Here is a 122,332-nt window from a genome sequence, read left to right as displayed (position 1 = left end):
TGTCACTCATGCTGAGAAATGCGTGTTTTAGTTGTGCTGAAGTCTTTGGCAGCAGCAACACATGGATGTCTTAAACCACAATTTGCTTGGTGTTTGTGATTAATGTCATGATAGAAAGCACGCTATCTGGCCATCTGTAGCATCGAGTCACAAAACTTGCAGTTCAGCTGCTGATAAAGTTTCTTCCCAACGCTGAGCAATGTACATCGGAGTTGTGCGGATGTTTTTAAGGCAACTGATGTGTGCATATACAAAGCCTGTCAGTTCTTAAATTGGCAGCAGGGAATATTGCAAAACGAAAGCACATGGGTATGCATATTTCCACAAAACTGCATGTAATCTTATTTTGAATAATCGTAGAAGATTGTATTAGCGTACGCCTAAATCTCCCTGAATCTGAATCCACATCACAGGCTGATTTGGCCAAGCTTAAAATCACCAAATGCGATTTTATTCTGAGATGTGCTGCTGAGTGACAAATATAGTAACAGGACAATCTTGCTCCGTAGAAGTGCTGCCAGAATCTGCACAACTACATTTCCCTCTTATCAACTACCAGGCCAATTAAGTGAAACTGGCTGGGGAGGTTACCTGCGTCAAGTTGCCGGACATAAGTCAAGCAGAAGTAGCAATAGAAGTTTTTCTTTCAAAATAAACCGAGAATTATGTGTTAGGGATCAACATGAAAGAAAATCTTTGGCTACAGAAACTCACTGGAACCAGACCATTAGTAAGATATCTCCTAATTTGATTAAATGATATATAATTGTGCTTACTAAATATGGGGAAAACAAAAAAGCGACTCAAAAGTGCATGCGGATAACTTTCATCTATTCTAATGTGGAGCTCATATCGGTGGCCCACATTCTCCCTCTGGACCCATCTCGTTGCTTGACGTCTTTGTTTTTTATTTTGAAAACTATAACCGGAAGTTCAGTGTTTACATGATGTCAGTGCAGTGAGGACCGCTGAGCGCCACAGCCAGCAGAGACGCACGCTGTTTTATTATCATGCCTCAGTTTAAATACTGGAGACGCGTGTCTTCTGTCATCTGAAACACAACCTGAGCTTTAAACTCTCTGCTTGTTAGTTTTGGGAATAAACGGCAGTCGCTGCCGCCAAACAGTTTGTCTACTGCCTGACATTTATTTCGGATTAAAATGGTCATCAAGGTTTACATCGCCTCTTCAACCGGCTCCGTCGCGGTGAGTGTTTGCAAATGTGTTTCCGAGCTTTGCCGATAGTTGCATGTAAGAAACGCAGTCATAGTACAAAGGCGTGAGGAAATATTGATGCTCGTAAATTCACCGAGTAGTGTTTATTGGCATTATGTAAGAGAACTGTGAGTGTGTCTGTTTGCGCTCGTCTATTGGTGACAAGCAGGGAAAGTAATGAGCGTCATTCAGACGGACAAGCGGCCACTCACTGACTGAGATGCACATTTTTAATTGGCAGCGTAGATTTTTTACGCGTTCATTCAGTCTGTTTATTTCATGGCATACCAGCTGACCTGCCTTCACTGTGTAGAAGCTTAATCAATAACAAATTCTCCTTCCTTTAGGTAGACTAAAGGGTGGACAAAATAACAGCAACACCTCACTGTAGCTATTAACTTAGCTAAAAAATTAACTAGAATCAGCGTCTTTCTGTTTTTACAGCAGATTTGTGGGGTATGGCTCTTGTCTCAAGCTTTCAGTTTTACTTTGAGGCCATCATCACGCTCCTGGCCCTTGTTTGGAAGGGCTCTTAGCTGTATTTGTGTTGGGAGATGTTCATTCTAGGGAGGGGTTCCTACCACTAAGCAGCTGCGTTATGCAGAAAGACTCCAAATACATAAGACAGATTTATGTCCGCATGCTTCATTAGAAGGCCGTTTACTGTGGGCCTTGTTTAGTGCTCAAATGATGAATTGACTAGTTGATGAACAGAAACTTTAATCTACATGTGAGGATTTTTTTTTATTTTATTTTATTTTTATTTTAACTGTGTGTTAAATTGGACTGTTTTCAGACAAGAAAAACAACATTTGCAAAATTGTTGCTGTTTTTTCTGAAATTCCGCAGGCTTCACAATTAAGGGATTCATCGAAAACATAACAGATTAACCCACAGTGGATTTAATGGTTAGTTTCAGCCCAGTCCTGTTGTACCTCTTGGGAAACAACAGGAGCATGTCATTGAGAAGGTCCAGCTGAAATTGAGTATGAGCAGAAAATCATCAAACAACACTCCTCCACGAATGCTTCAAGTCTTAGGTAATGGGACAAATGAGTAATATATTTATTTTATCATGCCCTGTCTGCAGAAGAGGGCAGTGCAATCTCTGAGCATTTACAAAGGAGTTATTTTTAATCCTATGACACATACATTCAAAACACACAGACTCTATCTCTCTCACACACATACACACACAAAGCACAGTCAAGCACGCTTGAATAGGTTCACCAATTCGGGTCAGTTGTGCGAGTGTGGAGCTCATGTGAATGTAATTCGCTCTGAATGCTTTTGAACTGAGATACAAGTGATTGAATAAAGAGGTAATGTGAGGCTGGAACCCCTCAGCTGGTTTAAAGTAAAATGGATGTGTTCAAGTCAGAGAAAAAGAGAGAGGCTACGAGTGTGAGGCAGAGATGGAGGAAAACAATCATACTCAGAAACATAGTGATGGTCAGGGGGGGAAATCTGGAAAGGAGTCAGGAATACTGTATGCGAGCAGTAAAGGACAGACAAGGGGAAAGTAATAACCAAAACCCTGCCATGCCCCTTAAAAATGAACAGTTCACAGCTTAACAACAGCAGCTTAGTGGGGCGGAAATCATCACCACATAATGAATGAAGTGCAAATTAGGTTATGTCCCACCCCTCAGAGGACATGTATCAGCCTCAGTCTCATCCGATTTTACATTTCCTGATTTCCAGAGTCCATGTAGTGATGTCCTTTCTGCAGTTATTTGTTCACAAAGTGGTGAACCTCGCTCCCTCCTCGCTTGTGAACAACTGAGCCTTTCTGGGATGCCCCTTTCATACCCAACCATGATACTATCACCTGTTACCAATGAACCTGTTTACCTGTGGAATGTTCCAAACAGGTGTTTTTGGAGCATTCCATAACTTTCCCAGTCTTTTGCTGCTCCTGTCCTAACTTGTTTGAATCGTGTTGCTGCCATCTTCCCCTTTGTCTCTCTCTGTCCTAAAGGATTAGTCTTAACCACCAGTTAATCCCTACATTTCAGAAAAAAATGCTCTCAACAATTCATGCATACTCATATACTGTAAGGACTGTTTGTATGTCTTTAATTCTACATGCACACACAAAATCTGAACTCACCCATCCCCTGACACACACTCGCACTCACCCTCACTGGGGGCACCTCTTTCATTATTTAGACTCATGCTGCCTGGCTCTCTGCTCAGAGGAAGGTCGTATCATTTATACTATGCTGGAGACCAGCAATGTGACATGTTGTATACACTCAGACCAGAAACTAACCGTGACCCTTCACGGAGTTTTAACCTTTGACCAGAGCAAACAGGCACATTACCGTTTTAAGGCTATCAGTATCCGTGCGGCTCATTTACTTTCTAGTGAGAGTTCAGATAAAGCTGATTTATGGTCACACACAGATAATGACTTTAAGAAAGACTCAACAGATTATTTGGCATCTTGTTTGGGTGTATGTCTACAGCAGACTGTCCAGAACAATCCCTTACTTGTGTTTAAGGTAAAACAATAGCTCCATTGTGGCCCTTAGCATCATTAATATAATGGACACACATGGCATGTTTACTCACACAAGCACACAGGGCAGATGCCGTTAAGTTTTCATCATTTAATTACATTTTTTTCTTTTTGTCTTCTCTATCAAAGGCAGAAAAATGTTTTCAGGGTACTGGATAATAAATGATAGTATTCATCGGCAAAATAAAAGCCTCTGTTTGTATCAGTTCACAGTCTCGCCCTCAACTTGTTTTGTATAATCAGCCCTTTTGTCATGTTAATGAATGCTTCGTACATACATAGATGTGAATGAAAAAGAAAATGAAAAATGGCACAAAACACAACAGAAATCTTCTTCTTTCATCCAAGATGATTGTCAAAATTAGATGAGATAGCTGCTTCTCTTCTTCTGTAGCTGTAGAACATCAGAAGGGAGTAGAGAAAGACGTTCAGCAGTTGCAGGTCAGAGACATGTGGACTGTGTCTAATGTGTGTTTATGACCTTCCCGTCCGTGGGAGTTTTCTGTCTTCTAAAATTATCCTTGAGGTTTTTTTTTCTCTCAGCATTCACGAACACTGTCACACAGTTTCACTCACACACAAAGCGTCCCGGAGCATACGGCACAATACCACAGGGAGCTGTCCATCCATCCCATAGACCACAGATGGGAAAGAAAACATGAAGCGTCCTAATTCCTTTCTTTGTGGAATGTAATAGTAACAATAGCAAATGATAAATTCATCAATAGATGATAATTGTTCATTATAATTCAGACTGTCCTGATCATGACCAGACATTGCATACTGTATAAAATAAATATGTCAGCTTTCCAAGTTCGAACATAAGCTCTTCCACTAATCAATAATCCTTCTTAATGGTCCCCATTACCAATAGAGCCATGATGCAGTGAACACATACAGTACACTGGACATGTGCATGTAAGTGAGAAAGAACCAGGGCTCTGGTTCGATGGGTGTCATCTTACTGTTTGTTATTAGAGGAGGAGTGTTGGGATACAGGGCAAATGTCATACATACAGCACAGTGTACGGCTGTACTTCACGTACACATTTTTTTCAACCTCTCCAGGTAAAGAAGCATCAGCAGGCAGTGGTGGGTTTCCTGGAGGCCAATCGAATCAGCTTCCAGGAAGTAGACATCACTATGTTGGAGGAGCAGAGGCTCTGGATGTACCGTAACATCCCCAGAGACAAGCAGCCGGAGAAAGGCAACCCGCTGCCTCCGCAGATCTTCAATGAGGATCGCTACTGTGGGGTAATGACGGATATTTGTTTATAATGTTTATACTGAACAACCATGCTTTAGGTAGCTCTGCAGGTAGCTTTCACTGATTGTCACTCAAATGCATTGCATGTCTTCTTATGGATGAACAGTATGTTGATGACATTTCCAATTTATCCAATTTATTTAGCATATAACAAGAGATAACTGAACAATTAACACAGGGACACATGGTCAGAATTTATTTTAAAGATGGAAACCGTGAGATTGAACATGGATGATTAATGCTCAAGATATTTATCCCAATAGTTCACGGCTATGCAAGGCTGTACAGGGTTCAGCTAACTATGCTGGAGGATGAGTTCGATCAGTCAGTGCTCGCCAGTTTACGTCCTCTGCTTTGCACGCTACTCTGTAATCCTGTCGTAATCCAGTGTCATGGACGGGGCAGATTATGTGCTCTGCCTGCCGTCACTCTCACTGGCCAAGGTAATCCAACATTACTCTGCCATGCCACGGTCATTGCATTATATTAAAAGCAGCAGTGGAAGGACTGTTTGGCAGGGATGTTTACAGCCATCTTTCAAATGTGCAGCGATTACGCAACACTCAACGTCCTTATTTTTTGCCCTTCCCCTCAGGACTATGAAGACTTCTTCCAGTCAAAGGAGAACAACACTGTGTTTGCATTCCTTGGGCTCAGCTCCCAACCCTCAGTGAAAGTAAGGGAAAGTGTGCAAAGACCTTTTCAAACACTTACTGATGCATGCACAGCTGAAGACACAGAAACAAACTGCTGTCTCTGTGGTATAAATCACACAGCCAATAAGGTTTGCTGTCGCTCCCAACTTCCTCAAACACTACACACTGCACCATCTCTCCACAGTGCTGGATCAGCACCGCTGGTTTCTGCAAGCTGCCTGTGAAATGTTGGATTTAGAACGTATTGGTACTTCATGCACATGAGCTTTTATTTTTGGGCAGAGAAAAAGAGAAATCAGTTTAAATCCCATACAGCTAGATTCTTGTCTCTTCTCCTCAATCTATTTTACAAATATCAACATTTACGTATATGATCGCAGAATGTGTATGATTGCATTCCTCGCATCAACCAATGTTAATCCTGATCAGGAAAACGAATACAATACCCAGTAGAGTATCTCTCATCGTCATATTGGATCTAGACTCTTGAAAGCATACATCAAGTACAGGGAACACCCAATGATCTAATTGTCGAATATCAAATGAGCTTATTTCCAATCATCTCTAAAGAGTATTTATTTAATATTCCTCCTGGTCACATTCTTTTTCTGTCTCTCCTCTAGACATTGATTGGATAACTAAGTTAAAAGTGATTTGATTACATGTAGACCAGCAGGATATTGCAGACGGGTTCAGTTTGAAAAAGATCATGTTTAACAGAGATGTCTGGCTATGTAGTCGCATACTGTCCAGTAAATCTTAATCTAACCCTAACCCTTTTCCCTGATCTCTAGGATTCTGAGTCGTAGCCTAGATCAGACTGCTGATACGTGACGTCCAGGGAACCTTAAAATATAAGGACAAAAACTGCATCACTTCCCGTGTTCCCTCTGCCACGATGCCAGTGCGTTGCCGAACATCATATCCCAGGGATCTCACCCTGAACGACCTCTCCTGACTGTAAAAACTCTTCAAACAACATTCCAACATCACGTCCAAGAGTCTCAAGAGGCCACAAAGAAGTAATCAGAGACCAAGGGGATTAGCTTTATGATGAGTTTCCTTTTTTATGTTAATACACTGTGAGAAACACTGTCCGTAGCATAAATTCGGTGCAAACTAGAAGACTATGTAGCAGCTTTTGCATCACTGGACCAGTCGCTTTAATCTACAATGCAGTGGATCAGGCACAAGTCACCTGAATACACACCCGTATTGTGTGTGTGCATGCCTTAGTAATTGTGTATCTGTCTCAATCAGCAGCTGTTAATGAAGGCTGCGTGAAGCGAGGGGACCTGAGAGGCAGCCTTCACTGCAACCTGAAACAACGCGAGGCCTAGCCATCACTTCTGACTGTGTGAGTGTGTGTGTTTTGTGTGAGAGAGAGGATTGGTGACACTGCAGTTTACCACAGTGCAGATGAAACCAAATGATAAGAATCCTGAAAATTATGAGGGATTAAAAGGACATATAATATCATTGCCAGCATTCATGTTAAGTTTGCTGTGCCTGCCAGCAAATAAAACAAACCTTGTTCTTGTATCTTTCCACTGCCAGACTAATTTGATTGGGGAACAAGGTTAGCTTTATTTGATATGTGTTATTACTGTCCACAAATCCAATAAAAAGACTCAAACTAACAATGTTTTAGTCTGTCTCTCAGTACGTTCTGACTTCCCTGCCCCGCCAATGGTGCTCAGCTCACCTGAGCCCATCCAATCCTACTGAACACTTAGAAAACAGGTTTTAAGCGTATCAGTAAATTAAAAAACCCCCACAACTTTAACCACTAATGAGTATTTACAGCAGCAGGACAGTGTGTATGTGACTGACCTCAAATAAACTACAGTGCCCAGATTCAGTATAATGAACGCATTGTCACGCACTGGGTGACAGTGTGGCTCGTTTGTGTTTTCTTTGGACCACAGTGGAGCTGTGGCACAGCAGAATAAGATACACATTCATTGTGGGTTTTGGTCTTTTCATGGGGCTTGTTGCCAACATGGAAAATATAGATCATCAGCAGCTGTATCCTTTAATCAAGGCCGCTGTAGACAAAGCATGGCTACAGCCAGGGTCACATGACTTAAGAGAGTGCACTTCAAAGATTATTTCTCCAAGTCTTATCTGGCAGATAAGGGGAGATAAGAATGATTGTTTATTGCTCAGAGATAATGGAGAGGCAAAGCTGTGCTGCTGTGCCTCCCCTTCTCTCTATATATTTCCACATGACCGAGTAAACAGATGCTGAAACGTGAGCAGACTGCCCTCTGTGTGTCGTACGTATTATGAAATGAACACAGATTGACACATCATGGCCAACTCTTGGTCCTTTCCTCCAATCTGTATTCTACGCTCTCCCTCCCAAACACCAACACTAAGCCTCCTTATTAAATTATCATGGGTGGGTGGTTGACTAACTCCTTTATGTTTACACATGAAGGACGCACACAAGCAGATCACCAGCGCCCTCGTTAGCCATCGCTCCCTAAACGAAGTGCCATCACAAGGAGGGACATGTCATTTTCACTTATTCCAAATCACGTGTGGGAACATCATCCTCAATGAATTTCTGCCACTGTCGACACTAACCACATTCCTCTTTTGCAGAATCATATCCTCATTTATTGTCGGTTCATGTGCTGACTTTGTTGTGAATGGATACTAACGAGCCTGTTTGGACCACAAACTGTCTAAATATACTTTCTGTTGCACCTCTCTGCGTGTGACTCTGTTGTGGTTCATTGTGGCGTTTTTTGTTTTTTGTTTTTTTTTTCCATTTGTAACAGGCTCATGAGAATTAGACACAATGACACTTAACTGTATTTGTATTTCACACAACGTCAATTACAGTGTTTGAAGTCATAATTTTGTTGTGTTTGTTGAACACAGTTTTATTGCAAATTTTTGCATTTTGTTTTTATTTGCATTTCAAAAACAGTGTTTTGGCTTTTTTGGGCATCTGGGTTCATTAACTTCAGAAAGCGTTGAAAGTGGTACACACTATTTTTTTTTTTCTTTGCATGTATTTGAAATCAGTCTAAGTAACAGTCTGAGATGTAAAAACTGACACCTTTATCTTGAGAAGATCAAGCTGAAGCTGTTTTGTAGCAGTGGTCTTTTTGTCTTTTGTGATGCGTCAAACCCAAGTTGCCAACTGAAAGCATGGTTTCATGTAGTCATGTCATACCTACAGAGTTAGAATAAACTCAGTGGATGAATGTCACCACCCCTCGGCCCCTCCTTTGCTCAATGGTTACAAATCAGGCATCATCAGGCTGGAAATGTAAGGTACAGCAAAGCCAGCCAGGCAGAGAAAAAGTATGAGGAGGTCTCTGCACACGCAGGGGCTCAGTGATGGTCAGCAGCTGATCAGCCAGAAGGTGGAGCTAGTTGGTGCTCAGGAGTGAGGAGATCTGCAGTGGCAGCTTGTGGACAGATGAGGAATGACAACTCTGGAAGGCGAGGGGATGTTAGAGATGTAAACAGGCTAAACATGGTAAGAAGGGACAGAAGAGGTGGAACAGCAGATGAATCTGATGCAGTGAGTCATCTGTTGAGGCTCTGAATTCAGTTATTTCATTTAATTTGATCAGTTGTGACACTCAAAGTGTATCCTAATACAGAATCTCGGAATGGTTTGAAGAGAAACAGCCTTACAGATGAATGGATGAATGTATTGGCCTAACAGTTTAACTGATTATTACAAACACTACATGCATGTACATGCATGTCTCTATCCTACAACGAGCAACAGTGTTAGTGCTTTTTTACCCACATCTACAGGATAAGATATTTTAAACATTAAGAGTTGCTAGATTGCTTTATTGTTTGTACAATTGTTTCAAAAATTTGCACACGCACACACACACACACACACACACACACACACACACACACACACACACACACACACACAGCTCCATGTTGAAGCTGTAGTGCTGTTTCCAGTGCAATCAAAAAGTAGATCCTCAGTGTAAAACACGAACAGGAAAAGTGCTTTCAAGGCCCTTGCCTGGATGAGTTGTAGTGTCACTTCCCATCAGAGAATGATTCATATCTTCGCGTCTGTAATGATTTACCCAGACATCAATATGTGCTTAACCTGCTGTCCAAACCTCAGTATCCTCAGTTCTGTCATTAGAGAATACTGACTGAGGTTGCTGGGTATATTACTCTTTTCACTACTTTTAGAGCCAATAGTTGTGCCTGTACTTATTGTCTGGAACACTGGGTCCTACAGTTTGTGGCTTGTGATCTTTTATAGTCAAAAAATGCCTCCTCACAACCCCGCAGTGCAGGCTGTGCTGGTAGCACTCCAGCCAAACACTGGCCAAAACTTCTAAGATTGTGTCATTTATTAGTTTTAGAGGCCTGAAGAGGGAAAACTTTTCAGAATTTAGGGTTGGTAGCGGCTCTGAATGTAGAGGCCTTATTCCTGTCATTGTCATGTCAATGAATTTTCAAGCACTGTCTTCTTCCAGCTAGTGGAAAATATGCAATAAAATGACAGCAAGAAGAATAATGAAGTCCCCGGTGCAGTGGGACCATGACTGTAACTTTGTTGTATAATAGTGACTACATGCTGTGCAGTACAAGCTACATAGCTACACGTTCACACTGGAGCACTGCGTCCTCAATGTTATGGATTTAGAGCAGATGTCCACGGTGGTGTATGTGATAATGCTGTCTTTTATTTCTGTAGAAAATACTTGCGCATAGATATTCATCAGTATATAAACAGGACAGAGCACAAAGTTCAGACTGGAATGAAAAATAATGTGGTGTATATAATAAAATGAATGATGCCTCCATTTAGCTGCTTCACTTTCAGGGTTGTTCATGCTGGCTCACTGGAATAACATCAGCGGCGCACTTGAATTGAACTGAACCTTTGTTAATGTCATTAGTAGAGCCTGAGCTGTTTCTGCTAGTACAAGTCAAAAAGGAATCATGAATGAATCCATGAGGAAAAATAATGATGAAATGATTTATGTGAGAATGTTCATGAAATACTTCACATAGCATAAAGGGGAAGTTTAAGGTGTGGTTTTGTTTGTGCAATGGTGAAACGTTCAACTGTAACCGGAGGCAGAAGAACAGATGGCTAAACCATGTAACTCAAAACGCTGAATGGACAAGTCAGTTAGGCAATGGCACGTCCAGCCTCTGTGTAATCCAACAGCATGTTTTATGAGCTAAAGGAGCAACATGTCAGGAAAAGTTAATGTGAAAATCACATTTCAGAAAACAAATGAGAAAAAGTGAATGCACAACATTGCAGAAGCAATGAACGAAAAGCATTTCAGAAATGCCACCCCCATAAAAAACTACATTCAACAGTGTAACACATGGTAATTAGCTAAAATCCTAACCAAACAAAACAAACAAAGAAACAAACAAACAAGAAAAAACAGGCAAACAATAGTTAATGGGTGTAATTATGGCAAATAATGGCAATAAATTCTATTAAAATATGAACGCGTTGCCAGACGTTGCTCATTTTGCATCCAGTTGGGGATCTGTTTATAGCATCAACTGTCGCTGCAAAGGTGCACTAGTGTTATTAACTATTTGTGGTTGCTCCTGTGACATTTAACAGGAAGGCACTGTGGAGGGGCAATGTTTGAGGTGCATAACAGGAACTGAATAAATGTGAAAATGACAGGCTCAGAGTTTCACAAGGGGAAGTGTTTGACATGTCCAGTCCTAATGAGTCATGTTAATAATAAGATGTGGGACAAGACCTGGATCCGGCAAGTCAAGGGTTTGTGAAAGAGCATAACTCAGTGGAGTGAGGTCTTCTGTTCCTAATTATTCTGTTATTTTGATGTACAAAAAATCCGCATCAACCCAGTCTTGAAGGTAAGAAATGTATTTGTAATGTATATTTTGGTGGTTTTAATCTAAAAAAAAAAAAAAAAAAAAAAAAATCCTGTTAAAGTTAAAGATTGGTGCATATAACAGAGGATGCGTCTTAACCATAATGGGCATGGATTACAAAACTGACAACAAAAGATTATTTTGCATGATAATTCAGGTCTTCTTAAGCCAAATGATCACACTGTGAGTAACACAGATGCTAAAATATTTACCTGGACTTAAAATTGAAATACATGATACACATCCACATTTAAATAAAACAAAATTGAAAGTACAAGTTCCTTTTCATGTTTGAAAACAGATTTTTGAAGATGCCACTGCCAAAGCAGAGACACAAACATGAAATTCTGCAAAGGTTCCTGCAACTGCATAAGACAATAATTTTGTTACTAGCTCAAACTAATTACAATACAGTGTCATTTTTATTTAGCCAATTTCATCAAGTGACATGCCAAGTCATATTCTCTGTGGGGGCTTTCTTATCATTTTTAAAATAAGATTTTACAGATCTTATCTTAAAAATGTGATACATAAACAGCACATTCACTTGGGCTTATGTAGGCTATAGTTCACTCGCTACCTCATTGAAATTAAAGAAAGGGAGAGGAGCGGCTTTGCTATGTACAAATTCAACATAAAAGGACTTCTGTGAATGATAGCCAAAGGTGGGAGGGGACAGGTTGGGTTATCATTGGGAGTCAGTTGTCACGTTCACCTCTTGACATTTCCTCGTAACGGCTCTCTTTTTGATCTCCATTGCCCTTCAAGTTTTCTGCAGATGATCATTTTTCGTGCCCCACATGTCGGTGTTGCTATCACATACAGCTGCTGCCCCGCATGATGTTACATGTGGGTGCCTTTCCTGTTGAATATAAGGTCCTTTTCAAATAGTAATGTAGATATTGTGCAAAACAAAATGAAATCTGCTCTCATCCTCAGCTTTTAATGATTGATCAAAATGTCAACATGCATCCAGGTTGCAGTCCAAGTTCAGGCAGTCCCTTTTATTTGTAGCAATTACTGGATCTGTACATAGGGCTTCTATCCACTGCATGTTTCAGATGGGATCAACTTTTTATTTTGAATTGTGAGGTCATTTTAATACCTGTTGGATTTAGAAGGTAAGAGGGCGACTGTTTGCAGGAATCGAATTTATCTAATTGCTCTGCTAACGGCAGGCACCGCCATGAAGACAGTACCAATGCTTCTTTTTACTCTACCTTGACAGCATTTGGCCCCCACTGAAGACACAATATGATCTTCATTTCAGCTGAAAAACAACAGTTTGTGTATTTGTCAATAGGTAAGTTTCTGTTTTTTGAATTTTTAAAAACTTTCTACATTTTAGATCAAAACACATGCGTACAAATAGTTCAAAATTATGAGAAATATACAGTAAACAGAAATGTTCAAAAATCTATGTCTTTATTATTGAAGGGGGTTTTTTTGGGGGGGGGGGGGGGCTTTATGGAAATTAAATTGTACATTTTAAGGTAGCAAATGACAGCACTGATTGCTACGTATGAATTTATTTGACAATATTGTTAAAACATTCAAGTCTGTCAGGCTTAATTAGGACAGTTTACCATATGTTTCTGTTATAGGTCTACTGAGTCTATCGCTGCTTACAGGTCAGTAAGTTCTATTTATGTTTTATGCCTGAAAACCCATGCAGATTATCTATTTAGATTTCTACACCCTGATCTAATGAAAAATAAATTTTTACTGTTCATGGTGACACAAACTGCAGCAATTGTGCTTTCATTTTCACATCTCCAGAATGTGACATAATTAGGGTGGTTGGGCCTTCGCGGTGCTCCGGTAGAGTGGAGCTCTACCACAGGGACAGCTGGGGAACGGTGTGTGATGATCATTGGAGCATTACCAACGCTGACGTGGTGTGTCGAGAGTTAAAGTGTGGGACAGTTCTCGAGGCCAAAAAAGGAGCATTTTTTGGAGAGGGAAAGGACGAGATCTGGTTGGATGATGTGCAGTGTACTGGTCATGAGTCATCCCTCCTCAAGTGTGCACACAGACCGCTTGGGGAAAATAACTGTGGCCACAGTGAAGATGCTGGCGTTATTTGTTCAGGTAAGACTGATTTCACTCGTCTCAGTGATGATTGCTTTACTTTCGAGGTGCTGGTAGACAGATCTTCGCTTCTTTCTGCAAAGGCATGCTTGTTGTTCCCTCCTGTCTCTATTCTTTCTGTTAAATGAAGGTAATTGGCTGCAGCCTTATGTTTATCTGATAATCGTATCGATCTCCTCATTTAATTTTTTACCAGTAAGCAAGTAAGCGTATTTCCCAATATGTCATGCTATTGCTTTAAATATTCATCATGGATTCACATGAAATCACAGAGTTAGCTCATTGAATCAAGCACCGCATTGCAAATACCTTCCTCAATTTATATCAAGACCAAAAATGTGGAACTGTCAAGAGAAATTGGGCAATACAGCCACAGACAAAAGCAGCTAACACAGCATTTATCTTAGCAACTGATCATGTTATTGCATCTTGTGTTCTAAAACCTCGAGATTGTCTTGTCAGTTCATATTTTGTTGTGTACAACAAAATGATTGCCACCTGTTGTGGCAATGCTGTTGCGGCAGAGGCACAACAGCGTGGTCAACACATGACCAGCTACTGCAAATGTCAAGTGCAAAGGGCAAATAAACAGTCCCCACCTGATCAAATTTTGATATATTTGGTAAAAAGCCGTCATGCATTGGACATGGACCTCATGTCACCTGCATCCTTCATCTTGGTTGAAAAAAAAGCAATATGACTGTGAATGCTTTGCTATGACAGAAGTGTTGAGTGTAGACTGGTATTTAAAAAATCTAAATTTAGATTTGCACTTCCACAAACACACAAACAAAATAAAACAGTGGTCAAAATCAAAGTAGCTGAGGTGAGGTGGTCCTGATGAAGCAGATGAAGAGAGAAGAGTTAAAACTGTTAGACTCTTAATAAATAAAACCTGTCAGTGTATTCTTCTTATCAATCATGAAGTCTGCTTGATAAACACGTACGCTCCATCAGTATACTATTAGCATATCTTAGCACTGTATTTAAGAATACATGCCATTGGACAGAGCTAAGCTAGTTGTTTCCAGTCTTAATGCTAAACTAAGCTAAATTATCTTACAGACTATCTATATTTTTGGTTGGGAACAGCAACCTGAAATTTCTGCTGGTTGCCTGGCAACTGCTCAAACCCAAGAAAGAGTACAGGTGATATGCCCCGTACAATGACAGGTTTTACAGATTTGGTGTGGCTTGATAATTTGGTGTCTCCGCTAGAATTTAAAATAAAGTTCTGTGAGTTTGAACAATTTTTGGCTATGCAGGTTTTCACCCCTTTTCACAGCATTACTCATCATGGACTTACAATTTACAAAAAGCTTGTAGACATTGATTATTTTTACTGTATGTTCTTACATAGAATCACTTATTGCATGTTTGTTGACTTTATTTGAATTTCTACCTCCATCGTTTGCAGAACATGTGAAGGTGGTCAACGGAAGCAATCGTTGTAATGGCAGAGTGGAAGTCTACCATGCAGGCCAGTGGAAACGAATATGCAGCAGCGACTGGGGCAAGGAAGAAGCAAATGTGGTGTGTCGAGAGATTAACTGTGGAACCCCTGTCACTCAGACCGAGGTGCTACATTTTGGAGAGGCGCATGACCTCACTGGAGTCAAAACCAACTGTTCTGGAAACGAGAGCTCCATCTCGCAGTGCATACTTCAAGATATCAAGGAAAGCTGTATTGATGCTACAATTGTGTGTTCAAGTAAGTCCTCCATGCCTTCAGAAAAATTACATCAGGATTTTGAGGTGAACTCTACATGGTTAGACTATCTGCTGTTTTTACGACTTCTGAATGAATGTGCCCTTTGCTTTTTTCATTTCCACCTGGCAGACACTAAACCAATTCGGCTGATGAATGGGACGAATCGGTGCTCCGGCCGAGTGGAAGTCTACCATGATGGACAGTGGGGGACAGTTTGTGATGACAGATGGGGCATGCAGGAAGCAGCCGTCGCATGCCGAGAGATGAACTGTGGGACTGCTCTTGCGGTCAGGTACAAGGCCTTCTTTGGTAGAGGTCGGGATCAGGTTTGGTTGGACGACATTGAGTGTACTGGTCATGAGAAATCCCTCGCTGACTGTCCGCACAGAGGTTTTGGAGAGCATGACTGTGACCACAATGAAGATGCCGGTCTTGTATGCTCAGGTAACACTTGTATAATGTGTTCTTCTGTGCAATATCACATATATAGAAGCAGTACAATTGTTCTGCTTTTCACAAACTTTATGGTCCTTAAAAGAATCGAAAAATACTGCATGCCATTGCTGAAGTAACATTTGACTCCCTTCTTTCCAGACTCAGTCAGATTGTACAACGGGACTGACCGCTGCTCTGGCAGAGTGGAGGTCTTCCACAGTGGCCAATGGGGGAAAGTTTGTACTAATCACTGGGACCATGCACAGGCCTCACTGGTGTGTAAGGAGCTTGGTTGTGGAGCTCCAAGAAAATCACAAGAAAGCTTCAATTTTGGTGACAGTAAACTGAAAGGATATATAAGTAGATGCTCTGGCAATGTGAGCTCCATCTCCCAGTGCACCCTTGAAGAAAGCATAGGGAGATGTGAAGGTGTTTCTCTTTCATGTGCAGGTAAGACACAAAAGGTGGGGATATACTGTTGCACCCCTCAGCTATATTAACAAAGGGCATGTGGTCATTAAAAATAAGACTGGCTTATGCCTTGCTTATTAAATCTTGTCATTATTATTTACTTGTGAACATTTGGGCCTGATGGTGGAATTAAGTTAAAGGTCAAAGGGTTATAAAAACCATGACCCCTCTGCGGGGTCACAAGTATGTCTTCCACCTGTACCTTGTTTATGGATTTCTACTGAAGACTAGGGAATATTTCTGGGTAAGCTATTTATAGCAGCAGGATAATGTAAGTGGGATCAACTCAAAATAAACAACAATTCAATTTGATTTCAGTTCAATTCAGTTTTATTTATATCACACAATTTATGCCGACTCTTAAATTTAGTCTTTGTGTCTGCCTCCTGGGTAAAGACTGGAAGATGGTTCCACGAGAGAGAGAGGAGCTTGATAGCTAAAAGCTCTGACTCCAGTCCTGCTTTTGGAGACTTTAGGAACCATAAGTAAACCTACATTTTGGGAATGCCGTGTTCTAGTGGGGTAATAGGGACTGACCATTTAGGGCTTTGGAAGTAAGGAGAAGGATTTGAGTGGTTAATATTGGAGAAATATGATCTCTTTTCCTTGTAATTGTCAGAACACATGCTGCAGTGTTCAGGAGAAACTGGAGAATATTTAGCAACCAATTCGGGCAGCCTGATAGTAAGGTATTGCATTAATCCAGCCTGGAAGCAACAAATGCATAGACTTGTTTTTCGGCATAGTTTTGAGACGGGAAGAAATATTTCTGAATTTCTTTATCCTGCTGCAAAGGTGTAATACCTGCAGCAAAGTAAAATTGAAAATATATAGCATTAGTTGCTAGATACTGCATGGTTTTATTTAAGCTGTCCAATTTTCAATTCAGCTGTACAGTTATGGCCAGAATATTTGTTTAAACGTTAAAAAATGAACTAATGATCTGAACAGAATGTGAAGCAGCAACAGCTCCGACCTTATGTCAAGGACGTCTATGTATTGTGTTGCAGAGATATCTACTGAAGTTAGCATGCTAACCAGTTAGCTGTGGCCTGTGTGGTCTCGTACAACCACTTTCTAACTCAAGTGGCGATAGTCCGAGAGTATTTTGCACTAGCAAATAGCACTAAAGAGGGCTTACTTTAAAGCATTGTTGACTTAAGACAAGTACACCATTAGCTAAAGATGGACCTTCAAGCGGGTAGCCCTGTTGTAATTTAGATGCAAATCCCTGCCACGTTGGGCCTGTGCGCCAAGTCAAACTGAGTGAAGCCAAGTCAACATGTGTATGGAAATGGGATTGTCAGTGGCAGGGGATGCTTCATGGCTAGCATATCTGCAAACACTTAAACTGGTGAGTACTTTTAACATGAGTGGACCTGTCCTCAGGTGTTCCACCACTAAGGCTCGTCAATGGCACTGACCGATGTTCTGGTAGAGTGGAGATCCTGCATGATGGCCAGTGGGGATCAGTGTGTGATGATGAGTGGGACATCAGAGATGCTCAGGTGGTGTGCAGAGCCATGGACTGTGGAACAGCTCAAGCCGCCAAATCTAGTGCCTTCTTTGGTCAAGGCCAAGGAGACATCTGGCTGGATGATGTCGGCTGTGTCGGTAATGAGACATCTCTTTTGCACTGCCAACATCCCAGCCTTGGAGAAAATAACTGTGGCCATGTCGAAGATGCTGGCGTGGTGTGTTCAGGTATCATCTCAGTTAGCACTCTGTTCTGCTGGCTCTTTGCATGCATGTTATTTACTCAACTTTACAAACCAGAGATCTTTCAAACGTGACCGAACACCAACTACTATTTACTGATTCTCTGCCCTTTGCTTTCCAGCTACCATTAGACTCATTAATGGGACTAACCAGTGCTCTGGCAGGGTAGAGTTCCACCATGATGACCACTGGGCAGCTGCATATAATGTTAACTGGGGAATGAATGAAGTTGCAGTGGTTTGCAGAGAGATGAACTGTGGAGATCCTGTCAAGTTTTCAGGATCATTTGGTCAAGGCGGAGACCTGAGAGGATATCAGATCAGTTGCAGAGGTACAGAGAGCTCTCTCAGCCAGTGCACACTGAGACAACATACCAGCCAAGAACGTATTGAAGAGGCAGCTGTGGAATGTTCAGGTAAGATAAGAAGATGGAAAGGAAAGTTGAATATCAGTTCTTTTACTTCAGCAAAGGATCTGAACACTACCTGCACTGTTAGTTGTCTCTTTTATGGGTCAAGATATGGTGATGATAGGACGAATCACCAAACTGTCAAAGTCAAAGCATTGAGTAGTCCAGTTCTATAATGACTCTGAACTTTACCTCAGTATTCAAATCATCACATAGAGTAATTAATGTAATCATGGAATAATGTGATGAATGCTCAAATCATAGATGTGACTAAAAATGTTGCTGCCCATGTTACATTTGGAATTGGAGCAATATTACAAACTATATTCTATACCTGCTCTTGCAGCAATCAAATTACAGCACACACATTCTGTACCAAAAACTCAAAATTTGGACTGCATGCACGAACATTCACAGAAGAACTTTCATTCCCAGGCAATGTGAAGTTGGCTGGTGGGCCCAATCGCTGTGTTGGAAGAGTGGAGTACTATGACAAAGGCCAGTGGAGGACTGTGTGTGGTGAAACCTGGGATGTGAATGATGCATCGGTGGTGTGTAGACAGCTGGACTGCGGAAGAGCTCATAAGATCACCAGCTTGTCTGAGTATGGCATGGGCATAGGACAGAACTGGATTGATCAAATTGAATGCCATGGAGGGGAGTCAACACTGGCTGAGTGCCCACAAAGACCATTTACTGACAAAACTTGCAATGTCACCTCAGTTGCTGGCGTGGTCTGCACAGGTAAGAAACGTACAAAAGACCAAGTCCACTTGCTTGACGTTTCTGAATCTTTCAACCATGTTTTCAGGTCATTCTCTGCAGATAGTTGCTTATCACATGACATAAGTTTGGAATTTCTGACGTGTTGTGTATGTTAGAGGGATGTAACCTGACCTCTCAAGCTCAACGCATATAGTTTTTGCATAAATTGATTATTAATTTAGCCATTTTATGATTAATTTCGGTATCCATCATATTAAAGACATGAAATAAGAATTAGATCATCTCACATGTTCTTATGTCCTCATTGTTAAAGGTGTTGTGTTCCAAATCTGAATTGTGTGTCGGGAACAGTTCCTCACCAGTCTTTTTCTGTCATTATTATTTATCTACCATATTTTTGACTACATTAAAATGAATTTGAAATATGTGATACCATATATTCATTTTAGTTCACTTGATTTCGCAGGAAGTTTGGAAGTCCGGTTGGCTAATAGTAAGGATGAGTGCTCTGGAAGAGTAGAGGTCCGTCATGGCGATATGTGGCAAACGGTGTGTGACACAGACTGGACCCTGAGTAAAGCTGAGGTGGTGTGTGAGCAGCTGGAATGCGGACATGCATTAAGTGCTCCTGGCGGTGCCCATTTCGGCCAAGGCAGTGGATCAGTAGTGGAGGCTAGTGATTCGTGCTTTGACAATGTGACTACTCTACAGCAATGCTCCCTCAAAGGTTTCCAGAGCTCGAGGTGTGGGCATGACCACGATGCTGGTGTCCTATGTGCAGGTAAAGCCTTTTACATTATGTGTTCAAAATTCTCACATACAGCTGGACAAATGTAATGATAGCATCAGCTTTTGTTTCACGGTTGTGAAGTGGAGTGGGAAATGGTTGTATTTACTCAATCTATCAAGTGCAAAATCATGCTTGAGGGAATTGTTCCACATTTTAGGAAACACGCTAATTTACTTTGCTGTCAAGAGTTACATGAGAAGGTTGATGCCACTCTCATTCATGCAAGGTAAATAAGTGGCTGGAGCCAGCAGCTGGTTTCTTAGCTTAGTATAAAGACTGGAATAATGGTGAAACAGCAACCATAACTGAATCACAGACAGAGCCAGGCTAGAGGCTTTCCATGCTAATTTAAGTTAACCAGCTGCTGGCCTACAGGCATACACAAAAGTATGCTAACTTCATTTCTGTCTTCACATGCAGCACAACTTCGGTTGGTCAGCAGCTCAGGTCAGTGCTCTGGAAGAGTGGAGCTCCTCTATAAAGGCCAGTGGGGAACCGTGTGTGATGATGAGTGGGAAATGCCCAATGCTGATGTGGTATGCAGACAGCTTGGCTGTGGACATGCAGTTTCTGCTCCTACAAGTGCCCACTTTGGTAGAGGCAGCGGTCCAATATGGCTGGATAATGTGGAGTGTACAGGCCAAGAAACTGCTCTCACACACTGTACACACCCTGGTTTTGGAGAAAATAACTGTGGGCACGGTGAAGATGCTGGTGTTATCTGTTTAGGTAAGAGGACTGGCTCATTTTGAATCTATGAATGAAGTCATTACCTCCCAGGGGGCATTAAGAAGAGCCTGCATTGGCTGCTGTGACAAAACAAACTTATTATCTTTTTCAGGTTCTCTCGAGAAGCCCCAACTCACTTTGAGTCCTGGTCCGGAGGTAAACTGGGGGGAAAAAGTCGAAATCACCTGCGCTGTAGCAACAGAACAGTTGGGCGGGACGTTTGTTCTGAGAAAGACCCAAGGATCATTTAAAATGGAAAGGTTCTCTGAAAATGATGCTGCCACCTTTACCTTCCCTGCAGTGGACTTCAGCCATAAGGGCTCATACTTCTGTGAATATCAAAAGAAATTGCCCGATCAAGTCATCTATTATCCTCAAGGAAACACTGCAGACCTTTCAGTCATAGGTCAGTACCTTTTTGCTGTGTTTGTCCACTTGAACACAGTTGTTGGAAATGTGACTATGCAAGATTGCAAACATTACTCTTATTACTTATTACTAAAGTCTTATCTTGATCTATATGAGTTTGTAAAAGTCTGTCTGTATTCTGCAGTGAAACTGGAGAAGCCCAGCATCTCCCTTTCATCGCCTTTTGCCATGGTGGTCTACAACCCAGACAAAATATCAGTCAACCAGGGCAGCACCTTCTCCGTCACTTGCTCTATTTATTCCAGATATCCTGGAGGTTTCTTCTACCTCGCAAAGTCAAACAAGACTGTCACTGAACCAAAGATGCCGTTTGCCCACGTTCCCTACTACACGGCAGTCTTTGAATTCCCTGCTATAGATTTTAAAAACCAAGGAGACTATACCTGTGTCTACGGCATTAACATCTCCTCTCTGTCCTTCTCGTCCGTTCCCTCCAGGTCACTCCAAGTCAATGTAGTCGGTGAGACCCAAAGCGCCCTTGACAGTTTGTCTTTCTGCTGTGATTATAGCTAATTGCTAACTCTACCACATGATCGTTTCATCCCTACAGCCGCCTCATCCTCTTCAACTGTCCCAGGAGTTCTGGGAGGGCTCGCCGTGTTGCTGCTCATACTGGTTATAGCATACTTTGTCTGGAGAAGGAGAGGCTGGGGTGCTGGTAAGTGACAGACATCCACACTTTTCGTATTACAAAATGACACTAATGCCCCTTTATTTTAATGCCATATAATGTGTCTAGGTTTAAAGCAGGACCAATTAAAGTGTAAAGTAAAAGGTGTAGCTTGTAGGGATACAAGCATTTTGCATCATTGAGTGCACTGTTTTTATTTTAAGGCCTGCTACTTTACTTTGATTCATTCATTGCTCTAATAGCATCATTTATGACTGTCTTCAGGGATAAAGGCACTGTACGCTACATGTCCAGCACCTACAGATTAAGCTGAATAGCTGGGGAACATAGTGGAGCACTTAGAAACAAAAGACAATGACTTCTCTGTGTTTTGTTTATGGCTCATTTATGCTGACTCCAAGTGGCCTAATGTGGCCTCAGGATCACTTTACTCAGTTACATAGAGCGAAATGTTACGGAAAAACAAAGGAGGAGCTCTGGTGGGATGTACCAATAATATGCTCCTTATCAAGGTTGTCACTAGGGTCACCAGAGGACAGGGCAGGGATGCCAAATTGTGGCCATATTGCATAACAAACACAGTCTCTCATGCAGCAGATCATTTCCTCTGGAGCCCTTCTTCTGAATATTTCCTCTGACTATCCATGTTGTTATCACATGACCATCAGGAACTACATGCTCTATCATTTTTTAAGTCTTCATCCTGCTGCATTTAACTGATCAGTACATACAAGCAGGTTTTTAAGCATAGTGGGAACTTGCAATTTCTCTCATTGTAACCTCAGGTTTAGAACACACAATGTGTTTAAATGACTTGCGCAAACGAAGTCTTATTTTCAGGGACACTACAATGCAAAAAAAAAAAAAAAAAGTATAATTATAACCCAACGCTGCAGTTCTCCTCAGCTCTACGGAGTGTTCTAGCATCTTTCAGCCCAGTGAACAGTACTTTCCTGCTGCTAATGGCAGATGGGCAAAGACATACTTACACATTTGCAGCATACCATGTCAGTGTTTTTTTTACAGCCTCTCATGCTGCCCCCTAGTGGCCAAAAATTACACACACCGAGTCACTCTGGATCTTGACCTCCTTTTGATTCAGCCAACGACCTTTTTTTTTTTTTTTCTTTTTTTTTTAAAGAATGATCGTTGTTTTCATGGTGATTTTATGCTCATTTTTCAGGTACCTTGGTTCAGTTTAACAACAGGTTTGGAGGAACAGTAACACCCGATACTGAAGACAGAAGCAATAGAACATTTGATGGAAGGTAGTAAAAGCGAGAGAACGACGCTGATGTTATTTGCCTAGATACACCCATTTTATATTAGATCAGATAACTTGAAAAACATCCCAGTGATTGCAGCTGTCACTCTCCTTATCCCCCTCAGAGACCACAATACCCAAAGCAATGAGCATGGGTACAGTCGCAGCCCAGAAAACAAGAAGGCTGATGGTGATTCTGACAGCACTGTTGAGAGGGTGCCTGAAGACCTGGCTGGGAGAGTGTGTTATGAGCTTGAACCACTTGTTTTGTCGTGAAATCAAAATGACTCAAGGAATAGCCATGCCATTTCACTGAAGTTACACAGTAACATAACACCGGGCTGTAGAACAGGCTTTTACTGCTGTCTCTGGATGAACGTTTGAAGTCTGTCACACCTGTAGCTGCACTCGACAGTGATGTTACAGTGTAACGCACCATGGAGAAAACACACTTTTCAGCTGGTGCTCAGTTGCTCTTTTAAGGTAGACCATAGGAACATTAGGGACCTTTTTAAGCGTGTTTTTACACCTCTTCGTAAGTCAACAGATTACTCAGAATTCTACTGATTTCGCATTTGCAAGTAGATGCCGTGTGATTTAGAAAATAAACTTTGCAGAAATTGAAAATGTGATTTTGAAAGACATACTGTGTAATGCCTGTGTAAACGGGCCAAATATTGCTTGGAACATTTATTTTCATACTTATACCTTTCATTTTCATGAGAGATTCTGCCAAAGTCCACTGACCTGTAGGAGGATACTCATTACATTGTCTTGTGTTGCTTGATAATTTGCCTTTTTTTTTTTTTTTGGTGTATGTGAGTCCTCATCAATAAAATTGTATTGCCAGATTTCTTTGTCCTCCTGATTGGGGAGCAAACATGCTTAAAGGGTCCACATCATGCTCATTTTCAGGCTCATACTTTTGCTGTGGTTGTCTACTAGTTTATATGCTTTAATGTTCTCATACTGTCTATGCTGCACCTGTATTCACCCTCTGTCTGAAACACTCTGTCTTAGTGCCCCACTCCTGACAAGCCCAGTCTGCTCTGATTGGTCAGCTCTCACAGGCCTGAGCAGGCGCTCTTGGTGTTTTAGTAGCCAGGGCCGGGCTGGGTGGGGGCGTGGCTGAGGGTGGTGACTGTATGCATTTCTCAGTCGACTGAGTGTTCTGATATCTTCACAGTATTTATATAACACCTTGACCAAAACATCAACTGAGATATGATATGCATCAAATAAAGCAATAAATTCTTAATTTGTGTGAATCTTTTAAGTAATGACCATGATAATGATTAATAGTAACCTCATCATAACCTACACACAGGTTAAGAGCTGGTTTTAAAGATGAGGACAGAATTAGGTTCAGGTTCAGGCTACACACTTCGTTTTGATGGATAAGGTCAGAGTAAGGGGCTTAAGAGTGCATTTTGTCAATGAGTGTCCTCACAAGAACAGAGGTACGAATGTGTGTGTATGCATGTGTGCGCATGCGTGTGTGTGTGTGTTTGTGTCTGTGCTTTCACAATTGATGCAGGCAAGCTACAACTGGAACTGCTGGCTGTAGACGTGGGTGTGCCCATGCAGGCAGGTAAGCCATGTCCAAACCTGCTCACCTTGTCTGCTGTTGCAGCAGCTCCACATACCTGCACTGAGGATACAGGATCATTCTCTTTCTGTCTACTTCTCTCTGCACCTCTCTCAGCCTGTCTCTGTGTGCAGGTGCGTCTAGAACAAGGTGTGAATTTTAAAATAGCAGATATGTCCGTCCAAGTCTTTTATACCAGCGTGAGCGGCTCCATCGAGGTACAGTATACAGTCTTACTTGCTTCATTCTTTTACCTGTATAGGCATATTGTTAGTACACTGACATCGTATACATGTCTGTATATACAGTATATACATTTCATTTCTGTACAAACGGTAGCTGTTCTTTGTAGACGGTGAATTTGAAGTTTGGTGTGAAATAGAACTTGGAATAATAATATCGGTCATAGAGCTACACATGAATTGTCCTGTCCTCTCCAGCTGAAGAAACACCAGCAAAAAATAATAGATATCCTGGAATCAAAGAAGATCCCCCACAAACTTGTGGATATTGCTCAGAATTCTGATGACAAGGACTTAATGAGGAAAATAGCAGGGAACCCGACTGCCCTGCCCCCTCAGATATGCAATGGGGACGTCTACTGTGGGGTAAGTCTCACACAACAATCTGCAGAAGTAAACATAAGACACAATGACGACGTAACACCTCAAAACTAATGGAGTTATGACTGAATGTTAATCATTTACGCACTTGCTGCATTTCTCCCAGGAAAAAAAACACACTTGGTTGTCAAGAGGCGTAGACGCAGGAATTAAATAAATATTTACAGTATGCTAAACCACACACAGGTTTGCGCGTACACACACACACACACACACACACACACACACACACACACACACACACACATACACAGACATCAGAAATGCATGCAGATGTGCACACAGTTTGACTCTTTTCACATGCACAGATATGTTGCACTCACACAGGTATGCACACACCCTAATCACTCCCCCAACACACACACCAGGTTGCTCCTGGAGGTATTGACAGTCATTTCAGTATTCATTCATTCATTCATTGCTCTGACAGAGATGTTGTTCTAGGTTTCAGCCTTACAGATTTCCTGTGAAGAGGTGCAAACAGAGTTACATTTTATGCCCTCAAACATTAGAATTTTTCGCAGCAAGGATGGCAATGATAGTCAGTTGGTCAATTTGTCCACCACATTGGCCCAGGCTGAAATATATCGACGACTATTCAATGGATTGACTTGATTTTCTCTTACCGTTCATGGTCCCCAGGGAATCCTGTGACCTTTAGTGCCAGCAGTTGGTTGACATTAATGACATTCATGTTTTCACACATGAGGAGTTGTAATGACTTTTCATTCAGCGCCATTATCAGGTCAAAACTGAAACTGAATACCATTTTATCACTAAATAAAATAGTATTGTAAAATACCTGCAGACCCAAAGACACCCCCATGAGATTCTGCTGTACTTTGTCATAATGAACATGTTAGCTACTGTGAGTATCAATGCCCAAGGCCCCTCTATGTCTAAACTCAGGGTTACACTCAACATGTCTCACCACATCTGAAGGCTACATAGCTGTTCTGGACAGCCACACCTGATCTGCCTGCTGTCAGATTGTTGGTTTTGGGAAGAAATTATTGGACAAAGAGAAAGGAGAGGGTTTCAGACACTGTTTGAACATCCAACTAGCACTTCTGACTCTGACCTCCAACACATTTTCTTTCTTTCAGGACTATGCAGCATTTGACATGGCAGTCGAAGCAGGTGAATTAGAGTTGTTTCTCAAACTCTGAAAGGAAAGGAGACCAGCTGTGGGACGACTCAACTGCATCGCCACATGATCACGGCAATATCTACACATGTATGAAAAGTTTGAAGAAAAATTCTGGACTATCAAAAAGAACCAAGCCATGAAAGTGACCCTGGCAAGAAATACGTGAAGTCACATAATCAGCACAATGTCTGGTTACATCCTGTAGTTAAACAAGTAAACAAAATATCAATTAAAAAAAAACTGTATTAACATTTCTGTTTCCTTTCATTTGTTTATGACAAATGTCTTATTCGTGTTTGATGAATGATGTGCAGCGTTCAAAGAAATGTAAATTTGGCAGTGAGGTGAAAGTAAAATAAAGCTTGAGCTCTGTCTGTTGCACTCATTGACATGAATTTTGTCAGTGAATGGCTAGTACACAAAGGTACCTGCAATTTCACCAGTGATGTGAAGAAACTATTCTTCTAGACTGTGTAACACTGAACATTGTGGCCAGCCAGTGTTTTGCTGTTAGAAGAGCTCAGTGAGTAAACTTAATTAACTTGTCAGATCAGAGAAATCAGGACAGCAATACATCATATTTGCACTTACATCTGAAAGTGTCACCAAACCTACACACAGCCACACTTATATTCAAATGGTCTAACCACATTTGCCTCTTTTCTGCCTGAAATAACCATAAAGTAATTGTATATAGAATAGGGGGGGGGGGCTTTTTCATCTTTACATTGATGAAAAAGGTCACACTGAGCTCATTGATTCAAGGACTTTGGAATATTTAAAAGTAGTGATTTTAGCACTTATACCCTACAATTTCTTCTGTTGTGAAAAAGAAACAAGAGAGCAAAAATAATAACAATCATTTCCTAAAACTGAGTTGCATTTTAAGACAGTAAAAATCTAAATTTGGGATTATTTTACACTTTCAGTTACATTACATTTTTTGTCTGTTTTCTGTATGTGATTATTTCATAATGTTCTCTTCATTTCTGCAATATTGAACACAGAGGGAGATTCCGGGGCCCCCAGAGGTAAATTGTGAGTTTGGGCCAGAAAAGTAAAATTTTGACTTGACTTGTCACAAAAAGCTCTCACAACTGTAACTAAAACAGGCAGCAGATAGGACACCACTGTATGGAGCGGATGGGGCCTGGTGGTATTAAACCGATGTCGCGGGCCTATGACGTCCTCTTTACCCGCTGTCCGAGAGGAGGCTTGGGTGCGTTTTCAACCACTGGCACAATCTATTGGATTAATCAAACATCGCAATTTATAAATTCACTACAATGATCTCTTTACAATGGATGATAACTTTCTTTTCATATCTGTTCTTTATTGCAGAACTTTAAGTAAAGCATCCATCATAAATCAACAATGGCCGAGGAAGGGTGAGCATTATGCTTATATGTGCCGTTAGCCCACACAGTGTTAGCCAGGATACTTCAAACGGCGAAGTTTTCGCTAACAAGAACCGACTTTGTGTGAGAAGTTGTGTTGATGGTGAAATTTTGCATTGTTCTGTGTACCGGTTGACCACAGTGACTGGTGCGGTGATTTGGGAGGCTGTTATCTTACGTGAGCTAACTGGCTAGCTTAGCCGAATTGCAGGTTAGCAGTTTAAGGGACATTTGATATCTGCATAAGGAGCACAGTAACCGAGTGGAGCGATGGTTAAATCAGTGAATGGTGAGCTTGCTCTGCTTTTGATAAACCCAGTCAAGAACTGAGAGAGGTCTTTCGTGTAACATGAAATGTAGCAGTTTTGAATGATCGCTATATGAATTTAAAGACCATACAGCCTAAAACGCTGCAGTTTAATAGCACATGCTAAATGTATTGAAACAAGCATTAGATGTTGGAAAACTCTAACTAGTAGGTGGAGCAAGTACTGTCAGTAATACTGTTTTCACAATTGAACTTAATAGGGATTCATCACCAAAAGCCTCAGTACAAATATCTTGGTAAATGTGAAGAACTTGTCTGGAGCAGTGCTGCATTTGTCACCCCGCTGATATTGAAGGGTCAGCTGTTGTGAAGAACACAACTTTTAAATGTGCCATTCCTCATTAAGTGAGCTCTCTGGTGCTTCAATGATGACTTTACATTCTTTTGTCGGATACCCCTTCACTCAACAATGAGTGAGATCCCAATTCTGACATGCTGGAAGCTCAACTTGAAGTCACTGATTTGTCATCCCCATTTTGGTCAAATTGTAATTTTTTTTTTTTTTTTCATGTCCACCCATTTTTGATAGCGTTGCTGCTGGAGGTGTCATGGATGTCAACACCGCTCTCCCTGAAGTGCTCAAGACCGCACTCATCCACGATGGCCTTGCCCGTGGTATCCGTGAGGCTGCCAAGGCCCTGGACAAGTGTGTAAAAAATTTTACTTCAATATTTTGTTTGTCTTTAGTACATGTGTCGTTGATGATATCTTGGCTCCCTCTACTGAACTTATATGTGGAGACCTGCCATTGTTACCCAATTTCTGTCTGAGATATGCTGCCAGACTTTAAAATGTGTAAATGGTGCGTAACCCCTTGCTGAAAGTTAAGTCCTTGTTCTTTTTCAGGCGTCAGGCCCATCTCTGTGCCCTTGCCGCCAACTGCGACGAGCCCATGTACGTCAAGCTGGTGGAGGCCCTCTGCGCTGAGCATCAGATCAACCTGATAAAGGTAATGACCCTGCTGAAGACCAGACCAATTTAGGATGGATTCAGCTGTGAGGGATATAGAGAGAAGAAATGCTTTATTTCCAAGTTCACGTATAAAATCTGTTTCAGGTTTGTGTACTGACAGATGTGTTAAAGGTAGCTTGTTGTGTCATGTACTGCTGTATCACTGATGATAATTTGGCTCCCTCTACTGAATACTGTGAGGAGATTGCCATTGTTACCCAATTTCTGTCTGAGATGCAGAGTACCCACATTGCTACCACTTAGCTCACTGCACAAGTATTGTTTAAAAACTGTGTAGGCATCAGTCTCTACACTTAAATGCACGTTAGTTAGTAGTTTATCACAAGTCATTTGCAAGATTGTAATTATGTTCAAAAGTTTCTTTTCCAAAGTTGCCACTTTCACTCTGCATCTTGGGAAAGTGTTTAAAGATAGGTGTGGCACAAGTTTAAAAGATGCTGTTTTATTTGCAGGTTGATGACAACAAGAAGCTCGGGGAGTGGGTTGGTCTGTGCAAGATCGACCGTGAGGGCAAACCACGCAAGGTTGTGGGCTGCAGTTGTGTCGTTGTCAAGGTAAATGATGCTCTTTTGCAGGGGTATCTAGGTGCCTTAGTATTTTTGCTTATTAGTATTACGTTAGAGACTTTAAGACTTATAACTAGGTCTGCCAAGCAAGTGCAAGTGCAGGTGCATGTGCCTTGTGCCATGCAGCTGTTGTTGATAAATCTTGGCTAAATGACAGCCAGGGTACGAGCCCCGTCATCTGTCTGTGGTGTCTGGGGTCCCTAAGAATGGCTACATATAGAAACACATGATTGACAGCTCATCACCGTCTTTTTCAGATCATCATTCGTAGTTTATTAAATTATTAAGAGGTCGAGCTGAATTTTCCACTCGTTCCGCTGGATTTTAATGAGACGGGGACCACAAATGTATTTTTAGTGAGAATATTTCACTTACTTAAAGCAGCATACCTTTACAGTCGCTGCAAATTGTGGGAACAAGCAGAGGTGGTATAGTCGTGTCATGTGTACTGTTAAATTGAACTTGTTAGTCCTTCGTGGCTGGCAGGCTGGTGCCAGTTGTTTCAGTATTACTTCTTAAAGGTTCCTTGAGATTTTGACCTCCAGTAGCAATTGACCCGTTTTTCTCCCATTTTGTTGAGCTCATGCACCACACTAGTGAGTAGTCTGATGTAGACTGTGGGCATAAGCCAGCCAGACCTTTCTCCAGTGTCACAGCTTAAAATTGTGTTAAATGTGTAAATGCTCTCTACATTTGTTAGATCTCATTGATACAAACTGTCAGTTTTGAGTAACACTGAATGTGACATGAAAACTGCACAGGGCTCCTTTTTATAACTACTGTTTCTGAATGACCACAGACACATTAGTACTGACGTGTCTTGTGCTTTTTGGCTGACGTACACTGACAGGTATGTGATGAGCTGAGTCGGCCTGTGGTATTGATACCAGCTAATATCAAACTGTATTTTTCTGTCTGCAGGATTATGGCAAGGAGTCTCAAGCCAAGGATGTGATTGAGGAATACTTCAAAAGCAAGAAATAAGGTGTCAATAAAAAAGAGAAATTAAGCTCTAGTCTTTAAGTGTTTCCTTTACTCATTTGGATATTTAACTGACCTCCAGTGATTTGTGAATTTAAAATTGGCAATGACTCTAAAATCATGGTGTATTCTGATATGAAACAGTTTCATGTGTGCAAAACTTACAATATAATAATTCTGGTATTGAGTATTATTAACTTAAACAGACCGGTGCATTGCCAATGACTAACAGGAGAAAGTATTTTCAGTGACATGCAGCACTGTTTATATTTGGTTATCTGAAGTTCAGTCATGAATCTGTTTAGGGAAGACAAGATGCGTGGGTCATTTGGATAGGTTTTCTCCTTTATATCTACATACATAGACATTTCTGAATAAAGACATTCAAACACATTAAGGCACAACACATCATGACGCACATCCTCAACCAACCCCCTACCCTCCCCTCCCCAAAAAATTACAAAAATCCAGAGGCAAAAAAAAAGAAACCCCCAAATTTTAATTTCCTTGACAAAAACATCCACCACTGCCCTTTTTTAAGTTTATTGTAAATAATTTACACAAGTTTCTGCCACAGACTGCATTGTTGTGAGTATTATACCACCAGGGGGGGGAAAAAACATAACATAAAAAAAAGCAGCTGTTTTCCCCGCACACATAACGCTGCCTGTACAGAGAAGCACTCTTTTTTTTTATTTTTATTTTTTGAAGATGGTTCGTCCCAGGTGGCCCACAACAGGCCTGATACTAGCCTAGGTGCTCCAGAACAAACCAAACATCACGGAGTTGCCAAAAAAACACCCCCTCCAGACCAAGGGAGGGTTTTAGCCTTTCCAGGCCGTCAGTCTGCTACAGCTGCAAGGACAGTAGACAGGGTTTTCACAGCGGTCGGTTCCCAGCATCGAGGCCAGGGGCGGCTGAGCCGGGTAGTTCAGTCATGTCTTAACCCCACTGTTCTTTCACCTCCTTTCACTTCTCCTTTTGCTTCTTAAGACCGTTCAGAGTTTGTAAATCCAGACGTTCGAAAAAACAAGACAAAAAAATAAAATCACAAAAACAGTTGCAGTGTATTGTTTGTTCTTAAATAGTTATACAAAAGAAGGGGGCTGCCTGGCTGACCATGTCCATGGTAACATTGCATGAGTCCATATTGCTAAAATAGTTACAGGTACTCAAACTCCAGTGCTTGGTGTAGTGCCAGCAGGTCAGAGTGGCTGGATATCCTCCAGAAAGGCATGTTGTGCTGTGGGGAGAGAACACACACGGTTAAATCCAGCAGAACTGTTTCACAGCCGTGTACCACCACCTAAAGACATGCAAGCTACTCTACAGTAGCTTGTAGCTGCTTGCTTTGCAAAAGCACTGCAAACAAAATCCATGCAATCCTAAGGCTTAAAGGAAGAGCTCAGCATTTTGGGAAATGTGCTTGTGATAATATGATTATGCTAATTTAGATGAGAAGATCAATATCAAACTAGTATCTGCCAGCTCAATCAGGCTACAGCTATCAGCAATTAGCTTAGCTTTACACAAAGAGTGGAAATGCGGAAAAAAGCTAGTCTGGCTCTGTAAGGATCCACCTCGAAAGCTCATAAACTAACATGGTTTATTTGAATTTAATCGGTCCAAAAATGTCTAAATGATGATTTGTGGTTTTACAAGGGGATGGTGAGACTTTATGAATGTTAAGCAGCTCCTGTTTTCACCAGGTGGCTCCCAGACAACCAGAATAACTTCACTAATCCATAAAACATCTAGTTAAAGTGAGGCTAACTGCAGCTGTGGCTGTATGTTTAAGACAGATAAGACCGTGGTATCAATCTTCTCTTCTCAGCTCTCAGAAAGAAAAGGAAAATGCACATTTCCCATAATGTCAAAGTATTCCTTTCGCAATCCCAGCACCCGGCATTAAGAGTGAAACCCAAAACTGGAGAAGAGATGGGATTTAGGTTCACACTGAAGGAAACATGTCCTACTTCTATGGATACGAGTATATCACTATTTTTTTTGTTTTTTATGTTGTGATATAGCTCTACTTTTCTCTCCCATGAACTACAGCATCAATATAAAACGAGACTCCACACAGTCCTGGATAAAACCCAGCATATATTTAAACAAATGAGACTGCTTAAAGCTCAATCACTGTACATTTTGGGCAGCCATTTATTTTCACTGTCAAATGTGACACAGATCACGTCGCGTTTAGAAGTATGTAATCCAAAGCAACGCATTTCATTTTGATAATTCAGCTGCAGGGTGCACACAAATTTGTTTGACTTTCAAAAGTAGGTGCAAAAATGTACATCAGCCAAGCTTCAGTCTCAAATTTCCACTCTGACAGCTGCAATCAAAAGCTCCCTGTCCCTCCATTAAAACAAACATACAAAAAGCAACAGCAACAGAAAAAAGTAGACGACCAACACAAAACCTCTACAGCAAAGAAAGGCAGGCTTCGTCCAATCAGAGCTCACACTGTGAGGAGAAGGCGGGGTCACGGTGAGGTTGCGGGTCCATTACCTTTTTGGCCGCCTGCTCCTCTTCCACACCGTCCCCAATTACAACATACACTACTTTCCTGCCAAACCTTTGCATTATGCGCTCAAAGCAACTCTCTTTTCCTGCAAAAAACAAATAAACAAGGGGGAGGAAGGAGGGTCACAAGGTCAGAGGGGTCAGAGTTCAGACGTCGTTTGTTTACCTGGCTGGCCGCATGCTCTTCATCCTTCCCATCGCCAATCACAACATATGTAATGTTAGTGCCAAAGCGGGAGACTATACGCTCAAAACAGCTCTCTTTGCCTGGAGACAAACAAATGGGCTTTCACAGGTTTTTCATTTGTTCTTTAGATACAAATAAAACACATGAGGAGGATAAGGTGAAGGAGAGGAGGCTTCCTCTTTCACACACACACACACACACACACACACACACACACACACACACACACAGTCATCCCTTTTCAGGACCTAAACCTGACCTTTAACCTAACCTTAACCCAAATCTTCACCCTAAAATTACAGAGACTTGTATTTAGTCCCCATAAGGAGAGCCCACAATCCCCATAATATAAACAGATTTATATTCCCACAACAATAATTCATGCCCACATACACACACACACACACACACACACACACACACACACACACATTATTATCCCATAACAGATCGCTCTGATTAATGCTGACTCGCACGTGGCCGTCCTGAGATGTACTTCACCTCAGATGCACATAATCAATCTGATCGCCGTGAAAAGCCAAAGAGCAGATGTGCTTGTGAGTGATGTCAGACGCCACACCCCCTTAAATTAACCTTTTAGCCTTTTTCCTCCTCCTTCTACGACGCTAACTGCAACATAGAGGAACTCCACGTGCAAAGTAATGTTCCCAGGACTCTATGGGATGTGGCGTCTGACCTGAAACACCTTTGCAGTCAGCTTGTGTCCTGAACCTCAGGCGCTTGTCATTTGAATCAAGGCACCGCGGGGTTAAACTGGGTGTAACATGAGCTCCGATAACATGAGCCCTTATTTTTCTTCCGTGCTGAACAGGATCGGGAAATCAAAGGAGGGTTGAATCAAGGGCGGCAGAACTTGGTCGTAGGTACTTGAGAACGCCTCTCATCCAAGGGCCGTCTTCAGGTATCCATGGGGTCATTATCAAGGTTTTTGGAGGCGGTGTAACGGTGGTTGTTTTGAACCGTTGGAGTCATGGAGGTCTACAACGCCACATATCCCCCACCTACAATGCTGCCCTTTCATCCCTTGGCTGGAGATTTAACAGCCATTCACAGTTGGCCTCGTGACAACTCCAATGCGTGTCATTTACGCTTGGCCTCAGGTGACTCCAGTGACTCTAACGACTGCTGTTTCAGCAGCCAGCAGCACAAACGACCCGTGTGGTATCAGTGACCTTGATAACGACTGCACAGATCTTAAATACCTGGGTCAGGATACCTGAGATAGTCAGAACTGAAAAAGCCCCTTCGATGAGAGGAAATGTTTTCTGGTTTCCTGAGTCAACCCTCCTTGGAGAACCATGACCTGCATGATGGAGAGTCTTCAGACATAACACAGTAAAAGTGCTAGAACTGACTGGTCGTGGTATTGGATTAAAATAAGAAATAGTGTAATAAATACACCCAACGTAGTAAATCATTTCAGTGAGGGGATGTTTGAAATTAACATTATAAAATACAAAAATATTGGTAAAGTTGTATAAAATGACACTGAAAAGTATCACATAACCCTGAATCAAAACAGTCAATACTAACAGTTACTAGGCCAAACCAGCGTGACTTAGTTTCCTTTAATAGAGATTTAATGTGAATTGCATTCAGTTTTGCTTTTGCCCTCTCTCAAACACACACACACACACACACACACACACACACACACACACACACACACGGACACAGCATAAAATAAAACATTCCCAGCCAACCGCTCGGTGAATCTGAGCCCAACTACAGCAACAAGTTTAATGTCATAACAGGATATCAGTAACATATAGAATAGATGTAAAAACACCAAAATAATGAGCTGTTAAAATGCTGTGTGTCAAGTATATATTCAACTGCTATTTAAATTCACTCTACAGCATATTATTTCCATTAATATTAGATTATCATTTAGAATTTATGGAGTGTACAGCAGTGCCCAGCAGTGTACAGCAGTGTGTGTGTGTGTGTGTGTGTGTGTGTGTGTGTGTGTGTACGAGTGTTTGTGTCTTACCTATTTTTGTTGCGCTGTAAATGTTCTCGATGGGGAAAACGGAGCCCAGACTGTACAAGAGAACTTTAGCCAGCGCTGGTATGAGCTGCGTTGTGGTCACCAACACATTTACACAGTTACTCCTGTGGGATATAAACAGAAGGCAGGTCTTATTATGTAAAGCCGGACGAGAGGACGAGTGAGTGGATCATGAATGAATGTCCTTTGATGCTGATTATGGGTTAGTTCCCAGGCTACAGTGGCACCTGGAGCTGATGATGGACAGGGACTTGAGCGCGTGGGTGAGCCAGGAGTCAGTCAGAGCCTCCACCTCTGCTCTGAGCTGCAGCCACGCGTCTCTCTTAGCAGGACCCAGCAGACCTGCAACACAGCATGGCTTTAGGAAACCCTCACAGCCTCGGGCATCACACACACAGGAAAAAAAAAGCAGGAAAACATGGAAGTCATGGACCAAGTCCACAAGGGTTGGACGAATGTGTGATCCTTCATATGAGGCCTTTAATGACCAGCTGATTATTGTTCAGAACTGTTAAACCTCATTCACAGGAGCTTCAATGGAATCCACTCTACCTTCAATAAATATCAGGAGGAAACTAAATATATTTTTCATTTCTGCATGAAATTGTTCAAACTAAAATTATTACATTGGAAATTGGAAAAAAAAAATATTGGCCAACAGCAGCTTTGTTATTGATCTCAGCTTTAATAAACCCATATAGATCCAAAAAAGATCAAAAGATTGACTGGAATCTTATGCAAATATATGGAAAAACATGAAACCTAATAATTCCTTTAGTACATGAGTCTTTTCAGGCGGCTTTATTTTAGACTAGAGCAGAGAAAACACGTCACTCTAATCAAAAAAACTCCCCCTCACTGTCTCCCTCCTAACCGTCCCCGGTGACCAGCATACTCCCATCAGATTGGCTTACCCCCCACATTGTTTTTGTATGTGCTATACAACTCTTTGACCCGTCGGTAGCGGAAGGCCAGTTTCCTCATCCAGTCGACCCCGCCGCGGACACCCGTAGCCAGGCACAGGTTGGCGCTGGTTGCAGCTGCATGGAAGCCATCAGTTGCAAAACTGTAAGTACTGTCAATAATAATGATATGTTTTATTTGAAAAATCTGCTCTGGTAGAACAAATCAAATGGTTATTTTTTATTATTCGGTACTATAAACATAATTGCCAATATGTAATTTTTAAGAATTCATTACCACCTTTAAAGTGCAAACAAACCATCATGCATTCACTTTAATATTTTGAATAAATTCATATGACATCCTAAAAAAACTTGACTTCACAAGTCAAAAAACAAAACAAATACTGTAATCTGTGAATTATTAAGCTATGACAAACAAACAATAACTCCAAAACAACAATGTCTATGTCGCACTCATTGATTCAGAAATGCCTCACCTTAAGTCCTGGCCATTATCGTCTGATGACACATCATCAATATGTACCTGATCACACTCCTGCACACACACACACACACACACACACACACACACACAAATAATTATTTATTATTTATGTTTAACTCGAATGAGGATTAACTACACACAAATCAAGCTTAAAAATAAGTCATCATTATCTGAGATACTTTATAATATATACAGCAACATTAATAGTCTAATAATAACACTATAAATGTATTTAGACAAAAAGTCACAATAAAGGAACACAGAAGCGTTCTTGTTGACAATGCATACATGTATTAATCCATACACCATAAACAATTATAACAAAACAAACATTAATTAATTACAACAAAGCAACATGTACTAAAATTAGAAAACAATCATGGTGCAGCACTTAATGCTCTGCATATACTGAAGTGTTGTTTCATATCACTGTATACCACTAGAGGGCAGTAGCAGCATTTAATTGACTGCCTTTGAGAAACTTTTCAGTGTTTTATGTTGAGCTTTGAGCAAAATTTGAAAGCTGTGCAAGAAAAACCCCAAGTCATTTTAACATGCCTTTGAGGATGTGTGTGTGTGTGTGTGTGTGTGTGTGTGTGTGTGTGTGTGTGTGTGTGTGTGTCAGTCTGACACCTGTGTCTCACCTCCAGGTCGTTAAAGAATAAGTGCGTGTCTGCCAAGTTGAAGATCATCTCCTCCATCCTCAGACCCAGCGTCACAGCCATAGGAGGGTCCTAATGGAAGTTCAAGGTAAGATCATCATGATGACGTCACCTTCATAAAAAACGACTACCTTAATCCGAGTTACTTCCCCCCCGACCCCAAACCTATGTCAGATCTTACAACCTCCTGCTTCTTCCCAAATTCACACTCCCCCCCCAGCCCACCCCCACTTGTAGAGCTGGTACGCACCACTCATCACAGCAGATGCTGACAGACAGGTTGCACTTGTTCCGTCCCATCAACATTCCTCATGCTTGGTGGGGGGGGGTGAGAGGAAGAGTGTGTGTCTTCATGTGTGTATTGCAGAGAGTAGCCACCCTCAAAGGGAGACGCTGTGTGGTGTGTGTGTGTGTGTGGTATGTGAATGGTTTGTGTGTGTGTGTGAGTGTTTGGGAGGACGCAGCCTGCCCTGCCAGCCCCGGGGCTCAGCTGCAAAAACCATCATCTGTGATAGGTCAGCAAGGGACGACAGCTTGCCGCGCGATTCGCTGACGCCGTCAGACGACCAGAATAGAAATAAAAAACTAACAGGAAGGAGAGTGAAAGTGAGCGAGCGAGGGAAACAGACACACACATTGAAAGAGAGAGAGAGAGAGATGTGCGGCATTCCCATGTGCAAAAAAAGAGTGAGTGCTCCATAAATTGGAAAGATGTGAAGTGTGTAGAGCCCCACGAAAATGAACAGCTGCTAATAGTGATACTGCATTGCTTTTCCTGCTTCCCTGTCAATCACAGGGACAAGAGACACTTGAGTTTGTCTCCCAGATAATGATTATGTTGGTTGCCTTCCAAAGGAGAGTCACGGACATCAGTGTGTGTTGAAACACCCGCAGCTGAAATGTGTAAATTCCCTGTGAGCAGTTGAATTTGGCCGCGCTCCGGGCTCCAGAAAGGCTTAGGTGGCCCTTTTTTTTTTTGTTTTTGAACATACATATATTTTGCCAGACAAGTTCAATCAATCAGAGAGAACTGCAAATATTATTTTGGCCTGACAGGAGTAGCCTGAAACAATTCCAGCCTCCACCTCCGCTGTTATCATTCGAGCACTGGAAACTCAACACTTCATGAACATTATCCCTGGTTATAATAACTCCTGCGCTGAGAAACGTGGCGGGTGTGCATCCGCGTGAAAGAGATGCGTGCGGTCATTAAAAAGTGAAACCTCATTTAGAGCAGATATATCCTCAAAGCCCCTTTGAGGAGGGTACGGGGGTCTTGCGGTTGCTATGTCAACAGTGTAAACACTATTTTGGGCGAGGTGTGAACAGACACAGCTGCCACTATATTTCTTGAGGGCAGCAAATGAGGTGAAAAAAATGCTCTCACAATTATTTTAGGGCAAATATTCTTGTCTTTTTTCACGCTTAATGCTAGCTGCGGTGAGTTTACGCAAACCAGTGCCATATTTTTTTTGTGCTTTATCACAAGACACGTTATCATGGAGTACATAAGAACTAATCTGAGCCATTCACAACATCTCATTCACGATTTGACTGCAGGCCAGGAGACTTGCACAACTTTTCTCTACTCAAGCCAGTGCTTAAATTGTGATATTATCCTTTGGTACTCGGTATTCCTCTACTATAAAAACAATGCAAACCAAGCCGAATTAACCACAAGGCTGCATGTGTTCTCTTTCTCACACACACACACACGCACCACAATTTACAACTCACCAGGGCCTTTCTTATACCCATTAAATCCCAATTGCCAAACGTTAAATCCTACAACTGCAGAGCAGCTAGGAAGTACATCAGTGCCCACAAACCCTATCTGTAAAACGCCTGGGCTCCTATGGCTGGCTCCAAATGTTATGTGTGTATGTGTGTGCGCGCTATGCCAGCTTTTGTTTGACTGCCAAACACAAGTATCCGAGCGGACTGCAGAGAGGGATGCAAAGCCCGTACAAGCAGGCTGGTGGCTAATCCGGTACCCACAGGAAACGACATCACCCAATAAAAATCTGTAGCCTTGGCCACATATGATGATCCCAGATCAGAGCCAAGAACTATTAAAATAAAGGGAACTATAAACAGTGTAGCTGTTACATGAGAAGGCGAGACCACCAAATAAGTTCACAATGAAGAGCGGAATAAACATCAGTCCAAGTGAGAAATTAGCATGCTAAATTATGATTAAACTACAATTATCAATGGGTTTTAAATGCATTCAGTATGCAGTACATTAAAAGACTCATTCATATTTTTATGTGTGTGGTCATCATCATAAATTGACCAAAGCATTCCTGAAGAACTCGATGTAATGTTTATACAAGGAGAAATGAAGCTCATTGGAACGGTGTGCTCACTGTGAGTTTCATGTTTAATATTTAATTTGACAAAAGATTGCATTCAAGTTACAATTAGAGACAAATCCCTCTCAAAGTCATGGTATGAGTTTGGTTTAGAGGAAAGGGGATGACGCAATGATTGTGTGTGCTTTCATAATAACAAACAAATACAAATTCTATTCTAAGTAAATTGCTGTATCCATTTCACTATCCCTGCTTAAAATCACTTAAATCACATCTGTCCTATACAGAACCTTTTCCTTTCCCGTCTTATCTTTGGCTGATGTTCATTTGAGGCATCTTCTTAGGAAATTCTGAACTTTTAGGAGAATATTAACTCAGTGCTGAATAGTGTCTGCTGCTCTGCATTCTCTTTCAGCCCTGCAACTTCCACCAATCACAGGGCATGGGAGCGTGTACGTAGCCTGAGAGGCAAAGCCCAGGGCACAAAACGAAAAGAAGTCCAGAGAGCACTCGCAGCAGGAATACTTGTAAGCTTATCGCCACTATTTGGCCATTTGTGGTCATTATTTGCGTGAATTTCATCGCCCCTCATTTACTCAGAATGAGACCTGTAATCTGGGATTCTACTTTGGCAGACAACAACAATACAACACTAATAACAGACAGCCAGGGTGATGATCTTACCTTGCCATATTTCTGCGCGTAGGAGCCCGTGAGCAGAGAGTGGAAGACGATGATAGTCTCGTCCAGATCCCACACAAACACCCTCTGGAGAGCAGAGTGAGACAATGAGAGGCACTCTTTGAGAAAATGGCACGTCCTTCTTTTCATATGTGAGTGACATGGGTGGTCCCACTCTCTGTCAGCTTCTCCTCTGCTGTAGTCTGAGACTTCAGCGAACAGCGAGGATGAAGATCAAAGGGAATACCACATATCCACTGAGATTTGGACGGGATATTCAGTCCTGAGTGCTCTGTCAGTGGGTGTTTTTTGGTCCTCTTACCTCCAGGTCACTATCAGGGGGAGGGGACGGGTTGTTCTTGCGGCCCCTGCCCCGGGACTTGGACCCCCCACTCCGGCAGGCTCGGTCATCCAGCTCTTTGATGGGCGTGGAGGGGCTCTGCACCGTATCAAAGTCCCCTAAGAGTGTAGGCAAACACAGACGGGGCTCAAAATTTGAAACATTTAAAATGTACAAATGATCAAATGTCTGTCTCAAAGCAATCACAAACTACATTCATGCACTGAAGTAACGGCAATGCTGCGGTCTGAGCTGATCCCACAGGTGTTCTGTTGCGGAGTTGTACCCGCTTCAGGGAAAGCAATAATTTAGACTCTGAACGGTAATAAGCCATCTTCTCAGGTTTAATAATTCAAGGTAATTGGCACGACACATCAACTCAAAGACGACCAAGAAAGCTAAACAGAAGTACCATTGATATCCTGACTGATTCATGATAACATGCGATGTAAAGATTTAACAGAGGGGGGGGGAGATGGAACTGTGCAATAAATTACAAAAGTTAGGTAATCTGATGCTTCTTGCAAAGATGCAAAATTCTGCAGGAGCCCACACGAGCACACACATTCTTGCAGGCACGCACACACACACACACACACAGACAACCTCCCATTGCCATATGCTCCCACTGCCGTGTGGTAACTAAAACCAGACTCTAAGCTTCGGCTCTCATATTGTTATGTCTCAATCAGGGAGAGAAGGAGAGAAGGGGCGGATAAGACACAGAGAGACACAAAGAGCATGTGAGCAACACACACACACACACACACACACACACACACACAAAAGAACAGATACCAGCTGTAACTCCAAAAAGAGAAATACAGTGAGAAGGAAAGTGCCAGTGACAGGAAGAATGATAAGCTCCTTTAATCAGGCTCCCTGAATTACAGCCAAGATAAACCCAAGAGAAAACTCAATCCCAAGCTTTATTTCTATACATACGGACGCACTCGCTCTATTTTCTCTTTTCTCTCACTTGTCTACAAAAGTGCAATACTTAACACCACGTCGCTCTAATCAAAGCCTCTGAGGCTAATGTAAACAAATGCCGATTCTCCAATTAGCGAGCGCGATGCCAGGTAACCATGGCTACAGTCTGAAGTTACTTCCTGTGCTTCATCATGGCTGAAAGAGAGTTGTGAACTCAGTTACCCAAACTGTGGTATTTTTCGACTGGAAACAAGATTATGGAGCCAGTATGAAGGAACGGTGAAGAGGCTGGGACTTTGGTTGCATATTTATGAATGTTGGTGGTTTGACTGGTTCACTCTGCTTCATACGGACCTGGGTGAAGCTCAGGAGCCTGTCCGGTCATGGCAGGGGTGGGATCTTGCAGCTGGTAGGCTGCCGTGGAGCCTGTGCCGTCCACGCTGTTGGAGGTCATGTAAGTCCCGTAAGTGGAGGCGGAATAATACTGGGCATACTGGTTTTGGCCAAACGTCGTGTATGAGGGATAATCCTGCAGGGAATAGAAATCATGAGCAAAAACAAGAGGAAAAAAAAAACCAACAGGAAAATTCAGATGTTTCACTTTTCTGGAAAGATTCAAAGTGACTTTTGAAGAGAGCTTTTACAAGTGTGCCCTCTCGTTTCTCTAATCTTTTATTCCCTCAATTCTGCATTTCATACGTCCAAAACAATTAAAGCCTTGTGTTGCTGCTTTTTACTGACCCAGCAGAGACGGACGCTTTTATGAGTCAGCTCTCTAAACCTGTCACTACGTCCATCTCTGCAAGTCCTTATAAAGTGGAGCACCACCGCATGAATGCACACACGCACACACGCTGCTGGTGTGTAGTCAGCAAAGTGTGTATGCAAGCATGCATATTGACATATACTATACGCACTCGCATTCTATCAGCCTCTCTCTCCCTTTCCATCTCTTGCCTGCTTTCTCTTTTTCTGCTAAACTCATATATACACACACACCCACACACACACGCACTATATTCCCCTTAATCCACCCACACAAGCCAAAGCTTGACTTTCTTCCTGTAAACAGCCACATCTATCATAGTGGGACATTAAAATCCCCCTTTAAGCATTTCACTACCACAGTACAATTCATCATATGGACATAGAGAAATATTCAGAACAAAACAGTCTTTCACAAAGACTAATTGTCTGTCTCTCTCCCAAGTTTGTCCCTGTTGCAAGGTCAAGCCCTAATTAGACTTTATTTCTTGAAGCGGCTCTGAATGAGAAAAGTTGTGTGGGAGCGTGACTGTAAAACCAGCTCTGGTCTCAAATATCATCGCGACTGCGCCGTACAAAATCCTCGTCTTTAGTTTGAGCCGGCGTAATGAGGCTAACGACATTTACTTGACCACTCAGAGCAAACATGTGGCACGGTTGATCAGCTCCCTTAGGAGAATGGCTTCCTCAAGCCAACTCTCTGTTAGCTGGATTGTACCAGCGGTCCAGGTTTAAACTTCAGAACAGGCCTGCACACACACACACACACACACACACACACACACACACACGCATACAGTATATAGACACTGAGGTACCTGCTGTGTGGCAGTGTAGTTGGCGGGGTTGGACACTGAGTTGTTGGTGGCATAGAGGCCTGAGGAAGGAGTGAAACTGGAACCTTGGGACACAAAGACGAAAAGGAATTGCACCATGTAGACGGAAACATTTTATATTCTTTAACTGCGCGTGTTGTCGTAGCACATTGGACGGTAAGATCTTTTTTATTTATCAAGAATATAGAATTCTGAGGTCGTCTGTTTGGAACCGACCTGGCATCTGATAGGGCGAGTATGCAGTCTGTCCGGGCTGAGGTGTGGTGAAGCCGGGGCTGTAGCTGAGGCCTGTCTGCAGCGGAGACTGACTCTGAGCCAGGCCGCTTTCCGTCTTAATGCCCGGCAGCATCACACCGAGGTCTGCGACAAGAAAGAATAGTATACCATGTTTGTATATGTTATGGGCTAGAACATTGACACAGTTTGTTTGCTTGAAAAAACTTATTTTGTTCTGGCTTTACTTGCATTCATTTGCGTTCCATCTTTGGCTTCTAACGATCATGTCAAGCTTGTAAATATGGAAATATTGAATTTCCATTTATCTAAGAATTATCTAAGTATTTCTCAATTTTTCAAAGTTAGGTTTTACTTACATATTTTACCTGACTATACTTTAAATGACATATTTTAGGCCTTCTGAGTAAAGGCTTTGTTTGCTTGCTAATTATGTAGCCAATCACAACAGCCAATCAAACAAGAGATACATCATTTAAAATTGTGTTTGTGCACTGCTTGTCTTTATCCTATGATAGTTTGTCCATTCATAATAACACAGAAAATATCCAGCGGTGTCCTCCTCCTTAAAAGTATCCCACTGAGGTTCAGTCTGAGTACATTTTAAATATGTTTTTTATTCTTTGACACAGAACCTATTGTTCCAGTTCAGCAAATCTCTATACAGTAACAATTCTTCTACTTGAGCTGGACACGTTTTTCAGTGTGGATTACAAAATAAGCTTCTTAAAAGTGTGAGCTAGTGCAGCCGCTGCGTGTCACTGCGTGTCTTTGCAAGCGTGTTTATTGATACCATAGGTGGACAGTCCGTACGGCTGTCCTGTCTGGGAGTAAGCAGTGTAGACGGTGGACTGCTGCATGCTGCTGAATTGGGGTTGACCGGCGTACGTGGGCATGGGAGGGGCTGCCGGTGTGGAGAGAATGTGAGGGTAGGGCCTGGGAAAGGAGAGGAGTGACAGGTGAGGTACATACAAGACAGATTAGAAGAATACGGATGACAATGACTGGAGGAGTAACTTGGCTTGGCAGGTAAATGGGTGGTATAATTAGCTGCGTTGCAGAAGCGTAGGAGAAGGTATGCCAATAAGGATTCTTAGAAAGCAGACTCTGCTGTGTGTAAACTCAGACTTACTTCGATGGGTAGAGGGGAGGGGAGTACTGGTGGGCTGAACGAGGGCTGTACCCGCTGCTGGTGATTACTAAAAACAGCACAATAATCAGAAACAACAAGGCAACACTGGGTTATGAATGGTGTCAACTCAAATCGTCTGTTTCCTCTCACATTTTCAAAACCACTCCTGGACAGCACGATTCAAGGCCTCTGGCTTGTTTGAGTAAACATAATTTGAAGCATTTTGAATGGAGAGCAGCCAAGTTCTCCCCCTTTAGAGAGCGCTGTAGCCAGTGGAGCCCTTACAGCGGGCCTCATAGTAAAACACAATGTCTGTTTGTGGTCATTGAGATGTCAAGAGCTCAATACTGACAAACACCCCGCTGCTTCTTAACCCTCACTGCGAGTTGCTTAATGGTTTTGTGTATCTGTGTGTGTGTGTGTGTGTGTGTGTGTGTGTGTGTATATGTGTTCTGCAGCGTGAAGGAACACAGGGTTGTGTGTGAGTCTTTAAAAAAAAGGGGGGCAAGTGTAACTCTTTCTCTTCCCTCTGCCAGCCTTTGATGACGCAATCCGAAGACAGGCAATACTTCATGGGATTAAAGCTTTCAGCAGGCCCACTGCTGAGCTCAGATGGGTGTTGGTGTTTGTGTGTGTCTGAGCTGTCGAGTGCAGAGACATTGTTTTTTCCTCAAGATGAGAAAAATGTACATGAGTGCATGTCTGTGGGCTGATGTGTGTGTGTGCGTGTGTGTGCATGCGTGCGTGCGTGTGTGCGTGTGTGTTACCTGAGCCTGCGTATGTGTCCAATACTGTGTCGCCTGTGGTAGTGACTGTATCGCTGTTGTTCATAGGCTCTGTTTTCACTTGAGGAAGATGGAAAAGATCAGTGTTAGGGGAGGCCAGGAGGGAAGTGCCATCACACACACACACACACACACACACACACACACACACACAAGGAAAACCATACTGAGAAAAGAGAGGGAAACCACCATGCAGTTCCAGTATGAGAGGAAATGTTGTGTGCAGGGTTCCCACTATAAGTTTTAATGACTTTCAATAACCAAAGGTTAATCTAAAGGTCTCATTCCTAATTTTTAAGTTTTGAAAATATAAACATGCAAGGTGACCAGCAAATTCACCAAATCCCTCAGCTTTTCATAAATTTGCTGACTGGTAGGAACCCTGCAAATATAAAACAACTCCACACACGCTGTGATAAATTCACAGTGAGATCCAAACATCAGAGGAAATTGCACAGCACATGAAAATCACTGCAATCCTGGCACAAAAAAAAAACACATCAGATCTAGGACCAGCCCAGGCTCTGGAAACCCATTCCTTATGCATTTAAGGTAACACTGTACGAGTTCTTGGCCTTGGATTCACACACATGCACCTCTGTACCATAGTCCTTGGAGCTCGGGGCAGGGGGCGGGCTGCTGCAGCCCAACAGCCAATCAGCCGTGTTTAGAACTGTCATGTTTTCACCTAAAAGGGTGCAAGGTGGAAGGTGGTGAGGACACGATGCAATTTTAAGAGGTATTTTAAAAGAAATAGTTTGACATTTTGGAAAATATGCTTATTGGTTTTCTTGCTGAGAGTCATATGAGAAGGTCAATACCACTCTCATGTCTGTACGGTAAATATAAGGCTAGGAGATGTTCAGCTTAGCTTAGCATCAAATCCGGAGAGAGGGGGAAACTGCTATGCTGCAGGATTCTATCCAAACGCAAAACATGTGCCTGCCAGCACCTCATCAGACCAGACAGAGACTAAAGGAAGAGTTCATAAAATCTCAACTTGTTGTTAGTGAGTTTTAGAGACGCTGGTAGATTTTGTTACCTTCAGACTGAGCCAGGCTGACTGGTTCCCTGTGTTTTGTTTTCATTCTTTATGCTAAGCTACAGCAAATTGTCTCTTAGCTGTAGCTTCATATTTGAACATGCAATAACTGATTTTTGTATTGACACATCCAGCGGGTGTGAGGAACATTAGCATTCATCGCCTATAAAGTCCAATATTCAATTTTCTTTTAGCTTTATTTTCTTCTCACTCATTAGCTGCAAAATGTTCGACTATGTTCACCAGCCAGTCGCCAACTTCGTCTTTCTGCCATTCAGTGCTGGGCAGGCGGTGTTCAGTGGGGTTTTAGAGCTTTTCAGCCTGAAAACAGCTGCCTGCTGAGGCTGGAAGCTACGATGACCGGGGTGAAGCAAAACAGGAAATCTGTGGGCCGTAAAACCAAAACAGTGAGCCGAAAGAAGATCCATACGGCTCAGGGGACCTGCAGAGTCGGATGATGTCACTGTAAATATATAAAATATTGATTATATTTGCTTTAATGTGAATATGTGAGTGGTATCAATTTCCTCATCTTATTCTCAACACAGTACAAAAGCATATTTACAAAATTTTAAAGGGGAGGACACCTGTTTTTATCCTACATGAAGTTTGTCAGTTCTTTGTTTCCCTCTGAACATCATTAAAACTCATCATCGCTGACCATCTGAGAACTCCATTTAATTCAGAACAACTTCATTAGTCCCCTCGGGTAGCAATACAACCCATCGGACGAGCCCTAATGAAGACAAATGAGTCGCTATAGAGATGGCCCGTGGGCCCGAGCTCTGGTTGATGTCAGGTGAGGGGAATGCTGGGTATGTAGTTTGTTTTGGCTGTGAGCGTGTAGTCCCGGCTCTGTCTGCTCAAACCATTAACTGTGAGCTCATCAAAAATGATTTAGTGTGCTCTAATATGGTCTAAATTCACTGTTAAGTCGACTTTGAGCTCGACTATTTCTGCGACAGTGTTGACACATCAAGTTGACTGAAATGCAGTTATCTCACTTTTTCCATTACATTCCTATTAAAAGCAGTTTCCATTGCCTGTTAAATCAGCAATAGATCAAAGGATGGCCCTCAACAAAGGCACTTACATCCAGTGCTATTACATCAAACTGCTCTGTCAAATATTATTGCAGAGGACAGACAATGAGAGAGGGAGAGATCAAGGGTGGAAGAAGAAAAAGATGAGGAGGAGGAGGGAAGAGAAACACAGACGGACAGAGGAAAAGAAAAGGAAGAAGAAGAAGAAGAAAGGACAAAGGAGAGGAGAGGGCTCACTGGTGTTGACATCCGAGAGAGCAGTGATGCTTTAATGCTCTTGTAGAGGAAATAGTTTCCAGTGGGATTTTTCGGCTCGCACTCGCACATATACACTCAAGCACGCACACACACAAACACACATACACTTTTCCGAGCGGTTAGCAGCGGAGAGTAGAAGTGCTTCACCGTGTGTTTACACACATTCTCCAGTGGTTTACTCAAGCCCTCGTGCCAGCGCGGGGTGTGTGTATGCGTGCGTTTGCATGCGCGCGTCCCCTTCCGTCTCTATAAATGCCTCAAAAAGTACTTATCTCTGCATGTTGGAAACGTGTGTGACTGATGATTTTGCTGTAGGTTTCATTACGTTTCAAAGCGATTTACAGTGTGCTCGTTCAACCTCTGCTGGAGCGAGAGCGAGACGTCATAAAAAAAACTGTTAAAAGCATCTCTCCCAAGCAAACATCGAACGGTGTGTGCAGAAGAGGCGCTTAGACTTTATGCATTTTCTCATTTAGTGATTCATTTATTTAGAAATGAGACATCAGTGAGTGCTGGCATCGTGTGAAACAGCAGGTTTTCACTCTAACTCCGGTGTCCTGTCGTCAAAGAGGTCACCCAATCTTTGACTGATCGATGCAGCCCTGAAAGGAATAATTTAACATTTTTGGAAATATGCTGATGTGCTTTTTCGCTGAGAGTTAGATGAGAAGATGTATGCCACTCTCAGGTCTGTGGGGTAAATATGAAGCTGCAGCCAGCAGACGGTTAGCTTAGCTTAGCATTGCATACCGTTCGGACACAGCAAGCCTAGCTCTCCCCAAACATAACAAAATCCAGCCACCAGCACCCTTTAAGGCTCTCTGCTTAACATGTTGCATCTCGTTTGTTTAATCTGTGCAATAAAAAAAGTGACACACTTTGTGCTAAGCTAACCTAATTGGCAGCTGTCTGGAGCTTCATATTTATTACACAGACAGGAAAGTGGTATTGATCTTCTGGTCTAACTCTTGGCAAGAATAATATTCCTCTCAAGTGGAATGCAGACATTCCTTATGAGTGGTTGTACAGAACATTTTGTCTCACTGATGACTGAATATAATGAAGGCAAAAAACTATATTTTGAACACTAAAACTAACCTTTCCACCATAGAAACAACTGCCCATTCACTACTGCAGCCCCAAACATGTTCTGCCTTCTCACCTCCTGTTCCATTGGTGGTGATGGAGGGGCTGCCAAGGTTGTTCTTGTCCAGCTTGGAGCCTGTTGAATCTCCACCTCCCACACGGTTATGAGGACTGGCTAGGTCCTGCATTTCCATAGACCTGCAGGAGGGCGGAGGGAGGAGGGAGGAGGGAGGAGGAGGGGGAGAAAATGAGATGAACTGCGATTTCTGAATGAATAACAGATCCACGGCAATATGCTCTCACAGCTGGGAATCTCCCACCTCTATATATTATGTTAAGATCTCACTGAACACGTTCAACGACAGCCTGTATGTCCACACAGGAACCACACACACACACACACACACACACACACACACACACACACACACACACACACAGCCATAAACTTCATGCTTCTTCGTACCAGTTAGCTTACATGAGCATGTGTTCAGAGGCGTTAGACATTGTCTGCGGGCCTGCTGGCCCTTTTATAGAGTGTGTGTGCATATATGTGTGTGTGTGCGTGTGTGCACTTCTGGGCTCCAATACAAACCCACTGCCTGCCAGCATGCTTTAGTTTTACAATGTGTTCCACATGCATGACTGGGACGAACCAGCACACAAGGTGGTAATGGTAAAGTGAGAGAGAGGGTGTGTGTGTACGAGTGTGTGTGTGTGTGTGTGTGTGTGCGTGGACAGAATGAAGATGCATATTTACGGTGCAGTAGACGTCTGCCTTTCATATCAATATCAATGTTTATTGTATATTTGGATCCTTTATTGGTTGTTTCCATGGCAAGATCTACTCTCCCTAGGGTCTGTAACTCCCAGTGAGAGGTGGGAAGTGTTTTTAATCAGTGTTCTTGCATGAACGCTGTAAGAAAAACAACGTAAAACACTCTTATGCCTCCTCACAACGGTTTCCGCGAAGCCACATTTTGACACGTCCTTTGATGGAAGACATAGTTCAATGTTGAGCCAGTGTGTGTGTGCGTGTGGACAGTACCTCATATGAATGTGTGTGTGTGTGTGTGTGTGTGTGTGTGTGTGTGTGTGTGTGCCCGCCCTAACTCACACTGCCCGCAGGTCGGTCACACTTGTGCTTTTGTGTGAGACATCAAAGCGAGAAATGACAGAGATGGAGGGAGAATTAAACAAATACGGGCTGCCATACCACCACTGTGTGTGCGTGTATGTCTGTGTCTGTGTGCGATACATCAGTGTGGCGGTCTGGAAGCAGGCCATCTCAATGCTATGGGCAGATAGCATCGCCACACATGACTGCAGCCCACAGTCAGACTGACAGGTATAAACATCCAGCTTTCAGCGGACGAGAAAAGACACCGCTTCAGGGCGCAAAAGAGAGAGCGTACAAAAGATAAACACACTAAATCAACTCTTTTTTTTTTTTTTTTCTATTTACAGCTAAACATTCACTCTGCACTCCTGTACATTCTGAAGTGAAAACGCTGATCGCTGTTTTAACATCAACAACACTTAATGGTGGACCAGATACCGAGCCAAGGCCCAGCTTCAAACAAAAGCCTAAAACAAACAAGCCGCTATACATGGCAGCAGCCGCTAAGAACTTTCACAGATTACGGTGCTTTTCCACTTTTCGCTCTCTTTTTTTTTTTTCCTCTCCCTCTGGTGTGCTTCAACACTCTTCATCCATCCTTTTCTTTTGTCTCTCAACAGCAGGAAATGATTCTGTCTCCCCTCCTGCTTTTTTTCTCTTTCCCCTCTGTTTCGCTCCTCTCGGGAGGCGATGGCAGGAGTTGGTGTTTCATAAACTCTTTTCTGGTTTTCACATTATGTCTGGTCACTGAAAAAATATGCTGCATCTTACTTTAATGTACACTGTACAGTGTTTTATGTAAAATAGTTTTAGAGGCAGCGATGGAGGATTGTTTCCATTATTGATTTATCTATTTTTTTTTTTTAGTGTGTGAAATGTCAAAAAAATAGTGAAAAACGCCCATCACAGTTTCCCCAAGCCTAAAGCAACGCCTTTAAATGTCTTGTTTTCTCCAACCAAAAGTCCAAAACTTAAAAATATTCAGTTTACAATGAAATATGACAGAGAAAAGCATCAAATCCTCTCATTTGAGAAGCTGGAAGCAGAGAATATTTGGCATTTTTGCACCATTTTTGCTTGAAAAATGATTTAATTAAACAATTAATTGCTCCCTTTGCTTGTCCTTCATTTAGATCAGTATATCTTTTAGTTTGTGTTTGTGTGTGTGTATGTGTGTGTGTGTGTATGTGTGTCAGGCACAGAGGTCTTGGGAAAGTGTTGATGACCTCATCACAGCTCGCAACTGCATTGAAACCTCACCTCTCTGCACCATGACCAGAGAACTAGGACACACACATAGCTGTGCGCGCACACACACACACACACACACACACAGACAGAGAGCTCTGAAAAGCCTAATGCTGTTTGTCATATTCTACAAACAGTCATATGAGTGTACCTGGCGTCCGAAGGGTCTGGAACATGAGATTCACTGTGTGATTTCTTCACCTGCAGGGAAACCAGAGCAGAGGAAATGTTAACCAAACACACATTACATTACACACATACAGTTCATAAGAGCCGGTGTTTAGTGTGCCATAAACCAGCCTCATAAACCAGTGTTTATGAATCAGACAAATTATATTAGTATCATGAACTGTTGTGAATAACAACAAAGTCAATTCCCACCCTCAGTTCTAAGAACGGAAGAGAAAATTCAACGAGGGATAAAACTCAAATCTGATGTAACTTTACCTCAAAGTAAACAGGAAAATTGCAACAAGATGCATTTTACTTGAAATCTTCTGATGCATAAAATGCGGAAATCGTAATAAATCAAGAGCCGGTGTCTGTAGTTGCTGCCACCGCCGTGACAGAAGTGCTAACTGGCGTCTAAGTGACAGATATTAACTTTCCCTTGTTCACCCGTGACCCTGCTCCAGCCGGAGCTCGAGCCCCTTCCTCAACCCTCAAACAGTTGAAAGGTCAAGGCGGGGTCATGTTAGGTCACAGGGCTCACTCTTCACCTTTGAAGCGGGTCACCGTGGACACAAAATGGAGCCACGACTTTGGGGGACATGTGCTCACGTCAATCACTGGTGCGCTTTCCCCCATCACTGACGAAAAAAAAGAGAATTAAGAAAACACACTTGAGCCTCGGTGCCTTTCCACCGCAGCGTACGCTCACACACACACAGGCTGGTTTTGTGCGTGTTGCCGTGTGTGAGGGTATGCCGAGCTGGACGGCAGACCAGCGGTTCTCTATTAAAATTCCTCTCTCTTATTTGGAACAGGAACTAATTAGAACAGTAAATGCAGGGCGGAGCGAGGGCCAATGTGTACCAGCTGCCCTATAATCACTGTGTCAACACACTGTCGAGGTGTAGGGCACGCGCGAGGTGCCAAACACACACGGCCGCACATGGAAACACACACACACAAACGCATACACACGGTCAAATTCACCCAGGCAGCATATATTCAAGTCATTTGCACATTATCGCAATCACAGGTAAGTATACGGAGCAAGTGCCTGGCCAAGCAGACACTGAACTTATTGGGGAACGAGGACGTGTGTGTGTGTGTGTGTGCGTGCGTGTGTGTGTGTGTGTATTTCTGTGTGGCGTTATGGTTCTGATTAGAGGATCCTGCTGAGAGCGAATAAGAAGCGGCACTTAGCTGTTTAAGACAGGGTTCAAAGGTTAGCCTGTACCCTCGTATGGATCACTTTACTCACACACACACACACACATGCACGCATGCATGCATGCAGGCAGGCAGGCAGGCACACACACTCACACACAAGCCACTTTCATGTCCCGTTTCATGCTTTACTGAAATTTAACAAGGCTGTCAGTCACGACATCAACAGCGTGGCCGTGAGAGACTGCAATCCACATGTAACGCGCACGCAGGGCTACATACGAATGTGGGCGCACATGCACACACACACACACACACACACACACACACATATATACAACCCTGTCTGTTTCTGTCTCAACATGATCTGTGAAAACACAAGCGCACGCAGGCTTTGATCCCGAAAAGCTTTTATCATTGTGCTTTATCCAGCGCACACTTTCCCTGAGTCGCTCACATCTCTCCACATCTCACCACTGTTATCTTTGTCTGCAATGCTTTTCTACAATTTAATACAATTCCATACCTTTATTTTGTCTTTTAACATGTTTTTTTTTCTGCTCAGGCCTAAAACTTTTTTTTTTCACTAATTTCATTAGCAGACACATCATTGTATCAAGTACACAAAATGTTAAAGAGCCAAACAAGAAAAAAAACACATTAAAACTAGCCTATTGACGGAAACCTGCCAGACAATAATGAAGCTGCTTTTCTTCTTGTGTTCAGATATTCAGCGTCACTCTTCCCCTTTCCATATCTTACAGTAAAACACACCCAATTTCATCTCCAATAACAAAAGAAGGGGGGCCTCTAAGTGTACTCTTAGGTGGCCTCGTTGCCTGAAGGACCCATTTGTGTCATCTGAGCCACTTAAATAGGTGACCTTTGACCTGGTTGGCCAGGAGACCGGTCTGGAACACAACCTGCCCGGCTCAGGGACTCCCTGAGGGATAAATACAGGTACCCCAGGTAATGAGCACTAATAACAATGATTTATTTAAGGGAATAACGCAGTGCTCTGTTTGTGTTGTCACTTATTAATGACATTCATCATCTAATGGATGCAACGATAACGCGAGGCCTGATCTGACCCTAAAAGGCAGTAATGAGAAGCAGAATCTAAGCTCAAGAATGTAAAATGCGACATGAAGGGGGCATCAGCAAGGTTTGTGTTATTGTTTCTGGCAAACTGTGAAAGCGCCGCGCAGGAAGAGGAAAAAGGGGGTAGAGACGAAGAAGAATAGCGCTATGTGTTTCTGGTAATAACCCAACCCATCTGCAACGGGACATCCGATATGCAGAGTTGCACACGCACACACACACACAGATATGCGCACACACATACATACACAAATGGTATATGAAGGCTTTAAGGAAATCTGCTTTTTTTATGCTTGTGCTTAAGGAACATTTTGATTCATAACCACATTTCAGAAACATTATTTCAATTAATCCCATCGCTATAAATACAGCATTTTCCCTTTTAAAGAACTGTCGTCATCGCAAATGGTGTGTACCACTATGAATTGTTCATTTTTATGAGGGAGGTTTTATCAGATGTAACAAAATAAATAAGGAATATTTTATAATGACAATTCAGAAAAAAATCACCCCTGTCCACTTATATATAATAAAATCATTAAGGAAAAATCCATACAATTCATTTTACATAAAGTGTCTGAAAATATATTTAGCATATTCATGGTGTAAATTAAATGAACCTTCAGTAATATCAATGGAACCCTGGAACAATTACAGTGCTGTCGCAATAATCTACTCCCCTTCTTTTGAATACTGCACCAATTCAGCCATTAATTAATGTTAAATCAAATATTAAATAGCAATTTTTTATCTTTCCTGGACATAAAGAAGCATGTATCAAATAATAATTTGTAAAAAATTACTGATATTACAGAAAAGGCTACAACTGAGTGAAAAAAAAAAATTGCATGAGTTTGAGCATGAAACAAACAGACACTCAGAGTTAGAGATGCGTTCTTACCTCAGGGTGTAATCAGGTCAGTTAGCAGTCCCGTATTTCCACAGAGCATTACACAGCTGTACGATCCACTGGCTTCCCCTCACACACAGCCTCGCTGGGCTCGCACACAAACAGAAGCACACACACACTCCTCCAACACGATCGCACTTGGGCTCGTCTCGATCTACCTGCCTCTCACTCGGGACTCCAGGTGTCACGTTTTTCTTGTCTTTGCTCTACAGGAGAAAATGCGCTCTTTTCCTCTTTCTCTTGGTGTCTGTCACCTTCACCCCGAGCAAACATGAAGCGGCTGGAGATGAGACGCAAACTGCATGTAAACTGCACTATTCTCTCTGTCTCTGAGGTCAATCCCTGCACAGCTCCCGTCTTCCTCCACTCTAGTAATGGGGAACATTTCACTCGTCCTGTTTCCCTCCTCCTCTGCCTCCTCCTCCTCTTTTACTCTTCTCCTCCTCCCCCTCTTCTCTCTCTCTCTCCCTCTCTCTCTCTCCCGGCTGTCACTCACAACAGACTCACTCAAGCTTGCATCTAAAGCCAGAAAGAACTTTTTGAAGTGGAACAGATGTACCCGTTTTGTGCGTAGATCCATTTTTAAATATAGACACAAATAAACTGAATTCCGCGCTGCAACCAGCCCGTGTACGAGAATATAATTAAGAATTCCTGAAAACTCTGAGGCCCTCAAATGAAAAACATCCGTGCGTGTGACTCTTTGCTGGAGTGGATCCTGCTGATGGTTGCTCAAGCGCAGGGCTGCCCAACGTGGGGCCCGTGGACCAAAGTTGGCTCACTATGAGGTTCGATTTGGCCCTCCAGATGTTTATAGTGGGAAAAAATATATATAAATAACTCTTTAGGCTGTTTTTTTTCTGTGAGGTAAAAAAGGCTCTTTAAATATGAACGATCCCTTATTGTTAATTATTTTTCATAGGCTGAGCGCAGTGGGCAGAGTGACATTTTGGCCAATGTGCAGGATTTACTGGCCCTCTCTGCAGCCAGTGTTTGGTTTTTTCTGTTTTGGGCTCCTGTAGAAACATGGCAGCGCAACATGGCAGACTCCTCGGAAGAGGACCTGCTCCCTCTGTAGATATAAAGACCTCATCCTAAGCAAACAAAATCACAAAAATTCAGGTGATTATACACTAAAGAAAACAATAGATCCCCCTTAATCCTTAGGGGATCTTGGGATCCTCATACCATTTTGCATCTTAACAATACACAAAAAATAGGTGCTGCTTTTGGCGCATGGTCCACCATTAAGTTTCAGTTTTGGCCATCCAAAAAAAAAAAAATCTGGGTACCCCTGCTCCATCATGATTACTTCCATGAAGCTAAGGCGGCGAATGGAAACATGCTGTGGATGTAACATCAGTGTCTTGCTGTGCAGTAGAAAGTACATACCAGACCATAAACTTCACACCATGCAATTGACCCCCCTCCTTCCACACACACACACACACACACCCTCCCCCATCTCACCCACACATGTCCACCTGAGCACACACACTCAGTCTGTGTTAATTGGAACCACACTGGCTGCACGTGTGTGTCATATGTGAAGTGTAGCTGAGGCGGAGGGGCTGGTATCAACTAGGTGGACTCCCGGCTGCCTCGGTCTGAAGATGGCACTCTTTCGCTGTGGTCGCCAAGGTGTTACCAGGGGAGGCACACACCCAAACACACACGAGTCAGACACAGAGAGGGAGATGATCACACACACTCATACACACACCAATGTCTGATCCATCTCATCAAACATGGCAGTGTTTTTAATTGTGGTGCTCACAGATTTGACAATCCGACACCGGGAACAGTTTTCATTGGAACTACTTTCTACCGAAGAAAAGTGTGAGTGAGTCAAGGCCAGACTGTGGCTGCTCCTGGAGATGATCTGAAAGCTCAAGTTCAGATCACTCAGATATTCACACTTACATTTTAACATCTTCCTCAGTTCGGCTTCTTGTCATTCCAAAAAGAAGCCCCGCATATATGGTTGGTATCTGACATCTGACTCTACTCACATCTGACCTCACGCTGATCTTAAACACACGTCAAAGTGAAAATTGTTGACAGAATCAGCGTCTTGCACAGACTGCCATTTGTTGCTCCAGACATCAGCGAAGTCAACACATTCTGCTGATCTCAGTTCATCGTGCTGTTTTGAAGCACCACTCTGGTATTCAGCTTGATGGTCACTGTGCTGTTAAATGGCTGTGGCACTGTCATTGATTTGTACTGATTTGAATTTGGCCCAATTGTCAGTCCGACTGAAAATCACTTAGGGAAAATATGAATCAGCAAAAATTTAAAGCAATATGTATTTCCTCTTCCCATTAGCACTGCATCTTAGAAAATCCTACTGTGTTAATTCATTTTAATTGTATGAATATGGAGTCATTTAATAATGCATTGTTCAAAGCTGCAGGGGCATACTTCATGGTCACGATCGACTTTTGCAAATAAAACCAGATGTATCTGCACGGCTAGACCTCACTATAATTAAATCTGATTTTTTAATTTGGGTGAACTGACCCTTTAACAACACGCAGACCGGTTTGAATTTTACTGTACATCTACAAGGCAACAGAAAACAGCTGAGAAGAGTGCCGAATGTGTACGGGCCAAGAGACCAATTTGGAACGGGGCCACTGTCTCCAACTGTGCACCAGCCGCCTTTAGCACGGTCACCATGGTGACAGCATGCGGCCCCGTCCCACAGCATTTATCCCCCAGACCCCAATAAACACCTTGATTGATAGACTGTCGGTGGACCCGTGTGCATACATCAGTGCAAACGTCTGTTGAAAGTGTGTTCTCTGTGCATGCCGACATGCACTGGTGTGCGAGTGCTGGACGTCTGAGAGTGTATGTGGAGGACTAGCTGTCAGAACAGATTAGGGTGTTGCCGAAGCGCTTGACAACTCAAGCACTTTATTATTAGCCAGGCAGGACCCCATCAGGAGGGGGTCGTCCAAAAACATCCCCGATGAAATATTTTCACAGCAAGCAGAGAAGGGAGCAGGGGAGGTGTCCCAATACACGCCTGATGAAATACGAAAAAAAAAGGACCAAAAAAGCCCCCATGAGCATGGCATGGGCACATGAACTGAGCAAAGGAAGCGGGTAGTATATTAGACAGCTAAATGACAGGACTCGGCTTTGGTTTTTGTTGACTTTAGGAGTGTTTTAAAAGTGTCTGGCGAAGGTGCCTTGCTCCCTTTTAAGAGGCCCTCGAGAGTGACTTTGTTCTTCAAGTGGAACAACAGCAGTTTATCTTCCTCTCAGCAGACAGTAACAGAGACAGACTCTGCTCCTCTTCGTCTCCCCTGTCTTCTTCTTCTTTTCTTTTATTTTGTAGTGAGACTTTTTTCATAAGCTCCTGAGATATTTTTTGCATTTTGTCCCTGCAGACTTGCATTTAAACAGTCATATTTATTGAGTGCATTTTAATCATGTTGTATTTTTAATCAGTATAATTAATTAAATCTGAGTTTAAAGGAGTAGTTTGACATTTTGGGAAATACATTAAACTGCTTTCTTACTAAGTTAGATGAGTAGATCAGCATGTCTGTAATATATAGGAAGCTAAAGTTTAGCTTGGTTCATCTATGGCAGCTTAATTTAGCATAAAGACTGGAAACAAAAGGAAAAAATTGGCCTAGCTCTCATCAAAACTAATACAATTCACCTACCAGAGCCTCTAAACCTCACTAATGCATTCTATATTGTTTGTTTAAGTATAAGTAGTTGTGATTTAACAAGAGCCAGGCTAGCCATTTCCCCCTGTTTTCAGTCTTTGTGCTAAGCTAAGCTAACCCCCGCTAGGTGTCGCTTCATATCTGTTTTACAGACATGAGTATGGTGTTGATCGCAGATAAGCCTATTTCCCAAAATGCTAAAAAAAATCCTTAAATATTATTGAAAAAAATAAACAAACCTAGGCCTAGCTAACAGGATTCCTAGAGAAGTCTTTCACACATGCACAAACATGCATACACACACACACACACACACACACACACACACACACACACACACACACCTGTGCAACGTGATCATTCAACCATCCCTGTCTCTGACATTGGCTCATGTGTGTCGACCACAAAACACACTCATGAAGGATGTTACTCACCACACAAACACAACCTCCATCTCTACCTATCCTCCACATTCTCTCTCTCTTTCACACACGCGCACACACACACACACACACACACACACACACACACACACACACACACACAGTCTCACACATTTACCTGTCTCCTGCTCAAAGCTCTCTGCTCTCCCCATTTGTATGAGTGGTTATCGGTGTGGTAACTCTATCCCCGTCCTTTCATGTAAAATACATTGTGCTGAGCCTCCTCCCTCCCTCCCTCCCCCCCTCCCTCCACCACTCCTCCTACAACCCCCAGTTCCCCCAGCCTGGGGAGGTGTAAAACTATCCCTTTCTTTATACCTCTAAAAATGCCCCTTTTTCAGGTGTAGTAGGAAGCTATAAAGGAAAAAAAAAAAAAGAAGAGAGGGAGTGAAAGGGAAGAACAGGGTGAGTCTGTGGAGCAGGGTGGAGGAGGAGGAGGAGGAGGAGGAGGAGGTGTTTGGGTGAAAAGGTACTCTCCAAAAACATCTCTCTCTCCGGCTCGGTGTACCTCTCTTTACCTGCCTCGGCTCACATGAATTTGCCAAGAGCAGCCTAATGTAGCGAACAGCGTGAAGGACCCAGAAATGGAAGTGTAATCACACAGTTTCTGCAAAGTATCGCATGTCTTTGAACCTGTCTTCAAATCACCCAGGGACAGAAAAAAAAGACAAAAACAGAGCTAAAACTACACACTGGCCTCTACGTTGAACCCCCAAGACAAATAGCTTGGGAAATGAGAGAACAACACGCAGTGTGGTCGCTTCAAGCTATCCAGCACAGAGACGTCACAGAGAGGAGTAACAGCGAATTTAAAAAGGCTTACTGGGTGTGTAAGGAACACACACTGATTACACAGATGACACAGAAATAACACGATTTCGTAGCATAAATTGCACCTTTGGAAACAACATTTTAAAGTGCATCTGTGAATTCTTATACATTCAAAATGATTCAAAATGTCTTCAATCAGACCAGGTTAAATTAGTTTTATTCTATTATATTAACTTAATATTATATTAAGTGGTTTTTCACCTTTTTCAGCGAATAAGCTATCATCATTATTATTATGGTTCAAAAGGGAAAACAGTTGAAGTTATTTGTTTTACGCTAGATGCAACAACAACTGCAAAGCTGATTCTAAACAAGTCGTGTTTGTCATCTGAGATTAAAAACAGAAAACCTGGATGTCTTACGCCAACTTTCTTGGTATGGAAGATGGATGATGCGTCTTGGCCAGGCACAGGGGGAAAGGCGTCTAGCATTACATTAAGTAACAAAGATTTGTTTTGACAACAATCAGCTGTGAAATCGGTGCTGATCTGAACTGTGTCTAGCCGGGTTTGGGTTCTGAATCCGGGTTGTACATTTCCAGATCTTTTTGGATCCTTGAAGACCTCTAAATGAAATCATCTGTAAAAATAATGTCTTGTGTTTTTATCTCTATGTGTCTTAGGGTAGTCAGTGCACTTTACTAATTTTAGAATGCCAAAGATTATTTTATTTAATCAACTTAGTGAATACATATGTTTGGGGAGGAGAACAGCGTCTGGGGCTGCTCTCCATCCTCCTCGCCGACCTGGTGGTCTTCGTATCTGCTATTTAAATTGGCTCCTCATTGTCTCAGAGAGTGAGGGGATCACAGACATGATTTAATGCAGCTTTGCTCAATGGAGACAAATGAAAAGTCACTGATGGATGTGTGTGTGTGTGTGTGTGTGTGTGTGTGTGTGTGTGTGTGTGTGTGCGCTCAGGCCGGTTCTGCGCTGTTAATTGTGAAGCGTTTGGCCTCGACTGCCCCTGCTCAGCTAATCTGATGAGAGTGATTAAAAAAACAACTGGAAGAAACCTAAACCAGTCCATGGCTGACCAGACACACACACACACACACACACACACACACACACACACACACACACACACACACACACACACACACACACACACACACACACTCTGGCCATCACTCCACTCAATGGCAGGAACACACAATTTAAAATGAAATGTCTTAAGGCACAATATTGAGACACTGGGACACGTAGCTGCAGAGAGTAGCGCGGAAATAATGAGCTGATTGATCATTAACATTTCTATAGTGTATCTATAACATTAACAGATAAAATCATTGATATAGATACAATTATTAATCAATGAACAGAAAATCAGCAGCTCTAAATAATTGATCTGAGTGACTCAACACGACTCCATGCAGTATATAGGATATAATATTACAGAGCTGTCCTCACTCTGAACTATACCTTGGCTTGATTTAGAAACATAGGAGGAGGAGAATAGAAGAAGAAGAAGAAGAAGTTTCCATTTGACAGAATGATTAACTGGAGCAGTCTTTAAAAATGAAGAACTGGAATAAGAATATGTATATGATGGCATGAGAAAGTGCAGAATAAGATGATTTTTAACAAACTTAAAGCTTCTTAAGGTGAAATAAAAGAGGATGAAAGGAAGTTAAAGGTTTAACAAATACTTGAAATACATCCACTGATATTTATATGTTCTGATGAAATGAGAATAAAGTGAGTGGACTAGAACAGTAAGAACTTCTCACTGCTGCTGTGTGAGACCTGAAGAAATACAACACCACCCTCCTGCACCCCCACCCACCTACCCTTCCTCATCCCCAAACCAACCGCAGCTACCGCACCCCCCGCTCAGTCCCCACACCGCAAACCGTCCCCCTCCCGACCTACTAACTCCCCCCCCCCCCCAAGCACCTCCACATGCAACCGTGAAGCTAAATCAATGACGAGTGAGTGTGTGTGTGTGTGTGTCTGTGTCGGGAAAAAGAGAGCAAAGAACTGGAAAGCAAAAAAGTGCAGATGCAAGTGTTTGTGTGCTAAGACAGAGAGTCTAATTCAAAGAGAGTCTGAGTGTCCGTGGTGGTCATAACCGGAGTGTGTGTGTGTGTGTGTGTGTTTGTGATCCTGTGTGTGTAAGTGCGTGTCTGTGGCAGCAGCAGCAGCAGCATCAATAATTAAAGCTAATCTCATTAGGCCTCAGATCCCTTTCAGACGCTTTTAATTAAATGATGAATGGCCTCCCAGCTGCCTGTTAAATAATGCTGCTCATGACATCACAGGGTGTGTGTATGTGTGTGCGCGTATGTGTGTGTGAGAGGCACAACATAAGGTAGATATCCTTAAAAAAAAAAGGCTAACGGAGAGGCATTCAGCAGAGTGATAGGTATGCTCTAACACACACACACACACACACACACACACACACACACACGGGCCATCTGCTCTCAGATTCAATATGCAGCTGATTATTAGAAGTTACTGCTGCCCTCCGCGCCGAGGAGAGCGAACAGGAGTTAAATGTCTCAAAAGTCGCAAGCTGTTCCATCATACCAGCCCTTGAAACACTTCATATCATCTTCCTAATAAAATCACTCACAATACCATATGTCGGCGAAGACGGAAGGCGCGTTGAGGGAGAAGAGGATGTGCGTAAGTGTGAAAAAGAAAAGAGGGACGGGCGGGGAGTCCAAAAGAGAGACAGCAGAGAGCTCGGGGGTGTGAGAAGGCTAAAGATAAATGAAGACAAAGAGACGCAGATTGGAGAATGAGAGCAACAGGTAAAGCAGGGGACAGGTAAGGGTGCCAAGGCGCCCCAGGCTCCAGACAGCATGGACCTGGCTATGAGAACACCCATAATCCTTTCTGTTTCTCATCCCCCTCTCCTCTCTCCATCCCTCCCTCCCTCTGTCGTCCACCTTCCTCCCCCCCGGCTCTCGGGCTGGCTCTGTATCGGATTGCTGACTTCACAATAGGCCCTGAATCATCACTCTAGCCGGAGAGACAGAGGGAGAGACGCGGAGGCGGGCAGGCCTACGGAGAAAGACAAGGTGGGACAGACAGGAAGACAGACAGAAAGAATCAAGGACAGGGAAGGTAAAATGTGTCTCTCCGGGCATCAGCGCTCAATAGATCCTGCTCAAACACGATCCAGTTGGACAAATTTTAAATGAAAATGCAGATTTGAAATGATCTCAGTGATAGTGGAAAGCTCACAGCTTTGTTTGTTTGACTGATTAAAATCAGTTAATTAGTCATGAATAATTTTGATAATCAGTTCTTTTTTTTTTTTTTTTATTGCACAAATGCCAAACATTTTGGTGAGGATGTGCTGCTTTTCTATGTTTTATGTCAGTGAAAATGAAATGTCTTTGTTTTTTAAACCGACGCTCAGACAAAAACAGGCATCTTGAGGAGAAAAAGGGATCGTTGCAGGCGTAGTGTGGAGCATTAGGTCAGGACAGAGACCCGGGTCACAGCTCATCTGGCCTCGGCGACCCCTCCGTTACCTCTCTGACTCGACGCTGCAGAGAGAGAAATACAATCTCCCAGCAGAGCAGCAGAGGAAGTTCTCGCGGCAGGCAGGGCCGGCAGGTTCCTCCGTAACCAAAGCACAATTGTTGCAATTTCATTTCCTTCCCAGCAAAATGAGGAAATATGCTCCTTTTTTTGTGTAACCAATGGCAGATGAGCGTTTGGCCAGAAAACCAGGCCGAACAAACAGTGGGCTGTGCTATCAGGCTCTATTTATGGAAGTTGCTGGAAACAAAGAATAAAATCTTGTTGTACTTCGCCGAGGACTTCTGTGCATGTCATGTAGTTTTCAGAGTTTGAACTCGCTGTCGCTGCGATAGTCTCTTTAAAAATCAGCTCAGTGGAGAGAAACGTAACATCTGGCAATAATGTGATTTCCCCTCTAAAGACTTTGAATAATCAATAAAGTGAGGAGTCTTGGCATGAAATATTGTGCCCTGATTGACTTCCATTAAACAAGCATGGTCACAATATGAGACCGTCTCCACTCAGATGACCTCAGCCGTCCCACACCGCAGAGAGTATATGTGTATAACAGAGAAAGAAACACCTACACACACACATACACACACACTCTCTCACACAGACACGCACAGCAGACACTCAAGCACACATATCATGTGGTTTCCTGTCTGGTGCGTTCCTCGAGAAAGCCCACGCCGGTTGCTCTGGGTTTCTAGATGGATTCTCCAGTCTGTTTGGGGGGTTTGACTCTGTCGGACTGTGATTGGCTCACAGGCCGTCTGTGACCTGCTCACCTCACACCTAGCCGGCTTTCCCTGGCCGGCCAGACTCTCAACTCTCTCATATATGAGTTATAAATTATCTGAACCGAGGCAAGAACTGAACAGACGGACGTTTTGGTTGTTTCAAGCGTCTTAAATAAAGGTAATGTCAAAACAAAGAGGCTGCAGGAGTTTCCATTTTTCACGTGAAAGTAGGATCGTTTATCTACGCAGTTCATTTGAGCTGATTTAACCCAGTTTGCGAAAGTCAGCAGAGATCTTGACACTGTAAATATTCAAAACACTGAAGAAATAGAAAGGACATGTTGGGGAAAACATCTTAAGGAGAGTTAGATGAGAGGATCAATACATTCTCATGACTGCTTGATAAATAATACAAGCAGCCTCTTAGCTTAGCTTAGCTTAAAGACAAGAAGCTTGGCTCTGTCCAAAGATAATAAATCTGCCCACACTAATTAACATGTTATATCTCATCAGCTTAATCTGCACAAAAAGTGTAAAAATGTAAAACTGCAGACTTTCCTGGCTGCAGGTAGTGACTTGATCAATAAGCTGTAGAGGCGACTGGCTGATTTTTCTCCATTTGGAGAGAGACGGGCTGAGCCAACCCACTGCTGGCTGAAGCTTTATTTTTAAAAGACAGATAAGACAGTGGCACTGATGGTCTCATATAACTGGGAATCCACATTAAAAGCCAGATGTAAGCGACACGTAAGCACTATTCAAAGCGTTCCATCCATTCAAACCACAGCGACTCGGACCTCGGTCCGGCCGTCTCTGTCCTCAGAAAGCGCCGTCCTGTCAGCAGCAGCTCAAACTGTCCTCACCAGGCTGACTGACAGCAGAAACTACAGGACGGAAACAGTTCAACGTAGGCCGCACGGGACAGAGCCGTGTCGCTTTTACGTATTGATTTTAGCGAAGCTCCCAGTGTCCCTCACTGTGCATTGATCATAAAGATAAATAAGCTGAGAGCAGACATACAGTGAAGTATATGTGTGACAGAGGAGGAAAAAATGTGTGTGTCTCAGAGTCAGTGTGGATTGACAAATTTGATAAAATGGAAGTGCGTCTCTTCCATGAGACGGAGCTCGAAAATGCTTCTAAAAGCACGCTCCACATGGATTGGCCATCACTCTTGTACCATAACTACCAGAGTTTTTTTTTTTTTTGCACACTCTACATTTTGCTGCCTTTTTAAAATTCTCTTTGACTTCCTCCTTTGCCGTAGTTATCAACCAAAATTCAATCAACAATACCTTTACTACACTGTAGGTGTCCTGCATATTTTCCTCCCGCTGAACAGCTCAGGCCGAGGTAACCAGAAGACCAAACGACAGACTCTCTCTGCAACACTCAGCTGTCAACTAAACATAAATCTTACAAGAATCACTGTACACTAAGCTGAAATTGAAGTGCACCTCGGTGCCACAACTAGGATGCCAGCCTACTAAGAGGATGCCAGGGGGTAGCTGTTACACTCCACACTCCTGTGATCTGTCCACATGCCTTGTCGCCGGGCAGATTTGGAAATGACTGTGTATGACGCCAATGCAATCTTGGCAATCAGGGTTGGGCCGCGCTCGTATTTAGCTACTGCTGCTGCATGTAAGTTTGTGTGAATGTGTCTGTATGGGGTTGTAGGGGTGAAAGAGGGGTGCAACCTGACCCCTTTCCTCCTCTAAGTTGGTCTCTCTCGCTCCCTCTTTCTGTCTCACACACACACATACACACACACAGACTGGGACAGCTGCCATACTCGGGGCCTCTCCCAGTGCACCAGAGGAAAAGGCAACGGCTAAAAGAACCTTTTTTCCCCTCTTTTTTCATCCCTTTTTCCTCCTCCCTCATCTCTCTCACTTTTTCTTCTGATGGCCATACATTTAAATCCCGCATGCCCCCCCCCCCCCCCCTCCCTGGTCTCTGACTGCCTCCTCCACTAGCCAGCAGACCGGAGACTTCAATCAGGCCTCTGTCAGATCAAGAGCCATTGAGGGACTGTGTGCGTTGGTGTGTGGACTCTCATCTTTGCTAAATATCTGCTTAATGCTTCTGCAAATCCATACTTAGGATTTAATTAAACTCATAATAACACATTTGATCCGATCACTGCTGTCTATCATCATTTCACAGAGCATCACTCAAAAACAACAACCAGAAAAAAAAAAAAACAGTTATCACCTTTTTCTCCAAAGCTAAACAAGTATGTGACAACAGGTGGAGTGAGACACTTAAACAGGCTAAAAGTAGCATTACGGGCTAACCACTGTTGGCCCTGCCTCAGGCTCCTTCCAGCCCTCCCTGAGGACCCCAGACGGCAGGCTGGCCTTCGGCAGGCGGGCGGCCAGAGAGGACGCCTGACCATAACCCAGATGACGCGCGATGGATGTGGTGGGAAAAGGGAGGGACGGTGGGGAGGGGGGGGACTTTAAAGGGTAGAGGGGAGGGGTGGGGGTATCAGGTATCGACAGACAACTCCCCGAAACTTTGTGTGTGAGGTCTGTGCTGTTTTCTTAGTCACCCGAGACACGCCTATTTCAATAAGGCAGAGCGGGGAGAGAATTAGCTACTTTCAGTATAAATATCAAACAAGAGGAAAACATTCAGACAAAATGAATTACAATTATATAATAAAGGCGACAAATGCAAACGTCCACTTTCAATTCAAGCTCGGTTGAATCTGTGAAAGCTGCCGTGGTTGCTCATAATCTGAGAGAGACAATCAGCACAAAGCTGCAAATGAGCTAAAAGGCCGTCTGACGAAACAGAGCAGGAGGACATGTCCACTGTGTGCAGGACTGACACTGACATGAATATCAAACTGCATTTGGTTATTGGCTGCATGACTGAGCTACAATCATAAATTGATTAATCAATTAGTGGATTGGCACAAAATGAATTGCTGGTTTTTAAGAAGAAATGGCAAATCTTCACTGCTTTCCCATCCTCAGGTGTGACTGTTTCATGGCTTTCTTCATTTTCTATCATTTCAGTTAAATCTCCTTTAGTTTTAGATGTTTGGTGCGACAAAACAAGACATTTGAATAGGTTAGCATGGACTTTGGGAACATCAAGGAAGTCATCAACAGATGAATTGATAATGAAGATAATCGATATGTTTGCAACCCTACAAGACAGGAAAGAGACCGTTTCTGCTCGGCCAGCATTTCCACTTTATTGATGATATTTTCTTGTATACCTCATCCCCTTTCGCTGCAGCCATTTACAAACAGTTAGAGTATGTCCTCCTCATTGCTATCAAAGCAGGCTGACTAAATACCAGAAACACGTCTCAGTATAATGTAGTGCAATCCAACAACTGCAACTTCCAAAATGACCATAAAAGTGAATCTCTAAGACATTTTTAACAAGAACTGAACATTATAACCTCGTGATGTTAGTATTTATTGCTGGGCTGTTGTTTTTAGACTGCTTTCATTTTAGCTAGGTGTCCTTAATAAGCTGAATGTACATCATAAACTATTTACCCCAGATTTCAGCACACTGCTGATACAAAAATAAATGCACAACAACAAAACAATTCAGCTTCTTTCTATCAAAAAAAAAGGTAAAGACCAAACATCTCCAGAAGTCAAATCTCAGCTATACAAGCCTATTTTCTCGATGTGATACGATAAAAATCTCTGCCCTTGCTCTGAGGTCTCATTTCCAACCTGAACAATTAATCAATGCCTCTGAGCCGCAGCTCAAATTCACATTATAAATGATATCACTGCCCTATTTAAAGCAGGTGAAGTAATTGTGGAATATGGACATCAATATTTGATATTTGGATGGCAGCAAGACAAGATGGATGCTCCTCTTTCTGTCTTTCATTCTTTCTTTCTGTGTTGCGTCCTTCCTCTTTCCCTGCGTGTTTTTGTTGTGTGCATGTGCTGTATGTGTGAGTGACAGTACTCCGCCGGGGTCAGCCCGTAATCTAAACCGCGGGCGAGTCTGACAGAGCAACACAAAAAGTGGGGGAAAAACAACATAGTTCATGCGCTCTGTCCCACTTTGCGCTATTATTACTGTGGAGGCTGGCAGGTCAGAGGGAGAGTGAGGGAGAGAGAACCAAGCTTGATGGAGGAGGAGGAGGAGGAGGAGGAGGAGGAGGAGGAGATGAAATTACACCTGTTCTGGTGGCTGACTAACGACTTTGAAATGCGAGTGGATCTCGCTCGCCGCCAAAATCATTTTCCCAACAATACAGCCTGATCTTTAAACAAGCAGAACTGGGACGCTGCGCTGATGTGACGCAGAGACGGCCGGCTGTGCTGAGACACTAACAAACCCTCAGGCTTGGTGTGTGTGTGTGTGTGTGTGTGTGTGTGTGTGTGTGTGTGTGTGTGTGTGTCAGTGATTGTGATCCAAAAACATTGTAGAAATAAAAAAATTAACCTTCTTTCTAAATTAAGTTTACTGCTGTATTACATACAAACCTACACACACACACACACACACACAGTTCCTAAATTAATGTCTGTCCAGCATTGTTTCTAATGAAGTCTCATTCACTCTGACTGCTGCCATATGGTTACTGTACGCTCACTGAACCACATCTGCTGTGGGTTAGGACACACACACACACACACACACACACACACACACACACACACACACACACACACATCTCCAGCGCACCCATACCTCAGGCTTGTGTGGTCGATACAAGGTAAACTCACCCACACACACACACACACACACACTCTCATGCATACAGTAGCGTTTAACTCACCATCTGTTCGCTGAGGTCCTGTGAGGCCTCCATGGCTTCTTGGGTTGTGTGATCCGTCACACACACACTTGAGGGGCAAAAAACAGAAAATAAAATGTGGGTTAATGAAAGAGTCACCTTTTTTTTTTATCTACCTCTGCACAAGTTTAATGGTAAATCATCACCTGAGCTAACATTTTCCTGCATGTTGCTGGATCTTTGGGGGGTTTGATTGCCAAATTTAATCAGTTCACACTGTGGATGAAACCATCCACCATCATGTGTTCATCTCTTTTTTTTTTTTTTTTCTCATATCTACGTGCATCTGTCCGTTAGACCTTCTGTCAGTGTGTTTATGTGTGAGCAACAGGAGACTGAAGGAGGGAAGCGGCAGCGTTAACTTCAGCATATCATCTTCAGTCGAGGGTGAAGCGGAGAGATAATTGCAGAAGTAAATATCAACAATGAAAATGGAGAAGTGTAAATGATACGGCTGCTTGGCTGGCTCTGGACCACAGACACAGTGGCTGGCTAGCACACGAAGACAGTGAGTGACCCTATTAATACTAGACAGGAGACAGGTTGGCGCAGGAGTGTGTGGAGCGAGGCCGAGGTGATAGTCCATAACTCAAGTGAGATTAAATGCTGCGATCAGAAAAACAGAAATTACATTCTGTCCTTGTCCCTTTTTTTTTTTGGGCCACTGTCACGCGGAAGGTGATGCTGCAATGAAAGGCCAAAAGAGAGAGAAACAATGCCAGCATCCCGACAGAGTGGCACAAAATGGCTGCTCAGTGCTACGCTGTGCAAAGGCCGTCAGAAGAAGTTTGAACAAAAGAGTGGGCGGCAAAGGCACGCACGCACATGCAAACACAAAAGTCCTTCCCTGTCATTAGATCTGTGGTTCCCAGCATGTGTGGTGAGGAGTGCCACTGAACCATTTCCAGCTAATTCTCCCAGTGAGAAAAATCTGTATATTTTTTTTAACATTCTTAATGCATTTGCTATTTAATTTCCACTAAAAGACTATTTTTCTGCATCCACACCCTGAGCCAGTATCAAGAGGGAGCTGCAAGTGCTGTCCTTTCTGCACAGTGTCACCAAAGCTTCATGTCAAACAGCGCGTTCAGCTCGCTGAAGAAGGGTTTATAACAGGGTGAACACCTGAGTGGTGTGCGTGTGGTGAGATGTGAGGGAACTTTATCTAAAAATGTGCCCCAAACCATGGATGAACCTGACGTTAGAGCAATGCAAGACTTTGCAGTTTGTGCAGTGTGTGTGAGTGTGTGTGTGTGTGTCCATATGTGCGTGCGTGCTCATGCACTGTGGACTTGTCTGCCTCGATCCTTTAAACTAACTGGCATCCTTTTAATTTTTCATAGCGTTCAGCTCCTCCTCGCCTGAAACCGAAGACAATAATGCGTCTCTCAGGTGAATTGATTTGTGCCCAAAGCCTCCCTCCACCCCTCCACCCCCCCTCTCTTTTTCTCTCCCTCCCTCTCTCTCTCTCACCTTTGTGGAGGACAGAATAAGCCTTCTATCTGTTTGCATTTCACTCTCCCCTTCATGATTTGCTCTGCTTTAGCACAGATAATGGACAGTAAACTCACAAAAAAGTATCATTGCTGAAGGGTTTTGTCTAACTTTTAGGGCATTAAAGTGCCACATTTATAATATATCCAACACTGTGTATCACACTTTAAATAGCTTTTGCATGCTTCAGTGTTTAAATTAATGCACTGAAATATTCTTAGACTTTATTAATTGCTGCTGACCAGCCCTTCCAGTCTGTTATATTCCACCACACATGAATGCCTCACGGCCCTGCACCAGCAGTAGTTACCTGACACTGCACAGGGAATCAATAATGCCTGCCATTTCCTTCAGCGTCCCAGAAGAGAGAATTATATTCCACTCTATGGCTATTGACAGCGACATAAGAAACACATATGAGACGGCGGAGGATTAGAAAGTGGAGCACACAGCTACACTGCGGTAATTTCACGCCATAAAAGCCGAGGAGAGCAGAATGTCGAACAAACCGCAGGCTGCCGCTGGCTGGAGAGCTTGGAGTGAAAAGTCAAATATTCACTAAGACTCAAATTGACTGAGCAATCCTTCTGACGCACAGATCGATAATTATTATTTTTTTTTTTAGACACACACAAAAAAAAGAAAATCCAGAATTTTCTTTTATCTCTCTCACATCTGTAATTCTGATTTAAACGCTCCCACAATGAACACACGCCGTTTTTATTCACAGGTATAACTGTCACATGGGTTGAATTTTTATCAAAACTGCAGCTTCATATTTTCAGCAAAAAGGCGAAGATCATTTCAAGAATTGCAGCGTCAAAGGTGTGAGGCTCTTTCTGCATTATTATTGCACTATGATAAATTTAATTTTCATTAAATGCTACAAGTGCTGCCTTTTTTCAGTCTCATATTCATATTCAAATACGGCGTTTCAGATAATTGAGCAATAGAGATAAAAATAAAAAGACTCCCCCCCACACACAAATCTAAAGGCTCTATCCAAAATCTATTCTTAAAAATATTACATGAATACGACATAAAAGAACAGATGTTACTGACACAAAAAGCAGCCAATCATAAACAGACACTGTACAAAAAAAAAAAACCCTTTTAATTAATAATTTGATTTCATTTATTCTATGAGAGAGAGAGCGGACAATCCCAGCATCTTTATGCTGAACCGACTATTTCAGATGAATTGCGTAATACGGCCTTTATTGGAAATGGAAGAGCTGCTACCTAATTGACAAAAATTAGAAGAAAAAAAGGGGGGCAAGACCAATGATGTATTTTCAGCCTCCATGTCTGCTGGACTTCATCATCTCCCCAAATCTCCACAGACTGACTCTCTTCCCTCCATCCCCTGCGCATTAATGCGCGCTGGTTAAGTGTGAGTCCTTCATGTGAAATCTAATCTGTATGGATTACGGCGCACTGTGGCCTATCAGATTTTGAGTCGGCGCGTAACCTGTCATGTTGTTAGGGGCCGGCCAATAGCCAGGGGCCATTCAAGACCCGCGAGCCCGGCCGTGGTATAAGATTCCCATTTCCTACATATCAAATATAAACACAAACTCCACGTGGGATGAGAGGAGAGATAGGGGGAAAGCCGTGGACACACGGGGGGACATGCTGGCAGACTAAATTCCTCCATGCGTGATGAAATCTGGATCAAAAGGTGAAAATTCACCTGCAGTCAAAGATCTTCAGAAAATAAGATCATTCTGCTTCTATCATTAGTTCAAAAGAAAATCAGACATCCTGACATCGGATTTACAGGAGCGGGGCTGATTAAATTCACGTTCAGCTGCTTGTAAATTGTGTTTGTGTCGGTGCGTGAAAGGTGAGGTCTTCACCTGGAAATCAGCAAGCGGATAAAAGAAATTTTAGAGGAGGACACGTGCTGAGGTTTGAGATGAAGTTTGGACACCAACGCAAATATTACGATCACCTCCTCTAACAAACGCATCACAGTGTATGCAACTGCCTTAAAACAATTCACACACACACACACACACACACACACACACACACACACACAAATAAAAAAAATAAAATTAAAAAAAAAATTAAAAAAATAATTTCTGAAAATTAAAGCGCATATAATTGGCTGTTCTGGGACACATCATGTTAAATAAGATGTGATTTGAAGAGGATGCTTCTTTTATCATTTAAGAACACATTAAGTGAATCAGACTGAATCAAAGTCAGTCACTGATAGAAAAGTTTCATCCCAGGACTGACCTGAGTCAACGCGCACATCTCAAACTGTGTGTGAAGAGAGAAATAAAGCCGACATACCTGCGTTAGAATCAGATTCGTCCCAGCAAGAAATCAGCTCCCAGATTTCCTTCACTTCTTGCAGGCGCTCATAATCAAATGCAGTGTGGTCGCCGCACAGCTCTCCCTGCTGTTTGCAGGCTGTCACTGACCGGATCAAAACACTTCAGCCACTGCTGGCCATAACCAGCTAGAGTCCAAAAAAACAAGCTCGAGGAGCCGCTCACGCCCGATCAAAGTCATTCACAAACCCAAAGCCAGGTCCCGGCTCTCACTTTTGGTGACCCCACCGCTCACTGCTGCGGGAAACACCATTATTTTCAGTCCGCGTCCAACTTGGAGCTCCAGGCTGTTCACAGGCAAATAGACTCAACTTCATTATTGAAAAGCGTGCCGCTGCGCATGCGCCCAGCTGCCATGCGCACACTATTGGGCAAGTGTCCAAAGGACTAATGGGGTTCAGAGGGGAGGGAGGGGGATACCAGAATGACATTCTTATTAATAGTTTGGCCCAAATGACGAGCTCACAGTTTTATTTATCCCAACAGAGCAAAAACAGCATGCACCCACTGACCAGCCTGCATCTATCTATCTATCTATCTATCTATCTATCTATCTATCTATCTATCTGAAATATTGAGAATGAGAAAAGCGTTTCAATCAAGCAGGTTTTTGTCCATTCAGCCTTTTTAACCACATTTTCTATTTTATATAACTCTTCAAATGCATGTCAGCCTTATTCCCCTTGTTGTGTTTGTTATTTCAAAGCCTCTGACATGCCAAGAATAACCTAATGTTAATTGTTAAATGAAACTGTTCTGTATGTGCACTGATTTTGCTTTTTTGTTTCGTCTAAAACAGCCAAATTCTTTGTTGTTTACTGCTTATAAAATCCTCATTAGCCTCTGCTCTTTCTGGGTTTCATTAATATGCACAAATGTACATCTGTTATTAAATATAACATAAGAAAATATAAATAAAAAAATATAAATATAACATGAGAAATCTAGAATAAAACAAAAATAAGGTTGAAGTTCAAGATAAAACTGAACCACACTGAACTGGCACATAATCCAACGACAGACAGAAGACTAAAAGTTATATGTTTACATTACAACAAATACATTTTACTTGCAGTTTGAAGCTTTTTGGATTAGTAATGTATTTGATATAAGTTGCTAAAATGCTCCAAGCTTTGAATAGAAAATATATGCTCATGCTTTTTATTATTGTATATAAGCTGTGCTGCAAAGATGACCGGAAAAGTTGGTTTTCCTAATAAACAACAGGATAGTTCAATGAAGCCTGGTCCAATGTAAGGATCAGAATCACATTATGTCATTTGGGTGATCTGAGCCGTCAACACAGCGGACGCACACTATATTTCTCCCACACCGGAGGATGCAGACATAGGCAGCTTCTGAAAATAGTTCTACCACTGAAATATACAGCAACACGCATATCAGAGCAGACATGAGGGCAGAAATAGAAAATCACACAGACAGACGGGAGGGAAAACATGGAGCTGGTTAATGTGTATACAGTGATAGACAGAGAAATGGAGAACAATAAAAGCCAGAAAACATGCTGGGTGTACGAAACATAATAACAAACATAAATCTTGTGAGAGTACAGTCAGACGGCACTGTTCCACAGTGGCCCCAGAAAGATGACAGATTTGGCCCGGGAGTGAAGTTTATTTGAAAAATCGAATGTTTGTTATGGCTTATGGATTCTGAGACTGTTGGATCCCGCTGGCCTCGGACCAGCGCTCTTTTACCATGCTGTCATTTATTTGGGATGATGATGTCAGCAGCCTCTCTGACTGATCCCTGATTGTTGGTTTAGAGATCCTGCTGACATTCACACACACACGCACACACACAAACACACACACACACACACACACAATACACTCAAACGCATCTTAGGCTGCCTCCTTTCTCCTGCTTTTCTGTTCCACTCATGCACACAAATGCAATTTGTTTGTACGAATCAAACGGCTTCTTGGTAATATCATGTATAATGAAAAGAGCCAAAGTTCCCCTGGCATCACACACACAAACACAAAAAAAAAAAAGGTTTGTTCTTTGTGGCATTGGCTGGCACATCAGCTGGCAGAGAGAAAGAGAAAGCCACTGACATACTGGCAAAGCACAAATGAAAAAGGGGGAGCAGAGTGAAAAGGAGGCTGTCAGATTCATTTTCTTACCTCAGTGCAGTGTTTACCCTCACTCCTTTGATTTCTCTATCCGCTCGTTTTCTTTTTCCATGTGTCTGTTTTATTGGGGACTGGAGATTATGCCAGCTGCAGCTGCAGAGAAACATGCATGCAGTATTAGCCACACATCAGTGGCTGGACTCAGCATTTGTCAGTTATTATAGGAGGAGGAAGATCTGGCATCCACCGTGGCATCATGCAAAAAGTCCTTTGAATTTAAGGACAAAATATGCTTGATTAGCTTCAGGTACAGAAGCAGTTGGCTAGGTTTAAAGGTAAAAATAAGCTCTTATGGTTAGGGAATTGTTGTGGTTTGGGTTAAAATCACTACTCTGTTCAGGTTAGCAGAGCTTGGTTGTCATGGTTGTAATAATAAACATGTGGACAAGTTTGGGGGTGGATTGTGGTCATGCTCTTGAAAAACCAACATTGACTGTTGGATGGAAACAGTAAACAAATAGCGGTCTCCTGTGTTTGTCCCATGTTTCTCTGGCAGTGATAAGGGCACAATCCCTATCTGGCTTCCCACCACGCTGGAGGTTTTTCTTGCTGTTGGCTCTGATGGGACATAAAATTAAAGTGGTGATCAGCTTTAAGATAATAATGATGACTTCTTAGGTAAAAAAAATCTGGGCATTTTTGCAGTGCAACTTACCACCAATGAGAAATGATTGGCTCATTTGCACTGGGGAGAAGGTGACAAAAGACAGGCTAACAGTTCATCAGCTGGAATAGAATCACTTTGCATTGCACAGCTGCCTTTGGACCCTGAGAGGCGACCCAAGTGAAATCAGGGAGGGATGCAAATTCCACACAGGTCTGAGGTCTGCTTTGCCATCCTGCAGGGTGTTTTTAGTTATTTCTTACATGGAATCGCACAGAATAAGCTCTGTAAAGTCATATGATACAATGCGTAGTAGGCATGACATCACATGATGACTGATGTGTGTGTGTGTGTGTGCGTGTGTGTGTGTTTTGGCATGACACAGAGAGGGTCGAATTCAAACACTTGGCATGGCCTGCGGACAGGCAGTGGCATGGCAAACAGTGGCCTGACGCCAAGAGATAGCGAGTGAGAGAATAATAATCAATGTATTCACCTACTACATTAAGATAAATCATTGTCTTCATTGCAGTCAGCTAAAAAGTTATTGTTTGTAGAATGAGTCAATATTAACTCCATACCACTACCACTCTACTCTGACTCTTTCCATATCCACAGTAACACAGAGCACATCTTTAACACGTCACGCTGTGCCAGGATTTTTCACCACTAAAGACTGAGCTTAAAAAAAACAAAAAAAAAAACTCCAATATGAATATATTTGAAAACATCAGTCTCATGTTCATAAACATAAATGTGATATAACCCATGGCCTTCAGGGTCTGTATGATGGACTCAGACAGCACATCTGAAAACACATCCATCTGTTGTCTGTGCTGTAACCCAGTATAGTATAAACAGAGCAGTGTGAGGGTCCACTGTCTTATGGAGCCTTAACTCCTCCACAGCGCTGCAGATATTTGTCACCTACCTCCCACCAACGTTTTTCTATTCCTATCCTAAATCTCTGGTACTTTTTGTATAAGGCTTCTTCCTACGAGTGTTACAAGTCCAATTTGACTGTTAGCATAAACTATGTCCCTAGAATTTTTATTTTTTTTTACATACATACTTGTATACAGTATAGATACATACCAAACACTTGCTTATTTACTTGTTTATTGTATATTGTAATTCACACTGAAAGACTTTGACTTAATTTTCTTAAACTTTTTTTGTAAAATAATCCAAATTCTTTATTTACGGTCAATGGTGTAGACACTGTGTTAAATTACATGTATGAAAACAAATCGTTACCATGAGTGTTGCTTGGGGTCCATTACACCGGCCATCAGTGCGCTTCACTGAGACAGCTTAGCATGCTATACAGCCCAGGTCCCACCCCTCTTTCATATAAATGCCCCAAACAACCAATGAGAGTCATTAATGCAGCAAGAAGGTCCCTCTCTGGCTTCCCACCACAGTGACAGTAAGTTTTTCTTGTATTTCAGTGTAGACAGCAAACTTTTACGAAATGATCTGAGAATGTTTATGTGGTCAGGAGGGTTAGGCAAATTTCAGTAAGCAAATGAATTGACTTTCTGTCATAATATTGGTGTGTTTTTAATCCTGTTTGACTCTTTCAGTAAGAATAAGGCCTTCCTCCCTCTCAGCGGCCTCAGGCCTGAACCCTGCTGCTCCGTGATTGACACATTCAGGCAGAATAAATTAAAACCTCAAGCTATGACAGAGCCCAAAATAGCAGGAAGCTGTCGCTGACCTGCAGTCTCTAGTGCCACATGTCAGCAAGCTTAAAAAACTTGGCAGAACATTCTGCACATAGGAAGCATATACAGGTGTTTGTGGTGTGTGTGTGTGTGTGTGTGTGTGTGTGTGCGTGTGTGCGTGTGTGTGTATGTGTGTGTGGGAGAGAGTGTCTGTGAATATTTACTCGAGTCAACATGTACTAGTACATGTTGATGCTTTAACTACACCTGCAATGTCAGAAATGAATCCTACAGGTGGGCTTAAACTGAACCAGTGCATTGCTGTTTGCTGCTTTATACTAAATCTACACATGAAAATCAATTTCAGCTTGTTTAATTACACTGAAACCGCTGTGGAATTTGAAGGCAGTGGCAGATGGATCTATTTTTTTAGCCAGCTGTTCTCTGGAGGGTGATGCTGGGGTGGGGGGCTAAGCCCCAAGATGCTTAGTGGCGTAGGACTGCGGGTTGCTTTGCCAAGTCACAGAGCTTCTGGTTCTTGCCAAGCAGGGGGTGGGTGAGAGAAAATGCCATTTAGCTGGCTGGTATTTATAGATATGTGAGGAACTTGTGCTCAGGCTGGGCCGAGGTGCTGACGACGTAAAACGAGAGGACGCTTCCAGAAGTCGAGTGTCAGGGCACACAGATAAAAATACCCGGTGAAAGATGGGGCTGGTCATTAGTGGCGCAGTCTGGCATGTGACATGGCAGCATTTCAGAGGTGATTTATGATTATTACTACAGCTAACCTATACCTCTCCCTTTCCTGCCCCTACCCTCCATCCCAAATTGGTTTGCCAAATGGAATGGCGCATGGGGTTTATTTCAGGGCCCGAGTGCACAGAAGAAAAGTCTGCTGGCATTTTAGACTTTGGCAAAGTGCCACGGTTGGTTTCAGATTTTTACCACAATATGGAAAGAAAAACAACAGTGATATTAAATTAACCTCTTCTGGTAATTAAGTTGGTGGTGTACGAGTTGAATGCATCCTACCTCGTGCTTCTGTCAGCAAGACAAAGTTGCAAGTGCAAGGGTTATTTTTTATGAACACGTGCTAAAATGGTGCTGAATCGCAAGGCATATGATATGACTAACTGCTGGAAATATCAATCTATCAAATCATTCTGCACAACAATTATGTTAGATGCAGACACTGTGGTAAAGGGGGGAGTAATGAGCTCATTGTAGGCTGCTGCCTTCCCTAATTGCCGGAGCGAGCTGCCACAGGGAGGAACAAAGGAAACATTTAACACATCGTAAATTCCTGTAATGTCCTGCCGAGGAGCTGCCGCTCCGGTTACACTTACAACTCTTTTTTTTTTTTTTTGCTGACTCTTTATTAGTGTCCAGTGGCAGAAAGAGACAAACATAATACAGTACAAATATTGATTAGACTTTTCCTGCATGTTCAAAGTTTCTTTGTGTGTGGCCTCCTGTAATCACTGCAGTCAATTTATCCCTTTATTATTCAGACAGTGAACAGGCTTGTAAAATAGCTCTGAAGCATCAGATGGACAGACAGCGGTTTTAGTCTCAGGTGCCTCTAAGCATCATGTGGCAGAAAAAGCTGTTTAAATTTCGAATTAAGACACTTAACTTTTAAAATCTTGACATATGCTCTTACAAAACGATTCCTGGCATTAACATGCAACCCCTTTCAGACATAATTGGAGCAATTTATCATGCAAAGAACATGACTGATGTTTTCTTCTCTTCATTTGAAGTAGTGCACATTGAATATCAGGTCCAGGTTTAGGCCTGTGTAGTGTTTCCTCTGTTCCACGGACAGGAGGGCTGTGCAGCTGAACACCGTTAATACACACAAATGCAACACGTCTCACCAAGAGTCTGCAGAGAAGTGCTGCAGTGTCTCGCTGAATTCCTTCCCAGTTTTTTGTCCCTCAAGGCAAATGATGGAGCATATGCCTTACTCGGTGAGATGGTGATCAAGTGTGTGTGAGAGCAGTTGAGGGAAAGACAGAAAGAGGGAGAGAGAGATTTTGTCCCACATTGAGTGTCATCTGAGACTCCTCACTTGTGTGGAAGCACTATACAGTACAGTATGTGTGTCCCACATAGATGTGTACACAGTGTGTGTGAACACAACACGTACTGCATGAGTTTTTTACTTTTTGGGGGGGGGGGCAGCAAAATTAGTTTACCATCAGCTGTGCTCTGGCTCTCATTTGGTCCCGGCCTCTGTCCAGTATTTCTTCCAGCTCCCTCCACCTAATGGTGGCTCAGGGCGGTTTTACTGCACCACCCTGGGGAGGCTACTGTGGCCAGATCCAGAGCACTTGGCTTTATGTGGATTGAATGTTTTATGGTTATGGACATAATATTTAAGTATAGGAACAGTCTCACAAGCACCCTCCCCCGCACCACTATCCCCAGCCCTAATAATTACACCAGCATAGGAAGAGAAAGTGGGAAAAAATTGTAAACCGTATGAGACATTATCTCCTCTGTGAGAGATACAGACACACTGTCAGGTTTTCACACAAACTGAACCACTGAACTTTTATTTATTTATTTTTTTTGCCCCCCAAAAAAACTAAAAACAGTTTTAAACAGTAAATGCAAACGTGCAAAACAACAAAATGCTGTCGTGTCAAATGTCAGAACAGAAAGGTGTCTAATTCTGTGATTTTGGTGCAGAAATGATAAAAATTATATCCTACAATTAAGCTTTCATCTGTATTGAGAATTAAGCGCTTGTTGCTCTCACAATGGATGTATTCATGCATTTCTTGCAGAGACTGAAAAAAGAGATAAGATTGAGGCCATATTAGCAAATTTAAAAATCAGAAGTTTTTTCCTTTAAAGTCTGTGTGAGAAAAAAAAAAAAAAAAAAAAAAGACAGGGAGAGAGGAGAGACAGAGGGAAGGTAAAGAGCAGCCACATTAGCCGGCCACATGGTGGTGTGAGCTGTCATGTTAAAACGGTTAGCCTTTGATGGCTATTGCTGCAGCGGTCAGGGGCCAAATCGCTTGTGACTCTCACTGCTGTGAGTTTGATGTATGTAGCTTATGTGTGAGCTTTAATGTGAACGCACGAGAGAGAGAGAAGGAGAGATGTGTGAGAGTACCACAAAGAAAAATATGCTGGAGTTTAGTGAAGAATGAAGAAATGTAATACAGCATGCATTACGCCTTTATAGGTTATCTCCTCAGTCACCTCTGATATTATGCCTTGATGTGAAAAACATCCTTGCATTGCAATGCTGTGTGAACAACACTGGAAAACGAACTTGTGAATGGTTAACTTGGTGCGTTCTCCAGTACTGTTTTGAAGTCCTGGAGCCATGTGTTCCTGCAGGATACGTGATGTTACTGCCTGCCTCCACTCCCACCGTTGAGCATTGGTGAGAGGTCTTACAAGAGCAGGAACTGGGATTCTGGTATTTCATGGGGACGCTTTCCAAATTCTGCTCCTGTTTTCCAGGAAAAATACCTGCTGGATCCAGTTTATTTTTAGCCTGTGAGTGTTCATAAACTGAAGAGTACTGTATGTACTGAGACAAAGACACCCTCTCCAGACTTCATTACAACTTGAAACTGTCAGAGAGACAGTCCAAACATAAATCGCTGTGATTGCAGTGAACTGGATTGATTTATTACCCGCAGTGGTTTCTTCCATTTTTTTTTATCATGCTAAAATTGCAGTTTACACTTCAGCTGTCAGGTAATAATACAAAATATGTAAATGTGAACCATGGCCCTTTTCATATACAGATGCTCTTCTGAACAGAGCTGCAGAGCTTATTCGACAGGTGGAATCCTGGAAAAACTGTGATATACTGTATTTCTGGGAAGTAACACTTTTGAAATCACTACAACTTAGATGTCTTATCATGTTCTTTTTCTTTTTTCTTTTTTTTTTTTTTTACATAAACCCAGTTGTCCTTAGATTGGAGACCTCCAGAAAATGTTCACCACACACCTACCATAAATACCACTTAATTCCATAGTATAATATTTATTATTCTACTAATTATTATTATTGTATAGACCAGACGTGAGTGCAGTTAAATCAGCAAATATTGTAATTTTAATTGAACTAAGAACTAAAAATTAACTGGGGGACATTAGAAATCCATGTAGTAAGAAAACTTGCACAGATGGACAGAGCACTAGAATATTATATTGAAGCATCTTTGGGGGAATATAATTACATTCAATTTCAAATCCAACAACAGAAGTGGAAGAACATCACGCCAACAAGCCGTGATGTCCAAACCTGCAGCCTGTGCACACCACTGATTATCAGTAAACTATACAAACTCTGCAACAGCCACAAACATGTACTGGTCTTTTTACACACCTTATTGCACACATGCACTCAACACAATGCAGTGGTTGTACATCGCGTGTCTCATTGTCATTCTGGGAGCCTTGTGCATTGCAACAATCTGCTCTTGGTTCAACCAGTCTCAGGTCCCTCCAGTTTTCTAACACTCTGAGCTGAACGAGGCTGTGCAGTCACATCTGTGACAGAAACTGTCAGAAAGGTCTCACATTACATTACATTACCTCACTTAAGGTGGACATTCATAAGTAATGTAGCAAATAAGCATGCATACACTGAAGAGGTACAGCAGATGACAGTGTTACTCACTGCGCAACGGTGTCACTCTGCGCATGACGGGATAGACGCGCAGAAGTAAAAAAAAGAAAAAAGTGCAACTCCCCCTTTTTTCCTCAGAAAACAGGAAGGAGTCAGCGGCCAGAGCTGCCTGTCCTAATGTGTTTTGAAACACAAATAAGGAAAAGAATCCGGTAAAGAGGTCGTTTCTTTATTTCACTGCGAAGTTGTGAGTGTTTGTTTAAGGCATTTGGAACTGAAAGCACTGAAACGGAGCAGTGGCTGCGTAAATCTGACTAACTCTGTCAAAGTGAAAGTGAAAGTAAGTTGGCTGTCAGAGACGAGCAGGAATTCAAATAAACAGCATGGCTACGAACGCATCACCGTCTGAGGTGGACTATACCTGCGCTGTGTGCTGTGATATCTTCAATGATCCGGTCATGTTGTTGTGCGGTCACAGCTTCTGTAAAGACTGTCTGCAGGAGTGGTGGAGACAGAGTGCGGTCCACACATGTCCGGTCTGTAAGGAAATATTTCCAATGGCTCAGCCTCCACGAAACCTGGCACTGAGAAACGTGACTGACGCCTTGAGACAAGAGAGGAGTCAGAGAGCTGACTCTGGATCCGAGGAGACCTGCAGTGTGCACAGTGAGAAACTCAAGCTCTTCTGTGAGGATGATCAACAGCTCATCTGTGTGATTTGCAGAGATGCCCAAAAACACAAGAAACACAACTGCATGCCCATCAATGAAGCAGCAGAAGCCCACAGGGTGAGCAAGTCATTTGTCGTTTCATAAAAACAGCTGAGACAGCTTGCTCATTGGTCCACTGTTTACCATGTATTTGATGCATGTGCATTGATTTGTAGGCCCAACTCCAGGTTGAAGTGATGGCCTTGAAAAGCAAACTGGGCTCATTTAAAACCGAAAAGCTCAACTGTGATAAAATGGCCAGCCACATCCAGGTGAGTCACAGGTGGCTGTGAAGACGTGTTGTCTGTGTGTCGACCGCTTTGATCAAACCGGTGTCTCTCCACAGCGTCAGGCTCAGCGGGCGGAGAAGACGATCAAGGAGGAGTTTCAGAAGCTTTACCAGTTCCTGCAAGCAGAGGAGGCTGCTAGGACTGACGCAGTGAGGAAAGAGGCGGCGCTCAAGTCTACAGTGATGAACATCAGGATTCTTAATCTGAGTGCTGAGATCTCCTCGCTCAGTGACAAAATTGAAACCATTGAGAGGGAGATGAAGGCCGAGGACATCTCTTTTATGCTGGTATGCAGCTGTGTTCGTGAATATTCTGATCTTAATATTGAATATTAAACAAAATTAGAGGTATTGATTTGTTCTCCTGTTCTCTCTTTATCTGACAGAATGTCAAATCCACTATGGAGCGGTAAGTTGCTTCCTGCACACTATCTATGAAGGCACAGCTGAATGACTGTCAGCATTCGAAAGTGATGGTAGTTTGGGACTGTCTCATCCAGTGTGTGGGGGAAAGTCCTGGAAGCATCCCATTAAAAGGTTTAGGGCAGAGGGGAGCTGGGTGTTGTTTGAAAACTCAGCTAATAAAACATAAATGTCACCTTTGTTCAGCTTGTCACAAATATAGGCCATCACCAACTAAGTTAAATGCCTTAAACTAATTTTACCTACATATACTTGCTTTGTGCTTAATGCAACATTAAAGCTGAAGTTCTTATCCTTAAGATTCCCAGAGTTCAGGAATAAATTACAAGTTTACCTTATTGCAAGTGTACTATAAATTATACTGATGAAAATTGCAAAAATTATTGTATTTGCTGCTTTGCACCAAAGAAAAACTGGACCAGTGTCTGTTGAAAATGTTAATCTGTGGCTGCCTAACACACCGTCAGATCCCAGTGCAACCTGCCTGAACCAGAAACTCCATCAGGAGTCCTGATCGACGAGGCCAAACACCTTGGGAACCTGCTGTTCACAGTCTGGATAAAGATGACGAATATGATTCAATACAGTAAGATATGTAATGCTTCTGCCTCGCCATATGCTGGCATTTTAATATGACATATGTACATATATGCCGACATATGTACAGGTTATATAACATATGTAGATTTAATATGTACAGGTGACTGATGAACTTTATCACCAAAGCAAAACAATAAACTTTCTCTTTTGTTTCTCTCTTTTTTTCTGAAGCTCCTGTAACTCTGGACCCCAACACTGGTGACTCACTTTTGATTATATCAGAAAACATGACCTGTTCAACAAAAGGAGAGAAGGATCAGCCGCTTCCTAAAAACCCAGAGAGGCTGCGCGGCACAGACGTTCTGGGCACTGAAGGCTTTAGCTCTGGAAAACACAGCTGGGATGTGGAGGTGGGAGGTTACTGGGCTGTTGGCGTGGCCGCTACGAGCAAGAATGATTTCAGCGAAAGGATCTGGGGCATCTACATGTGTGTTTGCACTGATATCCTCCGTGAACTTACTCCAAAGGACTATGTGAAAGTTGTGTCTGAAGATTCATTTCCCCAAAAGGTCAGAGTGCAGCTAGATTATGACAAAGGAATACTATCATTTTTCGACCTCGATAGGCAAAAAGTCATACACACCATCAAATACACTTTCACAGAAACGGTCTTTCCGTATTTTCGGGAGAATGCAAAAATCGTTCCATTTGAGCTGTCAGTGAGGATCAGACAACCAAGATAAACATTTTGCTCTACAGCAGAGGACGAGGCCTCCCCGTCCGAGCTGCGTAGATCGATGACATGTAAACCTGAGTGCTGTCAGTCACTGTACAGGCTGTCCCTGTCCCGCCTTACTACACAGACTATATAAAAAAAAGAAAAATTCATGTCTGCTGTGGCTCTGGAGGAGCTTTCTTAAGTTTGAAAAAATACCCATGATGCCTTTGGGATTACCTCAGCTTGGGTTTGAAACTGAACCTTTTTGAACAGCCTGCGTTACAGACTGGACCGGCTGGCTCTGAAAGACCAATTTTCAATTTCAGAGGCAGGGAGGGGCTAGTGAAAGATGCCATTGAGTTGCATTATGGGAAATGTAGGATCAAGTGTGTTTGGAGCTTGACTCGTGCTAAAGGGACTAAAAGTCAGTGAATTTTATTCTAGCTCTTGTGAATAGTCCTGCTTTATTGAAGTACAGTAGTAAATCACTATAGTGTCTGTTTGACATGATTTACCATAAATCATTGCATGTTTTAAATGATTTCCAGATTTCCAGAGGTGAGGCCAAACAAATGTACAGCCTCCGTTGAAAGATTTTTATTTTATTCTTTTTTTTTTTTTTTTTTTTTTTGTATAAACTGGAATGATTTAATTTTAGATACCATATGTTTTTTAGGGATAGCGAATGGATGAACGTTTTGAAGACTACAGAGATCGACTTGTGTTTACTTGTCGACTTGTCGAGATCGACTTGAAATGTTTAATCATGTAAAAGATAATAATGATGATAATGAAAATGACAATATCAGTCAAAATGTATGCCAAGTCAAATATATCCTAAGTAAATAAAGTTGCCTGATGCTAACATCCTGGGTGCTGTCATGCAACAATCAATTATGCATTAAGTCCAGGGTGCTGCAGTAATATGGATATTCTGATGACTCTTTGTTGATGTGCCTCAGAAAAAAAAAACTGTGAGCAAGCTAAAACCAAACAAAAAAGTTCCAGTATTCCCATAATGCCCCTGTGCGGCTGATACGTTTGCCTACATGCGTGCATAGCACAGGCATGAATCATTATGAAGCCATTCCTAACGTCTCCAGCGTTCTGCCATCTTTCTCTCTCCGTTAGCTGCTGACACGCTCACTCACATGAGTCCGAATCCCCGCACTGATACTGAATCTCAGTGGTATTACAGCTGGAATGCCTGCTATGTTTTTTCAACTAATGAAAGAATGAAGAAAAACAAACAGAGGGGCCAAATTAAAAGAGAAAAAGGACTGAGAGAAGAAAACACACTGAGGGGAGAAGAGGGGCGTACAGGCCTCTTCCGTTCGGTTTGTATTCCTCTGCATGTCTTACATGACGAGTGTTTCTGAGCCCAGTTTTCTCAGGGCTAATGAAGGCTGGAGATTAGAGAATGACTGATGACATTTGCTCAAATGCGGTCATGAGGGGATCCCCCACCCCCACCCCGATTATCCAAGATACATTTCAGCCTTTCTCCAACATACGTCTGTCATTAGAGGAAGCTAGAAGAGAAAGAGTGTCGGCTTGAGTGATTACTCATCCGTGGATTTAATTAGGCAAAGTGTGCTTTTCAGGTTTGACAGTTAGATGTTTTCGTACCTCCAGCCAAGACTTAATTCAAGAATGTCGAGTAATTTGGCTGCTCGGCAGAAATGTGCCGTTTTCTAAGTAGGCATCTTTACAGGGTTCAGAGCTTTCAGGTTGAAGTTGATCCCTGAGCACGCTCGTTTCAATGCAGCTGAGCAATGATCTGTCAGATTTCACGTTCTGGAATAAAAACTCTCTTCTTTGCTGTTTTCTCCCTACAAATCATCATTCTCCCTGTATAAACATTACTTTAGCTCAAAGGAATGACGGCAAACCAGCGTATCCAAGTTTTTTTTTTTTTCTCCTCAAAATCCCCTTTTGAACGATCAATCATTCGATGTTGACCAGAGAGCACCGAGGAGCCACTGAGTAGAATACGTCAGATGTTTTTTTACTTTAAGTCCCATTTTTCTACTAATCAGGTGAAATAAACACATTCATCAGAGGAATTTCAAAGCGCTGCTCGTTGTTTTTGTAACTGTACGGAAATTAGTTTTGTCCCAAAACTTTACAAAGACAATCAATCACATTTAACATCAATGATTTAATTTCAGCTAAAAGGCACACAAAAACAATGTGTGTGTATGGGCTGCATTGCACATGAGTGCATGTTGATGCGCTACTCATGAATCACAAGTGAGACAAAGCTAGTGAAAATGAATGAATCGGGATAGAGCGATCAAAGGCGGACCATCTCCTGGTCATCGGAGTGACAACACGGCTCTGAACTGCAGCCAGAACAGTAAGCAGGTATCAAGTTAAGACACAATTATAAAGAATACAAGAGACAGAAACAGAAGGACGGGAAAGATGTGCCAATGGCCCGAAGGGCTGAGACAGAAGACAGCGACTGTCGGGATCAGCACCTATGTAGCTTGACTTGGCTTGGCTTCTGAGGAGAAGACGGTGTGTGTGCGTAAATCTGTGTGTGCCGGGGAAGGATTTGTAAATGCAGATGGAGGTCTGGCAGAAGGATAGCTGTATGTTAGAGAATGATTAAAACAATCCTAAAACGTAATGAGAATGTAATCAAAGCAGGAGCACGAGCACCAGATTATTGCGGTGTAGGTGGTGCAATGTATAGATACAAGAACACACGCATGGAAACATACATGTGCACTTTTATGTGGTTGTTTTTCCATCTGCTCCTTGTTTTCAGGTCCCTTTTGGTCACTTTTTGCTCATGTTATTGTGGTCTGGATATCTTCAAGAAGCAGTCTCCAAGTATATGATGTTGTCATCTCCCTCTCTCTCTCTCTCTCTCTCTCTCTCTCTCTCTCTCTCTCTCTCTCTCTCTCTCTCTCTCTCGCTCTCGAAGGGTTTATTGTTTTGTTTGGCATTTAAGTTGCATTTGGAGGCAATCATTGAAGAATCTGAGCAGCACGTGTCCTCAGCAATCATAATCACGAAATCCCTACTGGTCTCACACACACACGCACACACACACACACACACACACACACACACACACACACACACAATTCAGGTTTCCATCACTTTTGGGGACATTGCACTGACTTACATTCATTTTCACCTTAAATCAAGTCTTCTCTCGAAGATATAATGACTTACATTATGGGGACTTGTGTTTTGTCCCCATAAGTACGGAGAGTCCCCACAGTCTGACTGTGTAGTCAGATTTATGTCCCCACAACATGAATAATACACAACACACACACACACACACACACATACATATATGCTCATAGACCTAATTGCTGCTCAGTCTGGTCTGTATAATGCTATGAATGCAGATTGAATGTGTCAGTCAGGACCTCACAGGAGGATGCTGGGAGAGATGGCAAAGGGAAGAAAGAAGGAAGGAGGAAAGGAAGGAAGGAAAAGGAAGTTTGCTTTTTGGTGACGAAAGGACGAGGTTAACATGTGCATGAGAAAAATGAGGCAGCTTTGACAGCTAAGACCTGTTCTGACTTGATGAATAATACCTGTACATAACAAATTGTTTTCTTAATGCTCTCTCTTTCTCTCTGTCTCTCCAACACACACACACACACACACACACACACACACACACAGATCAGCACTGGCCAGCCTAGATGGTCAAGTGCCATGATAAAGTGCTGTCTAGTGTTCTCGCACTCTCTAAGCCCCCTGAGAGTAGATCAATACTCACTCAGCATCAAGTTACCGCTAATGTCTTCATGTTTTTAACCAGGCAGTGTGTGTGTGCGTGTGTGTGAGAGTGTGTGTGTGTGTGTGTGCGTACATCTGCCCCTGGTGTGACCCAAGTTATAATTATCATTAAATGTCAATGAAGGCAATAGGAAGAGTTAGACTCTGCAGATAATTCCCAAAGCCCTGACTCACAGCGCCTCCTAAGGACACACACTGGAAACTGCAGCTTCAGCAAAGGTTGCATTGACTCCTGCAAAAGACAAGAAGATGAATTCAGCTGCGTGAAAAAGCCGAGATGTGTGTGCATTGCTGCCTTTTGACTTGTAACTAGAATTAGAAGACAGCCTTTACCTCATATACCCTCCGATCTACTGCCAGCCTCCATTCAGCTCCTATTTCACATCTACAGTCCTGTTGCTGAGTCATACAGGATAGTTAACACATTACTAATACATGTCTGTCCTGCTGAATCAACAGGTATGCATTAACTTCAATAGATACTCCTGATAGTGATCAGTGTGGTTAGTGGTTTGCAGGATTTAAAGTGCGTATGAGTCACATTCATGCCAGCACTGACTTAAAGGAACATTCCCTTTTACTACAACTTGGCTCCTGTTTTGATCATTTTTTTGTCCTTTCTATACGTTATGACAGCATTGTGCTCACCAAAGTGATTTCTGAGATCCAGAGCGTGGCAATGGGCGGGGGGGCGAGAAACTCAAGGAGTCCGACAATCAGTCAGGTTATAAACAAACCGCTGGTTTTAGGAATGAAGGGCAGAACTTCAAACTTAAGGCCCAGGATGTATGAAACTGTAATTCCCCTTTAAAGAGGAGGAGATGGAGGCCAGACTAAAACAGATATTGAACAAGAGCTTGAAATTCGTTTGGCAGGTGTAAGGACATACAATTCTGGGTACAAGAGTGCACATCATTATAATAAAAATGGAAAAGTGTTTCAGCCTGTTCCACCCCTCCTTCCTCTCACCTCCACTTCTCTTCATCCAATCCCTCATCTCTCCATCCCAATCAATCTCTCCCTCCCCTCTCACTAATGCACTCTTTCATGTGCTCTCCTATTTCTCCCCGTCTCTGCTGCCCTCTCTCCCTCACCCTGATGTCTCATGGCCCTTTTGTAGGCCCTCGACATTTTTGGGGGTAATGTGATCCCCCCCATTTCTCCCCAGGGTGGTCCGCTCCTCTCATTCAAACAACAAGCTCGGCCTGAATGGAGCGGGCGATGAGAGGGGAGATGGAGAGAGAACAAGAAGGAGGAAGAGGATGGAGAGAGAGGAAGATAATGGGTATGTAAAACAGCCATTAAATCTCATCCTTGTTCATTCATATCTTAAACCAACAAGTAAGGCGTGCATACCTAATGCGTCACATCAGGTGAGTGGATCCTGTGTGTGTGTCTGTGAGTGTGTGTGTGCATGTGTGTGAGTGTGTTAGTATTGTACCTGTGCCATCTGTTTGGTGACATCTAGCAGCTGCTGCTGTGTTCAGCCTGCAAGGCTAACTTAGCATGGTTCTTTTATTCAAAAACATGTATAATTAAAACATGTATTTGGTGTGTTCAAAGAGGTGTTTTTGGTGCAGGATGAATTATTTTTTGGGCACTTTTTTTGGGCTGAAAACACTACATTGACATATTGTCACTTATAAAGTTTTAACCGCGAAGGTGTTAGCGAACATCCCTTTTCACACATCCAGCAGACATTGGCAAACATTAATATTGATTTATGGTCTTACTTCTGGCCACCTGACGAATGTAAGCCCAATATTCACTTTCTGTTAGCTCTGTTTTTGTCTCCACTAACTCATGTGGAAAATACATGCCTCTTTACAATGAAATCAATGAAGTAAATTGGTTTTGTAGGCTTGTAAGCAGCTTCACTTCATCATCTTTATGAACGGTTTTGATTTGCTCCTTTTAAAAAAAAAAGATATTTTGAAGCATGTTAGAGGAGGTCGTGTTCTGACCAATCAGGATTGAGCACTGTGATTCGACTTCAAAGTCATCATATTAATGGAAAAAATACAGTTTTGAGATTAAATTTCAAAAAGTGGTCATAACCATTGTTCTTATGTGGAGAAAAGCCATTGCTTCTCATGCAATATGGAGTTTTCAACTAATTTTCCTATCTTAAATTCACTTTGATGGCTATTTTTTCTAAAGTGTAGTACTGGGACACTCACGTTGTCAGTATTTATTTTGCTGAATCTGTTCTTGTTTAATTGCAGAAACATCATGTTTCTGTTCTTTCTCCCCAGCTGTTCTTCCATCCTTCTCATCATCTCCTCACTCTCTCATGCTCCCAATTCCATTTCACCTCTTTCTCTGCCTCAGGCTTTCATCCTCCTTTCCTGTCATCCCTGAGCCATTATGTTTCTTTGCTAGGGGATGTATACACACGCACACACACAACACACAAAACACACACAAGCACACGCAAACACACTCACCTATACATACCACCGCAATGCCCCAGACAGCCCTCCACAATGTGGATGCCCCAAGGGAGCTTGGGTAACTTAGTCCCCTCTATCTGCCAACTGCTGTGTCACAAAGAGGCTCACATTACACACACACACACACACACACACACACACACACACACACACACACACACTCGTTCACATAATTAAACAAACAGGCTCATTCTGATGCACATATTCAATTTTTAGGCATGTAAATACTGTTGATCGTATGATACACACGTATGCACACACACTTTCAGCAGATATCAAGCCAAGTCTCTTTCATTGCCAGCTCCAAATGGGAGCTTATAACGAGAGAGAGAGAGAGAGAGAGAGAGAGAGAGAGAGAGAGAGAGAGAGAGAGAGAGCGAGAGAGAGAAGGGGGATTAAGAGAAGGGGAAAAAGTGAAACTGAGCTAATGCCCTTACATACCGACAGGAAAGCTTTAAGGCCTCACACACATTCATTGCTGCTACACAGTCACACAACCCAAAACACACATTATCTTTCCAACAATCCACACTCACAAAGTTATTTCAAGGGCACGGTAATTTTGTCACCCTGGATTAAGTGACTTTTTCATCAGATATTACAAAAAGTGAAATGAAAATCATTTTATCCTCTCTTGTCACCTCTCACAGTGCAAATGTGTTTAACCAAGTCTGTGTTTGTGTGTATGTGTGTGTGCGCGCTTGAGTTAGAAGTTGTTGTTATTGGCTGCAGGAGTGAGGTTCAGCTCCAGTTTGGCTACGCGCTACAAACCTCAGACCTACACACACACACACACACACAGATACAGACACACATAGAGACACACACACAGTGGTTTGTTAAAGTGTATGGAGGGAATGCTGTGGTCACACCTGGGAATGCTCTTTCAGCTAACCTGCCTGACATTTTCTCTTTCTCTCTCCATTATTTCCTCTCTCTAGAGGTGGAAAGTAACAAATTACGTTTACTTAACTCATATTTACTTGTCCTTTTAAGCAGCCTTTCAATAAGCACACACAGTATTGTAGGTTTTTGATAGGATTCAAAACTGTTGATTTCCAAACAGTGGCCATAAAACAAATGAAAATCTTCATAAAAATATTTTCATAAACGAGTTTGACTTTTTAGGAAATTAATTTATTGGACTTCTTGCCAAGAGTTTTTAATGAGAAGATCAATACCACTCCTGTGTAAAATATACAGCTATAGCCAGCAGCTGGTTAGCTTAGCATAAAGACAGGAAACGGGGAAACAGGTAACCAGGCCCTGTCCACAGGAAACAAAATCCAACCATCAGCAGCTAGCTCACTAATTGACACGTTATATCTTGTTTTGGAATATGTTTTTAGAAATTCTGTTTTTAATTATGGCATTTTGTGATTTTATGTGCCGAGGTACACAGAGGACAGAACCAGGCTCCCTGTTTCCCTCTGTTTCCAGTCTAATGCTAAGCTAAGCTAACCAGCTTCAGCCTCATTCTGACAAAAATAACATTACAGTGGAATGAAAATGTTGAACTGTTCCTTTAATTTCCTCCTGCGTTTCCTTAGAGCTGTATGATCTTAGCTTAAGTCCTGACTTTATTGGTAACACTATCGTTTCTAGTAAGAGTTCTCAGTAATATCTTTCTTCCTTCAATGAACGGATTACACCATCCCAACGCAAAACCAGTACAGGAGAGATTATAATGTAAAGTTACCACATACACACACACACACACACACACACACACACACACACACACACGGTAGACAGTTTAACACACAGCACGTCACAATGTGCGGGTGCTCAGAGTCTGACAGTGTGAATTTTAATTCTGATTTGATTGGAATTAAAGTGGTTTTAAGCCAGAGTTAATGGGTTTAGACTGGCTCTAATCCTGGTTTAATGAAGGCCTTGGTGGGCTTCTTGCCTCTTTCATCATCCTGGACTTCAGCCCATCATAATCCAAGCGGTGATTTAATCAACCACTTTATGGTAAGTGTAGGATGCGTGTGTGTGTGTGTGTGTGTGTGTGTGTGTGTGTGTGTGTGTGTGTGCACTCGGTGTGTGAGGAATAAATACATGGTCTACTGAGGTTTTTTGGAAAGATCTGGTCTTTGAGACTAGATAGGTCATTCTTGACTTTCTTGCTTGTGTCCATGGTGTGTGTGTGTGTGTGTGTGTGTGTGCGTGTGCGTGCGTTCTTCACTGTGCACACTCGGTTGCGTGCACGCTCGCTCCCCATCCCTATGTAACTGGAGCTAGCCCTCCCCTGTCAAAAATAAAAATCATTTGTCCGCTGCACGAGTGTGTCCATTAAAAATGCATGGTGGAGGGAGCTGGGGGCCGCTGGGGAAGAAAGCTGATACTCAGCTCTCCGGAAGGGCATCAGAGTACCAAGGTGGACAAATGGCATCTAGAGAGAAAGAACGGGATGGAGAGGGAGAGTGAGGGTGAGGTGAATGGGTGAGTATGCGGGTGTTGTGTTTTTCCCCGGACAGCACACTCTTAACATGGTGATGAAACTCACAAGTTGTGAGGTTTGGTAAAAGTCTCTCTGTGACTCTCACAGACAGGCTACACGCATAAATACACTCAAAACCTATAGATCCAGACATCTATCACAGTGTGAGTTTAAGGCAGGGACACGGGAGAAGATGCTTCATGTGGACAAGAACCCCTCACAGATTTGTCTTTATCTTATAAAACTAGCACCAGAGCTTTGATTACAGATATTATGGAGTTTACTACTGTCTCACCTCAGAGTCATCTTTCTTCCATGCTCTTAAGGCCTGGTCACACCAGGTTTGGTGACATATTGACAACTGCAGACTGGACGTACCTATGTGGTAATGATAAGTTCAGTTTATTCAAAAGACATATTTGTACCATCGACACCTTTCTCATCTCTGTCTGCAGCCGTTCCTCTTTTGTGGTGTTCCATCAGAGGAGGTTAGATAAACATAAATGGTGCAACGCAGCAAGTATGCTTCAACAATGTCCTTGATTTTGGGCTTTTTGTTCACTCAACAGGGCTGTTTCAATGAAACAATCTTACTTCGCCACCACGTTTGTGTGACTTGGCCCTGAGTCTTTTCTAGAAACAGTACAGTGTTTTTGATGACACTGCAAATTGAATTCTTGAATGTTCCCGACAGTAAGATTGTGGCTGATATTTGTTGTAACCCGCTCTGCGTCCACTGTAAGAGAAGGCAAGGGAGTTGCTGGACAGCTATGAATATCAAAATGCTGCTGACAGGACATTTTTCGAGAAATGCAGATGAAATCTGCATGAAGGCACAGTGTGTGTTTTTCCTACCCAAAAAAAAAAAAAAAAAAAAGTGTTTGACCTTTCAGCTGAGTTTTATTGAATGTTTTAACTTTTTGAATTGCGTCTGGTTGGGCAACAAAACAGACTGCAAAACTGGAAAAGCCAACGAGTTTTGAGCAATAAAAACCTTGATAATAGTGAGGAAAAACAAGGCCGTTCCTGGCGGCATTGTCAGTGTGTGAATTGATGCCATCGCTCTCTCTCTCTCTCTTGCTTTTTACTGCCCAAACTCTAACAGAACCAGCTAGATCACTTCATTTGCACATGAAATGAGGCAGCATGAACTTTTGTTGCTGTATAGATTAAATGTCTGCAGTTATCTGTGGATGTTTTTTTTATTCGTGTAAAAGTAGTTGCTTTTGTTAATGTAGCATGGTGCCATTAATTTATACATTTTTTGTTTTTACCACCAAAGTCCTGTTAATTGTCAATTGTGCCATTTTTCCAGGTGTTCTGCTGTGTGGTCTGCGCTGCCTCCTGTTTTTTAAAGAGGAAAAATAAAGATGTGAGTGAATTTAATGTGTTTCCTAGCCTCTACATCTTCCAATCTCTCAATTTCCTCCCTTCCCTCACTATGTGTGCAGTCGTGTTACACTTTCCCCTTCACTGCGGCCTCTCTGAGCTGTCATTGGAAGAAAAGTGCTGTTGTGAGTGCCGTCACTCTACTCACCAGATAAATCTGTCAAAATACAGGTGTGCGTGTGTGTGTGTGTGTGTGTGTGTGTGTGTGTGTGTGTGTGGAGATAAGCGGTTTTTCATGGTGTCAAACTTGCGGCCTTGCATGCTAAACCCATTAAGGAAGAAGGTGACTTGAATATACTGTTACTGTCCAAAAATACTCTAGTTTAAATCTTACATTCACACGTTTCGATCAATAAGGTTGAACTTAAGAACAGTTTGTCTTTTTTTTCTCATATCCTCGTAACACATAACTCTATATTCCACTCTGAACTTCTCTCTTCCTCTCTTATGGGACTCACTGTTTTCTTTGCTTGGTCCTGTCCATCTGCTTCCTATAACACTGGAGCAGTCGGATCTGGTTTGCAGAAACCCCCTCTGAAAAGTCAGACATTTATTCACGTACAACCAAAATAGTCCCTTTTTTCATCAAAATAACCCTGCTAAAAAAACTGTCCCAGCCCTGTTTCAATAGGGTGGTCGAATCTGGACCCAATTAAAACGGGGACCCCGAAATTTCCTTCACACCCAGCTTGAGGAAGACCCCAGATTAGAGGAATATTTTCCTTATTGCCGACTTTACTTTTTGTGGAATTCCATAGGATAATAATTGAGCCCATGTGTGCTCGGTATTCCCGTTTTGGTGGAGTGTGGATAAAAATGGCACGTTGTTACAGCCATCAGGGCGGGCACACTTTTGACAAATCTTCCTCTGAGTCTTCACCGCAATCCTTGGAACGCTGTTTGGAATTAATAGAAGGGGATTTTTCTTTTCTTGGCCAGATTTCCATGTGGGGGAGAGGCGGAGGCTTAATTGAGATCAAATAAACAAAGTCACCTGTGAGTGATTTCGGCTCATAATGAGACACATGTTCGCTTGTTCAGATGTGCGCACCCAAGGCCGCAGACACACTCACCGCCTCAATTTGATAAGCACTAAAGCAGGTGTTTGCATCACTCCCTCTGTGAAATCCCGCACATGTCATATGCTTCAACACAAACAGACTGGCACAGGCTTTTTGTCCAAATACACACACACACACACACACGCACGTTCACCAAGGATTAGCCTCGGCTTCTCATAAACTCCATGACTCAACAGTGAGAGCTTGTGTTCTGCTCCCCTATGCAGTGACCCATCATCATCCTGCTCCCCCTGGCTTTGTGAGTGCTCTGCTCCAACTGGGAATGAATAGCCACTTGTTAAATAAACCCAGGACGCTGCTGAGTTATCATAGTTGTCTGCGCCGTATTATTCTAAGTGGTAATAATAAGAAAAGCATCAGGACGCTGTCTGACTCTCTGCCGCTCAGCTGACCGTTCTCTACCTGCGAGTGGTCTGCGGAGAACTGTGGGAGTCTGACTTTGATTCATGTCTTCCTAATTGTAATAGACCTGAATCCTCTAAAAACAACATGTGGATAATTCTTAAGCACACACAGACACACACACACACACACACGCGGACATGCTCATACAGAGGCTTGTGTGCATGCGCCCACAGAAACACACACACATACTCCACACACAGGTAATTGTGCCCACCTGGGAAAACATCATTTAGTCAGGCGCCCCTTCCTTTTACTAACACTGCTCTTACAGCACGGGTACGTGTGTTTGTGTGTGTGTATGTGTGTGTGCGTGAGTAAGAGTGACCTCCTTTACCCTTTGCTTGCTCTTTGATCCCAAATTGCATTTGACTATCAACACTCCCTAAGCCCTAAACCATCCAATTACAATACTGCATTTTATAAGCTTAGCAGTTCAAGGCTTTGAGGAAAACGACAGTGCTTCTCTCTGCAGGCCGAGAGGATCGTCTATCCTCAGCCTTCCACATATCAAATGAATACTTAATTTAGAGAAGCACTCATGACTTTTATTGTTTCAGTTCCTTGTATAATTAGTGGCTTCTAGGTGCAGGTTAGTCCAGATATATTAGTAATTGTAATTATTGTAATGTAATCACCAAAAGCATGGGCTGACAACCACCATGTTCAGGTCAAATTCCTTCACAGTCTGCTGAATGTGAAGTACTTAAAGCTACATAAATCTGCGTGCACAAGCAAGTATGTCCAGGCTCAGGACACAAACACCTCTTTGAGCTTATGTTTGGCTTTCACAGAGAAATTTATTGTTTTTCACTTATGTGCTGTATAATGGCTCAGGAGGAGGAGAATGGTTGAAAGCACCCAAGCAGGGGTGGATATTCATCTGTTCTACTTGTCTACCTCACAGCTATGTGTGCGTGTGTGTGTATGTGCGTGCGTGCGTAAAGTCATGTTTCCTAAGCTTTGATCTGACTTTGATGAGCTGAGGCATCACTTTTACACTTTTACACATCACGAATTATGTCTCAAAAAGGCAAAAGTTGCTAAACTTTAAAGTGTATTTCTACAAAAATCATTTAAAAAAATATATCTTGTTATCAACACATGGTGAACAAATAGCAAGATTACGTAATTAAAGGAGTAGTTTGACATTTTGGGAAATATCCATATTTGCTTTCTTGCTGTCGTGGCCTGTTCTTTGGACTTCCTCACCACAGCTGCTGATTCTGTTGCCGTCATTTGGCTGATTTATTCTCACTTTAAAGAAAAACAACAAATCATTTTGAAGCCCAACATGAGGTCAAAGGTCGTACTGTCGCTTGCTTGTACACACATTTCCACACATGTTTGAAGAAACGGAGGCTCGGTCCCACTCCTCCTCCTATCACAGCTGATCATCATCTGATTCATCACAATAAATCCAAAAAGACTGGCTCAGAATATTAACATGACATCAATCCACGTCAAAAGAAAAGACTTATATCACCTCAATAAATGAGCAAATTGTGAGAATATAATTTACAATCAACACAAAAAATGGCTGTAACACATGCTGAGAGTTAGGACAGAAGATTGACATTCAAAATTAAGCTGGAGCCTAGTTTTCTTAGCTTCACATGGAGACCACAAAAAGGGGGAAACGGCAAGCCTGCCTCGGTCCCGAGGTAAGAAAATCCACCTCCTAGCACCTCTAAAGCTCACTAAACAAAGTTGGATCTGATGTGAGCTATGTATCAGTCTATTTCTTGGTTATTGTGACTTCCTAAAAATACAGTGGTGGTTAAATAACAACAGCTTTAGGGGAAGACAAGAAGAACATAGGAGATAAAGACAGATCATTTACTGCATTGATGGCTCCGGCAATGATGTAAAGGCCAGAAGTCTCATGGCAGACACCTGCTGTGCTCCTTTTAATAATCACAAACCAGTGCCAACTCACACACACGCACACAAGTGTGTGTAAGTGTAAGCGTGCCACTAAACATGGGTAGGTGATGTGGGCAGGCCTCAGCTATCTTTGGCATCTCCTCTGCCCTGATGGCTGCTGTGCCAGGCTGCCATGCCATCTGATAGAAACTGACACCACCACCAGCTGTTCCCTAACCTCAGTCGTGTTAGTATATCTGGCAATGTTTCAAAAGCATGATGAGCGTGACGCACCGATGTCCAGCACTTGGTATATCTGATGTTCAAAAGAGGAGAAACGGTCAGAGCAGTCAGCACTCTTTTACCAGAACATTTAAACAACTCAGACGCCTCGGCACTCCTCCGCTGTGATCCTCCACAAGCCTGACGCTGGCCTCAGATCCAGTTTGTCCACTTGCTGTGTGCTCCATTTAGACGCTGCTGTCTGTCATCATCTATCAGCGTTTCGAAACCCTCAAAGATCCAAGCAATGCAGCCTTCCTCCTCCTCCCTATTCCTTTGCTTTTACTACTTCCCTTGACTTGCCCAACTTTTCCTGATAAGGGATCCTCTGCTGCCATCTACTGGTTTCAATAGATAGTGTTAATATGTTGTTTTTTCCTCTTTTTGGGACATTAGTCACTGGTGGACATCTGTGTGCCATCTTAAATTATGAATAAAGCTTTGATAATTAAAAAACTTTGCAGGACTGTGGTTGAGGAGCAGCTGATGATGTTTCTGTCACATGCCATGGATTCATTCATTACATTTCATCCCTCCATCGATGGCCCAAAACCTAAAAAGTTAACTTTTCCATCTGAATCACTAAGAAAAACTAGTATTTGAAATAATAACGATGTTCTTCTCCACATACATAAAATAGAGGCCTATGGGGCTTTATTGCCTTCTTTCTGCAAAGCAGTATTAAGTTGACATTGGTCATGTAAACAGCAGCATGTCGCCGGAGTCTCTAATTAATTAACTGCACAAACTGGCACACAGATGAAGAGAAACAAGTGCCCCGGGGAAAATGGCAAATGGTGCTGATAGAATTTACAGATTTTCAGCTACAAAATATACAAACGTAAGAAGCAGGAAATTTAAATCATGCATTTTTCATTCATTTGCAAAATACTACAACTCCTGAACCCCACCTCAGTACAGAGGCCAAGGCCATCCACAGTGTAAAAGTATGCATTAAACTGGTGATATGAACCCAGTGACAGACAGAAGGCAAAGTATTTCTCTCTTTCCTGTTCGCTTGGAAGCAAGATTCTGCTGTTGCGACCCAGTTGTTACAGCAGATGCAATTTTTGTCAGTAATGTCACTAACTTAGACCATCAGTCAGCAACAAGTTACTTCACTTAACGTGGAGGCAGAACAGTTTAAAAACTAAAAAGAAACCTTTCTCTTCTCTCACACAGAAAACAACCCAAACAAAATGTCTGACTTTAAATGCTTCTTTCCTTCACTTTTACACAATATTTTGTTTCCTGTTGATGTTTTGCAGCCCTCAAAACTGGCAGCAGAATTCAGGAAGATGCTGCTACTAGCTAATTATTAACAAGTGACAATAAAATCATTCAGTTAATGGTATAAAGAAGACATTTTTAAGCATGTAAAAATGTTGACCGTATTCATCTAAATCTCCTGATCCAGCAAAAAATGTAGAAAAAAGAACCCAAACAAAACCACCTCAACGCCCATCCTCCTCAGGGCAGCGCCACCTGAGATTTTTCACATGACCTTGTATACATGCCGATTACTGCTTGCACATATCGTGACTTATCTCTGTGCCGCTTTCTAATCACACTGTTAACATATGCTGCAGCTTTCATGACATCACCTATGTATTTTTCATATAAAAAGACGGTAACCAGGCCCCATACATGTCCATTTTTCTCTGTGGAGGCATTAATAGACAGCAGAATGAGGGCAGGTTTATCTTTGCTGTTTTTGCTGCTTTGCCTGTTGGGTTCATGCACTCTTGAGGTGCAAGCAAGTGAAGGAGGGGACACCAAAGCCTGTGATTCCCTGCCTTACAAAAAGCATCCTCTGGACCCTGATACTACAGCTGATCAGTTCGATCACCAGACCAGCGCCAGCCGTGACGTTTGGGCCGAGTTGAGGTTGCTGAGAGACATGGTGGTGGAGCAGAAAGTGGAGCTGAGGAACTTGGAAGGCAGGCTGCGGGACATGGAGACTCAGGCAGAGGAGCAGAAGATGGATCTCCTCCTCACTAAAATCAGCCTGGAGGAGCTGAAGAGAGATCACACTGCCACTGAGGAGAGACTGAGAAGCAGCGAGAAGCAAGTAGAAGAAGTGAAGGACGTCAACGTGGTGCTGAGGGATGAGCTGGAAAAGCAGGCGGCTGAACTTTTGTCTGTAGAAGCCCGAGTGGCAGTCAGTGACAGCGAGCTGCAGCTCCTAACGCTCAAGGTGGATGACTTGCAGGCTCAGAGCACAGCCCAAGATGTTGACCTTACTTCTGTGATGGACAGGATGAACACGACTGAGCGCCGAGTGGATCGTCTGATCAAAGAGAGTGCAAAGGTGGCATTTTATTCTGCTTTGACCAACTCAGAAGGTTTAGGCCCTCACAACACTCCCACAGTCCTGAAGTTCAGCAAAGTCTTCACCAATGTTGGCAACGCCTACAGTCCAACCACTGGCTTCTTCACTGCCCCTCTGAAAGGAGTGTACTACCTCAGGTTCACAATATGTGGTCACACAAACGATGGCAGAATGGGAGTGCAACTATTCCATAACGGGAAATCCATAGTGTTTAATTTGCAAAGCAAGCATAAAGAGTATTTTGAGTACCTGTCAAATGCTGTTATTCTGGAGCTGGATGTCGGGGACGAGCTACATTTGGTCCTCCCTGAGAACAGTGCGATCTTTGATAATGTAAACAATCACAGCACATTTAGTGGCTTCTTGCTTTTCAGTGTGTGATGCCAGTCCAGTAAAATTTGGAACAATCCATCAAAAAGAAATAAATGAGAAACAAAATGAAGCATTACTGTATCGTCATTTTTGTTATCCAACGAGTATTTTTTATTCTATTTTTCAAATGTGTTCAAACTATATGGGAACTATTACTGCATATGCCCAGCTTCACAAAATGAAAATTGCTCGTCAGTGTAACACTCTCATGGTTATTATGGAGATGCCTGCAGATGATTGTCAGGTACCTTATATTTTGTCCAGAAGATGGCAGTCTTAGGACACTGCATACACAGATAGATGTGTTAGGGAGGGGTCAGAGGAGAGCTTTGGGGGAGTACTGACATGAGATGAATACACAGTGATGTAACATAAAAAGGAGTGATGTGTTGTTTTCTGCAGAGGGTGGACATCTTCACAATCACATCTTCAGGATTAATAACTTTTAGTGAAAAAAGAAAACAATAAACTATCTGTATAAGTCTCTATTGGCTCATATCTGTCCAATATTTATGTATTGACAGACAGACAGAGATGGTGGAATGTGCAGTATAAACTGTTGATTATAGCCTTCAGGCTATTACTCTGCACTGGACATGTCACCCCTGACAGTCATGCCAGGGTAAAGTAAGTGATCTGAAGGAACCGTGAGGGCAGATGGGAAACATGATGGGATCAGCTGGAACACAGTGTGATCCCTTTCCTCCCCTCCGTCAGCGGACCCTTTTTCACATCACGGTTTGGGCAGCCGTCCAACAAAACAATTAGCAAGTATGGGAATCCCGACCCCTCTCTCATGCAGACCCCCTCCCTCCCCTCTCGATCTCCCTTCCTCTCTCGCTCTCTGCAGCTGGCCCCAGGAGTGAGGCGGCCAAGTTTATTCTCTCCTCGGTGGTCCCTTTGAGGTGGCGGCGAGGCCCCTGCCATGCTGCCGCTGATGTATTAGGTGAGGATCCTTGAAAAGATGTTGGTGGGACTCTTTTATTACCGCAGTACTCAATCTTATTGTTCCTGTTAAAGGATAGTTGGTACTGTCCTTTTTGCACAGGCAAAGTGAAGTGAATAAGCAAACAGTGGTGGAGTGTAACTAAGTACATTTACTCTAGCACTGTGCTGAAGTACAAATTTGAGGTACCTCTACTTTACTTGACTATTTCTATTTTCTGCTACTTCTTACTTCTACTCCACTATAGTTCTTGGAGAAATATTGCACTTTTTATTCCACTACATTTGTTTGATTGTCGCTATCTACATTCACATAAATAATTCAAAATATAATTTTAAAAAATCCATTTGGATGTATAAGACTTTATTGATTGATACCCAGCAGTATATATAGTGAAAAATAAACCCCACCTTTAGCAGCTGCAGCATTAAAGTAATGTAGCTGATGCATCAATAATAATAATTCTACAATCTAAGATATGTCAGTCTGTAATTGGCCATTCTGCATAATGAGGACTTTTACTTTTTGTACTCTCAGTAAACGCTAACACTTTCATATTTTTACTTACGTAACATTTTGAATGCATGTTACTGCTAGTCCCTGGAAAATCGTTGTGATGACAAAGCAAAATTAGCACATAAGCACTCAGTGATAATGTAAATATTTACATGACAACTGAGAAAACTGTTCTGTAGGTGAAGACCATGAGATGCTGTAAAAAGCTGAAACAAGCCAGTAAGTAGAGCTTGAGTTTGTAAAACCACTATTTAAAAAATAATAATGATAAAAAAATCAGTTTAAATACAGCTGAAATATTAAACACTGGTGATTAGTGAATATGGAAAAATTCATCTTATTCACACAAGCGTAAGTCCAGCATACAAAATATTCTTAAGTAAAAGCAGAGAGAAGTCCTCAGTAGGAAGCAGAATGGATAAAGTCGGTGTTATTATCATGACTGAGGCAACAATTTTAACATTTTAATGGACACCTGCACCATAGCTGCCACTGAGGTCATGTCCTTGGTAATTTTTCTGGGAATTTGAAGGTTTTACTTTAATGACCTAAAGGGAGTTTGCACTGTCAGATTAAAATAAGATCATTCTTATTTTTGACTAATTCCTAGTTGGATGATACATGGAGGGTTTTTTATTACCACTTTATCTCAACATTTCCTATTATTACAGGCTTGGCTGCAGCTATGCTCTGAAATATAATGAAGTATGGGCAGCAAAAAATAGACATTTATATAGAAGTAAATTACATGTACTGCAAACTGTACTTAAGAAAAAAAGACACGAGTTATGTTCCCATTGTGCACAAACTCCTTAAATATGCAAACAAATGCAATTTCCCCTCTTTTTAAAATGATACAAATTTGTGCGCGTGAGAGCCAAGAGGGAGAGAGACGGAAAGACAGAGAGAAAGCGGAGGGATCCCATGCAAAGAAAAATGGTGATCTACCATGTGGACACGTCTGTAGCAGGATCCGCCTTTACTTTCAGGCCTAGTAAACCGCAATGAGAGAGAGAGAGAGAGAGAGAGAGAGAGAGAGAGAGAGAGGCCGTGTGTCAGAGCGCATAAGTAACTGTCCGTCTGATGTAAACACAGCGGTCACAACCCGAGCGAAATCAAACAACTTGTCTGGGCGGGATTAAAGCTCAGCGCGCAGGTTTGCTCCAGCTTTCAAAACGGCTCAAACTCGGCCGCTCCTGATTGGATAGACTATTAAGGATTCAGCCAATGAGTGGACGCATGACGGTTAATTAGCCTGAACGTATAACGCTGGTTAAAAATCCCATTCTCGCGTTGATAGCCTGCTGTTCCAGAAACTAAGTAAACTAGGTTATTATAAGATACCTTGTTATTCGCATTAAATAAAGGCAAATCTTTACTTAATTTATGGTCTGCCAATGAGCTGTTATGGCCTTTTAAAACATTCAACGTGAAATTATCAGCAAATTCTAAATCTTCTCGTGGATTTATCAATGAATTGGCAGGGAGGCCGACTTCATTTGACTAGTTTATACTACAAGAGCTCGAACTGCTTTTAGACTCCAAATAATCTTTGAAGGCAAACGTTTGTTTATGTAATGACAACCACGTCCACTGTTATCTTTCAGAAACAACAGAGAGACTTATCTGCGCCGCGCTTCGCTGGTGCTCAGGCTCTGCTTTTCTGAAGGAGTGGAGCGATAAGAGGGGTGAGTGGGTCAAAGCTCGGGCCCACACACGGGAATAAAACACCATTCAGCTCAATTAAAAAAAATAAAATAAATCAATAAAAATCAGTAGACGAGGTGTAAAAGTGATACAAATATATTTTATATACATGTAATCTGTACAACCATTTGAGACAGAGGACACTTGAGCTTTTCATGTGCGCATCCATCCATCATAATGCAGCCGCCAAAGCAGGCCTGCATGGGTACAAAAATGCATCTGCAGAGTATAAAAAAAAAGCGATTTGAAGCAGTCTATCTTTGAACCAGCAAAGACAACGATAGGTGGCAGGATGCATTTAAATAAAATTTGATTTCTCTTTACGGGAACGAAAGGAGAGCCGATACTCGCCCTCTCCGTTATTCCCACTCAACGTCTGCGGAGATGAGCCGTGCATTTCAGTCACTATCTTTTTTTTTTTCTTTTCTTTGTTTGATTTGGTTTCTTTTTTTTTTTTTTCTTGTAAAAATCATCGTTCCTTTCACCGTCCAGAGGACTCCGCTTGGTTTCGTCAGGACGCCGTTGTTCCACATAACCGCGTTGTGTTCAGCATCTCCTTCAAGTCGTTCTCCGGCTTGCCAGCGACCATGAAGGGCCACGTCTGCGGAGGAACACACGGTCAGTCAGGACAAAGAGAGGATTCATCACATCATTACATCCAAGTCAAACAAAATTTCGGAACGATTATGCGTCAATGAATCACCTGGAAGGATCGAGTGGATAATGAATAGCACCAGATGTTCGTGCATTGGATTAAACAGGCCTAAAAGCAGCTGTAACAATCTGATCTGTAACAGCTTTATGGTTTTATTATTTAGAAATGAAACTGATCTTCTTGACAGTGACTTTAATTTTAATGTATTATCTAATTTAACTTTTTGTCTCAGTCAGGAGATGCAGTGATATGAGATATTGCACACTTATTGAATTTATTTGAAGGAAATGACATGAGGCCCAACGCTGATCTGCGTCCTTACAAAAATGACAGGCCTATACTTTCTGGGATGATCTTAATTCTTTATACATGAAGATATCCTAACCCTATTTTAACCCAAACTCTTTACCCTGAGTCAGATTTTGCTGAAAAACACTCAGCATTAATAGGAATTGTTTTCATCTCTCATGCACCTGCTTGTCCCTGATTTGTCACTTTGGCAATCTTCCTCCTGTGAGGCCGATCAGGAGAGGGCACCCCAGCTTCAAGTCCTGATCAATCTATTTCATCACATTTGCAGGCTTCAATTAAAAAAAAAAAAAAAAAGGCTCAGTTCTAGAGTTAATAAATATATTTCGGCCTACATCTTCAGAATTTGTAGACGCTTCACTTCAACTTTCCATCACTCAGATTTGTTTTCTGTTTTCCCCCTCACACTCTATCCCTCACTCTCACCAGGTTAACGGGGTGGATAAATCCGTTTTCATATTTGTCGTTGGCCAGTATCTGCCGGAGGTGCGCGATGTAGCTGGACGCCAGGCGCAGCGTGTCCAGTTTGGAGAGCTTGGTGTCCGGTGGTACCCAGGGTAAGGTGGTCTTCAGCCGGGAGAAGGCTTTGGACAGGACGCGCATCCTGGCTCTTTCCCGGGCGTTGGCCGCATTCCGCTGGACGTGCTTGCCCTCCTGCTGCGCCACACCCTTGGGTGCCGTTTTCCGGGACGCCGTCTTCCGTTTCTTGCCCGGCGCGTCGTTTGCGCCTTCGCAGTTGGAGCTCTCCTCTGTGCTCTCGTTGGAGTCTTTACCGGAAGAGCCAAACTTCAGGATGCCGTCCAGGAGCTCGTCGTCGACATCGCTGAGAGACCCGGTGGACATGGTAAACTGTCTCCAGCTGGAGCGGGCTCAAAACATGGGAGCAGGAAAGGCAGGACAGGAATGAACAAGGTGGACAAACACACGCCTTGGAGAAGATTTCATCAACTGCTGACTATGCGTGAAGGGAGCCCGATGGAGCAGAGCTTTTATCTCCACGGCTGGAGAGGGCGTTACCTCATGCTGGGAGGAGACACTGGCGCCGATCTAACATGAGGGTTCCCAAAGGGTTCCAGGACCCCAAGGGACCCTGGAGGGGTCCCCAGTAGAATGTAGAATATGTGGTTTATTTCCACTGTAGTTTAACTATTCCGTTTAGAAATTAAAATTAGATTTACCCCCATTGGACATTCTCAAGAACTTCAGATGGGCCTAATCTTTACTGAGAACTACGGAATATTAATGATCTTCCTGTAAACAAGTTGGGAAACACATCTAATCTGGTAATATTCACATGTGTGTGGCAATGTGGCTAGCAGGTGGTACAGCCCATTTTTGTTGTGCCTTTAATACCTGAAGAAAAATTTCCTGCGACCTGGAGCACACATGAAAGGAGATCAAGTTGACCACAGTTTCTTAGTAAATAAAATCAGAGAGAAAATCAATGTATCATTGGCATAAATAGAACATAAGTCACATTTGCTAAATTAGAGTATTTTGTTTTTTATAATACACTGTGTTGCTTCTTAAATCCAAAGTTGCAATTGTAAATTATTGTGGGAAAACTTGCTATTTTTACTATAATATAAAACAGAAATCAGTAAATTTATTTCTTATACAACAGTACTGCAGACTTTACCCTAAAATCAAAAATTCAAAGTATTTGGTATTAGCCAGTCACAGGGCCCATGTAACTTTCAGCACATCTTGCCTGTTAACAGGATAAAGTGCAAGGGGTTGGGGGGGGGGTCTCACATCTCAAATGGCAAACTGGCGCCTTGGTCCCCTCTGATGTAATAGATACCCAGCACCCACAATCCCCTGTTTGGCCTTCCACATCATTCCACACTGATGCTCTATGCACTGGTCCACTCAGGGCCAAGTCCAAACAACAAAGTCTCTGGAGCTCTCTGGAGGTGCTTTAAGTGGAAACCACTGGGTTGCACCAGGAGGACATGATGATGCTCATGTGCATCTTGCTGACTTCTTTTTTACATATGAATTGTTCATTCTGAGTTGCACTAAGTGACTAAAATATTGTGCACACATGCGTGCCCATAAGGCAGCACATTTGCATGAGGCTGTAGATCTTTCTTGCTGGGATGCAGGATTTATTTGTATGTGTGTGTGTGTGTGTGTGTGTGTGTGTGTGTGTGTGTGAGCACAACGTCTTTGCCTGCACAGCTGAAGTGTGTGCAAGTATGAGAGGTGTGTCTCTGGAGAGCTGACCTTTAACTCCCTTGCTTCCGGTGTCACAGTGCACTGAACAGGCACCACCACTATGTTTTATCCACTAGAATGGACACAGTGCAGAAACACACTTCATGCTGACATGCATTTCGGATCCAGTTAGAAATAAATAACACCTTGATAAGAATGGACATTACAAATACGGAAAGAAGTTTGCCAGACTGACACTGCAAGGAAGCAAGAGCAGACAGAAAGAAAAGGAGGAGATAGGTGAGGGGACAGAGAGAGAAGAAAGTGGGAAAGGAGGGGGCTTAATCTCTTGGGTGGGCTGGAAATCAAAGCACTTTGTGGAAAAGTAATAATAGACTCTGCGAGATTGATGATCACCTCTGAGATACATGGATCCACCAGAGAGTAATAGAGAGAGTCAGGGAGAGGGAGATGAACTAAAATAGCTCATGAAACAGAGCACAGGCGTCTTCCTCTCCCCCGTGCGTCAATAAAACACTGACCCTGATGTAATACTGTTCTAACTGTCATTTGTACACGCAAAGCTTTTAGTTCTCATGTGTGTCTGTGCTAGAGAAAGCTAATATCTGTCACAGAGTGTTCCTGCACCGAGCCTGTTTAGCCATCAGACGTTTTTTTCTAGCCTTCATGTGAACGGTAAAACAATGTACCGCGAGTGTTTAGGAAACTCAGAGCCTCAGTCACACACACGGTGACATGAGGCAACAGGTGGAGGTCGAGGGGGGGTGAAGTGAGGAAGATGGAGGGAGAAAAAAGAGGGGACCCGGCAGTTATGGAGGGACATGCTGCTAATTAGCCGGTTTGGGGCCAAAGGTTAGGCTGGTTGTGTGATGTCACCATGAAGGGACGGGTTCCAGATGTTGCCACCGAGGGGGACACCTGATGCCCGGGGTCATTATCATTTCTCTCTCTGTCACCCAGACAAACACCTTTGTTAAATGTTTGAAACAACTGTGCATGTTGAGAAGCAGTGGCTCTACATGAGACGTTCTTATGGGAATGTGGTGTAGAACACGTAATGCTGTATATGTAATGACGAAGACACCAGTGACTCGTTAAGGTGCGCTTGCTGGAACTGAATTTAGAATTCATTTCTCCTGTTGGTGTTTTTATCCTTGGTGTATGTTTTGACATTTATTTTTATACCTCCATCAGTGCAGTACTGATGGGCTGTGAATTTGTTCCCACTGACACTGTCATTACTGAAATGCTTGGTTGCTGTGATATCTGCAAGGACAAGAATTTGAAGTAGTTTGTATCTCTTCATTTCTAACATGACAGAGACAGTTAATCAGCTGGAGGCTGACATTATAAACCACTGACCAGGCTTATCTGTGATTTGTGCTCAAAGTTGCTATGAGTTTTGACCATAGACTGTATAATACATGGATGTAGCGTTTGTGACATCACCCAAAGGTTTCTGAAGAGCCACTGTGAAGCTCAGTGTCTGACCTTCATCAAACTCCTTGCTAATCCAAAAAGGGGCAATGAGGTGGAGTGTTGGTGGAGCTGTGGTGGGTCAAATGAAGCCTGGTTGCTGAAACCTAGCAGCCAGCTGTTACTCAAAGTGGCCTTGCCCGCAATAATACATTATGTGAAACCTTAATATAATTTAAACAAGTGAGTAATATGAAAATCCACCCCTTTACAGTCGTCATGAATGGGGAAATTAGCTATTGAGACCAAAGCAGTTTTTCGTACCAAGTTGTAAACATGTATATCTCTGCTGTAAAGTTGGGCATTTTGCTCTTGTTTGTTTGTTTTTAGGCTAAACAGGGCTGAGGTGCTCCAGTCAGTAGTGCATCACAGAAATAATGAGAAACGCCCAAAGAGAGGCCTGAAGCTTAGATACTGTGTCCACAAATCCATAAACATCTTTGTCCCATTCTTGTAAAATATGCAGCTGCAGTATGATTGTAGTTTTTATTTCCTTACACTAAAAGTGGCATTTTAAATTTTAGTTTCACTTTAACATGTAAAAGAGTCTCTGTATTCGATTAATGAAATAGGTGGAAAGAAATTTTCCAGAAAATTCGGGCAAAAAATAAAAGTGGAAACTGAAGAAGAGGAAAGGCTGTGACTGATGCTCACTGTGACATTACATTATCAACCATGTTCTCTAACTACCAATATTTAACTTTGCTAGAAAGATTAAGATTCACTTTGACCTGAATCAAATTAGAATTTTCCACGTTCGCACAGCCAGACTTCACATTCAGAAAAAACACACATTTTCTCATTTTCTTTCCTCCCCAATTTCCTCCTCCAACCGTGTGAGCGTTAATAACTGAAAAAGGCAAAGGAACAACTGAACAATACATTATGTGAGAGAAGGGAGCCTAATCTGAAGCAAAATAATGTTTTATTTATTAGCAAAACATTCCACTTGTATTTTTCTGCGACATACATATAAAAAAAAAATGTAACAAAAAACAAAAAGGGAAAAAAGAAAGACAGTTGCTTGGTGGCTGTGAAGAACAGATTGAGAAACTGTAATCTTGGAGTGAGGCTCGGGGTGAGAAAAACATCATCCATCTATGTCTAAGCACTCCAGTTCCCTGTCCCTTATCACAACCATACTCCCCCTCCACACACAAACACACACACACACACACACACACATATGCGCAAATTGCTTTTTGCCTCAGTTCAAGTACCTCTGGAAAAAAGAAGAAAAATCAAAGTGAAAGAAGTAAAAGAGAGGTTGCCGAAAGTGCAAAGATTCAGCGGGGAGTGGAGAAAGCCGGGGCGAAAGGATGTGGCGGACAAACTGGGCAATAAGAGAGAATTATGAAGCAGTTTATGGGAGTGGAAATATCATATTATATTTCAAAAAGACTACAATCCTTTGATAGTCAGTGACAGGAACATCCGGGGGGAGGCAAACAGTGATGCTCCAGAATAAGACTGATTCTCTGCCACAGTGTAGGTTAATGACCTGGAAGTCTTGTCCTTACAATGTGAGGGAGTTGGAGTGTTTTGGTCTCTGGAATGTGCGCACACATGCACACTTGTGTGCATCTGTGGTAAATGCATGCGGTTTCACAATGCGTGTGATGGATGGACGTGGATGTTGTGGATCGTACGTGGAGAAATCTGGTGATGTCTTGGAGAATCTGTGAAGTACCCGCACCTTCAGCGTCACTTCAATGCTTCTCTCCTCACCTCATCAGACAGCAGCAACAACAGGCTGCTTGGACTAGATAAAAACTGAGATGTTGTCACTTTGCTCTGAGACATATTAGTGCATTGACACTTGTGGTTTCCAGATGTTTTTGTGAAGATCTCCAGTGAAATGCCTGCTCTATAGAGACTAATGGTTCCTCCACTGACAGCAAAACTGGGCATCTATCCAGGTATCTCATCTTTGAATATGGATGCATACAAAAATGGTGTGAAGAATTTAAAAAAGAGTGGAGAGAGAAGTTGCAATTGCATCGTGAAGTGGTCATGCTCTCGTATTTGGGACAATACAAGTGCTTTTTTAAGGCTTTTTTAAGAAAGTTGTCTTTTGCTTAACTGCTACATGGCCCCTGACTCAATCATCATCCACTCAACCAGTATTTTGGGCCAGCGTTTTCAGATTCACCTACTCTTACAACCGCTTTAGAAAAATCCATGTGGATGGAAGCTCGAAAGTGAGAGAGAAGGATGCACTTTCATATGTTGTCAGCTCAGTTTAATGCTCTTTCAAGAAAAGACGTGAGTAGATACAAAATTTGCCCTGTGCGGCGCAAATTGAGATGAAGAGTTCAAAATGTTTTCACAAGGATGCAGAAAAATATTTGCACATAGCCCCAGGATTTATGAATCTGCGTCATAAAGAGAAAGGAGAGCGACAGGAGGAATATGTTTAGTGTGCTGCTCCTCTGCTTAAGAAACAGTTTCCTTAAAGCCAGCTGTTACAGAGAAACGACGGACGGACAGATGCAAGTCAACCACAAAGAGTAAGTAACAAGGTATGACGGCAGGGAAACTGCACAGCCTGAGCTTGTGGCTCTATTGTATTGATGTCTCAGCTCAGAAAACATATACACACACCGTTACTTAAGTTGTATTGGCTTGAACTTGGATTGGCTGAGTGCCCAAAGTGGCCTGTCGGAAGTAAGTGAGACGTCATGCAGCTGCAGTTGGAGTGTGTTTGTGTGTGAGCATGTGTTCGACTACAGTGTGGCACTTTTTTAACCTCTGCTGCAACCTCTGGTCCAGCTTGTGGGCTGGTGATGGGATGCACAGATAAAAACAGGGTGTGTGTGTGTGTGTGTGTGTGTGTGTGTGTGAGTGTGTGGCTTCCCTTAGCAGCACTGGGCATTAGGACTGTGTAGGACAGTGCTGGGTTTCAGAGTCAAAAGTCTGGTCTCTGTCACTGTGATTGAGGCTACAGTTTATAAACAGAGAGAGGGACACTGCTCAGTTTTCTGTCTCACACAGTGGTACCGATGGGTGCGTGTGTGTGTGTGTGTGAGTGAGTGTGTGTGGTTTGATCTCCCAGCAAACCAGACTTCCCAGCACCGTACTAAATCCTCAGTCTCCCCACCTCTTCCTCCTCCTCTTCGCCCAGTGTTGTCCCCCACCCCCTCCACTGTCCCCTCTGCTGACTCCACTCTCTGTTGTTGGATGTCTGGTCAATTCCGTCTAGCCCAAACAAATAGAGTCAAAACAGCTGAGCAAAAACAAGCTTTGCAGCCAAGACGCAGCCACACACTCAATGCTGTTAAGCACTAATACCTGTATTTCAAAGCGGCATTCGGCTTTGAGTTTACAGGCCTTAGATGTGCAGCTGTTTGTATCTGCTGCTGTATCACTGGACTACAGAGTCTTTCCTCAAACTTCACACACTCTAGGATAAATAAGAGGTTTTTGTTTTTGTGTGTTGCATAAAGGAGCTGTAGCTTGCATTTTGTTGCACAACCCTTACAATTAAAAGGACAAAAGGCCTTTTTGGTGAAGATGTTTGACAGGAAGTGGGACGAAGAGAGAAGCGGTATGACATGGAACAAAGGTTGGAATTGAACCGGCAACGCTGCAGATGCATGCACATCAGAATGAAAAAGGTTTTAGGGACATTTTCAGTCAAATTCAAGTCAAATAGAGATTACATGTAAAGGATTTAAGATTTAATGGAGGAACGCACAGAACGCTGAGGTCCAAGTATTTGAGCAAAGTATACCCAAAGTACAAAATCATTTCATATCGGTCTAATCCCTGACTGATCTCTGTAAATGAAGGGAGATAATGTCAGGATTACCACTATACGCACCTAATTAGCGGTGTAATGCTGCACCGTCGCTGACATTATTCGCACCTGATTAGTCAGGCTGTTGTTAACATGGAGGGCGATGATGGGGAGGGATGATAAACAGTGCTGTGCTCTTATTGGCTGGATCAGGTTCAATGCTTTGATCTTCTTCCTCCTCATTACTCAGGGGGGAATGACAGGTGTGTGTGTGTGTGTGTGTGTCTGTTTATATATGTGGAACATTTTCTAACGTGTTAAATAAGGTGCACAAATTCCCGAGTAGCTACCAATGGGGAAAATCTTTGTTTGTTGCTTGGTCTTTATTATATTCAACATCAACATATTTACTCCTCGCAAATGCTTGAAGTGTAGCTCCTTTATTTTAGTTTGAAAAATGAACTCATTTTTTTTTTTTTTGTCTTTGCAGCTGAAATGACCTCATCACATCATATCTCCTCTGTCTCAGCGGTCCGGTTAGCTCATGGTTGCACGCTCACAAACAGACCGCTGATACAGACACACACAGACACTGATTGTAACTTTCTATGGCAGCCAGTGGTAATTACTGTAGCTCACAGAGCACAGGGAGAGTATTATCAGGCCCCAGGAAGAAGATAGGAGCGGTCCCTAAAGACATCATACAATCAGACCGGCAGTACACACAAACACACACTCCACTGTGAGTGGAGTGTGTGTTTGCATTTATGTATTTCTTTGCATATGTCTCTGTGGAGGGGGGGTGTTAGCCTGCTCTTGTCTGCATGAACAAACTCCAGGCTTGAGTACGGTACACCCACATAACCTGCTGATATCTCTGGATAAACCACGCAGAGCGGCTGATAGCCAGGGACGTGTTGACTGCCCCAAATGCAGGAAAATCTCTGCCTTCCTGGGCAAAGACATTACACATACCCCCCTCCTCCCTGGCTGCTCCCCTCCAGCCTACAATCTCCCTCCAGGTCCCACAGGGAAACCCAGGCCCAGGATCGAGGCTCCTCCTGGGCTACTCTGCTGATACTCCCCCCCTCTAGGAGTGGGCCTGATGTACAGGGAGGGAACTTGTACAAACATTGCACATTTGACTTATGTGTGCAATGTCTTATACACACCCTCGCACACTAACATAAGGTACACCCACAGAAAGCCAGAAAGCCAGGCATAGGATATGCAACAACAAATCTCCTACACTCTTGTAATATAAACATGAAAAACCATCAGTTGTATTTATGACAGAAATGTTGGACTGGAGAGAAGAAAAAGCTAAAAGAAAGACAAAGAAAGGAATGTGAGATTATGAAATGGAGTAGACTTCCTTGGCTGTTTAGGACTACAACTCATGGTGTGTGTGTGTGTGTGTGAGAGTGTGTGCGTGTGTGTGCGTGTGTGTGTGTGTGTGCGTGTGCATGTGTGTGTGTGTGTGTGGAAGATTAAGGTAGCTGACCTTAGCAGCACCTTCTCACATCTCATTTCAGCCTAATCTGTGTTTGCGCGAGTGTGTCTATCAGTTCTCCCATGAGACACACACATAATGCTACCGGATGCTAACAGGAGATGACGAACAGGTGAGATGTGAGTTGTGATAAAAGTGCCCCTTAGACGGACACACACACACACACACACACACACACACACACACACACACACACACACACAAACATCGAACATCATGTCTCAAGAGACCCCTAAGATCCTCTGAACCCCAAGTCCCAAGGCAGGAAGCAGACAAGTGTGTGTGTGTGTGTGTGTGTGTGTGTGTGTGTGTGTGTATTACCTCATTAGTGTGTGCATGTATTTGTTTGTGAGCGTAACCCAAGCTCCGGAGCATCTAACAGACAGGTCCACTTAGTAGCAGAGGACAGACACAACAGCAGCTTACCTTTATGGCGTAATCACAAACAGATGTCTGCTGACCTCTCGGCTAAATGTTAGCATTCATTCACTGGAGTATAATGCTTGTACATTCTTGCATATGTCTTGGATCACACCTCAATGCAGGCAGTTATGAGAGAAAATAACTGTATTTGGATGAAAGTGCAAGTGAGTCACCACTGGACCCATTCAGAGGGATATCCATCTTTATGTAAAAGAGGCAGGGGCATCTTAGCAGAATGCATTGAAGCCATGTTGCAGACGTGTTGCATACTGCAGGATTTTGGTGTGTATCTCCGCTGGTGTGCTGCTGTACTCTCTAAATGTCACAGATTTATGACACACACACTAACACTGCACAACTCTCCACTCTTCTTGTTTTCTTTATGGTTACAAAAGTTACAAAGATTTATGATTTAAGCTCTCATCACGTGCATTGACGTAGTCTTGATGATCACACAGACAGCCAAATTTTCACCAAACTTCAATTTCGCTCTCTCTGGTTCAACATGTCATATTCCAAAGAAGCGCTGTTGCTTCTGAAACACAGACACACACATTTTATACACGTGTCTGTGTATATGGATCTTTTATTTCTTGCTCACACTCTCACTCGCTCAGTTATGCAAAAAGATCTCCATCAGTGTGGAGTATCAGCTGCTGTCCAGCTGCCTGATGTGTATTTACTTTCGGGTTTATTTATTTGACAGCAGCAATCCGCATTTTAAGAGGTGAGAAGTGTGTGTATGTGTGTGCTCGTGTTATTCTAATATTTCAATTATCACTGTTAACTTATTTTATTGTTAATGATTCTTCAGCACATGTTAGTCAGCTTAGTTTGTTTTAAAATCACTAAATAACTAAAAATCCTTGCTGTCATCACCATTGCTGTCATGATGTGACACATGTGATTCTTTATTAAATGTTTTTCTTCTGCTGATTTTATTGTAAAGCATCAGTATTCATCACTTCAGACCAAAGTCAGTTCATTTAAATGAAATCATTATTTTCAGAGGAGTTGCTTGGAGAGTCATAGAGCTGGGTTTTGTTCCAAGATACCAATACTTTGACTTCAATATTGGTTTCTGAATGATGCTTTTTAGATGCCAATTTTATACAATCTAGCTTAACGAAAAGAGGATTACACAATCACTCTCTTCAAAGGAAGAAGCTGTGAAAAGACCTGGGCAATTGGGCGAACTGGACTGAAATGAAGACACTGATGGAGTATCTGTACAGTTTTGGACTAAATAAAAAAGTATAAACAATTGTCAAAAGGAACATTAACAACAAACAGTAGAGGGCAGCAATAGAAAAGCCATTGTATCGGCTAGTCTGCCCAATCCAACGTGATGGTTGTGATACTGGGAAATAGTGGCAGAGTGAGACCTCTTACTTTCTCTGTGCTAGCAGAGCAGCTATCCTGGGTCTGAAAATCATCCATCATGTCAACTTCAGGTGTATTTCTCTCCTTTTACCTGTCGGTAGGTAAGCAATGCTATGTTTGCCGTCAGAAATGCCCTCCACCTCTTGTGGACGACATGATGAACGGACTCACCTATGAGGAGATACAGGTTAGCTGCACTGGCTAGCTAGCAAGTAGTACAAAGTTACAATTCGGTTGGTGCCATGAAAGTATCAGAGTTTGGTACCCAGCCCTGAAGATGCAAAGAGGAATCATGTGGAGGATTCGTGCAGAGTTCAGTTTTGGTGAACTCTTTCTTGTGCACTGTTGACCAAACGTCCTTGACAGTGCTGACTTTAGAAGGAAACAAAGGCAGCTGGAGAGCCCAAAATGGAAGAAGCTATTGCATTAGCTGCGTTGTGCAGAGCAGGGCTTTAAGAAATAGGATGGTATGTTTGACTAATTAATGTGTGCATTCACTAGTTGAGCACAATTTCAGAGCTAGAACATATTACACTGGAGATACTGTGCAGCCATCCATGTTAAGGTGGAAATAAAGGTACAACAGGAGTCTGTTTCTCCTGCTTTTTTACTCTCTTCTTGGTTTGGGAAAAAAAAAAACACAGAGCAGATCCATCAGCGAAATGGTGGTCCTTATCTATCTCTTTCCCCCGGATGCTAATTAAAGATAATAAACCTTGCGGATCATTTCTCTGCTGCTCCAAACTCACCGTCACCTCTGCTCCTCTCGGAGGACACATGCACACGGCCAGATGGGCTGAGAGCGCGCACACTCGCCTGCACACATGCTTGTTGGCCTCCCCTGAGGCAACAGGTGAGTGTAAATGCTGTAGATAGTCACACAGGCAACACTGAAATGCATGTTTAAATAAGCACCGAATGATAAAAATAGTGTCAAGGGTGTTTAAATACACACAACGCTCCATCTTTCAAACACATGCCCGAATACACATGCATGAACGCACGCACACGCGCACAGACACACAGATTAATTTCTCTGTATGTCTAAGTTTAAACCCCTCGTTAATCTTCACCCCACGCCTTAAACACAGGTGTTTGGAGAGCTTGCAGATGAGAGTCCGATGCCAGATATCACGATATCATGTAACTATGTTCAAGTTCTCTCTTTCACACACAATTGTTTCCCACAGAAAATTCCCCTCTGCTTCACTTATCACAAACACGCAGACTCTCTCAAACGTTTCCTCTTTCCCACTCACCGCCTCAGTCCATGCGCAGATATTTATTTAGCTCAGAGACAGAGAGTCTCACGAGCAGACTGGCCTTAAGATTTTTATTGAGCAAGAAGATAAAAAGGCGAGTTCTGCTCTGTGTCCATTAGGACTAAAATGGCCAGAAGAGCGTCTGATGAAATGGAATAAACTGTTGTGGTTATCTTCACTGGCTGCTGCAGTGGAGGAGAGCCAGAGAGGAAAAGAGACCACATACGTACGCTCACGAAACTACACATTACTACACAGACGTGGAACCATTCACACACACACACGCATGCACACACACCTACCCCTCCCTGGTATTGCCCAGGTCTGTATTTATCCCTAACCATAACAGAGCAGGCAGATAATGGCTGATGGGACTGTCGTAAAAATAACCTGGCACATGTCTGTTTGGATTAACCTCGTCTTCTCCCCTTCTCCCTCCTTCTCTATCCCTCCATCATGTTTTATTGCTCTCCTGTTTTCCAACCATTAATTTACTATCTATCTATCTATCTATCTATCTATCTATCTATCTATCTATCTATCTATCAAAAGGAGAGCACACAAACTTTGCATGAATAACATTCTCTTCTTGCTCGACTTACTAATATGTTGCATATTTGTTTTGGAAGAGCATGAACTGTCTTATCAACAGAAATAGCAACGGGGGCTGCTTACTTTCCCTCCTCTTTGTTTGCGTAAGATTAAAAGACTTGTCCAAATATGTTAAAAACTGAATCTGAGAGGAAAAAAACAAGACAGGCGGAGGACAAAGAGACAGCGTGTGTCAGCAACTTTCACGGCAGATACCCCTGCATCATATATGTGGCCACTTGGTGAATGCGTGTGCAATATTGCCTCACTCTTTGATCCATTTTTGGTCTCTTCCAACTTCTTTAGCTACTAGATGGTCCGTTTGCTCACCAGCTCATCACTAACTTTTATCTGTCGGCTGGTTGGTGGTGGGAAGTTAGAGGGAACCAAAGCAGTGAACCAAAACTGAAAAGTTGCCTGAAAGTCAAAACAAAGGAAAGACACTAACTTCATCCCTGTATGTTTGACGTGTGGGTGACCCTTTTCATATCTGATCCAGTGTTAATGGGAAGATATTTGTCTTTAAACATAAATTGGCTGATTCATTTAGTTAGTTTACAAACCAAAACATGTAACTTGTCATCACTTAAACTTGTAATCTTTTAGCTTTCTATCTGCCTTTAGCTTTTTATTTAGTCCTTTTAACTCATTGTATTGGTTTTAAGCTTTGCATATCTACTCTATGTTTCAGTCTCACCACTCTCATCAACCTCCGTCTTTCAGCCGTGAGGCTCTGATCAACCTGTTCAAACAAAGGAGACAAAGCTGAAAGAAGAGGTGTTCAGGTACTCAGAACAATGACTCCAAATTAAATTACATGATATCCACAAAACAGGAGCATGATATATGTACCTGTAAGCTTGCGTTGATGTTTATGAGCCCCCTAGTGGCCAACATTTGATTAATGCAGCTTTAAGTTTCATAGTCATGGCAAAAATGGGAAGTATCAGGATCATTTTCAAATCAATTTTTAGTGTCCAAAAAACACATTTCAAGACCCAATGCTGGAGTTACTGACTTGTAGGGACGAACATTCCCACATTTAAAACCTACGTGTTACCCGTGATGCCCTTTTCTTATGAGTCATGTTCAACACAACCGGAAACAATTTTGTTGAAAACCCACAACGAGACAGTTGATAACTTGAGTAAACTCTCTGAACTCCAAAGGAGTACATTGTGGGCCTGTAAAATGCTGATCCTTGTGTCTGATGAGAACGGGAGGCCAATATTTTATATCTCTGTGGAGGACGGGGATACAATATATCTGACACAGCTTTATTGGCTTACTCTTTAATGACTTCCTGCGCAGATTGAGGCTGAAGGAGACGGAGGGAGTCTAACTCGCCGAGAACTGAAGGATTTTTTTTAACTTTCGCTCTGTTTTTGGACTTTCTTTGAACTATTTATGCTCTTTACCCAAGTCTCTGCTCCTCACACCAAAGGCTGATCCGCCTCTCTCTATCTTCCACCTTTATCGTCATTTGGAGAGACTGTAAAGTAAATGCCTCTTCAACATGATAAGTATATGACCTTGTCCATGTATTCCTCAGTGTACCTCTCTCTCTCTGGATGGCTGAGATGGGGTTACTAATGAGCGAATGTTCTGATGATGAAGCCTTTTTCCAAGAATCTTTTCTCCCAAACGCCCGTGGCCTTTGGATGACTCCCCAAGGAGACCATTAATTTAGATATCAGTATGTGTGTGTGTGTGTGCGCATGTGCGTGGGCATGCGTTTGTGTGTGAGCTGCTTGGATAAGAGCAGGATTTTTTTGTTGTTGCTTTGTTTTATCACACTCAGACACAAGTATGAGCAAGAACAGATCAATTAGAAATCGCGTGCAGGTCCGCAAAGATGCGCCGATGCCACACAATGTTCAAACTCCCAAACTCTTAGCCGCTAAAACACAACACCCCCTTATCAAGTATCCCTCCTTCCTATCATCAGTCTGCACCTTCGGCCCAGCTCGCTCCCCAAACGCCACCCCAAAACATCCTTCTGTGTCAACACTTCTCACCCCCCCCCCTTTTCAACCCAAATTCAAACCTGTATAAGCACAAAGTTTAGGAGCCTCTTTCCTCTCTCTGTCACACACTTACTTTTGGGAAAGTTATACAGACTTACATCTATTTTCTGAAGACTTACCGTCACCAGTGATGCTGTTTTCCAATTGTGCACACAGCTTTCATCCCCAAATGCACCAGCCATCCCCAGTTAACTGATCTTGAGTCTGAATTGTGAAAGTAGCCTATGTTGTATGTAATAGAAGGCCAGCGTTTGGCACTCACCCTCTCCTCTTATACATTAACATATAGTACTCATTAAAGCACACAGTGACAATAATGCATTTCCTGATTACAGACACACTTTATCTCAAAGGGCAACCAGGTGTGTAATTAAAAGGAGCTCTGACGACCCCACTTCCACGTGTGGTTCTCCTCTATGGTTCTTAGAGGGACTCCTCTGTGCTCTTACAGCAGTTTGTTTTTGGAGCGCTCTGTTTTCTAGTGAGAGAGGAAGAATCCACTCCACACAGCTTACAGCAACTCTTTCTCTTGCCAAGCACTGGCTGTCTGTGTGTCTGAGGCGCTGACAAAACGGTCAGCGGAGGCCCGGTTGTGCAGCAGAAGCGTGTTGTCTGTTCATGCCATCAAGATGTTTCACATCATCTCAAAAGCAGCGGTTTTATGTAACTTTTCACAGTTGAGCTAATCCAATTTATTAAATAAACACATGTGTTCGCTGTCAATAAATGACAAAAATGACATTCATTTTACGAGATTTTCTCATTATGTGCATTATGTCTGTCCACCCTGGATGAGGCAGCCCTCAGCTGTTGCTCTTTTTGAACTTTATGCCTGTTTTGTGGGATCACTAATTACAATTTGTTTCAAGCAGCTTCACAGTCTTTGCAGAATACAACACACTCTCTGTCCTCTTGAGTCAGATAAGGAAAAATTTCTCCCCTTTTGCTTGTGAGCATAAAAAAACAACCAAAAGCAAGTTACAAGTTCTTCTGCCATTTAGAAATCAGTGTATCCATATGAGACTGTATTTTCATCCCGTTCCAGCTTCCTCAGCATTGTTTCCCTTCTCTTTTTCTGAAAAGAGCAGGTGCTTTCTCTGCAGACCGGAGTTGCAGCACATAATGCTCATGGCAGTGTCATCATTCCCAAAACTAGTCTAAACATGGCTTAGCAGGGAACTCCATAACATTTGTGCAGGTGTGTTAATGTTAGGCCAGTAAATCTGGGACAATGAGTGTTGGGAGCGATTGCGTCTTTGTCTGAGCTTGGCTATGATGACGATGATGTGAGGGTGAGAAGATTTAATTTCTTTTTCTTTTTTGTGTGTGTGGGTCTGCAGTATGTTAGACTCCTCAACATTTAGGACAGGGAATGGACAGAGACTGTGTCTCAGTATAAAGAAACTCTTGATTAAGTGTGATATTTGTGCCTGTGGAAGGGTTAGAAAAGTCATTCAATTGTTAGCTGTTTTAATCCTAAAATCACATGTATTTTCAAAATCATCATATTTACAGGAACGTGCTGATATATGTTCACATTGTATACAACTTATCCTTAGATAAGTAGCTATTTGATGCAAGTGCTTCCCATACTGACTACAATGAATTTTGTTTAGCATAGATTAAAGAGATTATTTTATCAGCCAGTTATCAGCCATTATCATCATCAGTATGCACACCAATATCACCTGCAGAATCTAGGATTTTAGGATGATACATGTATAAACAAACATGCTTACTGCTTATTTCTGTGTATAGCACATGAGACCGGTGTGTTGGCCATGCCCCTGATGCCTGGCTGACTGGTTCCAGTAAGAATGGAGCTGATATAAACAGGCTTGGTCGTTCCCACGTCTCTGTTTACACTGGGAGACCCCAGAGCACCAGTACGAGAGCACTGGATTCCCTCCACAAGGCAAACTCGCACACTATCCATCTCTGTCTCATGCAGAAACACTTACTCACAGGCACACACATGCGGTCCATGCAGATACAGTGCGTGTGCATCTGTGCAGAAATGCAGCCATGCACATTTAAGGCATGTGCAAATGTGACAAGCACACAGGCGACAGAGCTTTTGGTCTTTGGTTCTTCCTCCTCCTCAGTGCTGTCGCTGTCTTATCTCCTTCCTCTTACTTCTGTTGTTTAGAGCATTCTTTTTTGTTTTTGTCATTCTTCATCTTATCGCTAGATCCCACCAGACTTCTTCATTTCCCCATCCTTTTTAATCCCTGCTGAAAAAACTCAAACTGGTAAAGCTTTAGCTATCTGACACAGAGTTCCCACAAACCCATCAAACCAGTATTGAGCTCCATTTTACAACACTGCCGCAAAGACTCTCAAATGGGCCTGTGATGTACGCCCAACATAAACAGAACACTGGGGTCCTGACAAGCACGTCCAGTTTACAGGCAACAGTGAGGTCACCCCAGCAGAAGATCTCTGCAAGGATGCATCTGCTGACACAGACGACTCAAGTTTTAAAAGAAATGGCATCTTCTCATTCTGTGGTTTTGGAAAACTGTAGACAGAAAGTGCCGTTGTTTTGGTGTGTTCCCTAAAGTTATTCTTTCTTTCTTTGGGAGTTTGCAGAAAATTGTGTGACCTTGTCAGCTGTGTGTCATAGGAATACCAAACTGTCCAGATCATCCAGACAGTCAGAAGAAAACACACCTCTCCGGGCCTGGGAAGGTATTGATATGCAGCCTCCATTCATCCTTGTTAGGCTAATAATATCGTTCCACCCAATAGCAAACATTTTACTCTATTAATTATTTCTGTATCATATTTGATAAGTAGAAAACTAAAACTCTGAATTCAGCCAATAGCCAGTCAACCACAATTCAGATTCAATTAAACACACATATACTATATGCACACACATGCAAGCACGCAAACACAAAAATTCCCAGAAGCATGAAAAAATGATTTATCTCTCACTTTCCTTCAGACACACACACACACACACACACACACACAGAGAGAGAGAGAGAGAGAGAGAGTAGTTATAGTGATGGACTGTCTATTTATTCTTAGACATATCTGCATCTATTAAGCCGTAAGTGCTCACATCTGTGTGTTTACATGCTGCATCTTATGACCTAATGAGAATGAGAGCATTGTTCCCCTGGGAA

General features: G+C 42.5%; 7 protein-coding genes and 3 non-coding genes across 10 annotated transcripts; 8 read left to right on the top strand and 2 right to left on the bottom strand.

The window, feature by feature from the left end:
• Window positions 1–935: 935 nt before the first annotated feature.
• Window positions 936–8,380, top strand: sh3bgrl2 (SH3 domain binding glutamate-rich protein like 2). The gene is made up of 4 exons (XM_076756876.1): window positions 936–1,205; window positions 4,807–4,992; window positions 5,601–5,681; window positions 6,456–8,380. Exons 1-4 carry the CDS (start codon window positions 1,161–1,163, stop codon window positions 6,468–6,470), a joined length of 327 nt encoding a protein of 108 aa, XP_076612991.1. The 5' UTR covers window positions 936–1,160; the 3' UTR covers window positions 6,471–8,380.
• A 3,045-nt stretch (window positions 8,381–11,425) lies between these two features.
• LOC143335880 (scavenger receptor cysteine-rich type 1 protein M130-like) lies at window positions 11,426–23,962 on the top strand. The gene is made up of 17 exons (XM_076755544.1): window positions 11,426–11,526; window positions 12,773–12,847; window positions 13,149–13,175; window positions 13,324–13,635; window positions 15,053–15,346; window positions 15,476–15,790; window positions 15,941–16,231; window positions 17,642–17,956; window positions 18,093–18,386; window positions 18,816–19,124; window positions 19,573–19,887; window positions 20,317–20,625; window positions 20,738–21,031; window positions 21,179–21,514; window positions 21,605–21,712; window positions 22,869–22,953; window positions 23,075–23,962. Exons 2-17 carry the CDS (start codon window positions 12,799–12,801, stop codon window positions 23,223–23,225), a joined length of 3,804 nt encoding a protein of 1,267 aa, XP_076611659.1. The 5' UTR covers window positions 11,426–11,526; window positions 12,773–12,798; the 3' UTR covers window positions 23,226–23,962.
• Window positions 23,963–24,571: 609 nt separating this feature from the next.
• On the top strand, window positions 24,572–26,518 carry LOC143336568 (SH3 domain-binding glutamic acid-rich-like protein 3). Its single transcript, XM_076756794.1, has 3 exons — window positions 24,572–24,755; window positions 24,978–25,145; window positions 26,267–26,518. Exons 1-3 carry the CDS (start codon window positions 24,711–24,713, stop codon window positions 26,327–26,329), a joined length of 276 nt encoding a protein of 91 aa, XP_076612909.1. The 5' UTR covers window positions 24,572–24,710; the 3' UTR covers window positions 26,330–26,518.
• Window positions 26,519–27,489: 971 nt separating this feature from the next.
• On the top strand, window positions 27,490–30,582 carry rps12 (ribosomal protein S12). The gene is made up of 6 exons (XM_076756448.1): window positions 27,490–27,529; window positions 27,652–27,698; window positions 28,565–28,681; window positions 28,882–28,984; window positions 29,460–29,561; window positions 30,495–30,582. Exons 2-6 carry the CDS (start codon window positions 27,685–27,687, stop codon window positions 30,555–30,557), a joined length of 399 nt encoding a protein of 132 aa, XP_076612563.1. The 5' UTR covers window positions 27,490–27,529; window positions 27,652–27,684; the 3' UTR covers window positions 30,558–30,582.
• Window positions 28,395–28,471, top strand: LOC143337042 (small nucleolar RNA SNORD101). Its single transcript, XR_013078697.1, has one exon. It is a non-coding gene; the product is annotated as a small nucleolar RNA SNORD101 (small nucleolar RNA).
• On the top strand, window positions 28,727–28,811 carry LOC143337048 (small nucleolar RNA SNORD100). The gene has a single exon (XR_013078702.1). It is a non-coding gene; the product is annotated as a small nucleolar RNA SNORD100 (small nucleolar RNA).
• Window positions 29,143–29,225, top strand: LOC143337047 (small nucleolar RNA SNORD100). The gene has a single exon (XR_013078701.1). It is a non-coding gene; the product is annotated as a small nucleolar RNA SNORD100 (small nucleolar RNA).
• A 418-nt stretch (window positions 30,583–31,000) lies between the features above and the next one.
• Window positions 31,001–72,381, bottom strand: eya4 (EYA transcriptional coactivator and phosphatase 4). The gene is made up of 19 exons (XM_076756447.1): window positions 72,320–72,381; window positions 68,504–68,570; window positions 51,347–51,396; window positions 48,904–49,025; window positions 45,381–45,458; window positions 44,614–44,680; window positions 44,275–44,417; window positions 43,464–43,607; window positions 43,230–43,312; window positions 42,001–42,175; window positions 40,696–40,832; window positions 40,377–40,460; window positions 37,360–37,449; window positions 36,708–36,766; window positions 36,220–36,380; window positions 35,533–35,647; window positions 35,288–35,409; window positions 33,253–33,353; window positions 31,001–31,797 (listed from the first exon to the last, which is right to left on the bottom strand). Exons 2-19 carry the CDS (start codon window positions 68,534–68,536, stop codon window positions 31,717–31,719), a joined length of 1,845 nt encoding a protein of 614 aa, XP_076612562.1. The 5' UTR covers window positions 68,537–68,570; window positions 72,320–72,381; the 3' UTR covers window positions 31,001–31,716.
• A 9,133-nt stretch (window positions 72,382–81,514) lies between these two features.
• On the top strand, window positions 81,515–84,938 carry LOC143336343 (E3 ubiquitin-protein ligase TRIM35-like). Its single transcript, XM_076756442.1, has 6 exons — window positions 81,515–82,183; window positions 82,282–82,377; window positions 82,452–82,682; window positions 82,781–82,803; window positions 83,285–83,403; window positions 83,589–84,938. Exons 1-6 carry the CDS (start codon window positions 81,779–81,781, stop codon window positions 84,098–84,100), a joined length of 1,386 nt encoding a protein of 461 aa, XP_076612557.1. The 5' UTR covers window positions 81,515–81,778; the 3' UTR covers window positions 84,101–84,938.
• Window positions 84,939–104,150: 19,212 nt separating this feature from the next.
• Window positions 104,151–105,446, bottom strand: tcf21 (transcription factor 21). The gene is made up of 2 exons (XM_076756859.1): window positions 105,030–105,446; window positions 104,151–104,240 (listed from the first exon to the last, which is right to left on the bottom strand). Exons 1-2 carry the CDS (start codon window positions 105,444–105,446, stop codon window positions 104,151–104,153), a joined length of 507 nt encoding a protein of 168 aa, XP_076612974.1.
• Window positions 105,447–122,332: the final 16,886 nt, after the last annotated feature.

This window comes from Chaetodon auriga, chromosome 18, assembly GCF_051107435.1.
Source record: "Chaetodon auriga isolate fChaAug3 chromosome 18, fChaAug3.hap1, whole genome shotgun sequence".
In the NCBI taxonomy this organism is placed as follows: Eukaryota; Metazoa; Chordata; class Actinopteri; order Chaetodontiformes; family Chaetodontidae; genus Chaetodon; species Chaetodon auriga.
Note: the sequence above shows the minus strand (reverse complement) of the source record. Positions and strands in the feature narration are given on the sequence as shown.

Bases quoted from the DNA above. Each gene is read 5' to 3' on its own strand.
- sh3bgrl2 (XM_076756876.1), top strand. From the start codon at position 1,161: ATGGTCATCAAGGTTTACATCGCCTCTTCAACCGGCTCCGTCGCG. The intron at 1,206-4,806 runs GTGAGTGTTTGC...CAACCTCTCCAG, and splicing joins CTTCAACCGGCTCCGTCGCG to GTAAAGAAGCATCAGCAGGC. The intron at 4,993-5,600 runs GTAATGACGGAT...CCTTCCCCTCAG, and splicing joins ATGAGGATCGCTACTGTGGG to GACTATGAAGACTTCTTCCA.
- LOC143335880 (XM_076755544.1), top strand. From the start codon at position 12,799: ATGATCTTCATTTCAGCTGAAAAACAACAGTTTGTGTATTTGTCAATA. The intron at 16,232-17,641 runs GTAAGACACAAA...ACCTGTCCTCAG, and splicing joins TGTTTCTCTTTCATGTGCAG to GTGTTCCACCACTAAGGCTC. The intron at 21,515-21,604 runs GTGAGACCCAAA...TCATCCCTACAG, and splicing joins ACTCCAAGTCAATGTAGTCG to CCGCCTCATCCTCTTCAACT.
- LOC143336568 (XM_076756794.1), top strand. From the start codon at position 24,711: ATGTCCGTCCAAGTCTTTTATACCAGCGTGAGCGGCTCCATCGAG. The intron at 24,756-24,977 runs GTACAGTATACA...TGTCCTCTCCAG, and splicing joins GCGTGAGCGGCTCCATCGAG to CTGAAGAAACACCAGCAAAA. The intron at 25,146-26,266 runs GTAAGTCTCACA...TCTTTCTTTCAG, and splicing joins ATGGGGACGTCTACTGTGGG to GACTATGCAGCATTTGACAT.
- rps12 (XM_076756448.1), top strand. The intron at 28,682-28,881 runs GTGTGTAAAAAA...GTTCTTTTTCAG, and splicing joins GCTGCCAAGGCCCTGGACAA to GCGTCAGGCCCATCTCTGTG. The intron at 28,985-29,459 runs GTAATGACCCTG...TTTTATTTGCAG, and splicing joins ATCAGATCAACCTGATAAAG to GTTGATGACAACAAGAAGCT.
- eya4 (XM_076756447.1), bottom strand. From the start codon at position 68,536: ATGGAGGCCTCACAGGACCTCAGCGAACAGATG. The intron at 51,397-68,503 runs GTGAGTTAAACG...GTTTCCCTGCAG, and splicing joins AGGACCTCAGCGAACAGATG to GTGAAGAAATCACACAGTGA. The intron at 40,833-42,000 runs GTCCGTATGAAG...CTACACTCTTAG, and splicing joins GGCTCCTGAGCTTCACCCAG to GGGACTTTGATACGGTGCAG.
- LOC143336343 (XM_076756442.1), top strand. From the start codon at position 81,779: ATGGCTACGAACGCATCACCGTCTGAGGTGGACTATACCTGCGCTGTG. The intron at 82,683-82,780 runs GTATGCAGCTGT...TTTATCTGACAG, and splicing joins AGGACATCTCTTTTATGCTG to AATGTCAAATCCACTATGGA. The intron at 82,804-83,284 runs GTAAGTTGCTTC...ACACACCGTCAG, and splicing joins GTCAAATCCACTATGGAGCG to ATCCCAGTGCAACCTGCCTG.
- tcf21 (XM_076756859.1), bottom strand. From the start codon at position 105,446: ATGTCCACCGGGTCTCTCAGCGATGTCGACGACGAGCTCCTGGACGGC. The intron at 104,241-105,029 runs GTGAGAGTGAGG...GTTCCTCCGCAG, and splicing joins TTATCCACCCCGTTAACCTG to ACGTGGCCCTTCATGGTCGC.